Here is a 144,179-nt window from a genome sequence, read left to right on the forward strand (position 1 = left end):
GGAGTTGGCAAAAATATTGTTTTATGTTTTCAAAGATAAGGTTACAATGTTGCAAAAACACGTATAATTATTTGCTAGAGTAGCGGACACTTTGGTAGTCTACGTATAATTTAATTCACCTGGGAATGATTGGCTAACATTAGTCACGTTGCCTGTAGGGCTCGTGTCAACTCCTTTCTCTCCACCATTGTCAGCGCGCGCAGCCGAAGAATCCTCCACGCGTCCGTCGTGCTGCAAAACCTACTAATTCATTTACGACATAAATCAATTACAGCACCATGTCACTCTGTTATGCGTTTGTGTGAATGGTGCGCAAATATCGTTTCAGCTGCATTGATAATTAGCCTTTCATTTAACATTTGTCATTTAGCCTACTCATTCGTTTATTTTAGCCAATACGGGACGTCATCTTATACAGTTGCCCGTTTTTCGTGATGGTTTGACAACATGATTGGTAAGTCACTGTTTTTGATACCTCTGTATTGGTCTTTCCCGCTAGCCTTTTCAAATCCTATATTGCACTGTATACCGCGATACCCTGCGCGCATTATACTGTGCTTTTTCACTGTCTGAACCTTAATTAAACAAGCTGAGTGAGTGCATGATTTGAGAGATGTTACACTAACAATGCACATATTATGCAAATATAAAGTGTTATGGAATAGAATTGTACATTTTGTTGTAGGATACGTGGTTTGTGATAGAGGCCTCATAGCCTTCAGGTTTTCTTGCTTTGTCACAGGCATAACTACATTACGTTTTCACTCAATAGGTTTCACCACTGTGTTTTATTATTAGAACGATTTGACATTGGTTTTATATAAGCTGTAGTTTATATGCTAGTACCCCCAAAAAATGTATAATGAATGGCATCATAGTTTAACCTTTTCTGTTGAACTTATTCTCGTTGTAACAGATTGATTAAACTGTATTTGCATGTCTTGTCATAAAACAATCTATGCTTTTGCAAACACACACACACACACACACACACACACACACACACACACACACACACACACACACACACACACACACACACACACACACACACACACACACACACACACACTTACACTTCAGTGCTGCAGAGAGGAGGCTACAGCCCCAGTCAGTCTGTTGAGAAAGGGCATCTGTGTGTGTAGTGCCCCACTCCTGAGTCCCCTGGGAACCAATTATTCATCACCAGAAGAGAAGGGGGAGAAAGAGCGGGAGGAGGGGGTGGTGGAGGGGGTGGGGGGCAGCAACACCTGCTTTCCACTTCCCCGAGCCAAACTCTCACTATAAGCTTTGTCTCACTGCCTGAGTAGTTTCTATGAGAACCCAATCCACGCTATCAGTGAATTGCTTCTCGCTATATTTCGGCCAATGTCAAATAAGAATACATGAGCTCATCAGTCCTCACCTGTGCGCATTTCCTTACAGGCCAGCAACTTCTCATGCCAACAACCTAACTTGATCTCTCAGCATCTAAGGTAGGTTGGCTTTAACTTGTCCAAGCATTGTTATTTCAGTTTGTATAGACTGATTTTAAACATAAATTCCGTATAAGGTCTGTCCAACTAGCAGCCCTGTTAGATGACTGTGGCGTTTCCTAAAAGGTTCCTGATGGGAGAAGCCATCATGTAGTGAGTGGGGCAGCTAAGTGCCCGTGCAGGCTGAATGATACTTGATATATCTGGGTAGAGCCTCTCTTTGTCCACCACCCCATGGTTATTATCTCTGCAGGAGATAGCAGGGGAGAGAAAATAGAGCTGGAGAAGTATGGGGTGTTATTACACAATACAATGCCAAGACAGACACATACACACAAAGACAAAAACAGGCATTTGTTTATGCATCTCCAGACTGCATGTGTTGGCCAGCTTTGAGGGAGTGCTTGTCCGGTACACACACACAAAGACACACACACACACACACACACTCTGTAAAGGTCACCCTGATTCTCTGGCTGTCAACATCTGTCTATCAAATCCATCATCAAGCAATTCCCAATGCGTAAACTATATTACTAGAGGTCATGCCATGTTTTCATCAGGCTTTGACTGTATATTATTAAGGTGAAGGATAAATTGTTACAATTTCATAGCGAGGGGGAGAGACAGAGAGCGAGAGAGAGAGAGGTTGCATCATTGTCTGTTAAAAATAGTATCCTAGTTACACTTCCAATGAATGCTTCATAATGCATAGTAATAATATGATAGTCTATACTGTAGTTTACATGTAGAATTGTATTACTATTCTATATTTTAATGCATCATTCTGTATTGTCATTGATACAGCTCCATAACTATTGTGTGTAGGAGGGATGCACGATATATCGGTGAGAATATCGCAATCGGACGATATTAGCCAAAAATGCCAACATCTGTAGTTTAACGGCAATGTCGAAAACCAATGTCAAAGCTGAAGTGCATACCTACATAACATAGGTAGGTGACGTAAGGACATCACGAACAACACAGCGCTGCATGTGCAACACAGCATTCCTAACCTGGCCCACAATGTCTGCTGTGTGGATCTATTTTCAAGTTTCAGAGGAAGATAACAGAAAGGCCATCTGCAACATTTGTGCCGCTGTTATTTCCAGAGGGGAGAAAGTGAAATCGTTCAATACCACAAACCTAATTACTCATTTGAAAGTGCATCACCCCCAGACGTTCAGCGACCACTACCTAGAAGGCCAGCATCCCGTAGTTGCCTCTTCACTGTTGACGTTGAGACGGGTGTTTTTCCGGGTACTATTTACTGAAGCTGCCAGTTGAGGACTTGTGAGGCGTCTGTTTCTCAAACAAGACACTCTAATGTACTCTTCCTCTTGAACATTTTTGTATTTCCTCAATTAAAGATGAGGTGATGTGTTGTAAATTTGCTCTCATTTTACTAGTCAAGTCAGTTCAGCACATTTGAAAAGTTTAAGTTGTGCCATTTATAGCAGTTTACGACCGCCTTGAGACAGTCATTTTTCCCAAGCAGTTAAACCTAAAATGATTAACTGCATTTTAATTTGAACCAATATTTCTTTCAAAGCATTTAAGTTTCTCCATACGGTCAAGATGGGATGGTAAGAAGAACCACCAGCAACTTAACCATCTTTGTAATGCGGGGCAGCTAAAATATTTGTGTCATGAATACCGGTTGTGTCGATAAAATGCATTCATGGATGTGTCATTTTTCTAATTTACACACACAAGTTATTAACAATCTGTTCCTAACTGAACAAATTAACATATGACACTTTGTTTCAACTATTTAACTACTAGAATGCTTAAAAGTCTGCTAAAATGTTAAATATCGGTTCTCGGTATCGGTATCTGTTTCTTTGGCAAGGAAAATATTGGATATCTGTATCGGACAAAAATGTCATATCGGTGCATCCCTAATTGTGTACAGCCACACTGTATACGGTATCTATAGTCCTCTCCTCTCCTGGCTAGCATACATAACAGTTCTTTGTGAGATGTGGTATACTTCCCTGTCCAACTCATGCTTCAGCATAGTGCTCTCCCCTCGCCTCCACCCCCCTCTCCTCACTCCCCCTCCTCTTCATGGTTGGTTACCATGGCAGCTGATTGGAATGTTCACTCAGTCTCCAGCAGCATATTGCTGTTCACCCCCTAGGAGAGGACAAGCCGCTTACAGAAGGTAACATCTAGGTATTAACCAGGGTGCTGAGGTCCGCTGAACGTGTGATTCATTCATTTCACATGTTCATTACTTGTAAGAGATGGTCATTATTTGGGATTATTTAGTATTATAGAAAATATATATATTATGACCTAGCAAACCATTGTAAATGTATTGTATTCTTTGTATTTGCCTGGGTTTTTAGTGGATTCATTTTCATCAGTATTTTATTTGCAGGTTTAGTAAACTTATTCTCCAATCATAGCCAACCATGCTCACACCTCTTTAAGGCTTCTGTCTGGGGACTTTCCATGAAATAAACTTGCAAACAGAATGCAGACAGGAGATACATAGCACCGCTCACCTTCCACTTTCATCTAGATAATTACTTTGCATCTCCTTGCTCCACGTTTGATTGGAGAGAGAGGATATGAGAGAGAGAAAGAGCAACGGAGAGAGCAAGAAATAGATATGGATAAAGAGGGAGCGAAAGAGAGAGAGAGAGATATAGAGGGGGATGTTGAGAGAGAGAAACAGACAGAGAGAAACACAGAAAGAGAGAGAGGAATGTTAGAGAACATATATATATATATAGAGAGAAACAGACAGAGATAGAAACAGACAGAGAGAACATATATATATATATATATATATATGTATATATATATATGAGAGAGAGAGAGAGAGAAACAGACAGAGAGAAACTGAGAGAGAGGTGGATGTTGATTGAGAGAGAAACAGAGAGAGAACATATATATAGAGAGAAACAGATATAGAGAGAGAAACAAATATAGAGAGAGAAACAGATATATAGAGAGAAACAGATATAGAGAGAGAAACAGATATATAGAGAGAAACAGATATATAGAGAGAAACAGATATAGAGAGAGAATCAGATAGAGGGAGAGAGAAACAGAGAGAGAGAGAAACAAATATATAGAGAGAAACAGATATATAGAGAGAAACAGATATATAGAGAGAAACAGATATAGAGAGAGAAACAGATATATAGAGAGAAACAGATATATAGAGAGAAACAGATATAGAGAGAGAATCAGATAGAGGGAGAGAGAAACAGAGAGAGAGAGAAACAAATATATAGAGAGAAACAGATATATAGAGAGAAACAGATATATAGAGAGAAACAGATATATAGAGAGAAACAGATATATAGAGAGAAACAGATATAAAGAGAGAAACAGATATAGAGAGAGAATCAGATAGAGGGAGAGAGAGACAGAGAAACAGAGAGAGAGAAACATATATATATATAGAGAGAGAGAGACAGAGAGAGAGAAACATATATATATATAGAGAGAAACAGAGAGAGAGAAACATATATATATATAGAGAGAGACAGAGAAACAGAGAGAGAAACATATATATGAGAGAGAGAAACAGAGAAAGAAACAGAAAGAGAGGGAAAGGGAGAGAGAAGTTGAAACGGGAAAGAGAGAGAGAAATAGACAGAAAGCGGGAGTGTGGGTGAGAAAGAGAGAGGAGAGAAAGAGAGAGCAGTGGCTGGGAGAGAAATCAGTGGCCGATTTTAAATGCAGCACAATTAGTTTCACCAGTCACTAGGAGAAGAGAGGGAGAGGAGAGCCACAAAAAAGGGCTCACTAACTCGCTCTAAGGACACATACAGTAGTAATTGGACGTCTCCACTATCTCCTCTTATCGTGCTTCCAACAGCTAGGCCATATTTTGTGCAGTGGTGAAGGCTACTGTTTATTCAGTCAGTGGGAAATAAATACATGTTATACCACTCATTAGAGTGCATTTGCTTAACATTTTATAGAGACTGAATTGATTTCCAGTGACGTGTTAGCTCATGAGACAAGTGTCCGTAGATCAACTTTGCAAATAGCTCATGAATGAAGTGTGAACGACCACATTGCGTAAGTGGACAGGTGGGGGCTCTCAGAGTGAATTGTGCACAAAAGAGAAAGGCAGCCATTGTTACTCCCGGTCCTAGTGAAAAGCCAACTGTCCCGGTTGATTATATTATCGAATAGATATTTAAAAAACACCCTGAGGATTGAGTATAAAAAACGTCTGACATGTTTCTGTGGACATAATTTGGAATTTTTGTCTGCGTTGTCGTGACCGCTCTTTCTGGTGGATTCCTGGGCATAACGCACCAAACTAACGGAGGTATTTGGATATAAAAAATATCTTTATGGAAAAAAAGGAACATTTGCTGTCTAACTGGGAGTCTCGTGAGTGAAAACATCCGAAGATCATCAAAGGTAAACGATTCATTTGATTGCTTTTTGATTTTCGTGACCAAGTTACCTGATGCTAAGTGTACTTATTGTTTTGTCGAGCGATCGATAAACTTACACAAACGCTTGTATTGCTTTCGCTGTAAAGCATAATTTCAAAATCTGAGACGACAGGTGGATTAACAAAAGGCTAAGCTCTGTTTTGCAATATTGCACTTGTGATTTCATGAATATGAATATTTTCTAGTAATATTATTTGACTGTGGCGCTATGCTACTCAGCGTTGCTGATGACAATTATCCCGGATCCGGTATGGGTGGTTCAGAGAGGTTAAAAAAAAAGTTTTTTTTAATACCTTTATTTAACTAGGCAAGTCAGTTAAGAACACATTCTTATTTTCAATGACGGCCTAGGAACGGTGGGTTAACTGCCTTGTTCAGGGGCAGAACGACAGATTTTCACCTTGTCAGCTCGGGGGATCCAATCTTGCAGCCTTACAGTTAACTAGTCCAACGCAATAACGACCTGCCTCTCTCTCGGTGCACTCCACAAGGAGACTGCCTGTTACGCGAATGTAGTAAGCCAAGGTAAGTTGCTAGCTAGCATTAAACTTATCTTATAAAAAACAATCCATTGTAATCACTAGTTAACTACACGTGGTTGACGATATTACTAGATATTATCTAGCGGGTCCTGCGTTGCATATAATCTGACTGAGCATACAAGCATACAAGTATCTAAGTATCTGACTGAGTGGTGGTAGGCAGAAGCAGGCACGTAAACATTAATTCAAACAGCACTTTCGTGGGTTTTGCCAGCAGCTCTTCGTTGTGCGTCAAGCATTGCGCTGTTTATGACTTCAAGCCTATCAACTCCCGAGATGAGGCTGGTGTAACCGAAGTGAAATGGCTAGCTAGTTAGCACACGCTAATAGCGTTTCAAACGTCACTCGCTCTGAGCCTTCTAGTAGTTGTTCCCCTTGCTCTGCATGGGTAACGCTGCTTCGATGGTGGCTGTTGTCGTTGAGTTGCTGGTTCGAGCCCAGGGAGGAGCGAGGAAAGGGACGGAAGCTATACTGTTACACTGTCAATACTAAAGTGCCTATAAGAACATCCAATAGTCAAAGGTTAATGAAATACAAATGGTATAGAGGGAAATAGTCCTATAACTACAACCTAAAACGTCTTACCTGGGAATATTGAAGACTCATGTTAAAAGGAACCACCAGGTTTCATATGTTCTCATGTTCTGAGCAAGGAACTGAAACGTTAGCTTTCTTACATGGCACATATTGCACTTTTACTTTCTTCTCCAACACTTTGTTTTTGCATTATTTAAACCAAATTGAACATGTTTCATTATTTACTTGAGGCTAAATTGATTTTATTGATGTATTATATTAAGTTAAAATAAGTGTTTATTCAGTATTGTTGTAATTGTCATTATTACAACTAAATAAATAAAAATTGTCCGATTAATCGGTATCGGCTTTCAAGGTCCCCCAATAATCGGTATCGGCGTTGAAAAATCATAATCGGTCGACCTCTAATACACACACACACACACACACACACAGAATAGTCCTAGAGGTACTGATGTTGTAACACCTTTCTGTCACCTTCCATCTTAAAGCAGATGTTTCTCTTGTTATTTTCACCCATGGCAACATTACAAGACCATAGTGACTCGGAAGAGCTCTCTGATTTAAGGGAGATACAGCTCTCTGAATAAGGGAGATACAGCTCTCTGAATAAGGGAGATACAGCTCTATGAATAAGGGAGATACAGCTCTATGAATAAGGGAGATACAGCTCTATGAATAAGGGAGATACAGCTCTATGAATAAGGGAGATACAGCTCTATGAATAAGGGAGATACAGCTCTATGAATAAGGGAGATACAGCTCTCTGAATAAAGGAGATACAGCTCTCTGAATAAGGGAGATACAGCTCTCTGAATAAAGGAGATACAGCTCTCTGATTAAGGGAGATACAGCTCTCTGAATAAGGGAGATACAGCTCTCTGAATAAAGGAGATACAGCTCTCTGAATAAAGGAGATACAGCTCTCTGAATAAAGGAGATACAGCTCTCTGAATAAAGGAGATACAGCTCTCTGAATAAAGGAGATACAGCTCTCTGATTAAGGGAGATACAGCTCTCTGATTAAGGGAGATACAGCTCTCTGAATAAGGGAGATACAGCTCTCTGAATAAAGGAGATACAGCTCTCTGAATAAAGGAGATACAGCTCTCTGATTAAGGGAGATACAGCTCTCTGAATAAAGGAGATACAGCTCTCTGATTAAGGGAGATACAGCTCTCTGAATAAGGGAGATACAGCTCTCTGAATAAGGGAGATACAGCTCTCTGATTAAGGGAGATACAGCTCTCTGATTAAGGGAGATACTGCTCTCTGAATAAGGGAGATACAGCTCTCTGATTAAGGGAGATACAGCTCTCTGATTAAGGTGTAACGGCGTTCGTCTGTTGAAGGAGAGTCGGACCAAAATGCAGCGTGGTGGTTACTCATGTCTTTTAATGAAGAATAGCGATACATGAAATAACTATATATAAACAAAACAACAAACGGAACGCGAAAACCTATTACAGCCTATCTGGTGAAACTACACAGAGACAGGAACAATCACCCACAAAATACACAGTGAAACCCCGGCTACCTAAATATGGTTCCCAATCAGAGACAACGAGAATCACCTGACTCTGATTGAGAACCGCCTCAGGCAGCCAAACCTATGCTTGACACACTCCTAATCAGCCACAATCCCAATGCCTACAAAAACCCCAATACGACAACACAATAAACCCATGTCACACCCTGGCCTGAACAAATAATTAAAGAAAACATAAAATACTAAGACCAAGGCGTGACAGAACCCCCCCCAAGGTGCGGACTCCCGGACGCACCTCAAAACCATAGGGAGGGTCCGGGTGGGCGTCTGTCCATGGTGGCGGCTCCGGCTCGGGACGTGGACCCCACTCCATAAATGTCATAGTTCCTCCCCTTCGCGTCCTGGGATAATCCACCCTCGCCGCCGACCATGGCCTAATAGTCCTCACCCAGAACCCCACTGGACTGAGGGGCAGCTCGTGACTGAGGGGCAGCTCGGGACTGAGGGGCAGCTCGGGACTGAGGGGAAGCTCGGGACTGAGGGGAAGCTCGGGACTGAGGGGAAGCTCGGGACTGAGGGGAAGCTCGGGACTGAGGGGAAGCCCGGGACTGAGGGGAAGCCCGGTACTGGGAGGAAGCCCAGTACTGAGATGAAGCTCAGGCAGGTAGTTGGCTCCGGCAGATCCTGGCTGGCTGGCGGATCTGGAAGAGTCTGGTCGACTGGCAGATCTGGAAGATCATGGCTGACTGGCAGATCTGGAAGAATCTGGTTGACTGGCAGATCTGGAAGAATCTGGTTGACTGGCAGATCTGGAAGATCATGGCTGACTGGCGGATCTAGCTGCTCTGGCTGCTCCATGCAGACTGGCAGCTCTGGCTGCTCCATGCAGACTGGCAGCTCTATGCAGACTGACATCTCTGGCTGCTCCATGCAAACTGGCAGCTCTGGCTGCTCCATGCAGACTGGCAGCTCTGGCTGCTCCATGCAGACTGGCAGCTCTATGCAGACTGACAGCTCTGGCTGCTCCATGCAAACTGGCAGCTCTGGCTGCTCCATGCAGACTGGCAGCTCTGGCTGCTCCATGCAGGCTGACAGCTCTGGCTGCTCCATGCAGGCTGACAGCTCTGGCTGCTCCATGCAGGCTGACAGCTCTGGCTGCGCTGAACAGGCAGGAGGCTCCGGCAGCGCAGGAGAGGAGACAGGCTCTGGCTGCGCTAAACAGGCGGGAGACTCCAACAGTGCAGGAGAGGAGGAAGGCTCTGGAAGCGCTGAACAGGCGGGAGGCTCCGGCAGCGCTGTAGAGGATGAAGGCTCTGGAAGCGCTGAACAGGCGGGAGACTCCGACAGCGCAGGAGAGGAGGAAAACGCTGGCTGCGCTGAACAGGCGGGAGGCTCCGACAGCGCTAGAGAGAAGGATGGCTCTGGCTGTGCTGAACAGGCGAGGCGCACTGAAGGCCTGATGCGTGGTGCTGGAACTGGTGGTACTGGATCGAGGACACGCACAGGAAGCCTGGTGCGGGGAACTGCCACCGTAGGACTGGTGTGTGGAGGTGGCTCTAGATAGACCGGACCGTGCAGGCGCACTGGAGCTCTTGAGCACCGAGCCTGCCCAACTTTACCTGGCTCGATGCCCACTCTAGCCTGGCCAATACGAAGAGCTGGTATGTACCGTACCGGGCTATGCACCCGCACTGGAGACACCGTGCGCTCACTAGCATAACACGGTGCCTGCCCGGTCTCTTTAGCCCCCCGGTAAGCACAGGGAGTTTGCGCAGGTCTCCTACCTGGCATCGCCATACTCCATGTAAGCCCCCCCCCAATAAATTTTTGGGGCCGACTCTCAGGCTTCCATCCGCGTCGCCGTGCTGCCTCTTCATACCAGTGCCTCTCCGCTTTAGCCGCCTCCAGTTCTTCTTTGGGGCGTCGATATTCACCAGGCTGTGCCCAGGGTCCTTTTCCGTCCAATATCTCCTCCCAAGTCCAGAAGTCCTTTGATCGCTGCTCCTCACGATTAACAGGGAGAGTTGGCTCAGGTCTGACTCCTGACTCTGCCACTCTCTCCCTGAGCCCCCCCCCCAATAAATATCTGGGGCTGCTTTTCGGGCTTCCTTGCCAACCGTGTTCCCTCGTATCGTCGGCTCTTATCTCCGGCTGCTTCTGCTCTCCTAAGTGCCTCCACCTGTTCCCATGGGAGGCGATCTCTTCCGGCCAGTATCTCCTCCCAAGTGTAACAACCTTTGCCATCCAACACGTCTTCCCATGTCCATTCCTCCTTTCGCTTTTCCTGCTGTCGCTGCCTGTTACCACGCCGCTCGGTCCGTGTGTGGTGGGTGATTCTGTAACGGCGTTCGTCTGTTGAAGGAGAGTCGGACCAAAATGCAGCGTGGTGGTTACTCATGTCTTTTAATGAAGAATAGCGATACATGAAATAACTATATATAAACAAAACAACAAACGGAACGCGAAAACCTATTACAGCCTATCTGGTGAAACTACACAGAGACAGGAACAATCACCCACAAAATACACAGTGAAACCCCGGCTACCTAAATATGGTTCCCAATCAAAGACAACGAGAATCACCTGACTCTGATTGAGAACCGCCTCAGGCAGCCAAACCTATGCTTGACACACTCCTAATCAGCCACAATCCCAATGCCTACAAAAACCCCAATACGACAACACAATAAACCCATGTCACACCCTGGCCTGAACAAATAATTAAAGAAAACACAAAATACTAAGACCAAGGCGTGACATAAGGGAGATACAGCTCTCTGATTAAGGGAGATACAGCTCTCTGATTAAGGGAGATACAGCTCTCTGAATAAGGGAGATACAGCTCTCTGATTAAGGGAGATACAGCTCTCTGATTAAGGGAGATACAGCTCTCTGAATAAGGGAGATACAGCTCTCTGAATAAGGGAGATACAGCTCTCTGAATAAGGGAGATACTGCTCTCTGATTAAGGGAGATACAGCTCTCTGATTAAGGGAGATACAGCTCTCTGATTAAGGGAGATACAGCTCTCTGTCTGGTATTGCTCATGACTCATGTCTATTTGGAATATAATGGCAGAACATATGAATGGCATGGAGTCATCGTTTCGTGATTTGTTCGATGGCGCCTAGTCTAATTTGAGATTTTTCTCTTAGTCTTTGTCTGTCCACTTCTTTCTCACTCTCTCTACAAATTCTGTCAATCCAGCATCATTTTAAACTCAAACTGAAAGAAAGAGCACATTTCTGTGGGTGGATGGATAGGAAGAGGAGACATTGTTGATTGCTTGCTTCTGTGCGTGTGTGTGTGTGTGCGTGCGTGTGCGTGTGTGTGCGTGTGCGTGTGTGTGTGTGTGCGTGCGTGTGCGTGTCTGTGGCAATAGGCTTCTTCAGCGCCAGATGACATTAGGGTCCGTACTTTTAGAAATCCCATTTAACTGACTCTCTCTGTGACGTCATTCTTGAATCTAGAGAGGGCTTCCTTTCTCAACCTCCCTGCCTGGAGGCTGAATGGAGGCTAGCTAGCTAGCCTAGCGCTAATTCAACCAGTCTCACTGCAGTGAGTGAGTCAGGGCTCCTCTCTGCTGTGTGACACACACACCATCAACCCAATGAATCCAAGCATGAATGGAGGAGGAGGAGTAGAGAGGAAAGGGGAAGTAGAGAGAGAGGAAGAGGGGAGATGCAGGAGGGTATTTTAGGACAGTGAGTTAAATTGAGTTGACAGTTGGCCCGTATTCATAATCGAGACTGAGTGTCTGTGGACAGGGTCAGGACTGGCATCGGTGCTTCCCACTAAGCTTTGTCACTCATCTCCATGCTATTTGTGGCAACCTGAGCCTGTAAAGTGACACAGTGTTGTTGTGTCTGTCTGTTATACAGGGGGCAGTGCAGGGTTTGGGATTATAAAAGGGAGATTTAGTATTGCAGATCTGTCTCCTTGCCCTTTTTGCTATTTTGTCAATTGTCTGAGTACACCCCCCCCTCTCTCTCCCATCTCTCTCTCTCTCCTCTTCTTCTTTCATTCTATCCTCTCTCTTTCCCTTCTCTCTCCCATCTCTCTCTCTCTCTCCCATCTCTCTCTCTCCCATCTCTCTCTCTCTTCTTCTTTCATTCTTCTTCTTTCATTCTATCCTCTCTCTCCCATCTCTCTCTCTCTCTCCCATCTCTCTCTCATCTCTCTCTCTCCCATCTCTCTCTCTCCTCTTCTTCTTTCATTCTATCCTCTCTCATCTCCCATCTCTCTCCCATCTCTCTTCCCATCTCTCTCTCCCATCTCTCTCTCATCTCTCTCTCCTCACATCTCTCTCTCCCATCTCTCTCTCTCCCTCTCTCACATCTCTCTCTCCCATCTCTCTCTCCCATCTCTCTCTCTCTCTCCCATCTCTCTCTCACATCTCTCTCTCCCATCTCTCTCTCCTCTTCTTCTTTCATTCTATCCTCTCTCCCATCTCTCTCTCTTCCCATCTCTCTCTCTCTCTCCCATCTCTCTCTCACATCTCTCTCTCCCCTTCTTCTTTCATTCTATCCTCTCCCATCCCATCTCTTCCCATCTCTTCCCATCTCTCTCCCATCTCTCTCTCCCATCTCTCTCTCCCATCTCTCTCACATCTCTCTCTCCCATCTCTCTCTCTCCTCTTCTTCTTTCATTCTATCCTCTCTCCCATCTCTCTCTCTTCCCATCTCTCTCTCTCTCCCATCTCTCTCTCTCATCTCTCTCTCCCATCTTCTTTCATTCTCCCATCTCTCCCATCTCTCTCCCATCTCTCTCTCTCCCATACATCTCTCTCTCTCTCTCTCCCATCTCTCATCTCTCTCCTCTCTCTCTCTCTCTCCCATCTCTCTCTCTCTCCTCCTCTTCCCATCTCTTTCATTCTATCCTCTCTCTTTCCCTTCTCTCTCTCCCATCTCTCTCTCTCTCCCATCTCTCTCTCTCCCTCTCTCTCTCTCTCTCTCTCTCTCTCTCTCTCTCTCTATCTCTCCTCTCCCTCTCTCTCTCTCTCTTCTTCCCATCCTCTCTCTTTCTCTCTCTCCCATCCCATCTCTCTCTCCCATCTCTCTCTCTCCCATCTCTCCTCTCTCCTCTTCTTCTTTCATTCTATCCCCTCTCTCTCTCTCTCTCCTCTTCTTCTTTCATTCCTCTCTCTTTACGTGATCTCCAGCCAGCACAAGCTAACGAGTCTTTGTGTGGAAAGGGAGAGAGTGCGAGCGAGAGCAAGAGGAACAGAGTGTGAGCGAAAGAGATATACAAATAGAAAGAGAGAGAGAGAAAAAGAGAGAGAGAGAAAAAGAGAGAGAGAGAAAAAGAGAGAGAGAGAAAAAGAGAGAGAGAGCTAGAGAGGAGAGAGAAGCTGGCTGAGAAAGCTGACAGCAAGCAACACCAGAGGGAGAGGGAGAGGTTTGCAAGGCGATACGACACAGGTCAGACAGTGGTAATATACATTATTGAAGTGTGGTGGTAGTAGTTCTAGGCCTTTGGTACTTTTACATTTTTGGGGGGGAAACTCACGAATGGGATCCAGCACAAGGACACTATCTGTAGCATCTGGTGTGGAGGGGGCTTATGCAGCGTTGTGTTCCCAGTGTATATCCTGCTGCAGGGCTTACTGTTCTTCTTGGAGAGAGAGAGAGAGAGAGAGAGAGAGAGAGAATGAGTGGTGGTTAGCGAGAGAGAGAGAGAGAGAGAGAATGAGTGGTGGTTAGGGAGAGAGAGAGAGAGAGAGAGAGAATGAGTGGTGGTTAGCGAGAGAGAGAGAGAGAGAGAGAATGAGTGGTGGTTAGGAGAGAGAGAGAGAGAGAGAGAGAGGTGGTTAGCGAGAGAGAGAGAGAGAGAGAGAGAGGTGGTTAGCGAGAGAGAGAGAGAGAGAGAGAGAGGTGGTTAGCGAGAGAGAGAGAGAATGAGTGGTGGTTAGCGAGAGAGAGAGAGAGAGAGAGAGGTGGTTAGCGAGAGAGAGAGAGAGAATGAGTGGTGGTTAGAGAGAGAGAGAGAGAGGTGGTTAGCGAGAGAGAGAGAGAGAGAATGAGTGGTGGTTAGCGAGAGAGAGAGAGAGAGAGAGAGAGAGAGAGAGGTGGTTAGCGAGAGAGAGAGAGAGAGAGAATGAGTGGTGGTTAGAGAGAGAGAGAGAGGTGGTTAGCGAGAGAGAGAGAGAGAGAATGAGTGGTGGTTAGCGAGAGAGAGAGAGAGAGAGAGAGAGGTGGTTAGCGAGAGAGAGAGAGAGAGAGAGAGAGGTGGTTAGCGAGAGAGGGAGAGAGAGAGAGAGAGAGGTGGTTAGCGAGAGAGAGAGAGAGAGAGAGAGAGAGGTGGTTAGAGAGAGAGAGAGAGAGAGAATGAGTGGTGGTTAGCGAGAGAGAGAGAGAGAGAGGTGGTTAGCGAGAGAGAGAGAGAATGAGTGGTGGTTAGCGAGAGAGAGAGAGAGAGAGAGAGGTGGTTAGCGAGAGAGAGAGAGAGAGAGAGAGAGAGAGAGAGAGGTGGTTAGAGAGAGAGAGAGAGAGAATGAGTGGTGGTTAGCGAGAGAGAGAGAGAGAGAATGAGTGGTGGTTAGCGAGAGAGAGAGAGAGAGAGAGAGGTGGTTAGCGAGAGAGAGAGAGAGAGAGAGAGAGAGAGGTGGTTAGCGAGAGAGAGAGAGAGAGAGAGGTGGTTAGCGAGAGAGAGAGAGAGAGAGAGAGAGAGAGAGAGAGAGAGAGAGGTGGTTAGCGAGAGAGAGAGAGAGAGAGAGAGGTGGTTAGAGAGAGAGAGAGAGAGAGAGAGAGAGAGAGAGGTGGTTAGCGAGAGAGAGAGAGAGAGAGAGGTGGTTAGCGAGAGAGAGAGAATGAGAGAGAGAGAGAGAGAGAGAGAGAGGTGGTTAGCGAGAGAGAGAGAGAGAGAGAGAGAGAGAGAGAGAGAGAGAGGTGGTTAGAGAGAGAGAGAGAGAGAGAGGTGGTTAGCGAGAGAGAGAGAGAGAGAGAGAGAGAGAGGTGGTTAGCGAGAGAGAGAGAGAGAGAGAGGTGGTTAGCGAGAGAGAGAGAGAGAGAGAGAGAGGTGGTTAGAGAGAGAGAGAGAGAGAGAGAGAGGTGGTTAGCGAGAGAGAGAGAGAGAGAGAGAGAGGTGGTTAGCGAGAGAGAGAAGAGAGGTGGTTAGCGAGAGAGAGAGAGAGAGAGTGGTGAGAGAGAGAGAGAGAGAGGTGGTTAGCGAGAGAGAGAGAGAGAGAGAGAGAGGTGGTTAGAGAGAGAGAGAGAGAGAGAGAGAGAGAGGTGGTTAGCGAGAGAGAGAGAGAGAGAGAGGTGGTTAGAGAGAGAGAGAGAGGTGGAGAGAGAGAGAGAGGTGGTTAGTGGTTAGCGAGAGAGAGAGAGAGAGAGAGAGAGAGAGAGAGAGAGGTGGTTGAGAGAGAGAGAGAGAGAGAGAGGTGGTTAGCGAGAGAGAGAGAGAATGAGTGGTGGTTAGCGAGAGAGAGAGAGAGAGAGAGAGAGGTGGTTAGCGAGAGAGAGAGAGAGAATGAGTGGTGGTTAGCGAGAGAGAGAGAGAGAGGTGGTTAGCGAGAGAGAGAGAGAGAGAGAGAGAGAGAGAGGTGGTTAGCGAGAGAGAGAGAGAGAGAGAGGTGGTTAGCGAGAGAGAGAGAGAGAGAGAGAGGTGGTTAGCGAGAGAGAGAGAGAGAGAGAGAGAGAGGTGGTTAGCGAGAGAGAGAGAGAGAGAGAGAGAGAGGTGGTTAGCGAGAGAGAGAGAGAGAGAGAGAGAGAGAGAGAGAGGTGGTTAGCGAGAGAGAGAGAGAGAGAGAGAGAGGTGGTTAGAGAGAGAGAGAGAGGTGGTTAGCGAGAGAGAGAGAGAGAGAGAGAGAGAGAGAGAGAGAGGTGGTTAGCGAGAGAGAGAGAGAGAGAGAGGTGGTTAGCGAGAGAGAGAGAGAGAGAGAGAGAGAGAGAGAGAATGAGTGGTGGTTAGCGAGAGAGAGAGAGAGAGAGAGGTGGTTAGCGAGAGAGAGAGAGAGAGAGAGAGAGAGAGAGGTGGTTAGCGAGAGAGAGAGAGAGAGAGAGAGAGAGGTGGTTAGAGAGAGAGAGAGAGAGAGAGAGAGAGAGGTGGTTAGCGAGAGAGAGAGAGAGAGAGAGAGAGAGAGAGAGAGGTGGTTAGCGAGAGAGAGAGAGAGAGAGAGAGAGAGAGGTGGTTAGCGAGAGAGAGAGAGAGAGAGAGGTGGTTAGCGAGAGAGAGAGAGAGAGAGAGGTGGGTGAGTGAGCGAGAGAGAGAGAGGTGGAGAGAGAGAGAATGAGTGGTGGTTAGCGAGAGAGAGAGAGAGAGAGAGGTGGTTAGCGAGAGAGAGAGAGAGAGAGAGAGGTGGTTAGCGAGAGAGAGAGAGAGAGAGAGGTGGTTAGCGAGAGAGAGAGAGAGAGAGAGAGGTGGTTAGAGAGAGAGAGAGAGAGAGAGGTGGTTAGCGAGAGAGAGAGAGAGAGAGAGGTGGTAGCGAGAGAGAGAGAGAGAGAGAGAGAGAGAGAGAGAGAGGTGGTTAGCGAGAGAGAGAGAGAGAGAGAGGTGGTTAGCGAGAGAGAGAGAGAGAGAGAGAGAGGTGGTTAGCGAGAGAGAGAGAGAGAGAGAGAGAGAGAGAGAGGTGGTTAGCGAGAGAGAGAGAGAGAGAGAGAGAGAGAGAGAGGTGGTTAGCGAGAGAGAGAGAGAGAGAGAGAGAGAGAGAGGTGGTTAGAGAGAGAGAGAGAGAGAGAGAGGTGGTTAGAGAGAGAGAGAGAGAGAGAGAGAGAGAGAGTTGGATAGCGAGAGAGAGAGAGAGAGCGAGAGAGAGGTGGTTAGCGAGAGAGAGAGAGAGAGAGAGAGAGAGAGAGGTGGTTAGAGAGAGAGAGAGAGAGAGAGCGAGAGAGAGAGAGAGAGAGAGAGAGAGGTGGTTAGCGAGAGAGAGAGAGAGAGAGAGAGGTGGTTGAGAGAGAGAGAGAGAGAGAGAGAGAGAGAGAGAGAGAGAGAGAGAGAGAGGTGGTTAGAGAGAGAGAGAGAGAGAGAGAGAGAGGTGGTTAGCGAGAGAGAGAGAGTGGTTAGAGAGAGAGAGAGAGAGAGGTGGTTAGCGAGAGAGAGAGAGAGAGAGAGGTGGTTAGCGAGAGAGAGAGAGAGAGAGAGCGAGAGAGAGAGAGAGAGAGAGAGAGAGGTGGTTAGCGAGAGAGAGAGAGAGAGAGAGAGAGAGAGGTGGTTAGCGAGAGGGAGGGAGGGGCTCCCTACACCTATTCTCTCACTGCCATTGCAGGGTAGTCTGCTCCTGTGTTCTGTTCTGGTGCATGATGTCATCCGGTACCAGTTAACAGAGGGAGAAGCTCCCAGCCTCAGGTCCTGTTTTGTGGCCGTCAGTAAGGAGGCATTTATAATGAGATTGTGATTTGTGTGGACAGTAATCCACAGTTTTAAGTGTTATTGTTTTGCACATAGTATCCACAATGTCTATATATCAGGCGACGACTGTCTGAATTAAACATTTCTCTTAATTAGATACATGTATACGATGACACTGTTGTCATGGCAACCACCATGTGCACGCAGAGTGCAGGGGATTACATGTGTGTGCACGCAGAGTGTAGGGGATTACATGTGTGTGCACGCAGAGTGTAGGGGATTACATGTGTGTGCACGCAGAGTGCAGGGTGTACGGATTCTGAGGATGGGAATGAGAATACATGACTGAAATGAAGTGTAGGAAGTTGGTACATGATGCTTGGATATAGCCACGGAGACCCTTACCCAGTTCCCACCACCACCATCTCCCCATACTGCCACTGTGGGGAGTTGTGTTTGAATTTTAGCTGAGTTTATTCATTCAACATTTTTTACAAAACAAGCACACATGAAACTTGAGAAGCCATACATGCACATGAGTAAAATCATGGAGGATAACACACAATAACATCTGGGACTTATTTCCATAGTGGTCCTCTTGAAACAAGAAGCAGAGTGCAGGTGATTACACGTGTGTGCACGCAGAGTGTAGGGGATTACATGTGTGTGCACGCAGAGTGCAGGTGATTACATGTGTGTGCACGCAGAGTGCAGGGGATTACATGTGTGTGCACGCAGAGTGCAGGTGATTACATGTGTGTGCACGCAGAGTGTAGGGGATTACATGTGTGTGCACGCAGAGTGCAGGTGATTACATGTGTGTGCACGCAGAGTGCAGGGGATTACATGTGTGTGCACGCAGAGTGTAGGATTACATGATTACATGTGTGTGCACGCAGAGTGTAGGGGATTACATGTGTGTGCACGCAGAGTGTAGGGGATTACATGTGTGTGCACGCAGAGTGTAGGGGATTACATGTGTGTGCACGCAGAGTGTAGGGGATTACATGTGTGTGCACGCAGAGTGCAGGGGATTACATGTGTGTGCACGCAGAGTGCAGGGATTACATGTGTGTGCACGCAGAGTGTAGGGGATTACATGTGTGTGCACGCAGAGTGTAGGGGATTACATGTGTGTGCACGCAGAGTGCAGGGGATTACATGTGTGTGCACGCAGAGTGTAGGGGATTACATGTGTGTGCACGCAGAGTGTAGGGGATTACATGTGTGTGCACGCAGAGTGTAGGGGATTACATGTGTGTGCACGCAGAGTGCAGGGGATTACATGTGTGTGCACGCAGAGTGTAGGGGATTACATGTGTGTGCACGCAGAGTGTAGTGGGGATTACATGTGTGTGCACGCAGAGTGTAGGGGATTACATGTGTGTGCACGCAGAGTGTAGGGGATTACATGTGTGTGCACGCAGAGTGTAGGGGATTACATGTGTGTGCACGCAGAGTGCAGGGGATTACATGTGTGTGCACGCAGAGTGTAGGGGATTACATGTGTGTGCACGCAGAGTGCAGGGATTACATGTGTGTGCACGCAGAGTGCAGGGGATTACATGTGTGTGCACGCAGAGTGCAGGGATTACATGTGTGTGCACGCAGAGTGCAGGGGATTACATGTGTGTGCACGCAGAGTGTAGGGGATTACATGTGTGTGCACGCAGAGTGCAGGGGATTACATGTGTGTGCACGCAGAGTGTAGGGGATTACATGTGTGTGCACGCAGAGTGCAGGGGATTACATGTGTGTGCACGCAGAGTGCAGGGATTACATGTGTGTGCACGCAGAGTGCAGGGATTACATGTGTGTGCACGCAGAGTGCAGGGATTACATGTGTGTGCACGCAGAGTGCAGGGATTACATGTGTGTGCACGCAGAGTGCAGGTGATTACATGTGTGTGCACGCAGAGTGCAGGTGATTACATGTGTGTGCACGCAGAGTGCAGGGGATTACATGTGTGTGCACGCAGAGTGCAGGGGATTACATGTGTGTGCACGCAGAGTGCAGGTGATTACATGTGTGTGCACGCAGAGTGCAGGGGATTACATGTGTGTGCACGCAGAGTGCAGGGGATTACATGTGTGTGCACGCAGAGTGCAGGGGATTACATGTGTGTGCACGCAGAGTGCAGGTGATTACATGTGTGTGCACGCAGAGTGCAGGTGATTACATGTGTGTGCACGCAGAGTGCAGGTGATTACATGTGTGTGCACGCAGAGTGCAGGTGATTACATGTGTGTGCACGCAGAGTGCAGGGATTACATGTGTGTGCACGCAGAGTGCAGGGGATGCACGCAGAGTGCAGGGATTACATGTGTGTGCACGCAGAGTGCAGGGGATTACATGTGTGTGCACGCAGAGTGCAGGGATTACATGTGTGTGCACGCAGAGTGCAGGGGATTACATGTGTGTGCACGCAGAGTGCAGGTGATTACATGTGTGTGCACGCAGAGTGCAGGGATTACATGTGTGTGCACGCAGAGTGCAGGGGATTACATGTGTGTGCACGCAGAGTGCAGGGGATTACATGTGTGTGCACGCAGAGTGCAGGTGATTACATGTGTGTGCACGCAGAGTGCAGGTGATTACATGTGTGTGCACGCAGAGTGCAGGTGATTACATGTGTGTGCACGCAGAGTGCAGGTGATTACATGTGTGTGCACGCAGAGTGCAGGTGATTACATGTGTGTGCACGCAGAGTGCAGGTGATTACATGTGTGTGCACGCAGAGTGCAGGGGATTACATGTGTGTGCACGCAGAGTGCAGGTGATTACATGTGTGTGCACGCAGAGTGCAGGGGATTACATGTGTGTGCACGCAGAGTGCAGGTGATTACATGTGTGTGCACGCAGAGTGCAGGTGATTACATGTGTGTGCACGCAGAGTGCAGGTGATTACATGTGTGTGCACGCAGAGTGCAGGGGATTACATGTGTGTGCACGCAGAGTGCAGGTGATTACATGTGTGTGCACGCAGAGTGCAGGGATTACATGTGTGTGCACGCAGAGTGCAGGTGATTACATGTGTGTGCACGCAGAGTGCAGGTGATTACATGTGTGTGCACGCAGAGTGCAGGTGATTACATGTGTGTGCACGCAGAGTGCAGGGGATTACATGTGTGTGCACGCAGAGTGCAGGTGATTACATGTGTGTGCACGCAGAGTGCAGGTGATTACATGTGTGTGTATTCCTTGATGCGTGTTTCCTTTCAGTCAGTCAACTTGGGTACAACACACTGTGGGGAGTCGCACCCTGGCGACAACACAATTGGAACACGAGACTGTCTTACGTTGTGCCATCTCAACTGTTCCGTAGTGGTAGAGAGTGCTCACCCCCTGGATGTTATGTGCTGAAGTTTACATGGTTCTCATACGTTTCCTTAATCACAATCAATTAGTTATTCTTCGAATTGCTTGGCCTGGCTATAGCAATAAGTAAGCTGGCTTACGCGACCGAAACGACGAAGGCTAGGCTTGGATTTGCTACCATGCCACAATTAATTAAAATATACTCATGTTAGTTGTCTTGTATGTCACGGCTCGGTGCGTGCTCAGGCTGCCCTCACTTGAATCTGTTCGTGTACGAGACTAGGGGATGGCTGACACTGTTCCCCTACTAATCCGTGGCACAGGTTCTCTCGACAATCGTGTAGCATTCTTCAGGGGGCTTGGTGTTTCCGATAGTGACTTCCTCTCCCGGGTGCCTGTACGTCGGCTGATGGTTTGGGTCGTTGGTCGGGTAGAATGTCTCCCGGCTCCTGTGCGCACTGTCGCCGGTTACGGGAGGCTACTCGGAAGAGAGAGGGTGACCAGGTTCTGTGGGTATCCCGCCGCCTGTGTGTGCCAGGGTTAAGCACTGCTTGCCTCTCTTCCCAGAAGGGTCCGGTTCCCACCTCAGTGATCCGGTCCGACGTACACTTTCGAGACCAGGTTAGCGAACAAGCGCTGCATAGCGTGCTAGCCAGATTAGCTAACTTGCCGAGGCAAGCTAGCTACTACTAGCTATTCCTGCCTCCCCACGGTGGAGTTGCTGGGGTAGCTCTCTTGTTTAGTATACATAGTGCTAAGTCGCTTGGTTATTGTAAACAAAGCATGCCACGGTCAAAGAGGCTAGCTAGTCGAGTTTAGGCTAAAAGAGCCTCCTGGCTAATGTCAGCTAGCATGCATAACTTCCGGTGAATGAAGCTTACTAGTGTTCCCCAAAGCGCTATGGCAACCCTACTCTTATTTTAAATTCCTGGAGTTGGCGGGAGTAGAGAGCGGGTCTTGCATGCTCCTCCAATGGGGAGCGGTGCAGCCCCCGAGCAGCTGCACCTCTCCACTAAAAACATTTCTGTGACGACAGTGCCCCACATTTTGATACAGCAAACGGGGTACTACAGGGTACTACATCAGCCATTGCCGGAGCCCTCTGTGCCCATAAGACATTCGCATTGCCAGCTCTTTGGGGATTCTGTATATGCACTGCTGATGTAAAAAGGGCTTTATAAATACATTTGATTTGATTTGATTTCAAGGCCGTTTAGTTTATTATGATCAATAGTGATCCATTCTGACTGCTACATTTGTCGTCACACAGGGGTCACGTGCTGACACAGACCAATCACGGTCAGGCAGGATACGTGGAAGCTCCCAGTTGACTATCTCAGGCAGGATGAAAACGACTACATCAACCTTGATCTTTTGCTAGTTACGGCCACTTTCACCATGATCCTTAGCAATTTCTTTGTGCCATTCAGACCCATTTAGCAATATGGCATGCTTCAAATTCAAATACTTCCGGCTTCATGCGCCATTTGGTAGTTTTCATAGTAATGCATGCATGACGTCAGCACTATCACTATCTACTGGTTTTCATGGTTATGTGTCACGTCTACTCCCGCTCCTCCCCTTCGGCATTTGACGTCACCGGTATACTAACCACCGGTCCTGGGATCCATCACTACGCACACCTGGCATCACTCATTGCCTGCACGTCATCATGTCATCATCATCATGAGGCACACCTGGACTCCATTACCTCACTTATTAACTCCCCTATATCTGGCACTCCCTTAGGTTCTTTCCCCAGATGGTATTATTCCTGTGTTTATGCATAGACGCTGCTGTTATGTTGTCTCGGTTCATGTTTGTTGTTTTATTAAACGTTTCAGCTGCTTTTCGACTCTCAGTGTCTCCGTTACAGAATACTGACTCCAACAATGGAAGCAGCAGGAAAACAGAATATCTCCCATACGGTCGACGAGCAGGAATAACTTCTACGTCAAAACCATGACCAGCTGGCACAACTGGAGACAGCTATGGAAGAGGTTCTTCACAGTGTGTAACGTCTCGAACATACCTGGAGGCGTTGTCGTCAACTAGCGGAGGATACTTTACAACCAGTTGACCCAGCGAGCCAGCACAACAGCCCATTCAGCAACTCGCTCAGGTCAGCGATGCCTGTTTATCGTTACTGGATAAATATGACGGCACCCCATCTAAATGCTGTGGCTTCCTACTTCAGTGCTCCCTCTACTTTACGCACCAGATGGGAGCCCCCACCACCGAGAGGTCCAAGGTTACCATGGTTATTTCTCTGCTGACTGAGCGGGCATTGGAATGGGCCACAGCCATCTGGGAGATAGGAGAGGAGGAGCTAGATTCATATGAGGGGTTCATGGCTCTGTTCAAATGCATCTTCGATCATCATCCTCCGTAGCGCAGAGAGGGAGAATGCCGTGTATGCGCTCACCTTTCGGACAGTGGTTCATTGACACTTGTTCAATGAACCATAAACAATTAATGAACATGCACATGTGGAAGGGTCATTAAGACAATAACCGCTTACAGATGGGAGGCAATTAAGGTCACAGTTATGAAAATGTAGGACACTAAAGAGACCTTTCTACTGACTCTGAAAAACTCCAAAAGAAAGATGCCCAGGGTCCCTGCTCATCTGCGTGAACATGCCTTAGGCATGAGGACTGCAGATGTGGCCATGGCAATAAATTGCTATGTCCGTACTGTGAGACGCCTAAGACAGCGCTACAGGGAGACAGGACGTCCTCACAGTGGCAGACCACATGTAACAACACCTGCACAGGATTGGTACAGCCGAACATCACACATGCGGGACATGTACAAGATGGCAACAACAACTGCCCGAGTTACACCAGGAATGCACAATCCCTTCATCAGTGCTCAGACTGTCCGCAATAGGCTGAGAGAGGCTGGACTGAGGGCTTGTAGGCCTGTTGTAAGGCAGGTCCTCACCAGACATCACCGGCAACAACGTCGCCTATGGGCACAAACCCACCGTCGCTGGACCAGACAGGACTGGCAAAAAGTGCTCTTCAGTGACGAGTTGCGTTTTTGTCTCACCAGGGGTGATGGTCGGATTCGCATTTATCGTCGAAGGAATGAGCGTTACGCCGAGGCCTGTACTCTGGAGCGGGATCGATTTGGAAGTGGAGGGTCCGTCATGGTCTGGGGCGGTGTGCCACAGCATCATCGGACTGAGCTTGTTGTCATTGCAGGCAATCTCAACGCTGTGCGTTACAGGGAAGACTTCCTTCTCCCTCGTGTTACCCTTCCTGCAGGCTCATCCTGACATGACCCTCCAGCATGACAATGCCACCAGCCATACTGCTCGTTCTGTGCGTGGTTTCCTGCAAGACAGGAATGTCAGTGTTCTGCCATGGCCAGCGAAGAGTCCAGATCTCAATCCCATTGAGCATGTCTGGGATCTGTTGGATTGGAGGGTGAGGGCTAGGGCCATTCCCCCCAGAATTGTCTGGGAACTTGCAGGTGCCTTGGTGGAAGAGTGGGGTAACATCTCACAGCAAGAACTGGCAAATCTGGTGCAGTCCATGAGGAGGAGATGCACTGCAGTACTTAATGCAGCTGGTGGCCACACCAGATGCTGACAGTTACTTTTGATTTTTGACACATCCCCCTTTGTTCAGGGACACATTATTCTATTTCTGTTAGTCACATGTCTGTGGGACTTGTTCAGTTTATGTCTCAGTTGTTGAATCTTGTTATGTTCATACAAATATTTACACATGTTAAATTTGCTGAAAATAAACACAGTTGACATTGAGAGGACGTTTCTTTTTTTGCAAAGTTTATTTGACTGTCCCTCATGTACTGTGTCTACAGCATTAGTCGATTCCGGTGCCACAGGGAACTTTATTGACCAGACCCTTGCCTCCTCTCTTATTAACATCTCATTCCCGCTCTCCTCTCATTTCCTGGTTCAATCCCTTGATAGGCGGCCACTAGGATCCGGAACCATTACACACATCACCCAACCACTCACCCTCACCGTAGAGTCCATTCATCAGGAGAACATCCCCTTCTTCATCACCAGTTCACAAGATCTTTCTCGGCCTCCCTTGGCTTCAGCGCCATAATCCCACCATCTCATGGTTGAGGATTAGAATCACAAACTGGTCACCCAAATGCCGGAGGACCTCTTTCCCCATCCCCTGTGGTACTACGTCGGTTGAGAGTCCTGTGGTTGCCCTTTAGCCCAACAACCCGGAGATATACAAGGACCTGCGGGAGGTATTCTCCAAGACCCGCACCAGCTGACCCAGGCCATGGAGGATTACATCCAAGAGGCGCTCCAACAAGTTTTCATCTGCACGTCCTCTTCTCCTGTGTCAGCTGGTTTCATCTCCGTGGCCAAGACTGATGGAGGGTTACGTCCATGTATCGATTACAAAGGACTCAATGAAATCACCACAAAGTACCGTTACCCTCTCCTGTTGTTGCCGGCAGTCATCGAACACCTTCTGGTTAACCACCAGTTTGTCAAGGCTGAGAAGTGCCAATGTCTTCAGAAGGCTGTCTCCTTCTTAGGCTACCAATTCAGCCCGCAGGGAGTGAGGATGGACGACAAGAAGGTCATGGTCAGTCCCAACCACCATTATGGGGTTATAACGGTTTTTGGGATTTTCCAACTTCTACTGCCATTTAATCAGGAACTTCAGCTCTGTCGCAGTCCCTCTCACCTCTCTCTTCGAGGGTGGTCCCTGTAGGTTGGTGTGGAGCCCAGCAGCCGACAAGGCCTTCCGTCTATTCAAGGGACGTTTCACCTCTGTCCCATTGCTCAGATATCCTTTGTGGGGGAGGTGGATGCTTCAGAGGTGGGCGTGGGGGCCAGTTCTGTCTCAATGACAGGGTAATCCACAGAAATTGTACCCGTGTACATGTTAATCTAAACTGTCCCCTGCAGAGAAGATTTACGACGTTGGTGATCGAGAGCTCCTGGCGGCAAAGTTGGCATTAACCTCTCTGGGATATGTGGGATGGTAGCGTCCCAGCTGGCCAAAAGCCAGTGAAAATGCAAAGCGCCAAATTCAAATAAATTACTATCAAAATCAAACCTTCATGAAATCACACAAATAAGATACCAGATTAAAGCTACACGTGTTGTGAATCCAGGCAACATGTCAGATTTCAAAAAGGCTTTTTGGCGAAAGCAAACGATGCCATTATCTGAGGGTAGCACAAAGAGAGAAAACATATTTCAACCCTGCAGGCGCGACACAAAATGTAGAAATAAAAATATAAATCATGCCTTACCTTTGACGACCTTCTTTTGTTGGTACTCCAATATGTCCCATAAACATCACAAATGGTCCTTTTTGTTCGATTAATTCCATCGATATATATCCAAAATGTCCATTTATTTGGCACGTTTGATCCAGAAAAACACCGGTTCCAACTTGCGCAACATGACTACAAAATATCTCAAAAGTTACCTCTAGACTTTGCCAAAACATTTTAAACTAATTTTGTAACACAACTTTATGTATTTTTTAAAGTAAATAATCGATCAAATTGAAGACGGGATGATCTGTGTTCAATACAGGAAGAAAACAAACTGACGCTGCCTTTCTGGTCACGCGCCTCTATCTAACAGTACACTTGAAGTGACCATCGTTTTGAACAGGGCTACTTCTTCATTACACAAAGGAAAAACCTCAACCATTTTCTAAAGACTGGTGACATCCAGTGGAAGCAGTATGGAACTGCAAGAAGGTCCCTTAGAAATCTGGATTCCCAATGAAAGCCCATTGACAAGAGTGACCTCAAAAAAAAATCTGAATGGTTTGTCCTCGGGGTTTCGCCTGCTACATAAGTTCTGTTATACTCACAGACATGATTCAAACAGTTTTAGAAACTTCAGAGTGTGTTCCATCCAAATCTAATAATAATATGCATATCTTACCTTCTGAGGATGAGTAGCAGGCAGTTGAATTTGGGCATGCATTTCATCCGGATGTGAAAATACTGCCCCCTGTCACCAAGAAGTTAAGGGAGTGGAGGCGCTGGCTGGAGGGCACCAAGGAATCATTCATCATCTGCACCGACCATCAGAACCTGGAGAACCTGTGGACAGCAAGTAGACTGAATCTGCACCAAGCAAGGTGGGCCTTTTCTTCACAATGTATGACTTCACGCTGACCTATTGCCCAGGTAAAAACAAAAACACCAAGGACGATGCCCTGTCCCATCTCTACGATTCTGGAGAGGGTCCTGTCCAGAATGCACCTATAATCCCACCCTTCCGTAGCGTCTGGACCTAGGCGTGGACATTCACCAGGCTCTGGAGAGGGAGCCCGCACCCACTAACTGTCCTCCCGAGTGCATCTACGTTCCCACGGGGATAAGGGATCGGCTGCTGACCTGCGCACACACAGCTGTCGTTGCTGGACATTGGGCAGTGTGAGGTATTTCTCGCACTACCCAATCCATCTCTGAGAAGTACTGGTGGCCCACCTTGGCACAGGATGTCACTTGTTGCGTCAACTCCTGTTTCATATGTGCCCAAACCAAATCCCCCCCAGAACGCTCCTTCAGGTAAACTCCTGCCTCAGCGTCCCTGGTATCTATCCATTGACTTTGTTACTGATCTCCCCTCTGACGGTTTCACCACCATTTTGGTGGTTGTGTTTAGATTTTCAAAATACTGTCATTTAATCCTGCTTTCTGGTCTCCCTACTGTTCTCCAGGTTGCTGAGGCACTATTCCAGCAGGTCTTCCAGCATTATGGCCTTCCGGAGGACATCGTCTCCGACCGTGGCCCCCAATTCACATCACGGTATGGAGAGCCTTTATGGAGAAGCTCGGGGTCGCGGTCAGCCTCACTTCCGGGTATAGGCCTCAGCCCAACAGGCAGGTGGAGAGGATCAACCAGGAGCTGGGGAGGTTCCTGAGGAGTCACTGTCAGGACCGGCAGGGAGAGTGGGCTCGATTCCTTCCGTTGGCGGAGTACACCCAGAACTCGCTACTCCTCCACTGGGTTGACACCCTTCCAGTGTGTTCTGGGTTTTCAGCCGGCCCTGGCTCCGTGGCCCCCTGGGCCAAACCGAAGCTCCTGCGGTTGATGAGTAGTACAGACACGCAGAAGCGTGGAGCAATGCTCACGTGAGACTCCAGCGCGCCGTCCACTGTCAAACCCCAGTGTACCACTCTAGGGATCATGTCTGGCTCTCTACCAGGAACCTCACACTCCACCGGCTCTGTAAGAATCTGAGCCCCCAGTTTGTGTGTCACGGGGGGGGGTACTGTCACGTCCACTCCCACTCTTCCCCTCTGGTGTTCGACATCGCCAGTATACTAACCACCGGTCCTAGGATCCATCATTAAGTACACCTGCACGTCATGAGGCCCACCTGGACTCCATTACCTCCCCTATATCTGGCACTCCCTTAGGTTCTTTCCCCAGTCAGTATTGTTTCTGTGTTTATGCGTAGACGCTATTCCTATGTTATCTCATTCCATGTTGTTTTATTAAACGTTTCACCTGCACCTGCTTCTCGACTCTCAGTGCCTCCGTTACACTATGGGTATATCAGTCTCCCGAGTAATAAGTTGGCCAATTCTCTGTCTGTCCACAAGGGGGCACCCGTCCTCCTCACCCGCTTCCTGTCTCCAGCTCAGAGCTTTTCATTCCTGGGAATTAGATTTGATTAGAAATCGCCCCTGTCGGTTACCCCAGAAGGGTTCCGTTTCTCAGAGCTATCTGTCCCATTCCCAGCTAGGCTACAAGGCACTTTGTCGCCAGTACCTATGGCTGGTCGGTAGGGTAACCTCCATGGTAACTTCCAGTGTTCACGGGTGTCAAAAGTGTTGTCTCCCCCATGTGAGTTCAATGACAAGTGTCCCTCCTCCACATTCATACACACAGTTGTCAAGAGTGGTTCTTCCATTTCCACCAATCTCTCCCAGTCCCAGTCCCCCACTTCACGAGAGGCTCACTGTCTGCTCCGACCAGTGGCGCAGTGTTGCCCTAGATCATGCGAACAGTGACATCAGGGTACAAGCGACAATTTGTTGTGCGTCTCCCATGCTTCTGCAGCATTACCACACCGACTGTTCCCAAGGCCCCAGCGCCCATTTTGAGGGAGGGAATATCCTCCCGTCGCTAGAAGCAGGCAATCCGAGGGGTTTCTATGTTGAAAATCCTGAATGGCTGGTACAGACAGTATTTCCTGGTTTCCGAAAAGGGACATGCCCTCAGCTAGCACCTCAGACTACAAACTCAGAATGCTCACGAGCCGCAGGCTATTACAGCCTATTGGCTGGTGGCGGAAGAGTCGAGGGGCACGCAGTGTTACACACATCCATACTACTTTCCCATATTCAGTTTCTAGACTTCCTAAGAAACCATAAAAAGAGCTGTCTGACTCCATCTCAGCGCATACCGTTTCTGGGTCTGGAGCTAGACTCACTCGCATATCGCTCTTTTCTATCCCTGCGGAGGGTGTTCAGGTTCCGGCTCTGCTCAGCCAAATTTTGGAGATTTTCCAGAGTGCTAGCCACTCACCTGGACGCATCTCGCAGCCTTACCCGGTCGCTTTGGGTGTCCCCAGTCAGGCCTTCAGGCCCTGGCCCAGTGGTGGGACCCTCTGCTATTGTTAGGGGGCTCCCATGGACTGAGTTATATCTGGCAGACGCATCCCCCCCAAGGGGTGTACGATGGTAACTCGATTCGGGAGGGATGGATACTGATGCGGAGTGCACCATATCAATTACCCAGAGCTCCTAACGGTATATCGGCGCTCAGGCACTTCCCCTTGCTTTTGTTGGGCTGGCTTGTGTTGGTCAGAACCAACAATATGTCAGTGGTGGTGTGAATCAACAGATGGAGAGAGACTCTCTCTTCCTCCTAACCTTGGCTCAGTCCCTATTTCTGGGGAGCAGTGTGCACATGCTCTCGCTTTGGGCCACTGTTTCCTGAAGGAGGGAAATGAGGTACAACACCTGTTTGGCCCCACGCCGCACGTTCCTGGGCTCGGTGAAGAGCGGTATTAAATTGAAGAAATAAATCCAAGCCTCACGCTTATCACCTGTAGAAGGCGGGGCTTCCAGCGAGGCGTGGCGTGGCCTTATCATGCATGATTGTAGACCCTTCAGTCGGAAGAGTGCGACTCCCCATAGTATGTTGTACCTCGTTTCCCTCCAGAGAACAGTAGTTATAGTCATAATGTTAAGTTTACTTTTATGCACTCGATGCACTCATCACATATACCTATTGAGAAAGATCAATGCCCACTATGCCATGAACTGAGCAACCATGTGCAGTAGCATAGGTTTGCTCATCGACCATGTACACACTTGTGCAATAACGATAATACCATTTCTTGCAACATTCTTTCTTTCTCTCAGGGGCAGACGTTGGGTGGTAGACCTACGGCAGGATGAGTGGGATCCTGAAGAGGAAGTTTGAGGAGGTGGAGGTGCACAGCCCCTCCCCCTGCCTCTCTCTCCGGGGGTCCGATGACGAGGTCTCTGCCGGCAGTGACAGCGGGAACAGCAGCGACAGCGTCAACCCCGGCCCCTCCACCCCCGTCGCCCGTGAGTTGCTTACCCAGCATGCATGTACTTGATTGCTTAACTAACACAGCCAGCTTTGCCAACTTCGGACAACACTGTCAACTATTTGACACAAAGTGAATGAAATAGCGGCTTACATTGTGCTGGTGAGTAGCCATCCATCTTTTCAGTGGAATAAAACTCCCAGTTAATAGAACCACTTCCTCACCTACTGCTTTTCAGCTCAGATGGGATTCCCTCAAGCACCACCAGCATAGAGAGCCTCAGTGGGATTAGAATAATAGGGAGAAACAGGAAGTAACTCTTGGGAGTAGTGTGATTTCATCTCTCTCTAGGAGTCATAGCTGGTGATCTCCCCTAGCTCCTGCTCCCTGTGGGTTTTTAGATGACAGGGAGGATGTGAGGGATGCTAAAACTCAAGGGGTCCATAGGGATATCAATAGCAGCAATACTCACTTAAGGGCTGTGGCACAGCGGTCTAAGGCACTGCATCTCAGTGCAAGAGGAGTCACTACAGTCCCTGGTTCGAACCCAGGTTGTATGACATCTGGCCATGATTGGGAGTCCCATAAGGCGGCGCATAATTGGCCCAGCGTCGTCCAGGTTTGGCCGGGGGTAGGCCATCATTGTTAATAAAAATGTGTTCTTAACTGACTTGTCTAATTAAATAAAGGTACAATAAAAAAAATGATATAGTGATACTTTGTCTCTAAATACCCCCTTTCTCTCCATCCCTCCTTCTCTCCCTATCCCTCCCTCTAACAGCCTCCTCTATCTTGAGGTGTGAGAAGCGCCTGCTGGTGCGCAATGTGCACTTTGAGAGCGTGACGGTGTACTACTTCAGCCGGCGCCAGGGCTTCACCAGCGTGCCCACGCAGGGTGGCAGCACCCTGGGCATGTCCACACGCCACAGCTGGGTGCAGCGCTACACCCTGGGGGAGTTCGCTGTGGAGCAGGAGAGAAGCCACCGAGACATGCTGCGAGACCACCTCAAAGAGGAGAAACTCAACTCCATCAAACTCAAGGTAGTGTCATAACTCTCCTGTGACGATCTGAAGGATCAGGTTACAGGGGGGTCCACTCTACAGTGTGCGCTCTCTCTCTCGTAGAGGGGGAGAGCGGGAAGACTGTTTTATGGTCGGTCATAACATACGCTGCCCTTATGCTCTGTAGTGTTCGAGATTGGAATGTAAACTGTGGAACACAGAGAGACCCTCGAACATCAAAGGTTTGAATAATTAAACAATGTTTCTATTTTTGAGAATGTGGGAGTGGTCTGTGGACACTTAAGGGACAGTCATGTCGAGTGGTTCATTTGGTGATCTAATGAAGGACAGGAAACACACATAACTGTATATCTTACAGTGTACATTTCCCAGCTGTCAGGTTTACATCGAAATATTGTGAAACATATGTGATTAAACGTTAAATTATTTGTGAAAAGATGTAATGTTCTAAATGAGAAAATATGGGTTTTCATATAAAGTTAACCAAATCAGTGGTCACGCCCACATGAGCGTAGACATTATGTCAGCGTCATGGACTCGCGCCTTTTTCCACAGAGTATAAAGCCCACTTCCTACAAAATTTACATCAAGTCAGAGAACGCTGGGAGTCCCCATGTTGGAATGGCTAGAATTCTATAGATCATTAGACCATACAGCTGTAGTTTTGGCTACAAGGCTGGAAATGGTTCATCTCCGAGACTATCAATCACTACAGAATAAGAGAAAATCTTAGACATTTAATTACTAGTCTAGTACGAGAATACCGACAATCGCAGAAACATCTATTCTAAGAGCATGGTACGCCTGACTTATCGATTACAACAGACACTATCCAGAGCCGCGGAGAAAGCTACAACCACGAAGGACATTGTGACTTCTGGGGAAGTTTACCAGAAACTCTCTGATGAACTGACTCTCCAGCAGACAGACAGGCGATTCCAACAGAAGACAACAACGACATACGGGCGTAAATCTAGACATTGCTATTATTTTCAAATGAGCGGCCGTTCATGTGCAAAGGATTAGCATTTCAATGAATAGAATTATCAACTGTGTCTAGTGAATCCGTTTCGTCTTTCCTGCTTTTTCTCCGTCCAGACCCCTTTCATTTGTCTACCAAGCTGTCATATCGGCTTCGTCCGCTAAGGACTTTTTCTTTGTATCAGGTAGTAACCCACATATCTACAGTTTGTTTTATGTCATTCGGTGTGGTTAGTTAGTAAATAAATAAGCCCGTTTTTATATCGACACTCTCAAATTGACACTCTATAAACAACATTTTTCATGGCGCCCCGACTTCCTAGTTTAAAGTTTCGTGATTAGTTTAATTGCGTAATTAAATTACACATAGAGAATTGCTTTAATAAAATACAGTCTTCACATTTAATGATAGTCGACACACGACAGTAGCCAACTCCAATGAAATGGCAATAAAATGCTAATTAAAATTAAAATTAATTACTTAAAAATCATACAATGTGATTTTCTGGATTTTTGTTTTAGATTCCGTCTCTCACAGTTGAAGTGTATCTATGATAAAAAATTACAGACCTCTACATGCTTTGTAAGTAGGAAAACCTGCAAAATCGGCAGTGTATCAAATACTTGTTCTCCCCACTGTATTGATATATATATATATATATTATTTTTCTTCAGGATTTTGGAAATTCTCCCATGACCCCCATTTTCATATCAGGCGACCCGTCCCCCCACCCCTATGCGGTCGCAACCCCTAGTTTGGGAACCACTAGTCTAACGGAAGGCAGCCGAGTCTGTCTAACGGAAGGCAGCCGAGTCTGTCTAACTGAAGGCAGCCGAGTCTGTCTAACGGAAGGCAGCCGAGTCTGTCTAACTGAAGGCAGCCGAGTCTGTCTAACTGAAGGCAGCCGAGTCTGTCTAACTGAAGGCAGCCGAGTCTGTCTAACTGAAGGCAGCCGAGTCTGTCTAACTGAAGGCAGCCGAGTCTGTCTAACTGAAGGCAGCCGAGTCTGTCTAACTGAAGGCAGCCGAGTCTGTCTAACTGAAGGCAGCCGAGTCTGTCTAACTGAAGGCAGCCGAGTCTGTCTAACTGAAGGCAAGGTCTAACTGAAGGCAGCCGAGTCTGTCTAACTGAAGGCAGCCGAGTCTGTCTAACTGAAGGCAGCCGAGTCTGTCTAACTGAAGGCAGCCGAGTCTGTCTAACTGAAGGCAGCCGAGTCTGTCTAACTGAAGGCAGCCGAGTCTGTCTAACTGAAGGCAGCCGAGTCTGTCTAACTGAAGGCAGCCGAGTCTGTCTAACGGAAGGCAGCCGAGTCTGTCTAACTGAAGGCAGCCGAGTCTGTCTAACTGAAGGCAAGTCTGTCTAACTGAAGGCAGCCGAGTCTGTCTAACGGAAGGCAGCCGAGTCTGTCTAACGGAAGGCAGCCGAGTCTGTCTAACTGAAGGCAGCCGAGTCTGTCTAACTGAAGGCAGCCGAGTCTGTCTAACTGAAGGCAGCAGTCTAACTGAAGGCAGCCGAGTCTGTCTAACTGAAGGCAGCCGAGTCTGTCTAACTGAAGGCAGCCGAGTCTGTCTAACTGAAGGCAGCCGAGTCTGTCTAACTGAAGGCAGCCGAGTCTGTCTAACTGAAGGCAGCCGAGTCTGTCTAACTGAAGGCAGCCGAGTCTGTCTAACTGAAGGCAGCCGAGTCTGTCTAACAGAAGGCAGCCGAGTCTGTCTAACTGAAGGCAGCCGAGTCTGTCTAACTGTCTGTCTAACTGAAGGCAGCCGAGTCTGTCTAACGGAAGGCAGCCGAGTCTGTCTAACTGAAGGCAGCCGAGTCTGTCTAACTGAAGGCAGCCGAGTCTGTCTAACTGAAGGCAGCCGAGTCTGTCTAACGGAAGGCAGCCGAGTCTGTCTAACGGAAGGCAGCCGAGTCTGTCTAACTGAAGGCAGCCGAGTCTGTCTAACTGAAGGCAGCCGAGTCTGTCTAACTGAAGGCAGCCGAGTCTGTCTAACTGAAGGTTTGGACTATGCCTTTGTGTTAAAGTATCCAGCAGTGCAGTGGCAAATTCAGTGTATTAATAATAGATTGCATAAGGCACACACAGTGGCACTTTTCCATGTGCCTAAAGTGCAGTACATTGTACACCAATGTGTAGCATGGCAACTATTTTTTGTGCTAGAAATCAGCTAACATAGCAGAGAGATGAGGAAGGAATGTTTGCCCATTTGTAAGCCGGGGATAACCAGGAAAGCAGGATAGCATTAGGACTAAGTTATGAGTTCAAGGCTAATGACAAATTACATTAAAAGCCTGAGTGGCACAGTCCTTTCTAGTCAAAATTACCTTTACATTCCTTATAATGTATTTATTCAGTGTATTCACTTGCACTTTCAGCTGCTTTATCGCAGAGATTCTAATCCAACACAAGGGGATGCGCTAACACAAGCAGTCAGCCATGTAATTGTTATCAATAATAATCCCCCTCATTGGTTTATGCTGATTCCTCACACCTCGCTGTGACCTCGGACAGAGTGTTGGAGTATCAACTTTCTTTGAACAACCTGTGTAAACCATTTGTGTTGAATTGATTTACATCACCACCTAAGGTATTATAATCAGGAGATGAGCATTTATTTCATAGATACAAGGATACACATATAAGCACCTACAGCAGTCTATATGGCATGACTTTACAAGAGCCCAGATACATTATACACTGAGTATACAAAACGGTAAGAACACCTGCTCTTTCCATGACACAGACTGACCGTGTCAATCCAGGTGAAAGCTGTGATCCCTCATTGATGTCACTTGTTATATCCACTTCAATCAGTGTAGATGAAGGGGAGGAAAAAGGTTAAACAAATGTTTTTAAGCTTTGAGAATTTAGACATGGATTGTGTGTGTGTGTGTGTGTGTGTGCCATTCAGAGCTTGAATGGGCAAGACAACAGATTTAAGTGCCTTTGAACAGGGTATTGTAGTAGGCGCCAGGCGGTTTGTGTCAAGAACTGCAACGCTGCTGGGTTTTCTATATTCAACAGGTTCCTGTGTGTATCAACAATGGTCCACCACCTAAAGGACATGCAGCCAACTTGACAAAACTGTGGGAAGCATTGGAGTCATCATGGGCCAGCATCCCTGTGGAACGCTTTTGACACCTTGTAGAGTCCATGCCCTGACGAACTGAGGCTGGTCGAAGGGCAAAAGGGGGTGCAAACTCAATATTGGGAAGGTGTTCGGTTTACTCCGTGTGCATCACGAGAGAGCATCACCATCTACTCGTGTTTTTTTCTTCCAGCTGACCAATAATGGCACTGTGGAGTCGGACGAGGCCGAGTCACTGACCTTGGACGACATCTCAGAGGACGACATCGACCTGGACAACACGGAGGTGGACGAGTACTTCTTCCTGCAGCCGATGACCACCAGGCGGCGCCGCGCTCTCCTCCGGGCATCTGGGGTGCGACGCATTGACGTGGAGGAGAAGCACGAGCTGCGGGCCATCCGGGTGTCCCGGGAGGAGTGCGGCTGTGACTGCAGGGGGCTGTGCAACCCCGCGACCTGCGCTTGCAGCCTGGCCGGCATCAAGTGCCAGGTAAATGGAGCTGTGGTGAGGGTCTCCTGAATTACCTCTGTCAGTATGTTTGCCTGTTAAATGATGGCTGGCTGACTGGCCCGCTACTGGATAGCTGGCTGTTTGCCTGGCTGTTTGACCGTCTGCTATGCTTATGCATCTGTCTATGTGTTCGTTATTAATTGGAAACGCAACCGTCCAGTATTGGAGGCTAACTGAGGCGTTGGTTGTCTGTCTGTACAGGTAGATCGCATGTCATTCCCGTGCGGCTGCAGCAAGGAGGGCTGCAGTAACAGCACAGGTCGTGTCGAGTTCAACCCCATCCGTGTTCGCACCCACTTCCTGCACACCATCATGAAGCTGGAGCTGGAAAAGAGCCACGAGCAACAACAACCACAGGTCACCATTGGTTACCACGGAGAACTACCAGTCAACGTCCCTGTCCAGCGTGCTCTGCAGTACCCCCTGATGTCTGACAACATCCCAGTCCCGCAGGCTCCCATCATGCACCTGCCGAGTGCCAGCGACGTGGAGCAGCATCTAGAAGAGGAAGTGGACGAAGATGAGGAAGATGAGGAGGAGGAGGATGATGACGATGGTAGTAGTTTATGTAGTGGCCTCTCGGACTGCAGCACCGACAGCCTGCACACTAGTGACTCTGAGGAGGAGGAGGAGGAAGATGACTGTGAGTCTATGGAGGAGGGGGTGAGTGGACCCCCAGTCTCTCACACAGAGGTGGTCCCTCTCTCCTCTGTGTTGGGTTACAGTGATGGCACACAGACCAACACCAACCACGCTAACCCCAACTCATACTACCACAACCCTTCATCGGGGTACTACCAGATGGACAACTCAGCCAAGCTGAACCCCACACCAAAATCCCCTTGTGAAGCTCCCTCACTCTGCCTCTCACTCCCCAACAGGGAGGGGGCCACCGATGGCCCCACGGTCGTGTCACAGGAGCAGCCTAAAACCACCTCCGAGCCGCACACAGACCACCTCAGCCAGATAGAGGGACTGTATATGCATTTTCCCCACACTGACAAAGCACCAGCAGCCAACGCCTGTTCCTCAGCCCCGCAGCAGAGCAACACTCCCCACAGTGGGGAGACTAGTACACTACACCATGAGCAGCCCTATCAGACACAGGTTAGCGTTTTTCATCATGAATCTTGTTCTAGAGGCAACTCTGCGGAGTGGTCACTAGCTGGCACAGCCACAAAGTCATAAAATCAGATTTTAAACCTAACCTTAACCCTAAACGTAACCACACTGCTAACCCTAATGCCTAACTCTAACCTTAAGACCAAAAGCACATTTTGTAATTTTTACAATATAGCCAATTTTGACTCAGTAGCTAGCCTATCTAAGGGGAAATCGCTCAGTTCTGCCTCCAGGACAATGACAATAATTGTCAATCAGCCTTTCAGACAGACATGAACGGTAATGATATTACACTGTCACTGAAGAAGAGCACACAGTCTGAGGTATCTGTGGGGACTAAGGAGCAGCAAAGCCAAGGGTCTTTCAACGGGCTGGCTGAGGCGTCCTCTCTCCTGCCTGAGAATTAAAGGGATCCACCCATTCTAGAGACTAACACTAGTCACTAGCAGTGTCAGGTAGACTTGTGGCGAGTTCAATGAAACTGGTTAGTGTGATAAGTCAAATAAGCATTCCTTTGCAGCAAGTATGCACATTTGGATTAATGTGTTGACCAAGTTAATTAAAGGGATACTTCAGGATGTTGGCAATGATCGCCTTCTCCAGATCCAGATGAACTTGTGGATACCATTTTTATGTCTCTGTGTGTAGTTTGAAAGAAGTTGCTAACTAGCGTTAGCGCAATTGCTAACTAGAGTTAGCACAATGACTGGAAGTCTATGGAAACCAGATGTTAGCTGTGACCATAGACTACCAGTCATTGCACTAACACTAGTGAGCATTGGCTTGCAAAACTACCTCTAACTTCCTTCGTACTGGGATGAAGGATGCAGGGAAATAAAAATGGTATCCTTGAGTTCATCGGACTGGGACTGGGGAAGTAGATAATGGGCTTCATTGCCAAAATCCTGAAGTATCCCTTTACTAGTGAAACTACATGATGCCAGTATCAATTCATTTTCTGCACAGGAATAATGCTGTTGTTGACCTATCCTAGAAACCGGGTCGCCCGTTTGATTGAATAGAACCTGAAGGACGGTGTTTGTTGTTTTTAACTCCTGATGAATGTACCTTTTTAAAGTGAACAATTAGGTTTCAAAGGCAAGTTGTGGGGTTTTGCCTCAGAAGGATCTTTGCACATTATTGCGCACACAGTTTCCATGTCCTGGTTCTGAATGTCTAACCGCTATTGGACAATGACTGTGAAATAGTTAGAATTTAAACAAAATGATTCCTTGTCGAATGGGAAAATGAAAAGATAATCACATTTTAGTTAAACGAATGAACAAAGATAGACGGTAGGGCTCGGACGATATCAGCAACGCGATACTTGTTAGTCGCGTGGCAATGAAACAAAACATGATGGCGGATTTACCTTCTTTAGGAAAACAGCCCTAATGTTGGAAATAAACATTGATCACAGTATTTATACATAGCAGGTTTTTAAAAGACCGAAGAGTTTTTTTCTGGTTCATGTTTAAATTTTTGCCATATGGAAAAAAGTATTGCAGTACTGGTATAGTCACAGCCTTGGTAGATTGAGCTTTTATATGGAGTGAACTGGAAAATGTATATAGCTGCAGTTTATTTATGACTACGTTTATGTAATATAATGTGCGTTTTGATAATGAGAGCATGCTGTTGTTAGTACTGATGACAAATCAACACGATTTTGAGGTACTACTATTATGAAGCGTTGGTCTCGTGTTTATTTGTGTCGTCTCATAGATGTTGAATACTTTGCATGTATTTTGTTGAAAGGAAAAACCTCCCTGTTTTAAAAATGAACTTTTTAAAAAATATATATCCAGTGAGAATGTCAAAAGGAAACAAATGAAAGGACACATTGTACTTTACATTAGATGGACAATCCTCCAAGATACATACTGTAGTTAGAGCCACAGACTTATAATCATCTCTAGTCTTACCACTGCATTTAGGTCCATTTTCAATTGGACCATGAAACTTGGAAAATGTGCGTTGTTTGAAATCGTTTTATACATCTTGCTTAATTTCACGAGACAAGCTATATTTTCAGTGCTGCTATTATGATTTGTTATCAAGCTTTATTGTCACATGCACAGGACACAGCAGGTGTAAAACAGTGCAGGGAGAACCTTGACTTGCGAGCTCTTTCCCAAAAATGTGTAATAACGGTTGTAATACAGATAAATAAAAACAGGTGAAATGTGACAGAAGAATAGAGTTATATAACGTTCTTATATACAGGTCAGTACAGTACCAGTACTGTTATTACAGTGTGCAGGGGGTACTGGACGGATTGAGGAAGGAATGGACCTACTCCATCACGACATGTTCTTTTTCTCCACTCGCTTTTCTCTATGTATCCAGTCTCTTCATCTAGCCCCTTTATGGTTCTCCTCGCTCTCTCTCTCACTCTCTCACGCTCTCTTGCCCTCATGACCTCTCTCTCCTCTCGCCCATCCTGTGACATCATATCACGTCAGCCAATGAGGTGGTGTGTAGCGTAAGGGTGCCAAAGCATTCATGTTCAGGTGATCTATAGTGAAGTAAGCTACCAGTCTGTACCAGTCTCTGCTATTCTGCTGTAGATATGATTTGGTAGTCTATATTGTGGTCAGTGTGAAAATGGGTATTTTATTGTGGTTTATTCCCGCAGCAGTCTGTTGTATCATGAAGGCCTTGAAGTGCACAGAGCTCATGTTGTTTTTGGCTTTGTCCCAAATGGCACCTTATTCCCTTTATAGTGCACTTCTTTTGAACAAGGAAGTAGTACCCTTATAGAGTATTTGGGACACAGACTTCCTGTTCGGTTTAGTTTTGTTCCAGAATGTCTCTTTGTTTATCAAGACTGCCTAGAACTGGGGGCCAAAAATAGATTTTCTCTGTTTGTCTCTTCTTTTTTACACCAACATTTGTTCCTTTTTCCACAAACATCAGACTTTGAGAATAAATAACCAATGGAATAATTGTGTCCCTTGTCAATCATTTTGGTTACGAATTATTATGACCTTGACATTTTGTCAAGATGACTCATACATATCAGTAATGTATTGTTGTAATTATTAAAGGAAGACAAAATCCTAGACTTAAATATGGCTGTTTCAGATTATAGTTTATTTGTAAAAAAAAAAGTCTTTGTCAACACCCATTTTCCAGTTCCAAATGTAGCCTCTGAAATCCCCAGAGAAAACCAGTGCCATGTCGACTGTCTCGCCCAACAGAGTCAGAGTGAGATGGATTCTCCGGAATGTGTCTGTTTCCCAGGGTAACACATAGCTAAGAATGCTGTCTTGCGCTCAAGACCTCTACATTATGTAATGAATGTGAGGAGTTCTTTCAGTAATGTCTAAGCAACTGATTTTTCCAGGATATACAGTGCCTTCGGAAGGTATTCAGACGCCTAGTCTCCCAGTCCCTGCCGCTGAAAAACACCCCCACAGCTTGATGCTGCCACCACCATACTTTTACTCTGACGTGCACTTTCAACTGTGGGACCTTATATAGACAAGTGTGTACCTTTCCAAATCAAGTCCAGTCAATTGAATTTACCACAGGTGGACTCCAATCAAGTGTAGAAACATCTCAAGGATGATCAATGGAAACAGGTGTCTCATAGCAAAGGGTCTGAATACTTATGTAAATAAGGTATTTCAGTTTGCTTAATATTTTTTCAAAAATGTCTATGAACCTGTTTTTGCTTTGTCATTATGGGGTATTGTGTGTAGATAGCTGAGGATTTTTTTGTTTGATTAATACATTTTAGAATAAGGCTGTATGTGGAAAAATTCAGGGGTCTGAATACTTTCTGAAGGCACTTTATGGATTGTTATTTAGTATAAAGTCAGTTATAGCTGATACGATTCTGTTCTTGTTGATACCTTTGAAAGTAGTGATTGTAATGAATTGAGACATTTCCGAAACGGCATTAGGAACAAGGTCTTAGTTTTAAACTGACTATCAAATCAGTCAGTCTACTCTGGTGTTCTTTCTCTATACCTGGATAGTTGACAACAGATTTAATCATGTCTAAATTATGGCTTAATGAGGAGTTCAGTAACAACATTGAAATAATCATTATTGCATTATTCAAATTACATAATACAAATACAATAAATTATAACAGGTTATATGTTTTGACTCAATGGAAGTTGATGACAAAACCAAAATTCCCTTGCTAAGGGGGGTTGTTTATTGCTCATTTGTGCTGTTGCTGAGCAACTATTTCTAGGTAATCATGGAAATTATTCTCAAGAGTTCAACAGACATAATAACCTGCTATAATGACATAATTTGATTACTTAATTGAGCACATCAATTCAGCCTACTGCATGATTTGAGCCAGTCAACAAGCACTCATAGAACATGTTTATTGAAAATCTCCTTGAAATCAGCCAGAAGTGCTACCCAGACTGGTCATGTGTCTCCCCACCTCTAGGTGGAGCCACTGACCTTATTTTGCATGGAGTCCTCTCTTTGGTGGCAGGCAGGTTAGGGTGTAAGGTGGTCCTGTCTTCCCACCTCACACAGGCTAATCTGTTCCTGAATGGGGACCTTGTCATGGCTCACTACTCATGGGTGTGTATTAAACCAACATTTACTCAAACAGACCCCCACTACAGCAGGTGCTGAGCACACAAAGGACTTGTATGGATTAAAGCGCAGGGATATGAAGGCAGTTCATCGATACTATGCATATACTGTAGTACTGTACAGTATAATAAGTGTATTACATGGCTTCTGATCATGGTGGTTTTTTTCTGATGCAGGGAAGGAGGGAAGGACAGGGGTCGGGAAGGGTATGCCAGCTCGCAGCAAGGTATTGTGGGTAGGCAGTTGGGAGACACTACTGATCAATCAAAAGCGGGGGAGCTGTGATGTAAGGTTGCCAAGCAACAGCAGGGGAGAATCTGGCGGCAGAATCAGCAAAGTGTTTTGAGGGGGTAAGGGTGGGGGTAATCTCAATCTCTCTCTCTCTGTATACAGCTGACATATGTCTCCCTGCTGCCTATTGACCATTCAACATGCTAACAATAGATTGCATAGCGCAACAGTTTCATCTGATTGAAAATATTCTGTGTACAAAGTATGCTTTCCAAAATCGGTTTTATTTTGGAAATCTTGATTTTGTGTTTTGTGTGTCACATCTTTGGTCCTAACAAAAATGTCCCTCGTCACACATTTACATTTCAGTGTAGCATGAAATTCAACCACATGGATGATCCCGTCAACCAGACATCCAGCCATCGTCATACTTTCTGATAGAGCACAGCCTAAAAGAGAAAGGTAACAGGTGTGTCCTTTATTCCTTTGAATGTTTTCATTCACGTTAGCAGATGAACTGATACCAGTCCTGACCTGCATGCCCTTCACTAACACACTAGCTGAAGGGAAAATGGCCGCCGATTGCTTTATGTTTCATATCTACAGAAATGTGGACCATACAAGTGTTTCATGTGTCAATGTGTGCAGAATGTAAAACAAATTGTAGAAAAATGGCAACCTAAAAGTTCATTTGAAAAGCAACAGTATCTACAGCAGAAGTGCTATTTATAATACGTGGAATACAAGTAAAATATAGACCCCCAGTCACACACACACGCGTGCCCGCACGGACGCACACACACACACACACAGATGTCTGCACGCAAACACAGGCGCACACACGCGCGCACGCTCACATAACACCCTTTGGGGCGTGGCCATGAAAAGATTTAAAAAAGTGCTCTTACATCAAATGGACAAATGGAAGTGTGATGCATACTGTGGGTCCATATAGGCAACCGTACTATTTATAAATCGAACCAAATCACTATGCTTGAAAGAATCAGGCTTTGAATTAAAATCCTTCATGAACTATGAGTACAGTGTACAGTACAGACGAGTGCTAAACTCAACGCCAGGTGTCATATGAACGTATTATAATGGAGTTGGACATCTTTTGAAAAAGACCACCAATGTGTTCCCTTTATTATATTTTCTGTTAGTCATCTTTCTTTACACGAGTGTTTCGACAGAAACAAGGAGTGGAGAGAGAGAGAGATATTGAAATACATCTGTCGGACACATTGCTTTGTGACTATGAATGTTCTACGAAATGAAGAAGATCTCATTGAATCCCTCTCAATGAATCTGTTGACATACATTCAGGATCTCTGTGTCCGTGGGCGTGTTCATAGAAACAGCGAGGGGAGAAGAACAGCCATTCATATAGATGTACGAGATATTATCTTTACCAAGTGTCACCGATGATTGGTTGTGGAATTAAGCGTGTGCATAATGTAATGTTCACGTGGTGAGTAACCTGAAGACCTGGGTTAGCTCCCCCGAGCTAAGTCTCAGACCGTACCTCAGCGGGCTAGCACAGTCTTGTGGTGTGCAGGAGACCCGGTTAGTTACATATACAGTACCTACGCTTATTCCCAGAGGGATACACGAAAACTGCGGCCTGAGAACAAATAGTTCTGGGAGTAACAAAACACATGTGGCGTTAGTATTGGGAACATGGATTTGTTTAGTCGCTGAGTTTTGCTGTACATGGTGTTTTTACAACCGTGAAAAGCAGTGGACACATTCTCACAATTACACAATAACACATTCCTTACCATTAAAAAAAAAAATGAAATTATACAAAAATGCAAGAACCTTAAGTAACACGGCGACCGTTATTCAAGACACTGGATGTATGATGGTAGCAGCAGCACTCGCTACAGAAAACTTCACAGTATACACAGGTGTGTCAGATAGTAACACTCAACAGAAAATCACAAGCGGTTACGCACGGCTTTTTGAGTCGCCGTCTTTCACTTACTCCTGGCAGTGATACATAACAATAATCTTCCCCTGCCTTGTTACTATGTAACCCCCTGGAACAGTCCCCTTAAATGGCTCCAAACCTGCTCTCAGGCCTCAGCCTTAGCTAGCTACACATCAGTTTGGCCTAGCACCCAACACCTCCACACCCCCTCCACCAACACATTAGCATACATCGGTCCTCCAAATCTGTAAATCTGTTTTTCTTCAAAGCAAACGTCTTCGTACTCATCATTTGTCCTTTTGTTCGCTTATTTATTTTGCTCTCTCAGATCTATGTCTCTCATTTCTTTCTCCCTCTTTTCTTTCTCATATTGGTCCTTTTCCAAGTTTGTGGCACTGTTGTACGAAGGCAGCGAGGCGGTGGTGGGCGTAATGTCCGTTTTCTCTGTGGAGGTGGAGTTGTCCGCAAACTGTCCTATCACCAGCACCTCCTTGTCCTCCAGCTCATACATCACGCTGCCTTTAGGCTGCTCCTTGTAGAGCTCTGCTGCTTTCTTCAGGGCGAGCCGGGCCAGGTAGCGCCTGAATGACCTCTGGATCACCAAGGCAGACATGTCTTCCTGCTTGCGCCGCAGGGTACTGGTGATGGGTTCGTAGGAGACTTTGGAGGGGTTGGAGGCCATGAAGCGCTCCTCCATCTGGCCCCGGAGGAGGTCCAAGCCTTCACCCTCTCCCAGGACACGCTTGGTGAAGGCAAACAGGATGTCAAGGCAGTGGATGCGCTCCCCGCTGACCATGGGCAGATCCATTTTGATCAGCTGGATGTGGTTGGGCTTGGCCATTCGCAGCGGTGGGTCCAAAGCGTCTGCAAAGTCCGACAGCTTGTCGTACTCCACGAATTGCGTGGCGTCCGGGTCGAAGCGCTCCCACACCTCGTAGAACATCTCAAAGTCGTCCTCGCTCAGCGGCTCGGCCGACTCTTCGGTGGCCACGCTGAAGTTCTCCAGGATGACGGCGATGTACATGTTGACCACGATGAGGAAACAGATGATGATGTAGCTGACGAAGAAGAACATGGCCACTGGTGGGTTGCCGCAGTTTCCCCGGTACAAGGTGCCTGGGTGCTCCATCTGGCTGTCGCAGTCGGGCTCCTTCTTGTTGAGGATGGGCGCCAGGAGGCCGTCCCAGCCCGCCGACGTGGTGATCTGGAACAGGCAGAGCATGCTGTTGCCGAACGTCTCGAAGTTGAACATGTCGTCGATTCCCGCCTCGTGCTTGACGTAGGCGAAGTTGGACATGCCGAAGATGGCGTAGATGAACATGACCAGGAAAAGCAGGAGGCCAATGTTAAACAGGGCAGGAAGTGACATCATCAAGGCGAACAAAAGCGTCCGGATGCCCTTGGCGCCCTTGATGAGACGAAGGATGCGGCCGATTCTGGCAAGTCGGATGACTCGGAATAACGTTGGGGAAACAAAGTACTTCTCAATCAATTCTGATAAAAACATACCTGTAAGGACAGAAACAAAAACCACACCAATTTAACACAAACAATTTCTCGGTTACAACTCCAAACATTTATTCTGAATGCTACATTTTGATTCAAAAGACTATGAAGAGTCAGGGTTCTTACCCACGATTGAAAGGATGACAACGACAAAGTCAAACACGTTCCAGCCAATGGTGAAGTAGTAATGACGGAGGGATATCATTTTGAGCGTACACTCCCCAGTGAAGAGCACTATAAAGACAAAGTTTATCCAGTGGAGGATTTTTTCCCTCTCTGGTGTCTGGTCATCCTCTTCCACCATCATAGTGACCATGTTGAGGCAGATGAGGATCATGATGACAATGTCAAAAGCCTGCTTCGTTACGAAGTCAAACACACAGCCTTGGAATGCATTCTAGAACGGAAAGGCAGATGAAGGGAGAGAGAGAAACAGAGAGAGGTAGAGAGCGATAGAAATATATTTAATCAGCATTACTGTGAGAATTCAAAATAAATGTTGATTTTTAAATTTTTTGTTATTTTGAGAAATCCGTCTTAAATATGAATTCTTAATCCGTCTCAAATATGTGAGCTACTGCTTGGTTGAATGGTTATTGTAATATCAATAGGTGTCAATATCAGTGTCAAACCGTTGGCCTGGGAATAGGCTTCTGGGGCTTCTTGGAGCCGAGCTTCTTCATGGCATTGTAGTACTTCTTCTGTTCCTCTGTCATGAAGATGTCCTGACCTCCAAAGTAAAGGGAACAACACAGAACCTGGTGAAAACCTAACACACGTACACCCAAAGCGTCTCTCTCTCTCTCTCTCTCTCCCTCAAGTTTCTTTCAGTCATTGTTAGCTCAGGGCTAGGCACGCTTTTCAGATCTCTCCCTCCCTCATCCCTCTCCTCTCTATCTCTCTCAGGCTATTTTACGCTCTCTCCTCTTCCTCCTTGAACTTTCTTTCTTTTCCCTCTTGTCTCCGTATCACGGAGACTGCATTCACAGTGTCGGCTCTCTCAGCGACTGGAAGGTGTGTGTGTAACTCATATGCCTGCCATATTTAGAATAATCTCTCAGCCAGCAGCGGGTTTGACAAAACACTGTCCACGAACACCTGTTCACTACAGAATACGTATCTTTTTCTTCTGTTGGTTGAAGTTGTCAATGATGACACCAATGAAGAGGTTGAGAGTGAAGAAGGAGCCAAAGATGATGAAGATGACGAAGTACAGATACATGTAGAGGTTCTGTTCATATTGGGGCTGAAGCTCCACCTGAAACACAAACAAGAAAGATATACAGTAAAACGTGTAATCATTGCACATATTCAAGTCAAACCCTTATTTACAGGACATTCCTAAGGGAGGAAACTTTTTTTTTTTTTTTTGAAACACCAACATTCCAATTAAAAAAATGTCAACGCAAAACCTTAAATGCAAGAGTCAACCTGACTTTAAACTGTCCGCCATTCACCATGACCAGAGCCCCAAGGAAACACTTACATTACGAGAGTCCACAGCTGCGTACATGATGTCCATCCAACCTTTGAACGTTGCCTAGGAGCAGAGAACAGAGAACAGAATGAGTTACTCTCTGAGGGGTCACTCTCGAGTGGTTACTTACATCTGACTTCCCTGTTCCCTAGCTGCAGCCTTGCAGTCAGGCGCCGCTCCACTACTTTTGGTTTAGGAGAGCTATTTTGGTAGCAGGTAGAAAATATTAAATGAATAGTCACAATACTCTGTGAAAGGTGATAAGCTATGTCTCGAACAAAAAAAAATACTCCACACTGATTTAAAAGTGCAAAAGCAGCATAGAAAGTAAAAAACAAGACAGTCATACAGGCATACGGTATATACACTGAGTGTACAAAACATTAGGAACACCTTCCTAATATTGTTGCTTCCCCTTTTGCCCCTAAAACAGCCTCAATTGGTCGGGGCATGGACTCTAGAAGGTGTTGAAATCATTCCACAGGGATGCTGGCCCATTTTGACTCCAATGCTTCCCACAGTTGTGTCAAAATTGCCTGGATGTCCTTTGGATGGTGGACTATTCTTGATTCACACGAGAAACTGTTGAGGGTGAAAAATCCAGCAGCGTTGCAGTTCTTGACACACTAAAATTCATCTGATCAGTCTGTGTCATGGAAAGTGCAGGCTTTCCTAATGCTTTGTTCACTCAGTGTAAATGAACATTATATGCACGTTTCATAAGAACTACACTTTTAAACCAGATTTAAAGCATAATCTTCCCGAACGCCAACAGACAACTGTCCCACTCACCACTTGCAACAAGGCCAAGTACCCGGCCCCGACATTATCAAAGTTGATCTTGACATTCTTCCATCGGGCGCTGTCATTGGCCAGGGCCAGACAGTCGCTCTTATTGTTGACCACCTCGATGGGAAAGGTCTCGTCGTTGGTGGTGTTGACGCAGTGATAGTACTTCCCTGCGAACAGATTGACGCCCATGATGCTGAAGATGAGCCAGAAGATGAGGCACACCAGCAGCACGTTCATGATGGACGGAATGGCACCCAGGAGGGCGTTCACCACCACCTGTCAAATCACAGATGACACGGTTAGAGGGCTCGGTCAAACCGGTTCGCTGAGGTTTCTCTGGATAGGACTAGAAAGTAATGTGACAATGTGTTGAGTGAGATAAAGTTGAAGCTGAAATGCACACTCTTGTTACTCAAGAAAACATGCATTTCTAGGCTTATCCAAGAATTCTGGTTACCATAGATGATAACATATGTAATAATAATATAATCATGTATAGGGAGGGTGAATAGCGGTGGTAATATTGAAATATTGTGTTAGGTTTAGGAACACATGAGAATATGTGTACAGTATTTTCACTGTGTTATTTTCAGTACAAAGCATGTTACAAGCACTACCACAAGAGTTTGACAGTTAACTATTTAAGGAAAGGAAAAGGAAGGAAACGCTCTTTCAAAGGAGTGGCGACGGAGCACATTTAACCACTCAAAAGTTAAAAAGCAAAACAGAAAAAACCTTAGAAGAGTCAGGATGAAGTCACAACAAGTGTTTTACTGTAAATGAAAAGACACACAAAGAAAAATAAGTACACATCAAAAGGCCCCACACAAACAACATCGAGGCAGAGCAGTGTTAGAATCTATCGACACAATGTGGAGAAAGTCACGCAGATACACACGAGAGACATATCTCGAAATCCAGCTCTATACACAGGCATGCGTCCATTTAAAATACATCGCTGGTTCCTATTTTCCTCCTTCTAGAAGCCTCAGCCATTTTCAAAGGGCTGTGGCTAAGAATGCTACAAGATGTCAAATGTAACAAGGCATTCGTCTCCTAAAATAAGTTACATTTAGTTATGACATTTAGTTATTTTCAAAAGACTCAATTGCAGTGGACTTTATCATAACAAATATCCTAAAAGCTGCTCGAGAGGCTCTTTCTGATTGCAGTTCAGCAAGAAACATGTTCTCCAGTAAACCTTACCCTCATGCCCTCGAACCGTGACAAGGCCCTCAGGGGTCTTAAGGCCCGCAGGGTTCGTAGAGATTTAATGGCACTAAGCTCAGAGTAGCCTAACGCATTGGCTACCAAGCTCACCAGAGACACCTGAGAGAGAGAGAGAGAGAGAGAGAGAGAGAGAGAGAGAGAGAAAGAAAAACAGAGAGACAGAAACAGAGACAGAGAGAGAGAGAGAGAAAAACAGAGAGCAAGAGAGAGAGAAAAATAAGCAATGTCAGGAGAGGCATTTGCAGAAGGAGAACTAGAAGGAGAAATTTATGGAATTTCTATTCATTCCAACTGGTAAATGAATAATCACAAAATGAATCAAATCACTCTAAATTGCTATCCAAAGCTTAGATTTGAATTCATCTGCTGACAAAGCGTGTTCGAGGTCATCGTGTGTGTACGGAGTTCGCATACAACTCCAGCAAATACATACATCAACAATGAGGAAGTCCAGCCAACACCAGGCGTTGGTGAAGTACTTCTTGAATCCGTAGGCCACCCACTTCAGCAGCATCTCCAGGATGAAGATATAAGTGAAGACTTTGTCTGCGTACTCCAGCACTACCTTAATGGTCTTCCTCTGCTCTATGTAAATGTCTTCAAACGCCTACACGGAGACACAAACAAGGAATCAAGCATCAGATAGTTGATAGTGCCTGAGGTCTGGGCTAAGGTCATGTTTGTCAAGTGTGTTGAGTCACATAGGTTGGCGTTTTTTTGGTAAATTGTAGGGCTTTGAGTTTTTTCTGAACACAAGCCATGACCAGGAAATACTCTGGGCCCTAGTTATGCATATGGATCAGAGTTTTCCCTGTCCGGACTCAACCCTACTGATGACTACACTCTGATCAATCAACGTTTCAGTTTTCACTTCAAAACAGAAGTGTCAGGCTAACCAAGAAGCCATAAAGCTCATATTCACTCTACATCAAAGTAAGCAGACTGTAATTATTTGACACTCACATTGTTATGTAAAGACAAGTCGAGCCCACGTTTACTTGACTTTCCTTAAAGGAGCGGTACAACATTACACAGGCCAGGTGAGCAGCAGCCACTCACCAGAGCGCCACTGCTGAGCAGGATCATGAAAATGATTAAGGTCTCGAACCAGTTGTGTTCCACGATGAGGAAGCACGTCTTCCTCAAAGTCCACCACATCTTCCACTTGCCCTCCTCAACGTTCACCTGGCAACACTGGAACCTGAGCACACAGCCTGGGAGAGACAGAGAGAGGGAGAGACAAAGGGACAGAGAAAGAGAGAGAAGATAAAATAATGCATTGTCCTTGCCTGAAAGAAACTCCTCCCATTTTTCAAACAGTCCCTCCTCTCTATCAGAGCTCGGAATTCCCTCTAGACTACTTCTGATGTGTGAAAGGAAAAGTCTCTCTCAAACCTTCCTCTCACTAGTCCCTCCCCCCCCCCTTCCCTCCTTCTTCCCCCACTCTTCCTCGTCCTCTCCCCCAGCCCCTCCCTCCCTCACCATCAGTGAAGCAGTTCTCTGGGTTCTCTGACTCCTCGTCCTCCAGCTCCACTGACTCAGCTCCATCCCCCGGGGACCGATATCCACCGAGCTGCCCTCCGACGAGATAAGGTGCTGGGGCTCTATAGGTAGCTTCTGCAGGGGGGGGGGGAGACAACCTTCTGAGCTACTAGTAGTTCTTGAGATTCTTGTAATGGTACATTCTCCATTGTCATGGACTGTAACAGTACAGTAGTCTCACCAGATACTTTGGCCTGGATGGGAGACATGACTTTGGCTTAAATATAAACTCAGAGTTATACTCATTTCATCATTCTAATCATCATTACATGCAGGGTCGATCAAAAGTACCTACAGGCTTGAGATCAGTTTGATCAGGTGAGATCCAATCATACTGTAGTATACAGCACCCGGTAGCAACGATACATGCTACAGGGAGAGGTTGGTGTTGCAATGCACTGTGGGTATGTTTGAAATCGGCTCAGACAGTCGAAGGGGGCATGCAGTATTCCAGTGCATTTCCAATCCTGAAATGGGAAAACAAGCAGGAGAACGTGGGCTGACGGATTTTCATGTCCACTGAAAAATGACCCAGGATTTAGCATTTGAGTGGCGGATAGCCCCATCGATCAAATCAATTCCCCCTTCTTCCCTCCCTCCCCCGAAACACTGAACATTTTCCTCATTGACATGAAAACACATTTTTTCCCCCATCCTTAAGAAAAGCACAAGCTTCAGTCTCTGTTTCGGTAAATAAATGGGTATTACCACATTAGCTAACCAGCAAAACCCAGTACTGTGCACTGTTTACAAGACAGCATGCGGTCTGGAGCTATCAGATAATAATAATAATAGAATGAATACTAATATAACATTAGACGCAGTGTGACCATGCTAACATACAGGGGAGACACAGCTAAATGGGGTACTCTAACAGGATTACCCACTGGAGACTAAGAGGAAATGTCCCTCCAAGAGGAAATAATGTTGGAGGGATCTCTGGGGATGACTAGTACTACTGTCCTTATTCTTTGCTATTGGCAGGATAATCATTGGATTATAATGCACACTTTGACATTAGAGCCCTGCATTCCATGCAAGTTATCCATAGTACAGTACTAGAGATATTTTTATATATAAATATATAATCTACATGCTGATTGGGCACCCGAGTGGCGCAGTGGTCCAAGGCACTGCATCTTAGTGCTACAGACCCTGGTTCGATTCCAGGCTGTATCACAACTGGCTGTGTTTGGGAGTTCCAAAGGGCGGTGCACAATTGGCCCAGCGTCGTTAGGGTTTGCCTGGGGTAGGCCGTCAGTGTAAATAAGAATTTGTTCTTAACTGACTTGCCTAGTTAAATAAAAAGATGCAATACAGTGTTCTGTGTACTGTATGGTGAGAAGGCCTCACTTAGCTCTGTAGGTGGAATGCCTGTCCTGTTTTCATTGATAAAACATGGTGCAATGTCTAGGGAGTTTGGGGCGTCTGGCTCCACTGTACTCGACATTGCAGCAGGTCTGATTGCCGTTGGGAATGATGGAAGCATGCTGCCCTGCCCGCTCCACGCCCCTCCCGTCCCGAGATACACAATGTTCCAGAAGGATCGGTGGTGCTCTCTCTCTATACCTCCCTCGCTCTCACACATTATATTCCCCTTTCTCACATGTTTTCTAATTCTTCCTTCTTCTCTCTCTCTATATATACATACCTCTCTCACACATGCTCTCTCTCTCTCTCTCTCTCTTTGTTCCTTTATCTCTCCCTCTGTCTCACACATTTTCTCATCCTGCTTGTTCCGTCCTTTCCATCTCCCTCCCTCTCTCTATTCTTTCACACATCTTCTCCTTCTCTCTTTTCCAGTCTCTCTCCCTGCCATCTCTCTCTCTCTCTCTCTGTTCAGGGCAAAGGCTATATATAAATGGAGGGTGCCCTCCTGCCATGCTTTTGGAAGGCAATATGTAATTTGCGTCTTGATTTCACTTGGGTGTTTGCTATAATTGCTGCATCAGTTCAGTATGGTATGGCTGACTGTGCAACCGCTAGTCTACCAGGGGTTCACAGAGACTAATATTCAGACTCCAAAATATTCACTAGATCTATACAGGGAGAACATGTAACCCTCGTGAATTTAACCTAAAGTACTTTGGGCAAAATTCATTTATTTCATCTTTGTCTGTTCCTCTCCTCCTTTTCTCTCTTCATTCATTCTCTGTTATTTTTTTTCTCAATCTTGGGGGTGGTCAATGCCAAGCACCTCCAAAAGCAATCAATACAAACCAAGCAAGGAAATCAGAAGCAAAAACAAGTCACATGACTTCACCTATCAATTTGAAAAGTGGATGCAGCTCATTCATAATGCTGTTGAAACTACAAAAAAAGCCTGATGATCAAATTAGAAATAAAGAAATGAGATGAAGGAGGGATAGAAGAAAAGAAAGGCCAGGGACAACAGAGGAAAGCAGTTGGGGAGGGCAGTCAGGCAGAGAACAAAACAATTGGCAATCCATTGAAACAAATGCAAGATAAGTATTGGTTGGTTCTGTTAAATGGCATAGGCAGTCCTCATGGTTAGTGCTATGTAGAATAAAATGGTCTTACAAGTCTCCTCTCTCTCACTGACAACCTTGTGAGCGTCTGTAACACAGCTGCAATAACAAACGGTAGGTTAAGCAAGGTAGAGTGATACAACCGTGAGCCAGCTCATAATGTACAGTACAACCTCGGTGTCTGTTTTCATCAATCAGCTGCAAGGCACATAAGGAAACAGGTTATCCACAGAGAAACACTTTAGAAGACAAGGCTCCGGGATGATATAGAATAGGATTAAATAGTTTGTGAGGACGACAATTGACCTTGTACTGTTCGTAGCACAAAGTCTCACACACACACACACACACACACACGGTTTATGATCCCGTTCCCAAATAAATAGACTAATTTGAAGCTATTATTTATAAGGGGGAAGGGGGATCAGCAGCTGGCATCTAATCCATATTTGTTGCATGGAGAGTCATGGCCAGAAACAGACCAGGCTAGCTTTCTCTAATAACTGAAGAAGTTGGCTGGGGGCAGGTTGGCGACACTCCCTGTCCTTGGCTCTGGTCTGGAGATGTGGGGGTGGGGCTACAGAGCCCAGAAGGCTTACCCTCCTAGCCTAACGTGACATTGTGTCTTCGAAGCAGACACACATCTTATTTACAACATCTGTTCCAGAATGTCGTGTGTGTGTGTGTGTGTGTGTGTGTGTGTGTGTGTGTGTGTGTGTGTGTGTGTGTGTGTGTGTGTGTGTGTGTGTGTGTGTGTGTGTGGGTGTGTGTGTGTGGTGTGTGTGTGTGTATGTGTGTGTGTGTATGTGTGTGTGTGTGTGGGTGTGTATGTGTAGGCCAGTGAGTGGGATATTTTAAGTCCTTTATCAGTCTTCCGGCCTTAATTTACAGTCTATTATAAAAATGTGGTTTATTTTTAAATCTCACTGGTGTGATTTCTAATGAAAGGGATTAAATGTGTGAGAAATGAGCCGCCACACACATCCGTATGCCTCCACAAACATCCGTGAGCCTCCAAACACATCCGTGAACACCCACACAAATCCGTGAACACCCACAAACATCCGTGAACACCCACACACACACACTTCACTTCACCCTTTGCAAGGACGCTGCTCTAAACAACTTCTTTCAACAAGTGCATATAATAGTGAAGACCCATTTGCCCGCCTGTATACTCAGTCAACCAGATAACACACACATCAGCCCATTATAGATATCTAATGAGAACATCCAGAAACGACCTGCTACTTGGGCCATAGGCCATTCTGACTCATCATCAGTGGTCAATCATCATCAAATTTCAAATGTATTTATAAAGCCCTTCTTACATCAGGTGATGTCACTAAGTGCTGTACAGAAACCCAGCCTAAATCCCAGAACAGCAAGCAATGCAGGTGTAGAAGCACCTGCAGTGACTGTACTGTCCTCTCATGCTACGTCATTGTTTTGACGCCTAGGGCTTTATAACAGTATACTACAACTCCCTGGATAATGGACTAGACTAAAAAGACTTGGTGCAATGACTCAATGAGTCAGCAAAACAACTAGCTGGTAACTGCCTCTGGAAAGTCTGGACTTCTCAGATTCTATCCATTGATGTGTAGTGGTAAAAAAGAATCGGTGAACAAAGTAACACTGCCTATATTTTTCCACTTTAGGTGGGTAAACGCCTGGCAAGATGAAAAGGTGTGTGAACGCCGATTATGTGCGTTTCCCTTCCACTTCACCACTGATTCTGTTTACAGATCTACGTCAAACACAGAGTACGATAAATACGATAGAGTTGCGCTGTATTTAGCTTGCCTGACAAAATGGAACCAATGGCACAGTCCCAAAAGTGTAAACCAATGGAATAGTCCAAAAGGTGTAAACAAATAAGCCTTGTTCAACCCTCCTGATCTCCTGAGCTCACATTCTGTTTCACTACACATGACATGAAACGGGAGCACACACGGTTAGTTCTGGTTCACAAGGCTAGTAAACCAATGGAACAATCCCAATAGTGTTAACTAAAGGAATCGTCCCAAAAGTGTAAACCCATGGAATTGTCCCAAAAGTGCAAACCAATGGAATAGTTCCAAAAGCGCTCACTCTGCTTAAGCTCAAGCTAAATCATGGCACCTCAAGTAACACAGACACCACTCAGAACTAACACCGGCACCACTCAGAACTAACACCGACACCACTCAAAACTAACACAGACACCACTCAAAACTAACACAGACACCACTCAGAACTAACACCGACACCACTCAAAACTAACACAGACACCACTCAAAACTAACACAGACACCACTCAAAACTAACACAGACACCACTCAAAGATACCGCAATTAAAAGATGTGATGTGACTGTGCTCGTTTCTACTGAACAGAGCAGCACAGGGTCTCTGGTCAAACCTCTTACCTCTTTGCTGCCCATCGACATTTCCTCGGAGGCCGAGTCGCTGCTGAAGTCCTCTGTGATAGCGGTCTCAAAGTCTGACTCGCACACCGCGATGGGCACGCTCACCGTCAGGCTGGGGTTGTGGATGAACGACATGTAGTTGCACTCCTCCTTCGGGTAATTCTCCGTACTGTCTCCTAACCCCACCCCACCTCCGGGCCGCCCGTTCCCCTCCTTCAGATAGACCCCACTCGGATCTTTAGTGATCTCGACCAACGAGTGTTTTGAGATGCAGTTGCCCCCCTTGCCGTTGATGGAGCTGTGGAGCTCGTCCAGGGTCTTACCCCCCTCCAGTGACTCCCCCTTGACCCGTTTGGTGGCTCCGCCCCCGAGGAACAGGCTCTGGATAACCTGGCGGATGGCCACCTTGACCCAGGCCACGCCCCTCTGGATGCGGCCCACAGCGATCTGCAGGTTGTTCATCTCGCTGTCGTCGTCCGTGGCCGCCAGGTTGTCGGCGCTGAAGGAGCTGAGCAGCAGGGCCAGGAACAGATTCAGAACCTGTAGAGACAGAGGGAGGAAAGGAGTCCATTCTGATCTGGGTTCAGTTGTTAATATGGAGATTCAGTTCAAATTGAAAATTGCATATCACTTAAATATGTCAATGCTTAAAACATATTTGCTGCACCAGTGTCAAACACAAATTGACCAAGAAAGATTTATCACAAGTAGAGTGATATCATCCATAGTTATTGGGTATTTTGGGATATACAATGACTAACAGCAAAAACACCTACCACCAGGTTCCCTATAACCATGACCATCATAAAAACGATGAGGCACATGCTCTGGCCAGCCACCTCCATACAGTCCCACATGGTCTCGATCCACTCCCCACACAGCACCCGGAACACGATGAGGAACGAGTGGAAGAAGTCGTGCATATGCCAGCGGGGCAGCTGGCAGTTGTCTGCGATCTTACACACACACTCCTTGTAGCTCTTGCCGAACAGCTGCATGCCCACCACGGCGAAGATGAACACGATGATGGCTAGGACCAGTGTCAAATTACCCAGAGCTCCCACTGAGTTACCGATGATCTTGATCAGCATGTTCAGGGTGGGCCAAGACTTGGCCAGTTTGAACACCCTCAACTGTTGACAAGAAGAATCACATCAGGAGTTTTGTTGTTCCTGGTTGTGACTACGGTATTAATATCTAGCACTGTATATTAGCACTGTATCAAGGAGTACGTAAAAGAAAGGGCATCTGTCATTCAGCTAAGGCGGGGGGTAGTATGGTTATGTTTCCTGTAGAAATGTGGCAACTAGAAGGTACACAATCTGCTCTGACAGGGTCAACTCGGGAGAAACTGGTGTCAGAAGTGGGATCTCACCAATCGGAAAGACCGGAGAACAGACAGGCCCTCTACATTGGCCAGGCCGAGCTCCATCAGACTCAGACTGACGATGATGCCGTCAAATATGTTCCATCCCTGTTGAAAGTAGTAGTAGGGGTCCAGAGCGATTAGCTTGAAACACATCTCAGCCGTGAAGATGCCTGTAAACACCTACACAGAGACAGAGACAGTAGTTAGATTTGAGCACGGTTGGAAATACTTCCATAGACTGAGTGTTAGTGGTTGTGTGGGTAGTGTGTGGGTTAAGCTTGGCTAGCCACACATATTTGGACCTATGGATAGTGGATAGATGTACATCTTTGTATACAGTTTCAATAGTATGTGGCCACCTTGATGGCTGAATCTTCTTAAAATAGACTTAGACAATGAAACCGTGAAAAATAACAGATTGATGATTTGGAAAATGCCATGTGTGACTTTGAGGAGAAGCTATATCAGGCGCAAGAGATTTTCCGTACAAATTCCTTAGAAATGAAAAAAGCAGCAGCGGACATTTCTGAACTCTTATCCACCAGACCTGTACATCCATGAATGGATCTCTATCATTTGTAAGAAAAAAATATACAATTAGAAATGGCTGTTAGGGGAGAAAACCATCCCAGTGACAGTCTCTCTTTAACAGCTTGATATTTCGAAAAAGCCTTGCAAGTTTACGTCAATAATATCGAACACTTACCAAGTTCCCGACAGAGAGGACGTGATTGAACTCCGTGGTCATGGGATAATGTTCCATGGCCATGAACAGGGTGTTGAGGACGATGCAGACGGTGATGGCCAGGTCCACGAAGGGGTCCATCACCACCGTGTTGACGATCCCCTTGAAACTCAACCACATAGGACAGCAGTCCCAGATCAAATAGGTGTTGGCAAACTTATACCAGCATGGTGGACACTTCTGCCTGGACTCTTCAAGCTCTGGAAAGGGTTAAAACAGACACATTTTGGAGTCATTCCCCCCCCTTTAAAAAAAACAACGATTTAGTCATTTAGCAGACGCTCTTCTCCAGAGGGACTTACAGGAGCAATTAGGTTTAATGACTTGCTCAGGGGCTCAGACAGATTTCTCACCCAGTCGACTCAGGGATTTGAACAAACAACCTTTTGGTTAGTGGTTAAAGGCTAGGCTACCTGCCGCCTGTTGGCATGTATACATGTCCACATTTTGGCTATAAGGCATTATGACTTGTTATAAGCACGTATAAGAAGTATCAAATATCATATAGTTAACTTTCAGGAAAGTGCTATCATGTTTTTATCATGCTAAGGAGGACACTTCATTGATGGCACACACATTATAATTGTTGTTGTAGGCTATGAGTCTTCAAGATGTTTGGTTCATCGGTCTGGTATAATAACATATTATTGAATAACTTGGTGTGACACCAACCCTCCATGGTGTTGGTGAGAATACTGGCCACACTCATAGCTCTGGCTCTGGCTCTGTCTGGTTCATCTAGGTAGGCCATGGAAGCCTGGCAAGACCTCCTCTTCTTCAGCCTCATCTCAGAGTCAGTGGTCGTCCCCTGGAGACAAAGAAACATCTGGAAGAGTTATTCAGTGTATGGACTAGGTGGCCTGTAAGGGACTCCTGACCCTAACCATGACTAAACCAACAATGTTGGGTTCACTTCAAATTGTATTTATTTTCTGTCAAATACTTTAGCTGGGCAATGGAACCAACGGAATAATCCCAAAAGTGCAAACCCGGTCATCTGGCTCAATCAAAAGAAAATGAATAATATTTGGAGCCTGGACTGATAAAAACTATAGCTCACCTCAGGCAGGAGCAGTCCTACAGGCGAGGTGGGCACCGAGGTCCCTCCCACTAGCGAGACGACGCCGTTACAGTCCACGGTGCAGTGCATCTTGCCGTTGGCGGGCAGCAGGACGCGCTGAGGGGCCAGGCTAGTCTGACTGACCGTGCTGGAGCGGCACTCGACACGGCAAGGCACGAACAAGGAGCCACGGCGGCTGTCGGTGTCCTCAAACGTGCTTTGCTCGTCGTCGGCGAAGTCGTTATCGGAGACAACATCGCGGGCGCGGCCTCGGAAGCTAAACAGGCTAGCTTGGCTGTTCCTCCTCTGGGAGAAGAGGGAGCCGCGGATACTGAGGAGAGACTGGTGGAAGAGGAGAGGGAGAGGGAGGAAAAAAAGAAAGGGGAGAGGAGAGAAAGGTATCAGTACTGAAAAAGAGGAGGTTGGAGGTTATGGAGGTTATGAAACGGAAGCAGGGAGATCAACATGATTGGAGTGACTCAGTGGACACTCCGCCCGGTGGAGTGATGAGGAAGATGATGGTAATGAGGACAATGGTGACTAAGACAATGACCCTTTCCCCTCACTGTGTACTCGCCTGGTTGGGTGAGGAGCATCTCTTCTCGTAGGACAGCCGGTTGGCATCTATCGAAAACCGGAAGCTTAGCCTCTTGATACTGTCCTCCGACTCGGACTTGTGGAACTTCTCGTGCTCACCCCTTTCTTTTCTCTTCTTCTGACGGTTCATTCTCTCCTTGGCGCTTTTGGAGCTGAGTTTGGAGGTCCCTGAGGAGGCTTCTGAGGAGGGCCCCCCTCTCCCGCTGTACTCTCCGTGGCTCTCTGTGGCTGCTGCCGCGGCAACCTGACAGCCAATCACACACAAGCACAGTTGTCACGGAAACCGCCACCCGTCTTTGGTGGACAGAGCACAGAGCAGAGCAGCAGGCAACACAAAAATACCCAAATCATCTTCAAAGAACTTCTAAAAATGGAGGTCTGTGTTTTGTCCCACAAACTGACTGTTTTCCTAACGAAACTGTCAAAGATTAAAAGGTTATCTGTTCCGGAAGCAAGTGAACAACCCAATTGCTCTTTAAGTACAAGCCCTGCAAAACCTGAATAACTGTGGACTAATTTACAACAACAAAAAGAATGGGAGACAAAGTAATTCATTTTTCAAAAGCAACCATGCTTATACTCAGTATATAACAACTTTGTGATATCCATGTTTTTGTTATTATTGTATTGCTGGACATTGCTGGTCAAGCTGTTATTGTAAATAATAAATTATGTGTAGCAGATGGAACCTCCCTCCCTCCACGGAAGCTAATACTGTACTACCAATACTGCACAGAGTAATTATTCCTTCTTTATCTACCTCTTGTTTCCATAGTAATGGAGCACCCTTGTCTGTAGAAGCTTGACACCAAGCAAGCACCAAGACATACTTATGTAAGAGAGGATTATGGACTTGAGAGAGGAAGGGCAATAGAGGGCAGGGTAGGGAAAGACAGAGAAAGACAGGGAGGACTATATGCACCCACTACTGTGTCATTGCTCTGGATAAGATGGTCTGCGTAATGACTCAAATGCAAATGATTTTTAAAAAGTCAAACTCTCTAATGCAAATGCACAAGCAGAAAATCAGCCAATACCAATGCTTCCTCCTGCTGTCTCTTGAGCTGCTCCAGCATGGCCTGGAACTCCTCCTCCTTCTGGGCTGCCTCCTCTATGGTGGCCTGGTTCTGCTCGTCGTAGGCCATGGCCACCACAGCCAGGATCAGGTTGACCAGGTAGAAGGAACCCAGGAAGATCACCAACACAAAGAAGATCATGTAGGGCTTCCCCGCCGCTCGCAGGGTCTAAGAGGGAGGGAGAGAGAGAGGGACGGCGGGGGGAGAGAGAGGGGGAGGAAGAGAGAAGGAGGCAGAGAGAGAGTGGGATGGTGGAGGGAGAGAGGGGGAGGAAGAGAGGAGGAGACAGAGAGAGAGTGGGATGGTGGAGGAAGAGAGAAGGAGACAGAGAGAGAGTGGGATGGTGGAGGGAGGGAGGGAGGGAGGGAGGGAGGGAGGGAGGGAGGGAGGGAGGGAGGGAGGGAGGGAGGGAGGGAGGGAGGGAGGGAGGGAGGGAGGGAGGGAGGGAGGGAGGGAGGGAGGGAGGGAGGGAGGGAGGGAGGGAGGGAGGGAGGGATAGGGAGGTAGTTAGTTTGGGAGGGGAAAGAGGGAGAGATAGAGGGAGGGGGAAGAGGGATAGTGGGAGGGGAGGGAGAGAGGGATAGAGGAAGGGAGATCGATAATTGTTTTCATTATATGCATTTTCTTTTCTTTACCAGTATTCCTGAGTTGTTTCACTGTTATTTTCAATGAAAAAGCACTAAAAGGGGTCAAGCATATCAGATCAGCAAACAGTGAGCGGCCATTTTGTTTCTAACCAATAGCTTTGGCCCACCTGTTGGTAGAGGTTTTCCCAGAAGTCCTGGGTCATGAGTCTGAACAGGGACAGGAAGGCCCAGCCAAACGAGTCGAAGCTTGTGTAGTCGTAGTCTGGGTTCCTGCCCGCCTTAATGCACGTGAATCCCTCTGGGCAGAGCCTGTGGTGAAGATCCCCATACACAACACACAAGTCAGCAACCATGTGGTGGTCACTAAACCACTGCCACAAGCCACTTGTACAGTACAGAGCGGTACAGTGGATATTTGCAGCGTCCACTGAGCAGCATTGGTTTTCATTCGATCGACTTAACTGTACGTACACTGAATATGATTTGATTCACTAAGATCAGCCTGACTACATTAACACTATCCACTGTAAGTGGCACTCGTTTTTATTAGACCGACTTGACTGCATCAAATTAGTCAATTCTGCTGTAATAGTATAGTCCTCTTCACTCTCTTGTATTAGCACCAAGTGCTCTATTCTAGTTAGCATGTCGTCAATGCCTAAGTGTTAAGGAAACAAGTGAGTATGCTTACATGCACACTAATAACTCGATATTAAACTGATTATGGCAGAAGGCCGAGTATGGCATTAGTCATGTAAACACCTTAATCTGATTATCTTAATCGGCGTAAGGTCAAAGTTGATTAAAACACCTGGTTTTCTGAGCAATCTTTCTAATTATTAAGACATGTAAACAGCTTTATCCGCCTTTCCAGCTGTGTATTTGATCTGTGCATGTGCCAGGACCGGAAGCATAAGCCTCCCTCTTATGAGTGAGGGAAGTGAGTTCGGAAAAACTGAAAGGATGCATCTTTGAAATATTTTTCACAAACAAACTTCATTAGTCCAAACTCAATCAAATAGCCTTTGCAAAAAATAACATGTTCAGTGTTGTAAAAACGTTTATCTTGTCTGCTGATTTTCAGATGTGTCCATTTAAACATGATTATTAGGTAAACTGTTCTTCTTGCAAAGCACGTAAAGGTTTTAATCAAAGTATTGCATTCATCTGACAGTGCACAATAATCATATTTATTGTGCGCATGTAATCGTGCTCAGTAATTCCGTATGCGTGTTGAGGCTGGGTTGGTGAATGTAATTGGCTATGTAAATAAAGGATGTTGTCAAGTCTCACCCGGCTCCACTGCCATTCCCACAGAGGAGGGCGTCCCTGCGGTTGAGGAGGTAATAGTAATTACCTAGAAGGAGGAACAGAGAGAGGAACAATCAGTCAATATGTTGAGGAGCGCTCGAGGAAAGGAGGGAGGCAGGCAGGGAGGAAAGAGAGGAGGGAGGCAGGCAGGGAGGAAAGAGAGGAGGGAGGCGGGCAGGGAGAAAAGAGAGGAGGGAGGCAGGCAGGCAGGGAGGAAAGAGAGGAGGGAGGCAGGCAGGGAGGAAAGAGAGGAGGGAGGCGGGCAGGGAGAAAAGAGAGGAGGGAGGCAGGCAGGCAGGGAGGAAAGAGAGGAGGGAGGCAGGCAGGGAGGAAAGAGAGGAGGGAGGCGGGCAGGGAGGGAGGAAAGAGAGGAGGGAGGCGGGCATGGAGGAAAGAGAGGAGGGAGGAAAGAGAGGAGGGAGGCTGGCAGGGGGAGGAAAGAGAGGAGGGAGGCAGGCAGGGAGGAAAGAGAGGAGGGAGGCGGGCAGGGAGAAAAGAGAGGAGGGAGGCAGGCAGGCAGGGAGGAAAGAGAGGAGGGAGGCAGGCAGGGAGGAAAGAGAGGAGGGAGGCGGGCAGGGAGGAAAGAGAGGAGGGAGAAAAAGAGAGGAGGGAGGCAGGCAGGCAGGGAGGAAAGAGAGGAGGGAGGCAGGCAGGGAGGAAAGAGAGGAGGGAGGCGGGCAGGGAGGAAAGAGAGGAGGGAGAAAAGAGGAGGAGGGAGGCGGGCAGGAGGAAAGAGGAGGAGGGAGAAAAGAGAGGAGGGAGGCGGGCAGGCAGGGAGGAAAGAGAGGAGGGAGGCAGGCAGGGGAGGAAAGAGAGGAGGGAGGCAGGCAGGGAGGAAAGAGAGGAGGGAGGCGGGCAGGCAGGGAGGAAAGAGAGGAGGGAGGTGGGCAGGCAGGCAGGCAGGGAGGAAAGAGAGGAGGGAGGCAGGCAGGGAGGAAAAAGAGAGGAGGGAGGCAGGCAGGGAGGAAAGAGAAAGAGGAGGGAGGGTGGGCAGGCAGGGAGGAAAGAGAGGAGGGAGGTGGGCAGGGAGGAAAGAGAGGAGGGAGGAAAGAGAGGAGGGAGGCTGTCAGGGAGGAAAGAGAGGAGGGAGGCAGGCAGGCAGGGAGGAAAGAGAGGAGGGAGGAGGGGCAGGGAGGGAAAAGAGAGGAGGGAGGCAGGCAGGCAGGGAGGAAAGAGAGGAGGGAGGCAGGCAGGGAGGAAAGAGAGGAGGGAGAAAGAGAGGAGGGAGGCGGGCAGGCAGGGAGGAAAGAGAGGAGGGAGGCGGGCAGGCAGGGAGGAAAGAGAGGAGGGAGGCAGGCAGGGAGGAAAGAGAGGGAGAGGAGGCAGGCAGGGAGAAAAGAGAGGAGGGAGGCAGGCAGGGAGAAAAGAGAGGAGGGAGGCAGGCAGGCAGGGAGGAAAGAGAGGAGGGAGGCAGGCAGGGAGGAAAGAGAGGAGGGAGGCGGGCAGGCAGGGAGGAAAGAGAGGAGGGAGGTGGGCAGGGAGGAAAGAGAGGAGGGAGGAAAGAGAGGAGGGAGGCTGTCAGGGAGGAAAGAGAGGAGGGAGGCAGGCAGGCAGGGGAGGAAAGAGAGGAGGGAGGCAGGGAGGGCAGGGAGAAAAGAGAGGAGGAAGGCAGGCAGGCAGGGAGGAAAGAGAGGAGGGAGGCAGGCAGGGAGGAAAGAGAGGAGGGAGGCAGGCAGGGAGGAAAGAGAGGAGGGAGAAAAGAGAGGAGGGAGGCGGGCAGGAGGAAAGAGAGGAGGGAGAAAAGAGAGGAGGGAGGCGGTCAGGCAGGGAGGAAAGAGAGGAGGGAGGCAGGCAGGGAGGAAAGAGAGGAGGGAGGCAGGCAGGGAGAAAAGAGAGGAGGGAAGCAGGAAGGGAGGAAGGAGAGGAGGGAGGCAGGCAGGGAGGAAATAGAGGAGGGAGAAAAGAGAGGAGGGAGGCAGGCAGGGAGGAAAGAGAGGAGGGAGGTGGGCAGGGAGGAAAGAGAGGAGGAGGCGGGCAGGCAGGGAAGAAAGAGAGGAGGGAGGCAGGCAGGGAGGAAAGAGGGGAGGGAGGCGGGCAGGGAGAAAAGAGAGGAGGGAGGCAGACAGGGAGAAAAGAGAGGAGGGAGGCAGGCAGGGAGAAAAGAGAGGAGGGAGGCAGGCAGGCAGGGAGGAAAGAGAGGAGGGAGGCGGGCAGGGAGGAAAGAGAGGAGGGAGGAAAGAGAGGAGGGAGGCAGGCAGGGAGAAAAGAGAGGAGGGAAGCAGGCAGGGAGGAAAGAGAGGAGGGAGGCAGGCAGGGAGGAAAGAGAGGAGGGAGGCAGGCAGGGAGGAAAGGGAGGAGAAAAGAGAGGAGGGAGGCAGGCAGGGAGGAAAGAGAGGAGGGAGGTGGGCAGGGAGGAAAGAGAGGAGGGAGGCGGGCAGGCAGGGAGGAAAGAGAGGAGGGAGGCGGGCAGGGAGGAAAGAGAGGAGGGAGGAAAGAGAGGAGGGAGGCAGGCAGGGAGGAAAGAGAGGAGGGAGGTTTGAAACTGGATTAAAAGATTAGAAATTTAGCAAATAATCTTAATGGGTTTTCAAACTTGTACAAAATTCAGATTTATGAATTAAGCAAAACAATACGCTGTGGCCCAGTGGTTGAGTGCTTTAAGTGAAATAAACAAAAGCACTTCATTAAAATAATTGTTATTGTCATTATATACTGTATATATATATATCGTATAAAGGGGGGTGCAACTCAATATTAGGAAGGTGTCCTTAATATACTGTGTTCTGAACCAAAATATAGACGACTGACTTGACTGCATCAAATTACCCAACTAAATTCTGCTGAAATAGTATAGTCCTCTCCACTCTCTTGTATTAGCGCCAAGTGCTCTATTCTAGTTAGCATGTGTAACTCAGTTGTGTAACTCAGAAAAATCATTGGAATTGTCACATGTTTCGTTTATATTTTTGTTCAGTATATACAGTATATGTAAATATATATATACACAATTGAAGTCGGAAGTTTACATACATTTAGGTTGGAGTCATTAAAACTCGTTTTTCAACCACTACACACATTTCTTGTTAACAAACTATAGTTCTGGCATGTCGGTTAGGACATCTACTTTGTGTATGACACAATCATTTTTTACAATTGTTTACAGATTATTTAATTTATAATTCACTGTATCACAATAACAGTGGGTCAGAAGTTTACATACACTAAGTTGACTGTGCCTTCAAATAGCTTGGAAAATTCCAGAAAATGCTGTCAATGCTTTAGAAGATTCTGATAAACGAATTGACATAATTTGAGTCAATTGGATGTGTACCTGTAGATCTATTTCAAGGCCTACCTTCAAACTCAGAACACCTACTCATTCAAGGGGTTTTCTTTATTTTTACTATTTTCTATATTGTAGAATAATAGTGAGACGTCAAAACTGTGAATTATGTATATGTGTGTGTGTGTGTGTATATATATATATATATATATACAGTATATATATAGTGCAGAGGTAATAACTCTAACAATATCTCATCATGACCATACCTGGAACACTATGGACCAAGGAGGACCACAATAAACACCATAGCCACTACTGTGGGTGAATGATAGATTGTTGTCAATAAATAAATAATTAACAAAAACAAAGGATGCAAGGAGTAAACATTGCATTATACAAGGATATAAACCAATGCATCCCCTGAGACTGAAGGTCAAGGAGACATATACTGTCTGTTTGACAGTGTACAACAGCTCAGGGGAAGAGGACAGAGTCGTCCAAAAGAGAGTTTGACCCCGTGACCTACTGGCCTTGAATACTAAAAGCTGCAGGCTGCAGAGAGATGGAGAGGCTTACTGGACCTCTCACCCAGCTAACTGCTACACCTCCCTCCCAGACCTCTGTGACTCACATCCTCCATTACTCTCTCCATCTTTCACTCAAATGGATTTATTTGCATGATATTGCATCAGTTCCATCGTCAACACTGACTGTCATTTTCCCCTGTTTTCTCTATCTTCTCTCTCCCGCTCTCACTCTCTCTATCTTTGTAAATCCATTTCCTCTTTATCCTTAGATTAGATCCATTTTCACTCTACCCTTTCTCTCTTCTTCATTTATCTCCTCCTCCCTTTCCACATTGTCCCCTCTCTCCCCATGACATCAGTGTCATATGTTTGCTGGTCTGGTCTGTGTGTCCACCTGCCTGCCTGCCTGCCGTGCCCCACCGGCGGCCAGTGAGGAGCCCTCTCGCTCTCTCTCTCTCTCTCTCTCTCTCTCTCTCTCTCTCTCTCTCTCTCTCTGTGCCTGTTTTCTCACACACAGACAGGGTGTAGGGGGATGGGGAGAAGGGGGTTATTGTGGGGGCGATTATCCGCCACGTTTGCCACAATTTCCCACCGGGCACTACTTGCACTTGCCCCGGCCTTCCGGCCAATCGCTGTCACTCTTTATCACGCTGCTTCACAGAAATTGGGCAGGGCATGGGCTGTCTGGTTTTATTACACAGAATATGAAGACTGTCTGAGTAGTGTGACTCAGATACTGTCTGAGGTATAGAACACGACCCTCATTACCCCGGCACCCCTGCAGACAAACAAGCACTTAACTTACTCTCATTGTTGATGTACTCAGTCCAGTTTACGGAGCTAGTGATGTTGAAATCGGTTCCGTTGAAATCGGTTCCATTTAAGTCTGGAGTTCCCAGAGTTCTGTTCAGGCGGTCGTCGGGGGTCGTGTCATTGGCGAGGTTGCGGATACACTTCTGCCTCAGGTTGCCCATAAAGAGCTGCAGGCCAATCAAGGCGAAGACGCTGAGACAGAAAACGGTGAGGATCATGACGTCGGAGAGCTTCTTGACCGACTGGATCAGAGCGCCCACGATGGTCTTTAGTCCTGTAAGGGAGGGACGACGCACAGTCCTGGTTACCAGCTCCAACTGATTAATAGAACAGATACATAATATGGTATAGAAATGTAGTATAGAAATGCTAAGGTATGTAGAAATGCTTCAGCCCACAATGATAGCTAGCAAGCAGCATAGGAGATCCATATGTCAAGTTTCTGTATGACATTCATACAGGAGCTGGTGGAGGATCGTGGATCTCTCCAGAGATGGTGTTGTTGGTGTTAAGATCACCCAGTTCTTAACACACTTAGATAAACCCCTGGCAAACTGTCCACACAGAAAGTCTAATTTTGGTTGATAATCAAATTCTCTTTTTGAATAGACTCAGATCACTACAGATATCGTATCATATCATTACGTAGTGATCTGTACAGCAATGTAATAATGACATAATAGACAAATTGCGATCATTCAGTTTGATAGGGACTAAGTGTGCTGGGGTTTTAGTGATGCTAAGCAGATGCTACAGTGCCTTGCGAAAGTATTCGGCCCCCTTGAACTTTGCGACCTTTTGCCACATTTCAGGCTTCAAACATAAAGTGTATTTTTTTGTGAAGAATCAACAACAAGTGGGACACAATCATGAAGTGGAATGACATTTATTGGATATTTCAAACTTTTTTAACAAATCAAAAACTGAAAAATTGGGCGTGCAAAATTATTCAGCCCCTTTACTTTCAGTGCAGCAAACTCTCTCCAGAAGTTCAGTGAGGATCTCTGAATGATCCAATGTTGACCTAAATGACTAATGATGATAAATACAATCCACCTGTGTGTAATCAAGTCTCCGTATAAATGCACCTGCACTGTGATAGTCTCAGAGGTCTGTTAAAAGCGCAGAGAGCATCATGAAGAACAAGGAACACACCAGGCAGGTCCAAAATACTGTTGTGAAGAAGTTTAGAGCCGGATTTGGATACAAAAAGATTTCCCAAGCTTTAAACATCCCAAGGAGCACTGTGCAAGCGATAATATTGAAATGGAAGGAGTATCAGACCACTGCAAATCTACCAAGACCTGGCCGTCCCTCTAAACTTTCAGCTCATACAAGGAGAAGACTGATCAGAGATGCAGCCAAGAGGCCCATGATCACTCTGGATGAACTGCAGAGATCTACAGCTGAGGTGGGAGACTCTGTCCATAGGACAACAATCAGTCGTATATTGCACAAATCTGGCCTTTATGGAAGAGTGGCAAGAAGAAAGCCATTTCTTAAAGATATCCATAAAAAGTGTCGTTTAAAGTTTGCCACAAGCCACCTGGGAGACACACCAAACATGTGGAAGAAGGTGCTCTGGTCAGATGAAACCAAAATTGAACTTTTTGGCAACAATGCAAAACGTTATGTTTGGCGTAAAAGCAACACAGCACATCACCCTGAACACACCATCCCCACTGTCAAACATGGTGGTGGCAGCATCATGGTTTGGGCCTGCTTTTCTTCAGCAGGGACAGGGAAGATGGTTAAAATTGATGGGAAGATGGATGGAGCCAAATACGGGACCATTCTGGAAGAAAACCTGATGGAGTCTGCAAAAGACCTGAGACTGGGACGGAGATTTGTCTTCCAACAAGACAATGATCCAAAACATAAAGCAAAATCTACAATGGAATGGTTAAAAAATAAACATATCCAGGTGTTAGAATGGCCAAGTCAAAGTCCAGACCTAAATCCAATCGAGAATCTGTGGAAAGAACTGAAAACTGCTGTTCACAAATGCTCTCCATCCAACCTCACTGAGCTCGAGCTGTTTTGCAAGGAGGAATGGGAAAAAATTTCAGTCTCTCGATGTGAAAAACTGATAGAGACATACCCCAAGCGACTTACAGCTGTAATTGCAGCAAAATGTGGCGCTACAAAGTATTAACTTAAGGGGGCTGAATAATTTTGCACGCCCAATTTTTCAGTTTTTGATTTGTTAAAAAAGTTTGAAATATCCAATAAATGTCGTTCCATTTCATGATTGTGTCCCACTTGTTGTTGATTCTTCACAAAAAAATACAGTTTTATATCTTTATGTTTGAAGCCTGAAATGTGGCAAAAGGTCGCAAAGTTCAAGGGGGCCGAATACTTTCGCAAGGCACTGTAAACTACAGATTTTCTACAGACTGTTTTGCTAGCACAGACCGGAATATGTTCCAGGATTTTCCCGATGGCATTGAGGAGTAAACCACATCAGTCATTGGCTTCATCAATAAGTGCATTGATGATGTCGTCCCCATAATGACTGTACGTACATACCCCAACCAGAAGCCATGGATTACAGGTAACATCCGCACTGAGCTAAAGGGTAGAGCTGCTGCTTTCAAGAAGCGGGACTCTATCCTGGAAGCTTAAAAGAAATCCAGCTATGCCCTCTGACGAACCATCAAACAGGCAAAGCGTCAATATAGGACTAAGATCGAATCGTACTACACTGGCTCCGATGCACGTCAGATGTGTCAGGGCTTGCAAACTATTACAGACTACAAAGGGAAGTACAGCCGAGAGCTGCCCAGTGACACAAGCCTACCAGATGAGCTAAATTACTTCTATACTCACTTGAGGAAAGTAACACTGAAACATTCATGAGAGCATCAGCTATTCCGGACGACTCTGTGATCATGCTCTCCGCAGCCGATGTGAGTAAGACCTTTAAACAGGTCAACATTCACAAGGCCGTAGGGCCAGACGGATTACCAGGACATGTACTCTGAGCATGCGCTGACCAACTGGCAAGTGTCTTCACTGACATTTTCAACCTCTCCCTGTCCGAGTCTGTAATACCAACATGTTTCAAGCAGACCACCATAGTCACTGTGCCCAAGAACACTAAGGTAACCTGAAAAAATGACTACCCACCCATAGCACTCCCGTTTGTAGCCATGAAGTGCTTTGAAAGGTTGGTCATGGCTCACATTAACGCCATTATCCCAGAAACCCTAGACCCACTCCAATTTACATACCACCCCAACAGATCCACAGATGATGCAGTCTCTATTGAACTCCACACTGCCCTTTCCCACCTGGACAAAAGGAACACCTATGTGAGAATGCTATTCATTGACTACCGCTTAGCGTTCAACACCATAGTGCCCTCACAGCTCATCACTAAGCTACGGACCCTGGTAATAAACACCTCCCTCTGCAACTGGATCCTGGACTTCCTGACAGCCGCCCCCAGGTGGTAAGGGTAGGTAACAACACATCCGCCACGCTGATCCTCAACACGGGGGCCCCTCAGGGGTGCGTTCTCAGTCCCCTCCTGTACTACCTGTTCACTCATGACTGCACGGCCAGGCACGACTACAATACCATCATTAAGTTTGCAGATGACACAACAGTGGTAAGCCTGATCACCGACAATGACTATAGGGTCTCTGACCTCTATAGGGAGGAGGTCAGAGACCTGGCTGTGTGGTGCCAGTACAACAACCTCTCCCTCAACGTGAGCAAGACAACGGAGATGATTGTGGACTACAGGAAAAGGCGGCCCAAGCACGTCCCCATTCTCATCGATGGGCTGTATTGGAGCAGGTTGAAAGATTCAAGTTCCTTGGTGTCCACATCACCAACAAACTAACATGGTCCAAGCACACCAAGACAGTCATGAAGAAGACACAACAAAACCTATTCCCACCTATTCCCACTGAAAAGAATTGGCATGGGTCCTCAGATCCTCAAAATGTTCTACAGCTGCACCATCGAGAGCATCCTGATGGGTTGCATCACTGCATGGTATGGAAACTGCTCGGCCTCCGACAGCAAGGCACTACAGAGGGTAGTGCGTACGGCCCAGTACATCACTGGGGCTAAGCTTCCTGCCATCCAGGACCTCTATGCCAGGCGGTGTCAGAGGAAGGCCCCAAAAATTGTCAAAGACTCCAGCCATCCTAGTCATAGACTGTTCTCTTTGCTACCACACTGCAAGCGGTACCAGAGTGCCAAGTCTAGGTCCAAGAGGCTTCTAAACAGCTTCTACCCCCAAGCCATAAGACTGCTGAACATCTAATCAAATGGCTACCCGGACTATTTGCATTGTTCCCCCCCCCCCTTTTATGCTGCTGCTACTCTCTGTTATTATTATCTCCGTTATTATCACTTTAATAACTCTACCGACATGTCCATATTACCTCCATTACCTCGACTAACCGCTGCCCCTGCACATTGACTCTGTACCGGTACCCCCTGTGTATAGACTCGCTATTGTTATTTTACTGCTGCTTATAATTATTTCTTACTTTTACTTCTTATTTTATTTGTATTTTTCTTTAAACTGCATTGTTGGTTAAGGGCTTGTAAGTAAGCATTTCACTGTAAGGTCTACATGTGTTGTATTCGGCGCATGTGACAAATACATTTTGATTTGAAAGCGGGCTGATGTAGGTTGAGGTTAGAGACCCCCACTAATCATGGGTCCAATGATGTGATTGGTTCATCCATGAAACAGAGAGATGACAACTTTGTGAGAGTGTGTGTCATGGCATTGCCTAGCATCACTCTAGTACATCCCTATTCAACAACCACCATACACAGTGAACAAGACATACATGCAACATAGAACAAGGACAGAGGGGGAACCCTAGACACAAATGCTCACCACACAAATTGGCTTTTGCAATGTCTCATGCATAAAAAGACAAACAAATCATAAATATTCTACCTAATTTCCCCAAAGGGCAAGATAACAAAGCAAGAGAATTACAGGAAGAAAGTGAAAGTAACATCATGTGTCTAAAAGTGTGGAATCTTTTCCATCTCGATGGAGTGGGCCCGGATTCCTGCTTTTACTGGCCTGTGGAAAGGCAGCGTGACAGAGGCAACAACGCTAGGCTAAGCTAAACGTGAGATGAGCAGTTACTGTGTCTCAGATGGAGTGAATTAGCCATTAGCTGTTAGCTTATAGCCTTGTTGCTAGCATTTAAGTGTTTAACCTTTAACCTCTGACCTGGGCTCTCTCACCTGGGATGACTGATATAGTTTTGAGGGCTCGGAGAACCCTGAAGGTTCTAAGGGCCGAGACATTACCCAGGTCCACAAACTCTGTCACATATCTGTAAGGGAAGGCAGCAGGGGGAGGTTTCGGGGAGGGAGGAGGAGCGAGGGAAGGAAGGGGGAAGTCACACACACAGGACACACACCATGACAACACAAGGGGGTTGGGGGTTGGGGGTTGGGGGGTCGACAAATGTCACAAACAAAAGACATCTTGGCTGACGGGTGTGAGAGCAGGCATAGGTTCTTACCTGGGATTACCGAGATAGTTTTCAAAGCTCGCAAAACTCTGAAAGTGCGCAGAGCTGAAACATTGCCTAGGTTTACAAACTCTGTTACATACCTGCAGGATTAAATGCACAGTTAAAAATCAGCGTTGTACACTGACATACTTGCAAATGCACACACACACACACACATACAGACGCAGGTACACACATACGCGCATATGAATACACGTCAAGAACACACTTTCACAGTGGAATTAATTAGATCAAATGCACTACACCATAAACAGGAGTACGTTAGATATCATACATACAGTATATACGTTTTTGAGAAAGATTACTTGAAAAATACAATTTTATTTAGTAAATGTAGTTAATGGTTTCTTTTCATTTTGAAGAGAGATTCAAATGAAATTAATTGATGGCTAGTTGTTAATGTAAAAATAGAATAGAAAAATAGAATTATGGCTGCATCATTAGATTTGGGGTGGGGTCGCGAGAACAAAATGAACGGGGTCCCCAGAAATTCTGGCAAAAAAAAATGTGGTCTCCACTGAAAAAGTTTGAATATCACTGGTCTAGAGTGTTGAGTGTAGAGCACTGCTCTGACCTCATAACTCTAACCTCTGTGGCCTGACAGACCTCCGTGTCCTGACAGACCTCTGTGGCCTGACAGACCTCTGTGGCCTGACAGACCTCTGTGGTCTGACAGACCTCCGTGTCCACACTTTTCAAACCAGTCCTTCCAGTTACATGGCAGAATCAGAATATCCACAGAGTGTAGAAACATTAAGGACACCTGCACTTTCCATGACATAGACTGAACAGGTGAATCCAGGTGAAAGCTATGATCCCTTACTGATGTCACTTTTTAAATCCACTCCAATCAGTGTAGATGAAGGGGAGGAGACAGGTTAATGAAAGATGTTTAAGCCTCGAGACAATTGAGGCATGAATTGTGTATTTGTGCCATTCAGGAGGTGAATGGGCAAGACAAAAGATTTTGAATGGGGTGTGGTAGTAGGGACCAGGCACACCGGTTTGTGTCAAGAACTGCAATGCTGCTGGGTTTTTCACACTAGTCATGGGCCAGCATTTTGAGCGTGGGGTGGGGGTGGGGGGGAGCATCTGAAGGTATTCCTAATGTTTGGTATAGTCAGTGTATATTGATATTTGGATTAGTGACATGAGTAGTAGTTTTGTAGTGGCGTGTTATATTAATTATACTTAAAAAAGGAGGAATACATACATCATCCTATACTCAAACATGCTTGTTGTTGATATAGTCAGCAATGCTAGATAATATCCTACTCTATTGACCCTAGCTGGAAATATGTCATCCATACAGTTGAAGTCGTAAGTTTACATGCACCTTAGCCAAATACATTTAAACTCAGTTTTTCACAATTCCTGACATTTAATCCTTGTAAACATTCCCTGTCTTAGGTCAGATAGGATGACCACTTATTTTAAGAATTTGAAATGTCAGAATAATAGTAGAGAGAATTATTTATTTCAGCTTTTATTACTTTCATCACATTCCCAGAGGGTCAAACGTTTACATACACTCAATTATTATTTGGTAGCATTGCCTTTAAATTGTTTAACTTGGGTCAAACGTTTCGGGTAGCCTTCCACAAGCTTCCCACAGTTGGGTGAATTCATGCCCATTCCTCCTGACAGAGCTGGTGTAACTGAGTCAGGTTTGTAGGCCTCCTTGCTTGCACACACTTTTTCAGTTCGGCCCACAAATTTTCTATAGGACTGAGGTCATGACTTTGTGATGGCCACTCCAATACCTTGATTTTATTGTCCTGATGCCATTTTGCCACAACTTTGGAAGTATGCTTGGGGTCATTATCCATTTGGATGACCCATTTGCAACCAAGCTTTAACTTCCTGACTGATGTCTTGAGATGTTGCTTTAATATATGCACATCATTTTCCTCCCTCATGATGCCATCTATTTTGTGAAGCACACCAGTCCCTCCTGCAGAAAAGCACCCACACAACATGATGCTGCCACCCCCGTGCTTCATGGTTGGGATGGTGTTCTTCGGTTTGCAAGCCTCCCCTTTTTCCTCCAAACATAACAATGGTCATTCTGGCCAAACAGTTCTATTTTTGTTTCATCAGACCAGAGGACATTTCTCCAAAAAGTATGATCTTTGTCCCCATGTGCAGTTGCAAACCATAGTCTGGATTTTTTTATGGTGGTTTTGGAGCAGTGGCTTCTTCCTTGCTGAGGGGCCTTTCAGGTTATGTCGATATAGGACTCGTTTTACTGTGGATATAAATACTTTTGTACTTGTTTCCTCCAGCATCTTCACACGGTCCTTTGCTGTTGTTCTGGGGTTGATTTGCACTTTTTGCACCAAAGTACGTTCATCTCTGGGAGACAGAACGCGTCTCCTTCCTGAGTGGTATGACGGCTGTGTGGTCCCATGGTGTTTATACTTGCGTAATACTGTTTGTACAGATGAACATGGTACCTTCAGGCGTTTGGAAATTGCTCCCAAGGATGAATGAGACTTGTGGAGGTCTACAATTGTTTTTCTGAGGTCTTGGCTAATTTCTTTTGATTTTCCCATGATGTCAAGCAAAGAGGCACTGAGCTGGAAGGTAGGCCTTGAAATACATCCAATTGACTGAAATGATGTCAATTAGCCTATCAGAAGCTTCTAAACTCATGACAGCATTTTCTGGAATTTCCCAAGCTGTTTAAAGGCACAGTCAACTTAGTGTATGTAAACTTCTGACCCACTGGAATTGTGATACAGTGAATTATAAGTGAAATAATCTGTATAATCTTGTTGGAAAAATGACTTGTGTCATGCACAAAGTAGATGTCCTAACCGACTTGCCAAAACTATAGTTTGTTAACAAGATATTTGTGGAGTGGTTGAAAAACAAGTTTTAATAACTCCAACCTAAGTGTTTGTAAACTTCCAACTTCAACTGTACATCTGTGGTAATACTTACGCCATGGAGATTACCATGAAGTCCAACCAGTTCCATGGATCCCTGAGGAAGGTGAACTTCCCCACACAGAACCCCCTCGCCAAGATTTTAATGAGAGACTCGAATGTGTAAATTCCTGTGAATGTGTACCTGATCAAACCAAGACAGAAAGGCATTATGATGGTTGCTATGGAAGTCAACAACAACAGCCATATTCAATCAAAATCTTATAACTGTTTTCCGGCTAGACCAAAACAACACTATTTCTCCTTTGCCAGTGTGGGCTCTGTTCCAATTTTGATGGCAAGAAAACAATTGTAAGTCTTATGCTAGTGTGGATATCAGTGGAGGCTGCTGAGGGGAGGACGGCTCATAATAATGGCTGGAACGGTGCGAATGGAATTGCATCAAACCTTGTGTTTGATGTATTTGATACAATTCCACTTATTCCTCTCCATTTCTCCCCAATTAAGGTGCCACCAACCTCCTGTGGTGGATACTAGAGCGTAGCCAATGTTTGAATTGTCATGCTAATTCATTTCTTATGGTTTCTCACAGTAAAAATGTCTGAGAAACGCAATTACGCATTCTCACACTGGAAACAGAATTGTATCTTGTGTCTTACAAAGGAAGCTATAAAAACTGGTGTCAATTGAATAGTGTAACAGCCAATAATAAGTAACCTATAGGAATTAAATCTAGAATATACATAAGTTACTTACTCAACATTCTTGGCCCAGTCCGGGGGGTTGCTCAGAGTCATAAAAGCACAGTTGGTCAGAATGGTGAACATGATCAACATGCTGAACATCGTACAGAGACACAAGTCAAGGAAAGAACCCAACACGTTCAGAGACACATGTAAAGCAATGTCACATCAAGGCTAACTAATAATGAGGACTAGGCCCTGAGTGTTCCGTGACCATAGGCCATAGGCTATCCGTTTTGTCACCAAAACCCAATATACTATCCACCACTGCAACCTGTATGCTCTCGTTGGCTGGCCCTCGCTTCATATTCGTCGCCAAACCCACAGGCTCCAGGTCATCTATAAGTATTTTCTAGGTAAAGCCCCGCCTTATCTCAGCTCACTGGTCACCATAGCAGCACCCACCCATAGAGCGTGCTACAGCAGGTATATTTCACTGGTCACCCCAAAGCCAATTACTCCTTCGGCCACCTTTCTTTCCAGTTCTCTGTTGCCATTTCATTGGGGAGGAATGGAGAGGACTGGAACGAACTGCAAAAATCACAGAAGCTGGAGACTCACATCTCCCTCACTAGCTTTAAGCACCAGCTGTGAGAGCAGCTCACATATCACTGCACCTGTACATAGCCCATCTGTAAATATACCATACAACTACCTCATCCCCATACTGTTATTTTGTATTTTTATTTTGCTCCTTTGCACCCCAGTATCTCTACTTGCACACTCATCTTCTGCACATGTATCACTCCAGTGTTTAATTGCTATATTGTAATTATTTAGCCACTCACTATGGCCTATTCATTGCCTTACCTGCCTTATCCTACCTCATTTGCACACACTGTATATAGACTTTTTCTATTGTATTATTGACTGTATGTTTATTATTCCATGTGTAACTCTGTGTTGTTGTTTGTGTCGCACTGCTTTGCTTTATCTTGGCCAGGTCGCAGTTGTAAATGAGAACTTGTTCTCAACTAGCCTACCTGGTTAAGTAAAGGTGAAATATATATTTTTTATAAAAAATTACCCGGAAAAACTCCATGCCCTATACAGCCTAGAAATATCGACCCAAAGTTTTTCTTGGTCAGGTCACAGGGTCACAAACCACTCAGGGACCCCCCTACCATAACATATTTTCAAAGTCAACATACAATTTAGTCACATTACTCTCACGTATTTGCTCTATATGACACCAAACTATATCAAACCAAACCTTGATATAGATGTGAAAGGATATGAGTGTACTAAAACTGCAATTGCTATTCTCCGTAGAGGATTGAAGGGGCTTAGGATGTAACAGGCAGGAGTGGCATTGAAACGGAATATTGCCTTGCCGCGATTTAATACTATAAATGTCTGAAAGAGACCGAGAGACAGAGAGAGAGAGAGAGAGTGAGGAAGAGTTGAGTTCCCCGAATGACATGCAGTAATATGTAGTACACCTTCAACTGACTATGGAACTAAGACTACAAGAAGTGACTGTGGCTGTGAAACACATCCCAGCTGTACACACCACCACAGCACCAAGGCAAGGCCAAGACATTGTCCTCCAGTGTTGATGGTGTGCTGAGGCTGTCCTGTGGTCCTGTTACTATTGGTGTTGATCCTTCTGTCTGGCACACTCAAACCCCAGAGGACAGGGGAGCAGCCAGGCAGTCCCTCTCTCTCTCTCAGATGGACTCATGATATGTGTGTGTGTGTGTGTGTGTGTGTGTGTGTGTGTGTGTGTGTGTGTGTGTGTGTGTGTGTGTGTGTGTGTGTGTGTGTGTGTGTGTGTGTGTGTGTGTGTGTGTGTGTGTGTGTGTGTGTGTGTGTTTCCATCTATGTGGGTGTGTATGTGTGTGTCTGATCATGGCAGTGTGAAAGTGTTAGGTAGGCTCTGTAAACAGCCGTCCTACAGAAGGGGCTTCTACAGTACATTGTGTCTTGATGATTACATGAAAGACTCAGCTGGGGCCACAGTTTTGCCCAGTTCCTGTCACTTGTGCATTGGCTGCTAGTTAGGCTTGGCACCATCTGAGGAGGACCCTAGAGTGTTGGCTGCTAGTTAGCCTTGGCACCATGTATAGAGGACCCTAGAGTGTGGCTGCTAGTTAGCCTTGGCACCATGTATAGAGGACCCTAGAGTGTGGCTGCTAGTTAGCCTTGGCACCATGTATAGAGGACCCTAGAGTGTTGGCTGCTAGTTACCCTTGGCACCATGTATGGAGGACCCTAGAGTGTGGCTGCTAGTTAGCCTTGGCACCATGTATAGAGGACCCTAGAGTGTGGCTGCTAGTTACCCTTGGCACCATGTATGGAGGACCCTAGAGTGTTGGCTGCTAGTTACCCTTGGCACCATGTATGGAGGACCCTAGAGTGTGGCTGCTAGTTAGCCTTGGCACCATGTATAGAGGACCCTAGAGTGTGGCTGCTAGTTAGCCTTGGCACCATCTGAGGAGGACACAACATGGCACATGAATGCAGCATAAGGACATGGCACCATGTTTCCACTTTGGAGCACAGTATGCTAGCTTTGTTTAAAATTCAGAACATTCTGTGAACTCCTATGTGTCATTATTGGCCAGCAGGGGCTAATGTGATTGCCATTGAGTCTTGCAATGTCTTGTGAATGTATCATAATGCTTTTGAATAGAAAAATAGACCAAACCTTAAAGGTTGTGGGTGGGGTTTAGCCTGAGTCCCATATGACATGAAATAGGAGTTGGCAAGACAGCACAAACAGATCTGGAATTTAGGCTAGGTGTGGGTGTGACCAGTACCTTCTGGTTGGAGTAGAAGGGGTCCAGGTCCTCCAGAGGGGTAGAGACAAAGCCTTGGGGGATGTCCCCGTAGATGAAGGGGAGAGACTTCCCTGCCTCCATGTCGCTGTTGGGCTTAGGCTCGTTGTCGTCATTGCTGTCGCTACAGCGGTCAACGCGGGGTTTCCGGGCCTCCTCCTCTGCAATGCGCCTTTCGATGGCGGCAAGCGAGTCGGGACAGAAGCGGCAGAAGCTGTCAGGTCCGGGCGGTACAAGCAGCTGTGCCATCTTGTCATGGTGCTCCTTCACAGGGAAGCTTGGGGCTCCGCCAGGGCAGTGGGCTGGGGAGAGAGGGAGGGAGGGAGATCAGGAAGGCCCAGCTACAACATTTAGCCTACAGCACATGTTGTGCATGACAAGTTGCCTGGGATACAGCCAGTACTCTACTGTATGTTTAGACAAATACTCCCCCCTCCCCCTAAAATGAACGTCAAATATGTACAACTGAAACATGAATGGCAATATAATCTTAATTTCCCATGACTTCTGCTGTAAGTTACTGTACTGTAGCACCATGTTCAGATATACCATTACGTCATCATACACAGGGACCTGGTTTATTTATCTCTCTGATGGACGATCAAAGAGACTTAGTGTAGCATCCTTAATCCTAGTATATTTCCTCTTAAAGACATCAACGTGGTAAGAGCATTACAGGGTAATGTGCACGCAGCTCATGCATGTAGATATATCTACTGTTGAGAGTGAAACCCTGGATGACTGTCAACCAGACACACACACACACACACACACACACACACACACACACAGTGAAAAGGAAGGGAGACATTAGAGAGGGTTCGCACAGTTCCTCTGCCCGCATTGAACTCTGGGTAGTCTTTCTTTCGAGATGCCCAGGGGGTCATAGGCGGGGACAAGGGCAAGGCGAGAGGGCTGAGGCTGGTGACAGCCGAAGAGGGACCTGAACTGATGCAGAGGGACACAGACAGCCTTGGCCGAGGCCAACCAAACTGGACATCAGAGGCCTGTATCAGCCGAATAAAAAATTATATTTGTATGAGAAGGGAAGAGGTCACCAAGTTAAATGAGATGTAGCTGACCACAGAGATGTTTTAAGCTTATTAAAATGTAATTCTATGTAGGTGACTTTCAATATGTCCCCAGGGTTGTCACTGCCACTGTGGTTGATTTAAAAACAGCCAACAGCTGTGGATAGATCACACTCATTGTGGATACATCTGTGATGGAAATAAACACTCATTTTCTCTCTCACCATGGCCTGATTCTCCATCAACATCAATCAACGCCCACACACACCTTCCTCTCCGCCATTTATCTTTTTTTTATCTCTCTCCAAAGGCCTACCCTGTTTCCTCCAGAGGCCCAGGGAGAAATACAAACAAGAACTCCCCTAAAGCGCAAGTGGGCCCTTAGAACAAAGCCTGTACCTTTAAGACAACACATATTCAGAGGCCAGTGAGGGCAGTGGGGGCCTCCCTGTCTGGGAGCAGGGGCCAGGGAATAGGACTGTGTTCCCCCACCGGCTCCTCTCTCATCACATCTTTAGCACTGTGATCCTCGTTACAGAATGGTACTACTGACATAGCCTTCATTGTCAGTCTTTACCATGTAATATTTCTGAAACAATGGAGGAGCTGCAGTTGTGTCACCTAGCAACCCTATACTGTCTGACTTATGAGGCTACTACTGACACATGGCACATCCAAAACAGTGGCACAGCACCCAGCATACACTTCCATGGGGCTCCTAGGCCAGCCGAGGAGGGATCACATTTGCATTCATCAGGTTAACACCATTTGGTTTCTGATTGCCATTTGAGCAACTGACATCAAAGTAGTAGGTGTTTTCAGAGTTGATTGGTGTTTCTACAGACTGTAAATAACCATTCAATTAACTATCTACTAACCCTAACCCTTATCCTAACCCTAAACTTAACCGTTACCCTTATCCTAGCACTAGCCCTTACCCTATAACCCTTATTCTGAACCTAACCGTAACCGTAACCTTAGCAAACAGTTGTTTATCAACAGAGAGTTTGTTGATAGTATGACCATCCTTTCAGCATCTACAGATGGATTGTCAGGACTATCTAAATAAAGTGTGACTCGAAATCACCTTTGTTCTAATTCATGGCATGGAATAGGCGCATAAATGAGGAATTACAGTGACCTCATATATCCTATGGTTCTTTGTACTGTAGACAATATCTGTGTCACTGTGTGCTAGCTAGCTTTTCCCATAGGGAGCTTCATAAACACATCTGCTTGTGTTCTAAAGACAGCCTGGGGATCCACTGCTCCGATGTGTGAGTTAGTTGACAGCACGTCACCTAAGAGCCCTATGAGAGGTTTACTAGACCCTATGCTGGTACACACTCCCCCAACTGAACCAGTCTCTGAAGGCTTGTTTTGCCTGGAGTCTAACAACACCGCAGACACTGATTATTTCTATACACTAAAGATGAATTAAATGTTATCTCATGTTCTAGCATGCATCGGTAGCTATACTGTCTGGTATATTAGGGGTTTGGAATGGACATTACATTTCCGAATACATTTCAAATCAAAAGGTAGTCCTGGGTGGATGACATTTATTCAAAGAATGTTTAAAATGTCGACCTCCACATTTAAAAAGGTTGTTTGAATATGATGATGTCTGTCTGTGATAGGGATAAAGAAGCTTCGGGAATATCATACTCGGCCTGTGATCAATATCACAGCTGGAATTTGTCAGATCTGTTCAAAGTTACACGAATCCCTCGAGACTTTATGTAGGCTGTTATCAACACATAAGTATGTACTCAAGACATACATTAAAGCAATACATACGGTTGTTAAATCAATACATTAAATGTGACATATGAGTAGTAGTAACTGTTCATATTAGTACGTATTGCTGCGTAGCCAAATTTTCTCTGAACACGTCTGCTGTCCATGGTGCTGAAACGCGAATCAACACAGAAAACACCAATTTGGGGCTCATACACCAAACGGCAGACAGAAACAAATTGGTAAGCTACCAACAGAGACACAGGTATGTTGTCATCATGAAACGCATAGCCAAACACATGAAGGTGTGAAACAAGTTAGGAATCGATTGATGGCTAATAAATCCGTCTCGACAAGTGCAGTGGTTTCCTTTTAAATACGTTGCGTAGCCTTATCACGAACAATAAGCACAGGCTACAGGTATAATCTGAAAGAGAAGGTGAGGCTAGTAGCCATACCTTAATTGTCGTGGATTCAAAACGAGCAGGGGAGGCGGCAGCTGTCGCCATATTGACGTATCCGTGTATCTCCTCGAATTTACCGCTTCTCATGTGTAACATCTCCGCCCTGCCACCACCATCTGACACGCACATAAGTCTCCAAAAACCGAGGCACTCAGATCATAGTTGGAAAGGGCGAGGAACATTAAGTAACAAGAGTGGCTATCTCTCTCAATCACCACAATCCCTGTAAACACAGCGACGTGAGTGAGTGACAAAGGTTCCCAAGCGCGCGTCAGCCACCCAACTGAATGGGTGTGAATGGATCTCTCACAGTGCCTGGGCGTGCCCTTACCCTTACGGGTTGCTTATTCCTTGTAATGGATCCAGTATGGATGCTGTTAGCTGAAATATGGATAAACATTTGCATTTTGCCACTACATTCTCTAAGTAGCAGTGTTTCATTTATGACCATGAGAATATCTTATGTCCATGACACTAGAGTCATCTAAGAAGCAGTGGTGACATTTATTTTTCCATTGTCGAGACATGACCGCAAATGACTCAAGCTACTTGAACAATATCGATTGGAAATATTATCGTGATCAACGTTTGCTCAATGCGTTCGTGTGTTTGAGTAACACACATTTAGAGACCACAAAATCCCTGCCAATTTTGATAAATGCATTGCAAGAAATGTATATGTCAATTGAAGGCAAATCTGTTAAACAATAGGGTTCTTGTCATTGATATGTATTACAACAAATTAAATGATCTAATTGCGACACCCATGTATAAAAAAGTAAAGCCATAATTTGGAGATTATAAGAAAGAAGCATGGGAAGGTAGCTTAAATAATAATGTATTGTCATTAATTGTCTATGTCAGGGGTTCCCAAACATTTTCACTCGGGCCCCCAATGGGAACACCCCGCACTCCCCCTGTGCGCACACGCCAAGTCTATTTCTATGGGCACCATCACTGTTCATAACCAATCAACATCTTGAACCCCATTGAAAGACTGTGGATTGAGTTGAAGAGGTCAGTCCATAAGAGCAGAGGAATGATATCAAGTATCTGGAAATATTATGTATGGAGGAATGGTCTAAGATCCCTCCCAATGTGTTCTCCAATAATGTGTTCTCTCATAAAACATTTTACAAAATGGCTCAGTGTCATTATCCTCCAAGGAGAGGGTGCTAGAATATTGAAAACAGGGATGTTAGTATTTTTTGCTAATCTTTATCAAGGGTGCCAATAATTATGGATCTGGCTAATTGCCAATGATATCTCTAGATGTCTGATAGGGGGCGCTGTTTTAAAGCCACCAATCAGCCATTTTGGTACTCCCCTCCGTTGTAAAAAAAAAAGATTTTGAAATGCATTTATTAATGTCTACATTCGTTTTTGACAAGTATGTTCTATAAGAGACACCTTAATGCATACATTTAAATTATATTAAGGGAACTTAACATTATTTTATATATATAAAACATATTCCTTAAAAAACACATTTGAGAGTGCTAACGATACTTTGCCCACTACAAAAAAAGAAATATTTAAATACATGCAATTTTGTCCCTTTATTGACATGATGTTGAATTCCTTTCATTCCTATGGAGGACTGCTCCTTCTGGGGAGTGCCAATATGGCGACCGGTGGCTTCAAAGCCTCTTATTGGCCATTACATAGCATCAACCATCCAGGTTATCATTGGTTATCGTCTTGTATTGTTTGTGCGAATGTTTTCTGAAATCCAATAATACAAATTTGTAAAATACATTTTTTGGAAGTCTGACATAGACTGTATTAAATAGAATGGATTGGCGGTCCGGATTTTCTCTCTTGATGTTGCAAAAAAATACGGAGATGCCTAGATGCAAGTTCCACTAGCCTACCTCTCAGCAGCTGCTCAGTCACTCCATAACTCTGCTTCCGCTTGTTCATGAGACGGTTCGAAGAAACGTAGATCTGTTGTAACAATAAGCTATTGCAAAAATAAGCAGAACACAAACAGGTTGTTTAGCAATTCCGTATTTTATTCAGGAGGGGAGTTACATGCCGATAGGCAAGTTATATGTAGACTACACAGCATATCGTACAAGTAAGTCACAGACAGGCAGTCAATAGCGACGTAATGTTTAAACCATTGTTTAGCATATTGGCAAACATTGGCTAAACTTGAGGCAGACTGCTAACTATATGGCAGCAAACTACAAATATTACATCACACAAAACGCGAATTGTTTTTGCCCCAATGCAATGTGTAGACTACGTCTTGTTGTGCTACGGCAATATCCGTTACAACAGATAAACGGTTGTATAATTAGACTTCTTATACAGTGAGCTGCAAGAGTATTGGGACAGTGACGCTTTTTGTTGTTGTTTTGGCTCTGTACTCCAGCACTTTGGATTTAAAACGATAACAATGACTGAGGTTTAAGTGGAGAGAATCAGCTTTAATTTGAGGGTATTTTCATCTATATCAGGTGAACGGTTAGAAATTACAGCACTTTTTGTACATAGTCCTTCCATTTTAGGCGACCTAAAGTATTGGGACTAATTCACTTCTATGTGTATTAAAGTAGTCAAGTGTAGTAGTATTTGGTCCCATATTCCTAGCATGCAATGATTACATCGAGCTTGTGACTCTACAAACTGGTTGGATGCATTTGCTGTTTGTCTTGGATGTGTTTCAGATTATTTTGTGCCAAACAGAAATAAATAATGTATTGTGCCATTTTGGAGTCACTTTATTGTAAATACAAATGGAATATGTTTCTAAACACATCTACATTAATTTGAATGTTACCATGATTGAGGATAGTCCTGAATAAATGGTGAATAATGATGATTGAGAAAGTTACAGATGCACCAATATATCCCGCCCAAAAACCTTCAATTATTGTAATAGGTTTTGCATGTCTTTAAAATATGATATTTGCGTGTAACTTTTTCACTCATTCAATGCATCCAACAGGTTTGTAGAGTCACAAGCTTGATGTAATCATTGTGTGCTAGGAATATGGGACCAAATACTACACTTTTTGACTACTTTAATACACATAAGTGAATTTGGCCCAATACTTTTGCTCCTCTAAAATAGGGGGACTATGTACATCAATGCTGTAATTTCTAAACGGTTCACCTGATATGGATGAAAACACCCTCAAATTAAAGCTATCCGTCTGCCCTCATTGTATTATTTACAAATACAAAACTACTAAAAAATGTGTCACTGTCCCAATACTTTTGGAGCTCACTGTATATTTTTGGAACGTATGTTCAGAAATATGAGGAAGTGACATAGGCTACATCATCAAATCAATCTTAATTGGTTGACGCTTCAGAAGAGGGTGAATAAAGAGAGAAACATGAATGTGTGTGAATAACACATGCACAGTATGGGATTTGGATTCTTAGATTTGGGAAAGAAGTTTCCAGAAGGGGAGGGACGGGAGCGAAAACTCTGTATTCGTAGCCTCGGCCTGAAAAGAAACTCCAGCTCACTGGTGATCTTGATCCTCCACAACTGCACCAATCTGAAAACACCAAATATAATGGAAGAAATCCTATTAGATGATTTTTCTTCCACCTATCCAGCCGTTTCATTCAGATCAATGCAGAAGACGAAGGATAGGACACAAGGTCAGGGTGCCACTGTAGACTATTGAGAAGCAGGCTCTGTCAGATGGGCTGTAGTGTGGGTGAAAAAGGCTACCCGTCTGTCTTCTAAGCACAAGCCATACTTGAGCATTCTAAAGAACATGTGTTCTCTCTGAAGTGGCACTCAGGGAGAACCGGCAAGCAGTGGGTGTGTGTGCCTCCTGAAGGAGAGCCACTCTGTGATTCTTGCAGGTCCCTGCCCTCTGCTGGTGAAAGTGCATTTTTACAACAAGTCAAGAAAGCAGTGTGCCACCAACCTCCTAATTATCCATCTCCTTCAAATACACATCTAACCCCTCAAAATATACCTGAATTTAACACAGAACATGACATTTTCGTTTTTTTTCAATGCTGTCATAGTGAATAAAAAAGCTGTAGTGCTGGTTAACCTTGGCGCCCATGTGGAGTGTCTGACTGTTTGACATTCACCTGGCTCCTCATCAAGGGAAGTTCCCGAAGCTGCCTGTCATCATGGTTACACTGTTCTCTTCTCATTACCGTCTCAGTGATGAAAGTAATACGTGTGAGTTTCTGTCACATACACGCCGCGCACACAGACACAGAAACACACACAGGCATACAGTGCATTCGGAAAGTATTCAGAAACTTTGACTTTTTCCACGTTTGATTATGTTACAGCCTTACTCTAAAATGGATTAAATCAAATGTTTACCTCATGAGTCTACACACAATACCCCATAATGACAAAAGTTTTTTGAAATGTTAGCAAATGTATTTAAAATCAAAAACAGAAATACCTTATTTACATAAGGGAAAGGGGGATACCTAGTCAGTTACAGTACAACTGAATGCATTCAACTGAAATGTGTCTTCCGCATTTAACCCAACCCCTCTGAATCAGAGAGGTGTGGAGGGGTGTCTTAATCGGCATCCAGAAGTTTGGAACCACTCTTCATAGAGCTGGTCGCCCGGCCAAACTGAGCAATTGAGGAAGAAGGGCCTTGGTCAGGGAGGTGACCATGAAACCTATGGTTACTCTGACAGCACCAGAGTTCCTCTGTGGAGTTGGAAGAACCTTCCAGAAGGACAACCATCTCTGCAGCACTCCACCAATAAGGCCTTTATGGTAGAGTGGCCAGACGGAAGCCACTCCTCAGTAAAAGGCACATGACAGCCCACTTGGAGTTTGCCAAAAGGTACCTAAAGACTCTCAGACCATGAGAAACAAGATTCTCTGGTCTGATGAAACCAAGATTGAACTCTTTGGCCTGAATGACAAGCGTCACGTCTGGGGGAAACCTGGCACCATCCCTATGGTGAAGCATGGTGGTGGCAGCATCATGCTGTGGGGATGTTTTTCAGCGGCAGGGACTTGGAGACTAGTCAGGATCGAGGGAAAGATGAACCCAGCAAAGTACAGAGAGATCCTTGCAAATCCTTGCTGAAAACTTGCTCCAGAGCACTCAGGGCCTCAGACTGGGTCAATGGTTCACCTTCCAACAGGACAACAACCCTAAGCCCACAGCCAAGTACATGCAGGAGTGGCTTCGGGACAAGTCTCTGAAAGTCCTTGAGTGGCCCAGCCAGAGGCCGGACTTGAACCCGATCGAACATCTCTAGAGAGACCTGAAAATAGCTGTGCTCCCCATCCAACCTGACAGAGCTTGAGAGGGTCTGCAGAGAAGAATGGGAGAAACTCCCCAAATACAGGTGTGCCAAGCTTGTAGCATCATACCCAAGAAGACTCGAGGTTGTAATCGCTGCCAAAGGTGCTTATTTATGTAAATGTTATACTTCCGTTTTTTTAAATGTTTAACATATTTGCAAACATTTCTAAAAACCTTATTTTGCTTTGTCATTATTGGGTATTGTGTGTAGATTGATGAGGGGAAAAAAACATTTAATCCATTTTAGAATAAGGCTGTAATGTAACAAAATGTGGAAAAGTAAAGTGGTCTGAATACTTACCGAATGCACTGTACACTCGCATCACGCAAACACACATACACACACACACACACACACACACACACACTCATACATAATCTCCCAAACAACGATCACTCCATCGACAGACACACCCAAGACTTCAGCTTAGCATGACTTTTCAAGAAGAACAAACTCGGGTTTCTCCAAACACCCTCTTCATAAGCCTTCAGGCATCTAATCAAACTATTGATCAAGCGCTGATCCAAACCTCGACCTGACATTCAAAGTGACCACAGGCATATGCAAAAAATATATTTTAAAAAATTGTCACAATGTGACATTCCAGACACATTACATTCTCCTCGAGTAGAAGGAGACAATTGAAGGTGGCTGGGATGTCATATTGTGACAAAATCTTTAGTTGTTTATCAGGCTGGCAGAGCATGTGACTGACCTCACTGTGCTCCTGAAACAATGTCAGCTATGTGACTGAGGTGGAGCTCATGGCTCCTGTCCCCTCTTGACATTTGGCTGTGACTCTGCTAACGGTTTCATTAGAGGGCTAGTGGTGAATGTGAGTGCCTTGCAACAGCTTGACCCTTACAGCTCTGTGGTATTTAGGGTTATATCATGCCATAGTACTCAGTGGGTGTTGGGAGTTAGTTAGCCACTCAATACACTGTATATCTACTGCACTTCCTGATTATTCCAAGACTGAAAAAATAGTAAAAACTGGATAGGGAAAATTCAGAATAAATGGCCTCTATACACTTTAAAGGAATTGTACTTGCTTCGGTCAAATGTTGATTTATTTAAAACTGTTCATTTAGTCAGATGTTATTGTTTTCTTACTAACCTCCATCTTACTGGTGGACATGTAATTGTGCAGGACAGGAAACCTGTAGGAGTCTAGGGGGAACACACACAAGCCAGAGTCAAAACTTCCCGAGTAACCTCTGACCTATTCAATAAACTGGCTCGAGTAAATAGTGCATTGAGATAACAAAGGAAAACAGAGGAGGAAAATGAGTTCATATTAAGGGCTTTATAATTACGGACTCTATTTCCTCACCTATAGATACAACTATTCACTATGGGGTCAGGGTGCAACGCTTTTCAGAAATGTTAATCAACATGGCCGCCACTGTTTAAAGATGGATAAGTTTAGATCTGTGTGCGTAGGCTGTAATAGTAGGGGGATTTTATTTAACCTTTCTTTAAATAGGCAAGTCAGTTAAGAACAAAGTATTATTTACAATGACGGCCTATCAAAAGGCAAAAGACCTCCTGCAGGGAACGAGGGCTGAGATTAAAGAAACGAAATATAAATATAGAAGAAAACACACATCACTACAAGAGAGAAAACACAACACTACATAAGGAGAGACCTAAAACAACAACATAGCAAGGCAGCAACACATGACAACACAGCATGGTAGGAAATGTTAATTATTCTAAGACAGCCATTTAAAAATGATAGTGTGTGTCCATCTCACAGATTTCAGTACATAAACGTTAGTGCACACCAGATAAGTGACACGTGATTTGTAGCAATGAAATGTGGCCAATGCAACACATTTATATAAGTATATTTTTACTAACTAACTGGTGCAGGGAATCTCCACTGTTTAACCACCAAATAAGATTACACGATTACAGTCAATGTGGACATGTGTTCCTGGGCTTAATTTGATTAAACTCCTACTTGGTAAGTGACTGCTACTGTGTAAATTAAACTTTAGTATAGGGACAATGTCCATCGCCTGCTATAGTCCAGTCTGACCTTGTGTGATAGTGTTGAACCAAGCAGAGCCTCCAAACAGTAGATTTCTACTCCCTCAATGGTGCTACTTTGTTTCAAATAAATCACAGGCAAGGGTGTGTGTATTCATTAGTTGCAATCCGTTGCAAAACCTTTTGTCTGTTGCATAATGCTTTGCAAAATAAACTGTTTACTGTTTGCTTTAGGTGTGATGGTGTGGGGGTGCTTTGCTGGTGACACTGTCTGTGATTTGTTTAGATATCTTCTCCAGCATGGCTACCACAGCATTCGGCAGCGATACACCATCCCATCTGGTTTGAGGCTTAGTGGGACTATCAGTTGTTTTTCAACAGGACAATGACCCAACACACCTCCTGGCTGTGTAAGGGCTATTTGACCAAGAAGGAGAGTGATGGAGTGCTGCATCAGAGGAACTTCCCTCCAGAATCACCCGATCTCAATCCAATTAGTTGGACCGCAGAGTGAAAGAAAAGCAGCCAACAAGTGCTCAGCATATGTGGGAACTTCTTCAAGAGTGTTGGAAAAGCATTCCAGGTGAAGCTGGTTGAGGGAATGTTAAGAGTGTACAAAGCTGTCATCAAGGCAAAGGGCAAATATACAATATATTTAGATTTGTTTAACACTTTTTTGGTTACTACATGATTCCATATGTGTTATTTCATAGTTTTGATGTCTTCACTACTATTCTACTATGTAGAACATAGTAAAAATAAAGAAAAATCCTTGAATGAGTAGGTGTTCAAACTTTTGACTGGTACTGTACATGAATTTGTACAATACAAACTCTTGTTTTCATTTGGAGGAAAGGGTTTTTGTTGCAACAGACAAAACGTTTTGCAATGGAATCTGACTAATGAATACACCCCAGATCAATCCTCCCCATTTATGTGAATGCATTGTAGACACAGAAATCAGAATGGGTTTCCTTCAGTATAGTATCACCACACAGTACAACATGACTGACGATGCAAAGATGGCAGCACACAAACCTATAAGCCATACTGTATAGTCTCTAGTCCAAGCAGGATGAAAAGGGTACAGTAACTAAGACTAAAAATGTGTTTACAAGTTAAAGGGACTACAGAGGGTTCACCCAGTTGAAATAATGCCATAGGAGCCCTAGGGTTCACTAGGCTGTGTAGTACAGTAGGGTCTATGTGTAGACAGGGCAGAGTCTGTGATGTCAGAGGGCTGGGCAGGGCCAGAAGGTGCAGTAGGCTGTCTGCTAAACAAGGATTACAGAGCAAGGGATCTCTCCCTCTCTCTAATTCTCTCCCTCTGATGGTGGTGAAATGACAGTCATGTTGATGGAAGGTATCTCATTTCTGGACAGAGAGAGGTAAGGACATTGTCTTGTTGAAACTGATTTGTGGATTCGATTGTTGTGTAACTGCTGGACAATATGTTGGGACAGGGCTTGGGGAGCACTAATCCGTCTTGCTCTTGGAGGAGTAAAGCCTATTCTGGTTTGCATTAGCCAGTTGACCAACATGGCCCAGGCAGGGCTGCATTTAATTATGTGTTTGGTCTATTCTGAGTATATTTGCTCTATTCTAAAGAGAGAAAAAAATGTGTGAATTTAAGTGTTTAACATATTCAATTACATTCCCTGATTACCACTATCATTCAGTTGTGAATTGGTTTAAGAGTACAGGACAGAACGGCTATATAGTAAAACGTGTTTTAGTTATGTAATTTAGATGTTCACAGGAGGCCCCAGCATATTCTTACACATTGAGTGGAGGGCAGGCATATCCAAAGTGTTGGGAGTCCTAGAACTATAAAGCCTCCTAGCAACGCATTCCGGGGAGCAGCACTCACGTATTACAGTATAGGAACGTGGTGACGAACATTTACTCACAGCTGCAGAGGAAGGCATGCATTGTTGAACTCGCTTCTGACATAAACTAGGGGTTTGACACTTTGCACGCTGGTGCTCAGTTTTGTCAACTACGCGTGCCCCAAAACGCTGAACAATACGTTTGTGTGCGTGAATATTGGGTCTTTCTTATTTGACGACCGTGTCCAGAAAAGCCGTTCCGATGTTGTCTCGTAAGTAGACTTCTGTTGTTGTAGTTTGTATCACGTTTAAACGACAAGTAGTAGTAGTATAAAAGCACTTGGAAGTGACATTAAAACATTTAATTTCGAACTAGTGTGCCAAATACGCACAAAGTCAAAATCCAGTAATTGTCAGGTGGTAAAGTCTGGTGACAATTTAAAATGAAAACTATTTAAATGTATTTACTCTTGCTGAGTAAATCTTGTAGGATATGTCCATGTTTTTGTCTGCGAAAAGCAGGACGACTGTGGTTTTAGATTTCACATCTACATAAACATTGTATAATTCACCGTACCTCCTGTACATAAGTATTTCATGTCAAGCACTTGGATGTGTGAGTAGCCCCAGCTTTACAAGTGGATGAATGTTTATTTTTTTCAGAGACCATGAAGGGATGGGATGGGAAGGGTTTATCGGTTAGGCCCAGAGGGGCTCCTCTCTCAGGCATTTAAATGCCATCTCCAAAATATTTTTAGAGCAGGAACAAGACATTTCACACAGGTCCTCAGAGGTCGGGGCCAGGCAAGACTTAGTCTGTGATAAACTATATATGCATAAGTATGTGGACACCCCTTCAAATTAGTGGATTTGGCTTTTTCAGGCACACCTGTCTTTGACAGGAGTATAACATTGAGTGTGCAGCCATGTAATCTCCATAGATAAACATTGGCAGTAGAATGGCCTTACTGAAGAGCTCAGTGACTTTCAATGTGGCACCTTCAAGGGATGCCACCTTGGCAACAAGTCAGTTTGTCAAATTTCTGCCCTTCTAGAGCTGCCCTGGTCAACATTTAAGTGCTGTTATTGTGAAGTGGAAATGTCTAGGAGCAATAGCGGCTCGGCCGCAAAGTAGTAGGCCACACAAGCTTACAGAACAGGATTGCTAAGTGCTGAAGCACATAGCGTGTAAAGATCGGCTGTCCTCGGTTGCAACCCAAGGAATCTGGGTTTGGCGGATGCCAGGAGGAGGCTACCTTCCCCAATGCATAGTTACAACTGTAATGTTTGGTGGAGGATAAATAATGGTCTGGGGATGTTTTTCATGGGCTAGGCCCCTTCATCGTACCCCTTAGTTCCAATGAAGGGAAATCTTAACGCTACAGCATACAATGACATTCTAGAAGATGATGTGCTTCCAACTTTGTGGCAACAGTCTGAGGAAGGCCCTTTCCTGTTTCAGCATGACCATGCCCCCATGCACAAAACAAGGTCCATACAGAAATGGTTTGTTGAGATCGGTGTGGAAGAACTTGACTGGCCTGCACAGAGCCCTGGCCTCAACTCCATCGAACACCTTTGGGATGAATTGAAACACCGACTGCGAGCCAGGCCTAATCGCCCAACGTCAGTGCCCGACCTCACTAATGTTTTTGTGGCTGACTAGAAACCAGTCCTCGCAGCAATGTTCCAACATGTAGTGGAACGCCTTCACAGAAGAGTGGAGGCTGTTATAGCAGCAAATGGGGGACCAACTCTATATTATTGCCCTTGATTTTGGAATGAGATGTTGGACGAGCAGGTGTCCACATACTTTTGGTCATGCAGTGTAAGTCCTGTACCACTGTAACACTTTTAGTTGACTGTGACATCAGCTTCTCACAGGATGTCAACTTCTCCTTATGTTGACATTGTCCCTCTCTGTTAGGAGATTCACCTGAGATTCAGTCAAGTCTCAGACTTTGGTCGCGTCTAGACCCCTGGGGAAGATCCATGGAGGAGGAGGAGAACCCTTTGGAGAGGGAGCATACTCTAGCAGTGGTTCTACCAGGAGGCCTGGAGAAAATGGCCACGGTACATGGGAGGTAAGAGGCATACAGACAGAATGTTTCATTGGAGCCATACGAAGTCATGCTGTGTATTTGGAATGGATTGACTGAGTATGAAAATGGATGCACTCACTAATGTAAGTCTCTCTGGATAAGAGCGTCTTCTAAATGACCAAAATGTAAATTGATTCCTCTTTTTATTTTAACATCATTAAAATACATTTTAACCATGAATATAGCTCTATACTGTGGACACATGTAGTACACATGCACTGTGTTTGTATCTCTACAGTAAACCTGTGATGGACTTACTGGTCACACTCTGTGCCCAGTACCACCTGAATCCATCTGACTTCACCATGGAAATCCAGTCGGCCAATAGAAACGACATCTCCTTCAAACCCAGCACTCTGATTGGAGCCATGGAGCCTCACAGGATCCTACTGAAACCTAAAGGGGGAGAGGAGAAGATAAAGAGGCCGTACGTGCCAGAGGTAAATACTGACAAAATGCATCTGTACACACTAGCCCATCTCCAACCTAGGTCAGTTCATGAACTGAAGGGATACTGTTTCCTGAAAGGTCACCGTACGTCTGCTGATCAACTACAAGAAGAACCATAAGGCCGTTGTGAGGGTCAACCCTAGAGTCCCTCTGGAGCAGCTCCTGCCTGCGGTGTGTGAGAAGTGTGAGTTTGACCTGGAGTCCACCATTTTGCTGAGCGCCAACGACTCTGAAGGACCTTTAAACCTCAGCAGGTCCCTCGATGACTATGGACTAAGGGAACTATACGCCAAGGACATGGCAGGTGAGAGATGATTTTATGTTACTCCTCTTTTTGAGTTTTGGTGCCACTGGTAGTGATGACGTACTTGTTTCATACCCAAACTGTGGTTTGGAGACTGTCTACAGAATGCTATTTACCCACTGAGTGCATAGTGTCTATATACTGTAAATATGAAAATGCTGACATGGATGTCTTTTTCTAATCTTGAACAGCTGTCAGTCCTGAAGTGGTTATCACACTACCTCGCCCCGAGGGTACAAAACCTAACGAAAATCTCTGAAAATGCCCCAAGATTTCGGCAATGAACACATTTCATTAGAATACCAGTTCTCAACCATCTGTCGTTGCTATTCCTTTCTCCTAGAAGCACCTGTAGAAACACCCCCCCCACCAAGTAAAGAGCAGAAACAGAAGGAGAAAGAGAACAGGGGATTGTTCGGCTTATTCAGGAGAATTAAGAAGAAACCAGAAAAGGTCCTTTTATTTTAACTCTTCCACAGCTTAGCTTTACCATCGTACATAAGCGTTGTGTAAGAAGTCGATTTTAGACTTTGACTAGATCTGTGAATGCAGTAGTTTTTTTTCCTCGGCCGTACTAGATTTGAGTGCGTGGTAGGATTTCAGTGTACACCGATAAAGCTTTGTGATATGTGTTTGTTGCTGTGGTCGTCTTCTAAAGGGTCTCTCAGTGAGTGCCCCGGTCTCGCGTGGTCTGAAAAACCAGCGGGTGGCCAGCATCTGCATGAACTCCCTGGGTATCCACTCCTCCAACACCCTGCCCATGGACAACACCATGGTCAAGAAAAGACGGGCACCCATGCCCCCCATGGCAGGCTCCCAAAGTGTCCCTGCTAACCTCAACGTCCAGCCGGTGAGTGACAGTGGTTAGGGAGTCGGATTTAGGGGTGTCTCTCGATACTCTTTCATGGTTTCCTTTGCTTGTTTGCTTTGTTAAGCCTGCATGAAACACAGCCCTTATTTTAAGTGTTTCAAAAATCCCCTATTGGAAGAACAATTGGAACCATTTCTTTAGTTTTTTCGGTAGTTTTTTTTTAATGGGTATTATTACACCACTGTGGGGCTCTATATGTGAAAAGACAGGAGAGGCTTCCACCATATTGACTTCACCTGATCTGATTGCCTGATTATGCCTTGCGAGTTTAGTGGTTATAGAGAAAAGGACACAAGAAAAGGAAGCATGTCAATACTATTGAGACTCAGCCGTAGACTTTAACTAGTGGTTCCAAGTCATTGTTCCCTGACCACAGTGAGAATGTATGGTAGATTTAGAGGATCCTGTGTTAAACCGCTATTTGTTTCTGGTGTTTTCTAGTTGACCTCTAGGAAGAAGAGGAGAGCCCCCCCGCCACCCCCCTGTGCCCCCCACCACCATCCTCCTGTGTTAACACCCACAAAGGAGCACCCCAGGACACTGAAATCAAAGGTCAGTCATATTGAATCACTAGTTGACTTGTAATCTGAATGGACTCTCAGTGTTGTAATATTGAGTTAAGATCAGGGATTGGCAACCCCCCTGCGAGCGAAACATTTTAGCGGCCCGACTCATGACCGCAAAGTTCAACAATTTACGTTTTGAGGTTCATTTCCTGTAAATCTATGATTTTTTTTCCATGGGACGGAGAGAAAAATGTAGTTCTACCACACATTTCCTGAAATTCTACACAGTTTGCCATAGGGTGGTGGCAATTGTTGTTTTTTTTATATGATAACTGCTGATCAGTGGTACCCACCCCAGTCAGTAATTCCACCATGCTTACTACAAGTTTATATGCCTAGCTGCTAGACTAATTTACCAATTAAAAAATGAAATGCTGACGTGTGCTAATTGAGTGACTGCTGATGCACAAACGCACCTTGTATATTCTAACTCTCAACAGTAAGTTGAGACCCCGACTGAGTTCCTTTTTATAAATAGCTCCGCGGCCCTACAAAAGGGGGGAGGCTCATGGGCTGCCAGTTGCCCATCCCTGAGTTAGAGGGGAGGCTCATGGGCTGCCAGTTGCCCATCCCTGAGTTAGAGGGGAGGCTCATGGGCTGCCAGTTGCCCATCCCTGAGTTAGAGGGGAGGCTCATGGGCTGCCAGTTGCCCATCCCTGAGTTAGAGGGGAGGCTCATGGGCTGCCAGTTGCCCATCCCTGAGTTAGAGGGGAGGCTCATGGGCTGCCAGTTGCCCATCCCTGAGTTAGAGGGGAGGCTCATGGGCTGCCAGTTGCCCATCCCTGAGTTAGAGGGGAGGCTCATGTAGAATCATGTGCTGCATATGGTGTCTCACCTGTCCTCTAGTGGTCAATATTTTAGTGGGCTCTTTCTGTTGACTCATTCCCCTGTCTGACTTGATTGTCCTGCTTGGCTGTTGGTTCTCCTTGGCAGTGGTGTTCGTCTTTTAGGCTGTTAATCACCGATTAGGGCTCCCGGTAGGCGGTACTTCTCAATCCTGGCACCTGAGCGGGATTGTAGACCGCTGTTCTAAGCAGTGTCCTCTTCTTTCTCCCCTGCAGACGGCGAGTGAGAGCTGTGTCCTCCTTTCCTCTTCCTCTGTGCTGCTCCTCCTGCTCCTCCTGCTCCACTCTCCCCTTGTCCCCGTGGTGAACGATTCTTCCTCTCCACCATGTAGTTTTTTTTAATGATCTGTCATGCTTGTCACTCGGTAGTCTTATAAGCTCTTATTTTATTTCTGTTTTATTTGTTGATTTTGTGTTAGTGTGTTGTGCTTTTACCGCCTTGTAACCTTTTAGTTTCTCTGCGTTTTAGATGGTAGGTTCCTCAGCACAGTAACACAGCTTTGTTTCTTCCTGACACATCATAACTGTGCCTTCTAAAGAGACACTACATACAATACACACCTCTGTGTAAATGACGTACATTACTTCACTAGTTCACTTTTGAATGAAACCATGAAGGGGATTAGGTTTTATTGTCTCCAATGTGTCTTTTCTGTCTTTGTTGTTTTTCTGTTCCTCAATTGACATGTTTTCTACCATTCACCTCTTTCTTTTCAATCAGTTTATAGTTTAAACTACATCTGTTGAGGAGATCATGTTTTCTAAGTCAGACATAGGTTGCTATTCCTTGTGCAAATGTATTCATTTTGATTTTAATAAATTGCTTTGATTAACTTGTTTTGTCAGGGCTGTCTGTATTGTCTGAAATGAGTTACAACCACCTTAGTACTCATTTCAATCACAATCAAATCTACGATCATCTTTGCACCCTTATTTCCTATATTGCAATACTCAGTTACTCAAACAACCAGCCATTTTCTATTCTAGATTAACCGAACATTCTAACAGTTTCTCTGTCTTTACAGGGAAGGGAGTATCACTTTACACACTGGAGGAGATGGGAGAGTGTGAGGAGGACCTGGACTCCACATCCTCATCCCCAAACATCTCCAGCCCTTTGAGTCAGCCCCAAGTGCCCCCCACTCCCCCTTCTACCCTATCCACTACCTCTCGTCCCTCTAGCACCTTTCCACCTTCCGATCCCTACCATCCCTCTCCTCTCTGCCCTCCCTCCCCTCCCACCATAGGGGAGACACTAACCCCTTTCCTGCTTTGTCAAACCAGGGCCAACCTCAAGCATCCTTCGTTCCCAACCTTAAGACCTGTCAACTCCACCAATGGAGGCTCCCCTGTGTCCTTGACACAGTCGGGTGGAAGTAAGGGATTCAGTCCCCTCTCTTTACTCCAACTCAAGACCAAGGCCCCTGGTGAGGCTTGGAGGAGTCCCGGTCTGAGGGAGGGGTTGACCACCTTCACCGTGGTGCCCCGAGGGCAGTCACTGATAGGGCAGAGGAGCTTGGAGGCGGACCTGACCCTGGCGAAGACCCAGGCCTTAGACTCAGCACAAACCATTGATGAACCCTCTAATGGTGTTGCTGAGCCTGGGTTGGAGCACCACCGGAAGACACCTGTATTGCTGGAGAGGTCAGTGGTTGAGGCATCCACCCCAGAGCCTGATATGGATTCTAAACTTTCTCCTCCAGGGTTTCCAGAAGGTTCTACTGACTGGGTCATCAGTCCTCCAACCGTGTCTAGTCCTTGCGAGCTTTACCAGACCGCACCAAATTCACCAGTGGTAGTCAAGCAGGAGAGTTCAGAGGTCGAGGCCCAGGAGGAGTCCGAATCACCCACAGACAGTCTAGATTCAGAACTACAGAAAAGTCTAGAGATAGAAGTCCCAGAGGAGTCCGATTCACTCTCAGAGATACCCAACCCATACGCAGCTGACCTGTTGGCCCACACCAATGGAATACCTGGAGATGAGGTGACCTCAACTCCTGAACTACTAGAGAGCAGAGGATCGTTCCGGAAGCTCAGTCTGGTGATGGAGGCCGAAGAGGACCGTTTCTGTTTCCCTCCACCCCCTCCCCCTGTGTGCTATGATAAGGAGGTGGAGGAGACGGAGCCAACCCAGTTACGATTGAGGCCTCCTGGGGGAAGAAATCACCGCCCTCCCTCTTATCCTCCCTCTTCTCTTCCTACGCTGAGTCGTTCCTTCTGTGAACCAGCAGAGGGAGACAATCAGACTAACGCCCCTTCACCCAAACCATACGTGCCTGCAGCCAAAGCCCTGGCCAGGAAAAGCGGCATCCCCTCCTGCTTTGCCCAGGCTGTGGCTCTAGCTGTCCGTAAGTCTCAGTCCTCCCGAAGGCCAGCACCAGACTTGCTTCCCCCCTGTTCCTCCCATTCCGGTTCCTCACCCTCCTCTGCCTTACCGCTAACCAATGTGGTGAGTGATGATTTTGACCTGCGTTGACACGGTTGATGACATGCAGGCAAAATTTGCCATTGTAGCAACTGGATTGGACCAACAACTAAACCATTGGTTACCCCTATCATACTACGGTGTGGTTGCTTCTATACATAAAGTTGCCATTCTTAACTTTCATGATCTCTCTCTGTGAACCTCACATGTTCCACAGGTGAACTCTTTACACCAGTAAAGGCTGGTGGGAGTGGAATGGAATGGGGTCAAACATGGTTTCCATGTGTTTGATTCCAATCCTCCTCCTATAGGTCATCCCACCAGCCTCCACTGCTTTACACAGGAAAGAAGGGAAGGGCATATCTTTGTGTGTGTACATTTTACAGTGGGGATTTTTTTTCTCGCTGGAAAGACGTCATTTGTTACATTAAATGGCGACCTACGCCTTTCTAAACAGTCCTGCCAGGCTGGTATTCTTCTGAGACACCTTGGTGTTTGTCTGTTATCTTTATGTGGTATATGGCCCTGTGGAATACCTCTGTGGACACGCTCACACTCTGTGTGACCTGGTGGAGGAAGGACTTCATCTAAACTGGTGATATTTGTGTCTCTTGTCCCACAGGGGCCATAATGGCTTCTTAGTAAATCTGTGAATGGAAGTTCCTGTTTAGAGTGAGGCGACTGCAGTGAAGTAGAGCCGGCCACCACATAGTCACATGACCTCCAAGTGGAACCCGCTTAGAGGAGCCCAGGCCCCTTGTTTTGCACGGGGAGTCAGCACGTTATAGAAACAATGTTTATCCAAGACTTCATCCAAGAGTTTGGTTAGTGTACAGGTAATTTTATGTTCACTGAATGTTTTTTTTGTATCATGCTACCTGTATTAACTGGAGGCAGTGCTGCCTTATGTTATTAAGATGTTTGACTTACGTGACGATGCATTTCTTATTTGACCTTGGTAGTACAGTATTTATGGGATCTACATTTTTGTACATGGAGTTTCCTGTTGGCTCATTTGTGTTGAAATGTGCCAAAACCGAGATTAAATCATATGTAATTTATTTATTTTTCTGTCAAGGACAGAGCTCTGAAATAAGACGACTTAAAATGTTAATTTCCTTCTACGTATCACACCTTTCTGAGTGAATCGTTTTTTTTTAAATCAATTTTTTCCCCAGACATATCATTACTATATAATATATAAAAATGATCAACCACAATCAACTAAAGTGTGTTGCTTTTTTTTGCCACTGGAGAGCAGGAGCACACTTCACAAATAAGTAATGTACAGAAACTCTGAGTGAGCTGTTTTGTGATCCACACTTGATAAATTAATAACATTGACATATCCAGATATTTAAGAAGAGCATCAATTATACATTTTCTTTGTCTTTACTGGTTATACTTTTTATTTTTTTTAAATGCATTAGTGTGTTTCAGTTCAAGCCTTGTTTTATTGTCCATTATTGAGTTATGGTTGGTATTTGACAAGAATATTCTACAGGGAGCTATGTGTAGAACATTGATGGAAGATGATATGAAAATAATGTCCTTGTTATGCATTCTATGTTCAGAGTGCAACACTACAGAATAAACTGAGAATATACAGTGTCAAATCTTGTACTGTTGACATATTGTACCTCTGCTGCACTGTGTAACAGTATGCATGGGTGCTGTGTGCATCCACAGTATATTGATTCAGCTCTGGCCTTAGAGACAGCCGGCAAGCAGCAGTTGCTACATACAGTCAGACCTAGCCAGAGCAGATGCAGCCTGTGGTTAAAGCCTCTTACTACCATACCAGGGCAGAGGGCTGGGATACAGTCCTCGCCTCTCGCTTCATCCTTTTCACCACCTGAGAAGGGAGGGAGGGAGGGGTGACCTCTGACCCTATCGTGTTTCCACGGTGATCCCCCGGAGGATGTGTCCTGGCCCTCAAGGGCAGCGGCGATGTCATGCGGCCGTTGTCATGGAGAATGCCATTATCGCCCCTAAGGGAGAGTCACGTCTCAAAGGTAGAGAGACACACACACACATACTGAAGCTACCTAAAGATATCCAGTACAAGTGACAACTCTGGCATTCTCCTTCTTGTGATGAAAGGTTGCATTTCAACCTGGGCTATGATGTTATACACTACATGACCAAAGTATGTGGACACCTCTCATTCTAAACTCATGGGCATTAATATGGAGTTTGCCTCTCCCTTTGCTGCTATAACAGCCTCCACTCTTCAGGGAAGGCTTTCCACTAGATGTTGGAACATTGCTGCGGGGACTTGCTTCAATTCAGCCATGAGCATTAGTGGGATCGGGCACTGATGTTGGTCGATTAGGCCTGGCTCGCAGTCGGTGTTCCAATTCATCCCAAAGGTGTTTGATGGGGTTGAGGTCAGGGCTCTGTGCAGGCCAGTCAAGTTCTTCCACACCGATCTCGACAAAACATTTCTGTATAGAACTCGCTTTGCGCACGAGGGAATTGTCATGCTGAAACAGGGCCTTCCCCAAACTGTTGCCTGGAAGTTGGAAGCACAGAATTGTTTAGAATGCCATTGTATGCTGTAGCGTTAAGATTTCCCTTCACTGGAACTAAGGGGCCTAACCCGAACATTGCAAAACAGCCCCAGACCATTATTTCTCCTTCACCAAATTTTACAGTTAGCTCTATACATTTGGGCAGGTAGCGTTCTCCTGGCATCCGCCAAACCCAGATTTGTCTGTCGGACTGCCAGATGGTGAAGTGTGATTCATCACTCCAGAGAACGTGTTTCTACTGCTCCAGAGTCCAATGGCGAGTAGCTTTACACCACTCCAGCCGACGCTTGGCATTGCACATGGGCTTGTGTGCGGCTGCTCGGCCATGGAAATCCATTTCATGAAGCTACCGACGAACAGTTCTTGTGCTAACGTTGCTTCCAGAGGCAGTTTGGAACTAGGTAGTGAGTATTGCAACCAAGGACAGACAATTTTTACGCGCTTGCGCTTCAGCACTCTGTGGCCCTGTTCTGTAAGCTTGTGTGGCCCACCACTTAGCAGCAGAGCCGTTGTTACTCCTAGACGTTGCCACTTCCCAATAACAGCACTTATAGTTTACCAGGGCAGAAATGTGACAAACTGACTTGTTGGAATGGTGGCATGCTATGACGGTGCCACGTTGAAAGTCACTGAGCTCTTCAGTAAGGCCATTCTGCTGGCAATGTTTGTCTATGGAGATTGCATGACGGTGTGCAGGATTTTATACACCTGTCAGCAACAGGTGTGGCTGAACTAGATGAATCCACTAATTTGAAGGGGTGTCCACATACGTTTGTATTTATAGTGTATCGTGTCAGATGCCTTGAACATCTGCATAATCATGAGGGAAACCTTCGAGATTACAACATACTGTTAATGTAGGATCATATAGTGTCAGTCACATTAGAGATTTAATTAATAAGACCTTTGATTAAGCAGGGCCTTTTAGATCAAATTAAATCAAGCTTTATTTATACATCACATTTCAGACATGAACGCAACACAATGCACTTCACAGGAAAAAAACATTCATTCAAAACTGAAATAGGAGGATAAAATAAAGAACAACAAAGACTGAACAACTAAAAAGCACCCTTAGGTAAAGCAAAACGAAAAAGATCTCTTTTAAATTATGTCTATAGTTTCAGCCCCCCTCAGGTTCTCTGGCAGGCTATTCCAGAGACTGGGGGCATAATAACTAAAGGCTGCCTCTCCATACTTCTTGGTCCTAGGCTTTGGGGACAGAAGACCCGAGGGACCAACTGGGTACATAACTTAAAAGCATGTCTGACATGTATTGGGGTGCACAATTGTGGATTGATTTAAAAACCCTCAGGCAGCCAGTGCAGAGACTTTAAAACTGATGTGATGTGTGCTCTACGTCTGGTCTTGGTCAGTACCCGGTCTGCAGAGTTCTGTATGTTTTGCAGTTGACCAATGGCTTTCTTGGGCTACCAGACAGGAGAGCATTGCTGTAGTCTGCTTGTAATAAAAGCATGGAAAGAGTTTCTCTGTATCAGCCTGAGAGAGAAACAGCCGCACCTTGGAAAGATTCCTCAGGTGGTCAAAAGCTATTTTGGTCACATTCCTAATGTGTGATTTGAAATTGAGTTCAGAATCTAAAATGACACCTAGGTTTTTTACCTGGTGTTTCACCTTCATTGCCTGTAAATTAAAATGTGAGCCAAATTCTCTGTAATAATTGGCTCCAATAATAAGTACCTCAGTCTTGTCTTGATTTAGCCGGGTGCCATCCAGGTATTTAAATCACTAATACAGTCTAATACTTTATCTGTGGAGCTAAAATACTCTGGTGACACAAATGTAAAGCTGTGTATCGTCTGCGTAGCAGTGAAAATCAATTCGGTGCTTTCTGATAATGCTGCCAAGGTGTAACATATCCTGTATAAACTGAACCGTACCAGACCCAAAACAAAACCTTTTGGAATGACACGTGATATCTATTTTCTCTGAGTTATGTTCACCAAGAGCGACAAAGACAAAGGCCTTACTTTGGGGAGGTAGGGGGAGAGCCACACGCAGCCTGTTTATGTCAACCGGAGAGTGCCTTGAACACCTCTACTAAGTCAAGCATCATTGTTGTGTTACTAGTTCACACTTTGATTTGGTTACTGGTCAAAGAGGGGTCTGGACTTCTTATGTCCATCAACATATGAATGTAACAACCTTTTACATTTTCAAATCAAATAAATCATTCATTTTTTTGATTGTACATTATCTCATTTTCTTTTTCCTCTGCGTTTCTCATTGTCAAAAATACAAGCAAAAGCCTGGATGGAGTGAAGGAGTCGCTTTACATCAATGGTGCAAATGATCTGGATAATTGATTGATCTCAAACTCACACCAGAGTGCTCCCTTCACATAGGGAAGAGCAGGAAGCCACTGAAGGTGCTGTAGTTACTCGACTTTTCATCATAGAGCTCCTGATTTACTGGGAGACGCATGTAGACCACATCCCCGGCCTCCAGCTCTAGAGTCAACGCATTAGACAAGAACCTATTACGCCCATTGTCATTGTTCTGGTGATTGAACATGACACTCTTGTCGTTGTGGTAAATATGGGCATCTATGGACTGTGGACCCTTGAGACCCATGGCAGTGAATCTGATGTAGTAGAGTCCTCTCACTGGTGCTGTGAAGACACCTGCATCAGAGGAGAGTAAAATAAGTTAACAGACTGTCACAGACACTGTTAGCAACGCTGGAATAGCTGGTTGTCTACATGTTTCTATATGGGATAAAGATGACACAATCACAATGCATGTGTACACCTGTCTGATAGCAGATGTCTAATGTGAACATGATCTGATCCCAGGTCACATTTGAATACAACGTGAAAAGGGGGTCTTAGAATGTTCAAAAACCTGTATTTGGGTTGTAGGCCTTGCCGATGTTGGTGATGACCCTTCTGTATACCAGTATGGTGATACTATTAAAGGGTCCTACATGTCCATCGTTAGTCAAACCAGCAGAGAAGGCCACCTTTGGTCTGTCTATGAACACAGAGGAGGGAATTCAAATCACTGATTAAAGACAAAAACAAACATGGTAAAATGCATTATATGGTTCTGATGAAGACGAAAATCACCTAAAAAAAAATAGAAATGAAATCCTGACGAAAGGTTTAAGTGAAAAACAAAGATGCAATCTGTGACATTTATCATATTACGAACGCATTCGGCCATGGAGCAAAGTATAAAAACCGCTTTGATTCGCCAACAGCCCAACAGCCATTCCATTAGATTACAAGCATGTGCAATCGTAGGCCTACAGTACATGCACCATGGAGTTTACCTGCATTCTCTCTCCTCAGCTTCTCCACCATCCCCTCGCTGGCATTCAGTCTGGCCTCTAAAGCTACCATTACAAAAAGACAGATTAGTCAAATGATGCTTAAACTCTCTGTTTTAAGCAGAATGATTTCATATATCCAGGCTGCATCACATCCGTGCGTGATTGGGAGTCCCATAGGGTGGCGCACAATTGGCTCAGCGTTGGCCGAGTTTGGCCGGGGTAATTGTTAATAAGAATTTGTTCTTAACTGGCTTACCTAGTTAAATTAAAAAATGTAAAAATAATATATGTGACTGAACTCAGGAAGGTGAGCTTATGTCCAATTTTCAAGATTGTCTTTCTTTTACATTTTATAAAAGTACAGACTTAGCTTCAAAGCGGCATATAATATGATATAATTAAGTTATGCTTCTTTGAAATTTGATAAACCTGTTATTACATTTTGGAGACAAGTAGGAGGCAAAAGTGCCCTTGAATGATTTTCACACTTTCTAGAGGGCTCTTTTTTTTGGTTTACGCCCATTCAGCATTGTTCACACCTTCTTAAGCCTTCGCCCCACCCATCTTTTTAAGAATTCACATGGAAACGAACGAGTCAGCGTGGCGTCGTCCTCCAGGAAGTAGCCTATTATCCCCCTCCTCTATCTCAAACACGGGATCCTGCCTTTCTCCCTACATAGCTCCGTGCTTTCTCCTTGACGAAACCAGGGTCATCATTTAACAGATCCCAGACACGTTTGTAATTAAGGCATATGAAAGGTCAGGGAAGTTAGGAAAAGGCAACAAACGCCAACGATCCAGAATCCAGTCACATTGATTTACCTGTGTTCCCATTCTCACTGTCTGTCACTCTGGCCTCCAGGGCTAAAATATGAAGTGAGTTCATATGAGAAATAAGCATAAATAAACGGTCTATAAACAGTTTTCATAGACAATTTTACAAATACAGTTTTATTCATGACCCTTTCTTTCTAATGATAAACAACTGATGTTGGTGGACAAATTACATTACCTGCATTCATTCTCTGCAGCTCCTCCACCTCCCTTTCACTGGCACTCAGTCTGGCGCCCATGGCTAGAATTACGAGAAAATGTAAGATCATGATCCTCCTCTAATCTGACCTCATTATAACAAATTCATTTGTGTTACAAAACAAAACCCTGGTTCTGTTCTTTCAAGTCCTCCACCTCTCTCTCAATTAATTTGTAATTTATTTATTTTTACTTCAGTTTATTTTAGTAAATACTTTCTTAACAATTTTCTTAAAACTACATTGTTGGTTAAGGGCTTGTAAATACGCATTTCACTGTAAGGTCTGTTGTATTCGGCGAATGTGACAAATACAATTTGATTTGATTTTTGATTTGACTCAGTCTGGTCCCCATAGCTGGATTTATGGAAACAAAACAATTCTCACAAACATGTTCATCCTCCACTGAAACGAGGTCATAATGAACCAAAAACCATAAATACCTGCATTCTCACTCTCCAGTCTGGCCTCAGCTCCTCTGCTCCTTTTTTCTCTCCACCTTCTTTTCACTCGTTTCTCCATGTTCCTCAGCTTCTGTCTCTGCTCCAAAACCACAGTTCCCAAGTTATCCACCATGTCTCTAAGCTCCTCTACCTCACCCCAGATATCAGGGGTTGTGGTGGTCTGGCCGGTCGTCTGTTTACTAGTCTTCTCTGTATCTTCAGTCCCGTGGCTCTCTACCAAACTCTCTCTGTCCCCACCACTTTCTCCCTGAGTCCATGTCCCAGACGGACAGAGCAGCAACACCAGCAGAGCTACAGCACCCCTCATTCTGAAACGAAACCTCTTCGGAAATAACGCAGCCTGTGAGGCTCACTCCAGGCAAAAAGAGTAGTGAAGCCTGAGAAGTGTTTCACATGTTTCTGACGTAATGTGTACAAAATAATGTCAAGGATCCTGCTGAAGAATTCAAGGTGAGCTGGCTGCCTTTTTAATCTGAGACACTGCAAGGTTGTGGGAGAACAGAACTTGTTATTTGGTTGAAGGTCTTTCTTTATCTCCATAAGGTACGGTGTGTCAATGTTTATGTTTATAGTACTAATACTGTGACAGATCACACACAATGCATGAATGCACACTGTAGACGCACAGATGAACTGATTACACATTCAGAAGTAACACAATCACATAGTATTGACATTTTCTTTTACAGATATGCACTCACACACAAACGAACGCACGCACACACACACACACACACACACACGCACGCACGCACGCACACACGCACACACACACACACACACACACACACACACACACACACACACACACACACACACACACACAAAACGGTTGCATCCTGTCAAATCAATTGAGCAGCTCACACAACAACCGGTAATCAGTACTTCCCATTAATTTATTCAGTCATCTGTTAATTCGTTTTCATCTATATATTCTACCATTAAATATATATATATTTAGTTTAGTTTTACAAGGAGCCTCACGGCTGGTTTTCATACTGTAGCAGTAGGATGATATGCTCATCATAAATAAGCCTATAGGGGTGCTTGCGGTTGGCGTGTGTGTTCATGGAGTAGCTTTTGCTAGGATTGAAATAGGCAATCGATTAATAACCCAAAGCGTTGTTCTCCTGGACACACTGACTGACTAGCTGGTGGAGGAGAGGAGCTGAACAGTACTCAACAGCTCCACCTGGGGACTGACAGCCCCCCCCCAGTATGATGGAGATGCAGGAAAGAGAACGTTAGCAGCGCCTGAGGGGATGTTGTGTTGGGAAACAAAATGCGGGGGAGATGATATTTGACCTTTGACCTGGAACATGTATTCAGCTGATCTTTTCTACTTTGCAAGAATGGGAAATCAGTGGGTTCCATGTAATTGACATTGTCAGATTCTTGTAGTGGTGCTTTTTGTATGAGGATATGTGGTAACCTGGTTAAATGTTAGGGATATGATACTGGTGATTGTTTTTCATGATGTGGCAAATAGCCAGGGAAAACAAAGACAGAGCAAGAGGGATGTGCTTGTATTCAAGATTACCATTTATTTGAGTTGTGTCAGATTGATGCCAGCTATATAACTGAGAGAGAGAGAGAGAGAGAGAGAGAGAGAGAGAGAGAGAGAGAGAGAGAGAGAGAGAGAGAGAGAGAGAGAGAGAGAGATATGTGTGTGTGTATGTATTTTGTAAGCAAAACTTTACAGCTATACACGGTAGCATTTTTTCGGTAATAGCGTCAGTATTATTATTCAAGGTCATTCAATTAGATATTTTAAACAGGAGAATACTAATAGCATGATTTTTTAAGTATGTTATTTATATACCAGTTGGCTAAAGTGTGTGTAATAATACAGTAGTGAATAGGAGATGAACAAGGTTACTGAACAAGGCTACTGAACAAGTCTACTGAACAAGGCTGCTGAACAAGGCTACTGAACAAGGTTACTGAACAAGGCTACTGAACAAGGTTACTGAAAAAGGATACTGAACAAGGCTACCATTTGTATAAACACTTTTCCGATTCATTTTGATTCAACATAAATAGTATAATCTTATTTAGATGGGTCTGAGGTTCTGCACAAATCAATGACTGCATCATAAGTTTCACAAATTATATATTATTTTATACATATCAAATATGTGGATGTTTGGTATTAATTTTCCATGTATATTTTCTTTGGTTGATCTGAACGTAGTGTACAAGTGGTCTGGTAAAAGAGAAAGTATGTTTCTAAATCCAATTCACCTGTTTCGTGTGTATAGATGACATAACAAACCAGAACTGACAGTAACCACCAACCCAAGTACAGCCTTGATATATAGAACAATGGTTATCTGCTTATTGCCACTACAACCAATGATCATTATTTAACAACCATACAATACGGTTTGATAGATCGCGACAAGCCGTTTCACCCTGTCATTTTCTTCATTTTGCAAGTCTCCGAGACTCTCTGAGGGGAATTTGTTTTTGTGTGACGAATGCTTTGTGTCAAATTCTCCAAATTCAATCCGCTGACAAATTTACACAATTTCCCATATGCATTTTTCATAAGCCTTTTCTTTGATTTAATACTGGCCTCTAAAATAGTCAGATTATGTAGATGATCAGATGAGGAAATGATTCAATCCATCCTGGTTTCACAGAGAAAGTCATTTGATTTGTCACTAACTGTATACTTGGAGTCATTATAGTGGAAATATTCATAAACATATTGTCTGTGTTATTTATTCTGGTCTAAACTGTATTGTTAGACTTTGAGACTGACAGTAGTCCTAAACGATAGTGCAGTATTATTATATAACCACTAGGGGGCAGAGTAATCACTATTTAAGACTCAGGGTTGTGTAACAAAACTCAAGAGATTGTTGACTGGGATATAAAGGAAGAACATAATCATGACAGCACAGTTGGACATCTTCATCACTGTTTAGTGTCATATTGATGATGGCCAGTATCTGTGTCCTCAACACTCACCGCTAAGAAGATGTTGGTGAAAACGGTTTTATTATTGCTGGAGTAGACTAAATGAATATGTTTATGGGGATGTGATGGAATGATATTTACTTTATTTATGATATTACATTAGATGTGTCGTTTTTTTTTTTCTTTCAACATTTTGTTACTATAAATTTGATTCATCTGATATAAATAAAAGCCTAATTGAAGAGGAGCTGCAAACACAACATGTGCTATGTCAATGTGCAAATGACAAATCCTACAGTGCGTGGACACCTCTAATGGCGGAATTTAAGACGGCTAAAGTTCATATTTCTATGACTTTTACGTACGACTGCTCTCCTTTTAGTTCACCTGGAAGTTCCTATTACAGTATCACATCAATGTTTTGGAAGCAACACAATTACACTCACCAGAGAAAACACACCAAGAATGTATTTTACATTTGACAACTGAATGAAAAACTTCATCATTCCACTTCATCCCATTGACAGAAATGATGGACGACAGGTAAAATATCCCAAATACAAAACATCCCATAAATATCCGACCGTCACCATTAATAATTCATTTCCTTTTCTTTGACACTAAAAAAACTGAACAACAAGCGTAACAACAACAGGGATAATATATGCAGTAAAAAGCTCATTGTCTGACGGAGGAGTGGAGAGACCAGTGAAATGTGCACTGGAGTGAAACACGAGAGAGCCCCCGAAAGGGTGAGGCTCAATGTCACTCTGCTCGGAGCACAGGCAGCGCAGGCAGCACAGACAGGCAGACAGGTGGGCAGGAAGCATAACAAACCTCCCCCAGATGAGCCTAGCTGCTCAATTAGAACTATTATGACTCTGTTATGAGATAATGAAGAAAAAAGTTGAAGATTTGCTCCATAGAAAGACATGTTATAAGCCTTGTAAAAAGAAAATCATAAAGCATGCTTATAACAAGATATAAAGCATTATAACTGCCTGTTACACGGTTAAAAAGCAATAATCCAATGTATTTCCTTGATGTGTGTTTGAGAGCATATTGGAGTGAAAATGTACAAGGTTACTTTATGTTTCTTTGCATTGTACGCACAGATGTGTGTATTCTGTATGCTGCATTTGTCCTTTGTATACCTGGGCTGTCGGTTGCTAAACATCCTTCAACCCTAAACAAGTCGAGGAACAATACCTCCTTGCTTTAAGGGGTCTCTCTTTGGCCAGACCTTGTGATGCTTACCAAACGGGTGTCCTTCGTCTGAAAGACTTATAGAAGAATGCATGCCAACTTATTCTGTTCGTGAAAGAAGAAGCACATTACTGGCTTAGACCCTTTAGACGAATCTACTCGCTCATTCCATCTGAAGATAAACCATTAACCAACCGAAACACATTGGTTTCTGGGAAATAAAGAGGGAACACATGGAGCTGCCATGAAAACCCTTTCACCCTTTCACTTCCTTCTTTAACACAATATGGTTGAAGCAGAGCATTCACCTCTGTTTTCCCGACAGCAAACATCTTAGTTGTTTACCTTGCTTCACTGCAAGGCTTTCTCTCTCCCAAGACTAAAAGCGAAGCATACCTCAAGACCATGTCTTGGTTTCAGGCTGTTGTGTGGCCAGAATTCCTCACCTTGGCCCTTGTTCATTGCATCAGGGCTCTCTCCGTCTAGATGTGCTCTGGGATGGAGTCTCACAAGAGACAGGGCAGGTGTGACAGAACAACATTATAGTCCTATTGATGATCAGAATGCACTGGCCCGAGGGTGTGAGAAGCAGGCAGCCACCTCGCTTTGAACTTGGCATTGAACGGTGGCAGTCCGTGTTCCCTTTGTGCATGCATTTCATTGTGCAGATGGGCACTAGTCGTATCTTTCATCTCGACGCCGTGCTCTTTTTTAGGGAGTAGTTAGTGGCGGAGGATGCGTGTGTGAGTGTGAGGAGACCCGTCTTTTTTCCATTAGCAGGTGTAGTCTGTTGGCCTGCCCTGCCCAGACTCTTTGTAAGAGCATCACCGCTAGTTTAACCCTACCAATCGGAGTAAAGCAACTCGGGTATTTGACTCGCCCTGCTATATCTGACTCCGTTTTGACGGCACCAATCTCTGGAGGATGTTGTGTTTGTGGATTGGGCCTTACGTCTTTCACCCTAGTTTGGTTGTCCACCGTTCTTATCGAAGCACACAACATGCTCGTAGCTGCAACAGTAGGAACTAAAGGGGCGTTAACACTGCTGCTGTTGTGATGACTCCAGGTTGAAGTTTGTTTGGAGGAAAGGAAGTGGAGCCCTTTGCTTCCTCTACTTGTTGATGTGAGAGGAAAATAACGTACGAATAGGATTGTTTCAGAGCTTCAGCTCGCCACCGCTGTGATTACCGTAGCACCGTTTCAGACAGCGTTTCAGTTACTGACCCGAAAGAAAGCCTTTCGTAATCAAGACCACGTCATTTGTAAATGTCGCTCTTCGTACGAGGGCAGAGATTGACTTATGGCACTTGAGTGATTTGTTTTACTTGTTGATTTGTGTGGTTATATTTATACAGCCTCTTGCTATTCAGTGAGTAGGGTTGGACTTGTGTTTTCTCCCTGAGTTAAAACATAGGCTCAGAGGGCCAACGCCGTCTTAAGAGCACACACATCCTGAGTTTAATAGTGTGTCAGTCACACTAAAGGGAACGTGACCCTCACTGTCCCGTTCTCACGTTATTGCTATTTAATATATACCTTCTTGTGGCTGTTGTTCTAGGTTGTTTCTGAGGGATTCCTTATACTCTGTCACGATTCAGGTCAGTGCTTGCATACCACATTGTCAATTATTCTCCCTTATATTCCGTCTTTTATTGTGCGTCCAATAAACTTCCACAATCCACGTTCAAGGCAACGCCTAAAGCTCCTTTTTCGACAGAACTGGTTCCAGGTTCCAAGGCTAGGTGACACCCAAGGTGTATTAGGTATTGTAGGTCAAGGTACAGTATGTGCTGTATGGACTATATATGGAATTGTTGATGTGTTTGCGAGAAACATTCATTGATTGAGTCATGCAACGTGGGAATGTATTATGTTATATACAGTATGTTTGGAAACACTACTATTCAACCTGGTTCTGTCACGGATTTCCTCCTCTTCATCTGAAGAGGAGAGGCGAAACGGATCAGAGGACCAATATGCGGCGTGGTAAGTGTCCATGGTAACTCTTTAATAAAGAAAGTACTGACACTGCATACAAAACAATAAACAAATGACGACCGTGAAGCTATAACATAGACAATCACCCCCAAACAAACAGTGCAACCCCGGCTACCTAAGTATGATTCTCAATCAGAGACAACTAATGACACCTGCCTCTGATTGAGAACCATACTAGGCCGAAACATAGAAATGCCCCAAAACATAGAAAAACAAACATAGACTGCCCACCCAACTCACGCCCTGACCATACTAAATAAATACAAAACAAAGGAAATAAAGGTCAGAACGTGACAGTACCCCCCCCAAAGGTGCGGACTCCGGCCGCAAAACCTTGACCTATAGGGGAGGGTCTGGGTGGGCGTCTGTCTGCGGTGGCGGCTCTGGCGCAGGACGCGGACCCCACTTCACCATTGTCTTAGTCCGCCTTATTGTCCGCCTCCGTGGCTTTCTCACCATGGCCACCCCTCTCAATGACCCCACTGGACAGAGGGGCAGAAGCTCTGGACAGAGGGGCAGAAGCTCTGGACAGAGGGGCAGAAGCTCTGGACAGAGGGGCAGAAGCTCTGGACAGAGGGGCTGACGGGCTCTGGCGCCTCTGGGCTGACGGGCTCTGGCGCCTCTGGGCTGACGGGCTCTGGCGCCTCTGGGCTGACGGGCTCTGGCGCCTCTGAGCTGACGGGCTCTGGCGCCTCTGGGCTGACGGGCTCTGGCGCCTCTGGGCTGACGGGCTCTGGCGCCTCTGGGCTGACGGGCTCTGGCGCCTCAGACTCCGGCAGCGGCGCCGGACAGGCGGGAGGCTCCGGCAGCAGCGCCGGACAGGCGGGAGGCTCCGGACAGGCGGGAGACTCCGGCAGCAGCGCCGGACAGGCGGGAGACTCCGGCAGCAGCGCCGGACAGGCGGGAGGCTCCGGACAGGCGGGAGGCTCCGGCAGCGGCGCCGGACAGGCGGGAGGCTCCGGCAGCGGCGCCGGACAGGCGGGAGGCTCCGGCAGCGGCGCCGGACAGGCGGGAGGCTCCGGACAGGCGGGAGGCTCCGGCAGCGTCGCCGGACAGGCGGGAGGCTCCGGCAGCGGCGCCGGACAGGCGGGAGACTCCGGCAGCAGCGCCGGACAGGCGGGAGACTCCGGCAGCAGCGCCGGACAGGCGGGAGACTCCGGCAGCAGCGCCGGACAGGCGGGAGACTCCGGCAGCAGCGCCGGACAGGCGGGAGACTCCGGCAGCAGCGCCGGACAGGCGGGAGACTCCGGCAGCAGCGCCGGACAGGCGGGAGACTCCGGCAGCAGCGCCGGACAGGCGGGAGACTCCGGCAGCGGCGCCGGACAGACAGGACCACCTGCAGGGAGGAGACAGAGAGACAGCCTGGTGCGTGGGGCTGCCACAGGAACCACCAGGCTGGGGAGACCCTCAGGAGGCTTGGTGTTAAAAGGAGGCAACTGAAGGACCGGGCTGTGGGGGAGCACTGGAGCTCTGGTGCGCAACCTTGGCACCACTTCCCCAGGCTGGACAACTACTCTATCCCGGACCCTCCAGAGTGCAGGCACAGGTTGAACCGGGCTGTGGGTAAGCACGGGAGATCTAGTGCTTACTACACGCACCTCTCCCTTAGGCTCCACTCCCACATTCGCCCGGCACGAGCGGAGCGCAGGCAGAGGACGCACTGCACCCTCCCAGCGCCCCGGAGACACAGCACGCAGAGCCGGCGCAGGATAACCTGGACCCAACCTGCGTACCGGCGACCAGACCCGCTGAGCAGGCACCATACGCCCTGGCTCGATGCCCACACTCTCACGGCACTTTCGGGGGGCTGCCCTATAGCGCACCGGGCTATGGGCGCGCACTGGCGACACCGTGCGCTTAACCGCATAACACGGTGCCTGACCAGTAATGCGCTGCTTATAATAAGCACGAGGAGTGAGCTCAGGTCTGCTACCTGGCTCACTACCACACCTCGTCTGCCCCCCCCAAAAAAATTTTTGGGGCTGCCTCTCGTACCTGTCGCACTGCCGTGCTGCCTCCTCATATCGCCGGCGCCTCTCTCCGGCTGCCTCTGTTCTCCTAGCTGCCTCCACCTGTTCCCATGGAAGGTGATCCTTTCCCGCCAGGATCTCCTCCCAGGTGTAGCAACCCTTGCCGTCCAATACATCCTCCCATGTCCAGGAGTCCTGTGATGCTGGCCGCTGTTGTTGCTGCTGCTGCTGCTGTCGTCGCTGCTGTTTACCACGCCGCTTGGTCCGAGTTGGGTGGGTGATTCTGTCACGGATTTCCTCCTCTTCATCTGAAGAGGAGAGGCGAAACGGATCAGAGGACCAATATGCGGCGTGGTAAGTGTCCATGGTAACTCTTTAATAAAGAAAGTACTGACACTGCATACAAAACAATAAACAAATGACGACCGTGAAGCTATAACATAGACAATCACCCCCAAACAAACAGTGCAACCCCGGCTACCTAAGTATGATTCTCAATCAGAGACAACTAATGACACCTGCCTCTGATTGAGAACCATACTAGGCCGAAACATAGAAATGCCCCAAAACATAGAAAAACAAACATAGACTGCCCACCCAAGTCACGCCCTGACCATACTAAATAAATACAAAACAAAGGAAATAAAGGTCAGAACGTGACAGGTTCTTTGGTGGCTCTGGAAAAAATATGAAAAATATGAATTCAAGGCATGATGCCTGGGTGTTATTAATTCAGAGCCACAGTGACAACTGAATAATAACATTTAATGAAATTTTTACATGGACTAAAAGTCAAGAGTTCTTCCCTCATTAATGTTTAAGTCACACTCAGGACTCAGGCTTTCCACAGTAATGACACCGGGCACCTTTCCACAGGGCTGCATGGGAACATAGCACCCCCTCTCATGTTCACATCATACGGTCATAGACTCGAGAAAGCATCTCTTTCTTTCTCTAATTTTCAATATGGTTCAATTCTGAAATGCATTTTTTTCCCCTCTCTCAACGAAACAGGCCTCCAATGGCTAAAGTAATGTTCAGTTTTAAAAAGGATTGGAGGGACGGCCTGAGTATACGAAACATTAACAACACCTGCTCTCTCCATGACATAGACTGACCAGGTGAATCCAGGTGAAAGCTATGATCCCTCATTGATGTCACTTGTTAAATCCAATTCAATCAGGGGAGATGAAGGGGATGAGACTGGTTAAAGAAACTCTTTTAAGCTTGCCACTCAGAGGGTGGAACGCTTTCGACACCTTGTAGGGGGGAGGGTGCGACTCAATAGTAGGAAGGTGTTCTTAATGTTTTGTGCGCTCTGTGTATATGACAGACTTCACGTGATCCCTCATTTACAGTATGTTGTAATCTCAAAGGAGGTTCCCCTCATGTGTGCCTGATGTTCGGGATACTCACTGTATTTCCATTCGGTTGATCTATTTGTAACATTAGAATGCAATTGTGCGAGCACTGATAATGGAATTACCAAGAGAAAGACATGTATGTTCATTGTTGAAAGACTGGCTGAATCTCTGACACGTCTGGCCTAAAAATGGTGGTGTCATGGCTTACCTCCCCCACTGGCTTTGGTCTAGGAGTTTAACAAAGAGTTTCCCTCTGCCCAGATGGCTCATAGCAACACGCAGAGAGAGAAAAAGGACAAAGTGATCACTTTTCACCAAAGCTCAGAGGATTATCAGGACACATTTTCTCTTTCTCTCTCTCACTCTCTCTGTCTCTCACCACCCCCCCCACCACTATTTATTTTTCTCTTTTTCACTCTCCCTTTCTCTCTCACTCGCTCGGCGTTCGCTAGTCAATAAAACACTAACTAGAAAAGAGGCCACTGATGGGAGGATCAATCCGCCGAGCCTCCCTGTGGCTTCCCCATCTCTCCTTGGTATTCTGCGTTGTCTCCATTGTGGCCCAGGCCCAGTAAGTAGCCTAGTCTAAGCTGAGTGAAAGAAGCCCCAATGTGCTGTGACCCCGGTGGAGAATGGATCAGCGGAGGTAGAGGTGCAGTAACCGAGGTAGTGCATGGACAGCATCCTCTGTGGTATTGTGTGTCCTATATGTGCTTTTCAAACACCGTCATCAAGAAGTCCAGACTCGGGGATTGATGGAAGATACACGTTGAATTCACGTCTTTAGAACATTTGATGATTGTCGCATCATGTAAAAGGCGTTGAAGGCTTTTGCTGGACAACAATGACAAGGAAAAGACATTTCGACAAATGAAATGCGACAAAGGGGACAGTTTTAATGTATCATATTATTAGGAAGCAAAGGGACGACATGCTTACTGGTAAATGCTTTTGTGTCACTCAGTTCCTGTCGTGAGATAATATGCACCAGGTGAGATATTATGCACCAGGTGAGATAATATGCACCGGGTGAGATAATATGCACCGGGTGAGATAATATGCACCGGGTGAGATAATATGCACCGGGTGAGATAATATGCACCGGGTGAATAACGTGTTTGTTCTTTGGCAGCATCCTCGCACCTCCTAAGATTCAGTGTACTGAAGATGTACGCGTCACCTGACATGTTTCGAGCTAAATGCATCCCAACACTTTACAAATACATCCAGTTTTGCGGCAGGACATTTTTGTTTTCCGTTCAGTGTCACAACCGTCAAGTGAAGTTGCCATATAAATGTGTCATAAAAAAAGATCAAAGATTTAGCACCTGTCCGTTTGTGTAAGAGGAAATATTGTTTTCCTGCACATTTTGACACATATCAAAAACAAAGAAACAAACAAAAAAGGATGTCTGTGAAAAGCATTTGAATTCTTAAGAATACAAATTTTGCCCTTTGTCACCAAAATAGAGATGTTTGCTCAAATAAAGGAAATGTCTCCAGCTGCTCCTCATATCATGTAAGAACCTGCCATTCTTTTACACAGAATGAACTTTTTCTAAGTATCCATACTACTGTACATTTAATTGCATTTGAATACTTGAGAACTTGGAGACAGCAGAGTCCTGCCGTCCTCCCTTGGTTTGTAAATGTATGAGAATTTCATATCAGTGGAGATCTCCCTGTCTGCTGGGGTGATTGACATAAGCCCATATTAGGAGGTGGTTTTGGAAATAAGTCCATGGAGACGAGGTGGATTCAGGCTGCAGAAGGAGGAGAGCGAGCGCTTAGTCTCCTGGAGGAGCCATGCCTTCTTAACCCCGCTCATTGGTATGCTGATGTTGAGGCACACTCTAAATGGCTGAGCCTTCCAGACTCTTTTACCCCCCCGACACAGCGCGGGGCAGACATGATCCCGCTGAGGCCCGGCGACGATATGCAGCGCGGAATACAGAATCAGAGGACGAACCCAATTAATAATCACGTAGTTAGTTCATATTTTAGACACTGTCTGTGCAGTGTGCAGCCGCAGCGTCACTCGTCTTGTCAAAGTTTTCAATTGGAAAAGTTGAGATATAGGGTTCAAAGTGTTTTTTTATTTCTTGATATAGGCCTCACTGACAGGCCTATGTTTCTGGTCATGTGACAGATGCATGGGGTTTTAACGGAAGACATATGATCTTCTGTCATCATTCCCATAAGTGAAAAAACACACACAGAATCATGTTACATTTCTTTTGTTTCAGATCACACCCCCAGTCCCAGAATTAGAAGAACAACACGTCTGCCAGAGACATATCTCCTGTCAAGTGAGAAGATAGAATATCACCTTACCCTATTGTGACTTTCAACTGTAAGACAGTTATAGACAGATTGTTTTTGTCATATAACGAAGCGACCCTGAACCATACCACTCTCTTTTCAAACTATTCCGCAAAACTTCTGAAAAAAAATCCCTTCAGAAAAAGACGGTAGACCTTAATGTCATTGTTAAGGAATATTACCAAAAACATACATATTTTTTTTATCTTTATCATTCTGAGGGACTTATCATTGAGCAGGCTTCGAGTTGCGAGGTTAGGTTTGACTCTTTGAACGTGCTTAATGAAAGGCAATATGAAAGGTGCATCATCTGTTGTTTTATACCATTTTGTTTTGTTTCTCGCTATACTACACATGCTGCCACTAATTATACAAGCTAGGTAGTCCTCATACAGTCAGAAATGAAAACTCGACCGTTACTGACATATTCATTTTAAGTTTCTAATCAGATTTAAATATGCAAAGCAGGTCCCGATGGGTTTTCTTTGATATGCAAATAGAGAGTGCAAACAAAGGTGGAGGCGATGTAGATTTTTCAATATAAGAAAATCTCAAAGGTGGGCTCGGCGTCACATCTTGTTAGAAAAGGGAGGAGAAAATGTCCTATTTCCATACTGTAGCATTTAAGAGAAAAGTCTTATATTTTCCGTGCAGAACAAAATACTTAAACAGAAATAAGACATGATGTGATGTGATATGATATGATAGGATAATTAGTTAGACAGTGTGCTTCAGAGTACTCATAATGGCTGTAATCCCATGAGTAGGATACTGCATGCTCTACAGTCATACACACAGTATTTGCGACTCCTATTCATATATCAAAGCCATATCTGATATGGATCTACTGTTTGCCGTCCAGCTGTATCATTGCATGTAAACAAGCCTGACATGGTGCTTTTCTGTCCCAACTGCAGCTCACTGGCCAGTAATCAGTTTGATGGAATGTAAAAGGAAGGTCAGTGTTTCCATATTTTGTTAAGGCATTTTGACCCTCAGATTGTGGAGGTCACTATGGGTAAAAAAAAAAAGAAGAAGCTCATTTAAGTACAGACAAAAACAATGTGATCTTTAAAATAGAAGACACAAACCGTTTTGTTGCAGAATACACTGCAAGCTGTCCTAATATGGAGACCGTAACAGATGGTTTTATTGACATGAAGTACTTTGTCGTATATTGTGTAGGTAAAGACACAAAAGCAGTTCTGTGCGTTAACACAGGCAGGCTTTCTTAATATGGACACTAACATTTCATGGACATACAGCACTTTGTAGGCTACAGTTTATTCTGAATAGTGTTCAAAACACTATCACCTCTACATACATTCATGTTCTTTGCAAAGCATACAGTCAAATTCTGTTGCATGGTGTCTACAGCTACTGTATCAGGTAGCACCAACGTGAACAGAACAGACAGGAAGTAATACATGGTCAGCGAAGTGGAGCAAAGGGAGGAGAGCTGACTTTTATTGACATCAGATTGGGGACTGTCTGACCTTCATTTTCAATTTCAGCCTACAGATTGGAAAGCCCTGACTGCTCTCTCCAGTGTCCCATGCGCCACTTTCTGACTCCATGGTGTGGAGAACATGATTTCCCTTACTGAAAAAAAACAGGCTTCTGGCAAACAGTTGTGGCAAACCTTTGGCCAATTTGCCACAAAAAAATATTTTCACATGCAAATTAGTTTTGTGGCAAAATGTTGTGGCAAATTTGCAGTGACTTGTGAACTTATGGCAAACAATCCCTGGAAAAATGTGGCGAACATTCTACTGTTCGCAACAAATTTGCTGCAAACTCCGTATGACTACACTAATTAGATCAGGTTTTGGGTTACTGGGTGTTAACAACATTGAAATGTTGTATCTACATAAATCAAATGACATATAACTTTAAATGAACTTGCTTCTCACAGAGAACATTTAACTGAACCTACTAAATTGATAAAATATACTAAACAACATGTATTCAATAACAGATATAAATACAATGCATTCTGAAATTATTCAGACCCTTTGACCTTTTCCACATTTTGTTATGTTACAGCCTTATTCGAAAATTGATTAAAAACAAAAATTGCTCATCAATCAAGCTGCAATGATGACAAGGCAAAAACAGTTTTTCTAAATTTTAGCAAATTCAGAATTTTTGAAAACAGAAGTACCTTATTTACATTGGTATTCAGACCCTTTGTTATGAGACTCGAAATTGAGCTCAGGTGCATCCTCTTACATTGATCATCCTTGAGATGTTTCTACAACTAGAATGGAGTCCATCTGTGGTAAATGAAATTGATTGGACATGATTTGGAAAGGCACACACCTGACATTGCCTGTCAGAGCAAAAACAAAGCCATGAGGTCGAAGGTATTGCCGTAGAGCTCCATGACAGAATTGTGTCGAGGCACAGATCTGAGGAAGGGTACCAAAACATTTATGTAGGATTGAAGGTTCCCAAGAACACCATGGCCTCTATAATTCTTAAATGGAAGAAGTTTGGAACCACCAAGAATCTTCCTAGAGCTGGCCGCCCGGCCAAACTGAGCAGTCGGGAGAGAAGGGCCTTGGTCAGGGACGTGACCAAGAACCCGATAGTCACTGTGAGAGAGCTCCAGAGTTCCTTTATGGAGATGGGAGAACCTTCCAGAAGGACAACCATCTCTGCAGCTCTCCACCAATCAGGCCTTTATGGACGGAAGCCACTCCTCAGTAAAATGCATATGACAGCCTGCTTGAAGTTTGCCAAAAGGCATCTAAAGGCACCATCCCTACGGTGAAGGATGGTGGTGGCAGCATCATGCTGTGGGGATGTTGTTCAGTGGCAGGGACTGGGAGACTAGTCAGGATCGAGGGAAAGATGAACGGAGCAAAGTACAGAGAGATCCTTGATGAAAACCTGCTCAAGAGCGCTCTGGACATTATAAGGTTTACCTTTCAACAGGACAACGACCTTAAGCACATAGCCAAGACAACCCAGGAGTGGCTTTGGGACAAGTTTCTGAATGTCCTTGAGTGGCCCAGCCAGAGCCCAGAATTGAACCGGATCGAACATCTCCGGAGAGACATGAAAATAGCTGTGCAGTAACACTCCCCATCCAACCCGACAGAGCTTGTGAGAATCATCAGAAAATAATGGGAAAAAAGAAGACTCAAGGCTGTAATCATTGCCAAAGGTGCTTCAACAAAGTACAGAGTAAAGGGTTTTAATACATATGTAAATGTGATATTTCAGTTACATTTTTTTACACATTTGCAAACATTTCTAAAAACCTGTTTTGTTCTGTCATTATGGGATATTGTGTGTAGATTGATGAGGGAAAAACGATTTAATCCATTTTAGAATAAGGCTGTAATGTAACAAAATGTGTAAAACGTCAAGGGATCTGAATACTTTCCAAATGCACTCTATGCATTGCTTGTGCTGAGATAATATGCTATGCAGGCCTACTGTCAGTATTTGTCATCATATAGAGAAAATAAGATGTCCACATAGGCCTATCTCAGGATATCTAATGACTCAATATCCGGCCATATCATGTATGATATCCAGAGGGAATCCCAAAATGATTTGTGCATGAAAGAAAAATATGGATTTGTGAAATTATTGACCATGTGCTGAAAACTCAGAAATGCATCAGAAATCCCATTTTCAGCACATCAAAAAGCATTTCAAGATCCAGATATGGACCTCAGCCAAGAAAAGCATATCTGGAATCAATACATTCATCTCGAATGTGCTGAGAAAACACAGACATGCGATTTATACAGTCCGTATTTGTCAACATGATGAGAGCAAATAGGATGTCACATAGAGAAGATAGTGAATTGGTCCATATCCGGCCATAGGAAATGTCCATGTGTGATATTCGGAATAATCCCAATATCATATATGTCTAAAAGATACATCTGGATTCAGAATTTGTCCGGATATGGTGCAAATCCACAAATGGTCTGTATTCTCTAGAATATCAAGAAAGTGTCATGCAAAAAACATCTCCTGATATGGACCTTTAATGTCCAGTACTTGCAACGTCTACATCAAAATTAGAATCATTGCACATTGAGTAAGGCTGTGTTCTGTTTTCGCACTAAGTTACAATATTCATTTCAAACTGTCAGATGCTGTTGCTGTCTGCATCACACCGTAATCCCTTTTGTCCGTGTGTGTGTGTGTGTGTGTGTGTGTGTGTGTGAAGGACATTAGTCCTTCTAAGTACTATCAAGGCATGCATTTCTCTGTCCCCGTCTCCGCAGGAGGTCTTTTGCCTTTCGGTAGGCCGTCATTGTAAATAAGAATTTGTTCTTAACTGACTTGCCGAGTTAAATAAAGGCTCAATAAAAATTTAAAATTAAAAATAAATGCAGCATCCTGCCTCTTCTCATTTGAATATGCAAAACTGAATACTCAAAAGCTGCAAAATGCAAAGCTTTCTTTTTTTTTTTAAACTAAAAGTGTCAAACAGTGCATGGTCACGGCAATGAGAGCCTTTTTGTCTCATCAAGAGTAAACCAATTGAAAATGATTTTCAATAGGCCTTGTGTAGGGCTCTATGTAGCACTGTGAAACATTCTTACCTCAGTATAGAGGTATTGTGTCAGTGGTTATACAGCAGGTGTATTGAGGATGTGTCTTGTCCATGACTTAGCTTAGAGAGATTGATAGCATTTATCCCTGAGGGTATTTACTTATTCGTTATTATTTAGGTATTTACACCGTTCAATTGTAACTTTTCATTCCATTTTCTTGAGCCTGAAAATACACGTCGAAATTGTGTACGGATGAAGTACAAAACAACTACTGTAAATTAAAGTTGTGCTTTCTGACATTTGGTTATTTTTCACACATAGCAACACATAGCCTATGCTGTGGATAAAGAGCATTGTGACATACCAGGAAACTGACAACACAAAAAATTGGAGTGAAATGTATTAACCCATAGTAAAGTTCATCCCAATAGGAGCTAGCATTACACAGGCGCTATACCTGACCTTTCTGACAGCCAAAAATGTCATTTAAGGTTTAAGGCAAAGAAATACAGTCATATTTAACCAAGCCTTCAGAATCTTTGACATTTTCTCTGATGTTGCCACTGGATGGCACCCTGAACACTCTGGCTGCATCCCAAATGGCACCCTGTTCCCTGTATAGTGCACTACTTCTGATCAGGGCCCATAGGGTTCTGGTCAAAAGTAGTGCGTTATACAAGGAATAGATTTGGGACGTACACTCTGCAGTGTTGGCCTTCCCTCGCAGCCTTTAAAGACGTACAATCATCACAGGTGTTGGCAGAGCTCTCAGTACACTCAGAAACACCTCTGAAAGGAGGGGATAGTGACAGCTCAGATAAATCCTGGGTCCCGTCTTGTATTGCAGTCAACACAACAAAGATGGATACAGTTGAAATCAGGGAGAAAATGTTTCACTGCAATACACATAATGATATCAAGATAAATGATTATTTAGCTGCAAAAACCACCTCTGGTTATCTATGTTTTTATTTTAAAACTTAAGAAAACATTTTCTCCATTACCATGGTATGCATGCAAGCACACTCGCACACACATAGCACACCCACATGCACGCACCTACACACACACTCACAAACACATGTACACACACACACACACACACACACACACACGCACGCAAGCACACAAACACACACACACACACCATCTTCACTGCCATTCACTAAACTGCAGGTACAGCTCATCTCTGCTGAGCCAGAACTCAAACCAGAAAGTTATAAGCCAGTAGGAGAATCAGGGGGATGATGGGAGGAGTGGGTCTGAAAACACTCCAACACCACTGGAGACCGCCATTCCACCAGTTAGGCCCACTCACATTCCCTAATTCCAGTTGGAAACCCCTAACACACACAACACACACACACACACACACACCACCCCCACAATTCCTTTCTGTCAGACTGAAGATCATAGGTGCCCCTAGGGACTTAACATTGGTGGTGATTGGGAGGAGAGGAAGGCTTGACACAAAGACAGACTAGATTCCTTTACACCTGCTGAGTGCTCTAAATAAACTGTACCAGGAAGAAACATCCACTGTCTCATTGTTGGTCCATGTCGCTTGTTGATTCATGTGTGTGTTGTCTATGACTCTCTTTTGTTCCCTGCTCTCTCTCTCTCTCTCTGTCTCTCTCTGTGCGTCTCTCTCTCTCTGTCTCTCTGTCTCTGTCTCTCTCCTGGGTGCCATTCTCTGCTACATGTGGTGTTGTGGTGACGTGACACCTCCATGCCTCACCAGGAGAGCTCATGAGACATGGACCATGGACCATGCATGCACACACCACACACCTGCCCTCTGGAGTGTTCCTGAGAGGATCCCTGCTGGGAGAGATGACAGGGAAACAGGGGTCTAGAGACCAGTGTCCGTCTGGTCCTGTAGCCAGTCATTTCACATTCACAACCTTTCAGGACATTCTAATACTTGGGAACTCGTATTTCCATCCGCATACTACACAACAGCCTGAATGTTACAGTAGTAGAAGATACACACCTGTGTTGTGTTAACCTTCAACCATTAAACCACTGGCATGCAACAAATTGCATCTCACTATTGTGTGTGTAGTATATGTGTGTAAGTGTGTGTGGGTATGTGTGTGTGGGTATGTGTGTGTGTGTGTGTGTGTCCTTTTCCTGAAAACAATCAATGTTACCTTTCCGCTCATGGCCATTTAGAGAGAGAAAGACTTTGTAAATGAATTAATTACAAATGATTCTAAATGTCAAGTATAGATAAACCTTAATACCCTGGCTCCTCCTCGCTGCAGCAAAGAAGCTTTTAAATGGCTCGCTGCCAGTCTCTATCTGCCAAACGACACCAAGGTTACCGGCAAAAGCGGAAATATTCATAATATATGCAAAACCGTCCGGCGCTACCCATGGACAGTGTTCATTTGAATTCAAGAGCTGATCTCAAACCTTTGACAACTGCTTAAGTAATTAGTTGGACGAAATGTTATGCTGGAGACCAAAAAAAACAGACTAGAGAATATTTTTCACGTTTTATCTTTGGCTTTTGATTCTAATTTAATGTGTTTAGGAACTTTCAGGTTTGATCTGGGTTTGATCTTATGGGCTGTACACATAGAGAGAGGATATGGTATCATTTGTTTTTACTTTTGGCAGATAAATTGTGTATGGAGAAAGAGGGAAAAAAGGTCCGGCTGCCTTCTGAGAATTTGCAGGCGATGGAATAAACCCCCACTTCCCTCCATTCTGCTTGCAAACGTGCAATCTTTGTACATTAAAATCGCCGAGTTACGCAGAAGATTAAACTACCAATGGGACATAAAAAACTGTAACATCTTTTGCTTCACGGAATCGTGGCTGAACGACGACAACATCAACATACAGCTGGCTGGTTATACGATGTACCGGCAGGATAGAACAACGGCATCTGGTAAGACAAGGGGCGGTGGACTATGTATTTTGTAAACAACAGCTGGTGCACAATATCTAAGGACGTCTCGAGCTATTGCTCGCCTGAGGTAGAGTTTCTCATTGATACGCTGTAGACCACACTACCTACCCAGAGAGTTTTAATCTGTATTCTTGTAGCTGTTTACATACCACCAAAGTCAGAAGCTGGCACTAAGACAGCATTGAATGAGCTGTACTCCACCATAAGCAAACAAGAAAACACTCACCCAGAGGCGGTGCTCCTAGTAGCCGGGGACTTTAATGCAGGGAAACTTAAATAAGTTTTACCACATTTCTATCAGCATGTTAAATGTGCAACCAGAGGTAAACAAATTCTGGACCACCTCTACTCCACACACAGAGACCCGTACAAAACTCTCCCTTGCCCTCCATTTCGCAAATCTGACCATAACTCTATCCTCCTGATTCCTGCTTACAACCAACAATTAAAGAAGGAAGCACCAGTGACTAGATCAATAAAAAAGTAGTCAGATGAAGCAGATGCTAAGCTACAGGACTGTTTTGCTAGCACAGACTAGAATATGTTCAGGGATTCCTCCGATGGCATTGAGGAGTACACCACTTCAGTCATTGGCTTCATCAATAAATGCATTGATGACTTTGTCCCCATAGTGACTGTACGTACATACCCCATGCCAGAAGCCACGGATAACAGGCAGCATCCGCACTGAACTAAAGGCTAGAGCTGCTGCTTTCAAGGAGCGGGACTCTAACCCGGAAGATTATAAGAAATCCCGCTATGCCCTCTGACAAACCATCAAACAGGCAAAGCGTCAATACAGGACTAAGATCGAATCGTACTACACCGGCTCTGACACTCGTTGGATGTGGCATGGCTTGCAAACTATTACAGACTACAAGTGGAAGCACAGCCGAGAGCTGCCCGGTGACACGAGCGTGCCAGACAAGCTAAATAACTTCTATGCTCGCTTCAAGGCAAGTAACACTGAAACATGCATAAGAGCATCACCTGTTTTGGAAATATGTGTGATCACGCTCTCCGGAGCCGATGTGAGTAAGACCTTTAAACAGGTCAACATTCACAAGGCCGCAGGGCAAGACAGTTTACCAGGATGTGTGCTGCGAGCATGCCCTGACAAACTGGCAAGTGTCTTCACTGACATTTTCAACCTCTCCCTGTCCGAGTCTGTAATACCAACATGTTTCAAGCAGACCACCATAGTCCCTTCGTCTATGAACACTAAGGTAACCTGCCTAAACGACTACTGACCCGTAGCCATGAAGTGCTGTAGCCATGAAGTGTCTTGAAAGGCTGGTCATGGCTCACATCAACACCATCATCATCAAACCCTAGACCCACTCCAATTTGCATACTGCCCCAACAGATTCACAGATGATGCAATCTCCATTGCACTCCACACTGCCCTTTTCCACCTGGACAAAAGGAACACCTACGTAAGAATGCTATTCATTGACTACAGCTCAGCGTTCAACACCATAGTGCCCTCAAAGCTCACCAATACTGGGACTAAACACCTCCCTCTGCAACTGGATCCTTGACTTCCTGACGGGCCGCACCCAGGTGGTAAGGGTAGGTAACAACACATCCGCCACGCTGATCCTCAACACAGGGGCCCCTCAGGGGTGTGTGCTCAGTCCCCTCCTGTACTCCCTGTTCACTCATGACTGCACTGCCAGACACGACTCCAACACAACAGTGGTAGGCCTGATCACCAACAACAACAAGACTGTAACGCTTGTCGTCTGGGGAAGGAGAGGAGGACCAAGGTGCAGCGTGGTAAGTGTTCATATTTTAAATATTTTAATGAACACTGAAAACCAAAAACAACCAACGAACAGTCCTGTAAGGTACAACACTAAACAGAAAATAACCACCCACAAAACACAATGGAAAACAGGCTACCTAAATATGGTTCTCAATCAGGGACAACGATTGACAGCTGCCTCTGATTGAGAACCATACCAGGTCAAACACAGAAATAGAACATCATAGACAAACAAACATAGACAACCCACCCAACTCACGCCCTGACCATACTAAAACAAAAGACCAAACAAAGGAACTAAGGTCAGAACGTGACAAAGACAGCCTATAGGGAGGAGGTCAGAGACCTGGCCATGTGTTGCCAGGACAACAACCTCTGCCTCAACGTGATCAAGACAAAGGAGATGATTGTGGACAACAGGAAAAAGAGGACAGAGCATGCCCCCAGTCTCAACGACAGGGTTGCAGTGGAGCAGGTTGAGAGTTCCTTGGTGCCCACATCACCAACAAACTAACATGGTCCAAGCACACCAAGACAGTCGTGAAGAGGGCACGACAAAACATTTTCCCCCTCAGGAGACTGAAAGGATTTGGCATGGGTCCTCAGATCCTCCAAAGGTTCTACAGCTGCAACATTGAGAGCATCACTGGTTGCATCACTGCCTGGTATGGCAACTGCCTGGCCTTCGACCGCAAGGCACTACAGAGACTAGTGCGAACGGCCCAGTACATCACTGGGGCCAAGCTTTCTGCCATCCAGAACCTCTATACCAGGCGGTGTAAGAGGAAGGCTGTAAAAATTGTCAAAGCCAGTCTAGTCATAGACTGTTCTCTCTGCTACCGCACGGCAAGCGGTACCGGAGCACCAAGTCTAGGTCCAAGAGGCTTCTAAACAGCTTCTACCCCCAAGCCATAAGACTCCTGAACATCTTGTCCTCCCCCCCACCCCTCTTTACAGCACTGCTACTCTCTGTTGTCATCTATGCATAGTCACTTTAATAACTCTACCTACATGTACATACTACCTCAAATAACCAATGCCCCTGCACATTGACTGTATCGGTACCCCCCTGTTTATAGTTTCGCTTTTGTTATTTCACTGCTGCTCTTTAATTACTTGTTACTTTTATCTCTTATTCTTGTCTGGATTTTTTGAAACTGCATTGTTGGTTAGGGGCTCGTTGGTAAGCATTTCACTGTTGTATTCGGCCCAGGTGATTATTAAATTGGATTTGATTTGATTTGGTTGTGTGAGAAGATGGTTTCTTTATGCCTTTAACCCAGATAATTCAGCAAGTATTGCATCCCTCATTTTTACATGTCTATTCTAATTCAGTAACGATCGATATTTGATAATCAACCACAGGAGGTTGGTGGCACCTTAATTGTGGAGGACGGACTTGTGGTAATGACTGGAACGGAATAGGTGGAACGGTATCAAATACATGGTTTCCATGTGTTTGATGCCATTCCATTTGTGCCGTTACAATTGTTATTATGAGCCGTCCTCCCCTCAGCAGCCTCCACTGTAATCAACATAGAGTATGCAACAAATCAACATTGCTCTATTTTTCTCCATTTTCCTAGCAGGAGAAAAGCAGCTTTGAGTACAGTAGCATTGACTTGCAGATTTTGGCCAATGCATAATTAATATATGACAACACAACATCCTGTTTTGTTGTTAACTAAAGCCAAGCTCAGTGTCGGACACAGGATAGTGCTGTTATTCTATTGTTCTTTACTGTGCAGGCCTGTTCACAATGGTATTATTAGCGTCTGCCCATATCTCCCAGGTTGGGTGTCATAGTCCTATAATGAGAATCATACTCCAACTCCTTGGAACTAGGCCAGAACCCATTGAAAGCCACCCTCCCTGCCTAACACATTACCACAGTGTATTAATCTAAAGAGACTCCGTGTTTGTGTTTACCGAGCTTGATTCACTTCCAATTAGAGGGAAATAATTACACTCCACGGGACAAGGGATGCAGCCGTGTGACAAAATGGGGAAGGGACGAGAGGTTGCTTGTGTCACAATGAGAGAGAAAAAACAGGAAGCAGGACTTTAACCATTCGATTTAAAGGGGAGCGTTTTAACATAAGAAAGAGACACGCGTTCTGGGAGTACGTCTTTCTTTGACACTTACACTTTCATTGATTACAAAAACATTTGATTATTTATTATTAGTTTGGAGATATCCAGGGGAATTGGTGGTTAGTTGTCCTTTTATGTATTCAATATATTTATATATAAATATAATTCACATTTGAGTCATTTAGTAGATGCAATTTACAGAAGTGAGTGGATACATTTTGATATTGGTCCCCCATGGGAATTGAACCCACAACACTGGCGTTGCAAGTGCCATGTGCTACCAACTGAGCTACACGGGACATCTTCATTCTTGTTCATAAGAAACACACTTAAATAAACAAATATCAGCAGTTTTTATCGACACTGTGATACCAGCATTGCATTACATTTGAATGCCCTTGGGAATACTCAGTTTAGAAAAGCACCATGGCTAACACATAACATAACCCCACAGGGACCCCAGCCACGGGCTGTTCACTCCCTTACCATCGGGCAGACGCTATCGGAGCATGAGGTCTGATACCAACAGGCTCAGAGACAGTTTCTATCTACAAGCCGTCAGACTGCTGAACACTTGAACTGGACTGACCACCTGCTCTGATTCTCCACATCTTAGCACACACACACACACACACACACACACACACACACACACACAGATATATATATATATATATACACTAATGCTAAACACACATCACAACTACTGCTACCAGAGTCTAGTTTATAATAATGCACAATTTGAACACGTGCCCCCCAATCCCCTCTGCCACAAAACACGTGTAAATATTGGACTATAAATTGTGCCTTCCTGTACTACACTTATGCTAAAATGTTTATTCTATTCTACTGAGTCATTTACTTTAAGTTTTTATTCTTATCTTTTATTATTTATTGTAGTTGCATTGTCCAGAAGGAACCTGCAAGTAAGCATTTCTTTGGAAGGTGTATACAATGTGTATCCTGTACATACGACTATTAAAACTTTAACGTTTTTATTTTCAGACTGAATACATGCCGGCTGCAACAGATAACTCTCTAAGGAGAGAACATACACCGACTCAAAGGTATATGGAACGTGCCTTGTTAACATTGCAAAGACATGACAAAAATGCATAGAACAGATAACTCACCAACCCAAAAATATACAGTAGCTAAAAGTATGATAATGTGCTTGACTAACATGGTTCCAACAGGCACTATTTGTAAATATGTGTGTGATTGAACCAACCCTTGTAAGAGCTTGTGTGTCCTTGTCTTTGGGACACCTAGGGCATTGTGTACTCCCTCCCCGGCTACACTAGCTCATCCAGGATGGCCATTCATTCCTACGTCCTTCTATAATAACATCTCCATCACATTCAACCGAGCTGGGTTGGAAAGACCTCCACATTGCTGCCTCTGCTTTCTAAACAGGACGTGTGTTTTATTTATTTACTTTGACCTTTATTTAACTAGGCAAGTCAGTTAAGAACAAATTCTTATTTTCAATGGCGGCCTAGGAACAGTGCCTTGTTCAGAGGCAGAATGACAGATTCAAACATGCAAACCTTTCGGTTACTAGCCCGACGCTCTAACCACAAGCGCTATATAAAAAGCCTCGTACAAGTCAGGGCAGAGAGTGGGAGAAACCAGATGTGTACGGATGCCAGTGGGAAAAAAGCACACTGGATTTTCAAACTGCGACAGCTCAAGGGAAGTGGAGCGCTTAACGTATTCTGAATGGTCAGTACCAAGGCCAGTACTAAGGCCAGTACTCCGATCCATCTCTGGATCCACCCAGTGGAGGCTGACAAGGTTGGCTTCTATTTGATTCGACGACGGCAGCACGAAGATGAGGAGGCGACATACTGTAACATTCATCTGGACTCACTTTTCCTCAAGGAAACAAGCTCTGGAAACCAGACAGATGTAGAGATAGATGGATCAACATTTTGAAATAGAGAGCTATGGAGAAAAAAAGATACAGACGGTCAGACAGACACACATACATCTATATTGGGATACTACACACACATACACATTCGCAAGCACACACACACACACACGACGCTGATTGCCCTGTGTTGTGATAGCAGCTTTCTCTCTCCTTACACACACCTGGGGCTCCTACGAGGTTGCTACGGGGTTGCTACGGCGTAGCTGTCACGGCCAGTCGCTATGGCGAGGGATTGATGACACCCATTGGCTGCTGAAGGTGTATACATCATGTCTGTCCAGGGCTGCAGTAACCAGATGGACCCTGACCATCCATTCTCTGTCAGGGACACAGCTGCCCTGCTCCGCCCAAACCCCCTCGCTCTTGGGGATCTAACAAGTCTTCATTGCTCCATAGGAAGGTGGCAGGGATATATAGTGTGGGATATAAGGGTGGAGGGGGATGAGGGGGCGAAAGCATGCAAACTCAATCACAAGGTTTTCTGGGGAAGATGAGGCAATGTGTATTGGAGTGGAGATTCTTTAGTACCTAGATTTTTGAAGTACAGCCTTTATTTGTGTTTTTTCTTTTTCAAACAGCAAATGTGGATGAACAGTACCAATTGTGTTATGTACTTTCCAAGGTTTATGTCTTTTTGAGTGAATACTCAGAACAGAGAAAGTATCTGATGATTAATTTTATACTATTTTGTCAGCTTCATCTTCCTCCAATAGCAGTTTTAAGAGAAAGACCTTTGCCTTGGTTTGACAATGACAAACTGTAGTGTTCAGAGAAGGAACGCTTGCAGAAATATTCTCCAACATCCAATATCACAGTTTTTGTGTTATTTATATTTTGAATTAAAATGACACATTTTGTGATATACCCAATGTTTTTGATGTATCATGATAAGTGCAAACAGAGCATAATGTGGATGAATGAGTGTGTGTACATGTGTGTTGTTTTGTGTGTGTGTGTGTATATGGGTCTATGCAACTGTGTGTTTGTGTTTACGTCTGCCCCCCTGAGTATATGCATGTGTACATATGTGAGTGTGTGTGTTTGTGGGTTCATGTCTTGCAGGTGAGGGTAAGCGCATCTCCCGCCCGAGTTCATTGGTGCCCCCTGTGAGGAGCGGAACGAGATCTCTAGATCTCTAACACAGAGGACCGTGTGGAGTTCTTCACTGTCTACCCACTCCATTATAATAGTCTGGCTCAGCGTGACTGACAGAGCCTCTCTGTGCTGTGATTGAGTGTATCGATCTCCACCGCCGGCCGCACTACTCCGGACGCCGGGGAGGAGGAGACCAACAATCAGATCCTTCACGCGCAGAAAAAGCCTTCCTCATCTGCCTTAATCATTCCATCAATGATTAGCGGCAGGCTACTGAGGGCGCTGACAAAGACATCTCCCACTGAAAGGGTTTCTTTTATTTTTTCTTCTATTCCTCGACTATGCCGCCTGCCCCTTTTTTTCATTGGCCTTTTTTTCTGTTTGGATGGCGTGTGTGTGAGTGTGTGTGTGTGAGTGTGTGTGTGTGTGTGTGTGTGTGTGTGTGTGTGTGTGTGTGTGTGTGTGTGTGTGTGTGTGTGTGTGTGTGTGTGTGTGTGTGTGTGTGTGTGTGTGTGTGTGTGTGTGTGTGTGTGTGTGTGTGTGTGTGTGTGTGTGTGAGTGTGAGTGTGTGTGTGTGTGTGTGTGTGTGTGTGTGAGTGTGTGTGTGTGTGTGTGTGTGTGTGTGTGTGTGTGTGTGTGTGTGTGTGTGTGTGTGTGTGTGTGTGTGTGTGTGTGTGTGTGTGCGTGCGTGCGTGGGAAGGGAGGTTTACAGATGGGTTTAGGGGCTCCTCCTCCTCACTGAACAACCCCACCTAGTTGTCTGCCAATTGACAATCCCACACTGCCCCTTCCTTCCGCCACACCCCATTGTGCGACACTCAATGAGCTGGCAGCGGTCCAAGTCCATTCCCTCCACAGTGCCCAGTCAAAGCTGTTAATCAGACGACGATCCTCCCGTTTTATCTGTAGTATTAGAGCTTATGTTTGTGTGAAGCAAGATATTGTGACTGATTAAGAGATGTGGACGGAGTGGGATTTCGCTGATATTGTTATAGGATTATTACAGATCTTGTGGGATCTTGTCTGGTGAATAAACAGGGCATACAGACATGGACATGCAGTCAACCCTACAGCCAACTGCATGAATCCCATTGGAAATCTATCTCTTGCTCTCAGTCCTTCGCAAGGCCTGCGTTTACACTCCTTATTCGACAAGATAAAAATAGCATCACTTTCTCCTTCTGTTTACCAAGTGTATTGACCATATGAATGTCTCTCACTGACCTTTTTGGTGACCTTTCATTTTACTCAGAAATATGGTTCTACATTTTGTACCAGTATAATCATACCTTGATTTTTCTTATTTTATTTAAATGTCCACAAATATTTTTGGGGACATACTTTCCTTCAAGCTTATATGTTGCGGTGCGGACATACCATTGTACCACTGTTATGAAAAGCAGCAGAGAGGACTCCTACTGTGTGTCAACGCAACCACTTTCTCCTGAGTATCTCTCCCACCACGACAATAGGCTCTTCTCTCTCCACATCAGCCCGGCCATTCCTCCACTTATTCACTTATTTTATTCACTGTTCGCTGATAGAATTGGACATTTGTCTCACTTTGGGTGGAAACTCAAGGTTGCAGCTCATCTTGCATACCTAACTCAGATCCGGTGAATACCGTTTATCGCCCCACACTCTAACCACGCGGCTGTCTGAAGGCTGCGGAGGGGAGCAGATAAAAAAAGAAAGCAGAAAGGTTTTTAGCTATAGCTGCTACAAGCACTCGTGAGATCTCGCTGCATCTTAATTCCTCTCTTCCCCCGAGTCTGTTGAATAGGGAGGTTCAGAGGCAGCGACTATAGAGGGAAGCGGAGACAGAGGAAGAGCACTGGTCGAGTTAATTAACTGATTGGTTAAGTCGGTGGCTCAGTGACTGGAGTACGTCGCACTACTCACTGTTCAATCCTTTATTATTCTCAGTTTATGGGCTGTAAAGGTCCAACGTGTTTCCTGGTGAGGCCCATTTATAATGACACCAACAGCTGTGTGAGGCCATGGCCGATTTAACCATTTGGATGACTACATGGTGATGATTAGTAGTCTAACACAAACACTCTATTGGAGACACAACGAAATAGGAAATGCTTTTGGATAATTCTTATTATCGAAGTCATATTCAAGAATAGTCTTTGTTTTGCCTTTTTTCTTTCCATATGCAATTTTCCAGATGGGTGTGATATTATTATTTTCCCATTTGCATTTAGATCTAGACGTGGAATAAGAGCATTTATTTGATCGACTGAGAAGCGTTCTCTGGTTCGTCACGATAGGAAGTCTAGCACATGATTACACCATGGCCCTTCATCCAGGAGGAGAACACTAGTCGACAGCCCAAATGTGCCCATTTTCAATTACCTCCTATTAGGAATTTCAATATCCACCCGCACTACAAAAGGCTTCTCAAACCCACCTTCTAACCTACACACACACTCAATACAGACCCCAAATGGGCCACTACGAGCCACTAGGAGCCCGCAAAAACATGGCGGTCATTAGAGCGATGCAGTTATGTAATTTTGGAGACAGGTAATTGAGTGGTACTCTTCTCAGAGGAGGACCCGCCTTCGTTCCCTCGCGAGGAGTAGTGGGAGAAGATACAGGAAGGTAATCACTGCTTTTACAAGCTCCACTTCTTATGGATGGAGGCTGGTCCTTGTCTTTGGTGAAAGCATCTCTTCAACTTCCTCCTTCAGAAACAATGTATTACTAGCAAAGCCACAGGTATGTAGTCATGTTAGAGTCATCTTCCGTAGTTTCTACTTCGCGTCAACGGTGTGACCCCATAAGTTGGTTTGGTTTGGTTTTGGAGGGCTGAGGTGCAAGTGCATAATCAAACAAGAGGAAGGAACATATGTACAGTAATTGTTTTACTTTTTTACCCCTTTTTCTCCCCAATTTCATGGTATCCAATTGTTTAGTAGCTACTATCTTGTCTCATCGCTACAACTCCCGTACGGGCTCGGGAAATACGAAGGTTGAAAATCATGCGTCCTCCGATACACAACCCAACCAAGCTGCACTGCTTCTTAACACAGCGCCATCCAACCCGGAAGCCAGCCGCACCAATGTGTCGGAGGAAACACTGTGCACCTGTGCCCGGCCCGCCACAGGAGTTGCTGGTGCGCGATGAGACAAGGATGAGACAAGGATTTCCCTACCGGCCAAACCCTCCCTAACCCAGACGATGCTAGGCCAATTGTGCGTCACCCCACGGACCTCCCGGTCACGGCCGGTTACGACAGAGCCTGGGTGCAAACCCAGAGTCTCTGGTGGCACAGCTGGCGCTGCAGTACAGCGCCCTTAACCACTGCGCCACCCGGGAGGCCAGTATATGTATTTTTAAGGCCTATATTTGCATGCATAATTTTGAGTAGATGAGTACAGTACTGTCAAGTATACTTTTTGTTTTGGACAAGTTACCATGATGAGCAAAAAATACTGCAAAATTACAAAATGGTTGTAGTACTAGGCTAACGTTATTAGTGGGTTTTCCCTGGACATATTGAAAACACGTTGGACTAACAAACCAACCAGTAACCAGACTGTGTGAGTGAGTAAACTGTGTAAGTAGTGGCATCAGTCTTCACTAATGTCCTGCCGCCAGTCGTTTCAGAGTGACACCAGACAATGGCACCTTTCTCTGGGAAACCAGGTGCATCACAAGTATCACCCTAATCCCTATACAGTGAGGGAAAAAAGTATTTGATCCCCTGCTGATTTTGTACGTTTGCCCACTGACAAAGAAATGATCAGTCTATAATTTTAATAGTAGGTTTATTTGAACAGTGAGAGACAGAATAACAACAACAAAAATCCAGAAAAACGCATGTCAAAAATGTTATAAATTGATTTGCATTTTAATGAGGGAAATAAGTATTTGACCCCCTCTCAATCAAAAGATGTCTGGCTCCCAAGTGTCTTTTATAAAGGTAATGAGCTGTGATTAAGAGCACACTCTTAAAGGGAGTGCTCCTAATCTCAGTTTGTTACCTGTATAAAAGACACCTGACCACAGAAGCAATCAATCAATCAGATTCCAAACTCTCCACCTTGGCCAAGACCAAAGAGCTCTCCAAGGATTGTAGACCTACACAAGGCTGGAATGGGCTACAAGACCATTCCCAAACAGCTTAGTGAGACGGTGACAACAGTTGGTGCGATTAATCGCAAATGGAAGAAACACAAAATAACTGTCAATCACCCTCGGCATGGGGCTCAATGCAAGATCTCACCTCGTGGAGTTGCAATGATCATGAGAACGGTGAGGAATCAGCCCAGAACTACACGGGAGGATCTTGTCAATGATCTCAAGGCAGCTGGGACCATAGTCACCAAAAAAACTATTGGTAACACACTACGCCGTGAAGGACTGAAATCCTGCAGCGCCCGCGAGGTCCTCCTGCTCAAGAAAGCACATATACATGCCCATCTGAAGTTTGCCAATGAACATCTGAATGATTCAGAGGAAAACTGGGTGAAAGTGTTGTGGTCAGATGAGACCAAAATGGAGCTCTTTGGCATCAACTCAACTCGCTGTGTTTGGATGAGGAGGAATGCTGCCTATGACCCCAAGAACACCATCCCCACCATCAAACATGGAGGTGGAAACATTATGCTTTGGTGGTGTTTTTCTGCTAAGGGGACAGGACAACTTCACCGCATCAAAGGGACGATGGATGGGGCCATGTACCATCAAATCTTGGGTGAGAACCTCCTTCCCTCAGCCAGGGCATTGAAAATGGGTCGTGGATGGGTATTCCAGCATGACAATGACCCAAAACACACGGCCAAGGTAACAAAGGAGTGGCTCAAGAAGAAGCACATTAAGGTCCTGGAGTGGCCTAGCCAGTCTTCAGACCTAAATCCCATAGAAAATCTGTGGAGGGAGCTGAAGGTTCGAGTTGCCAAGCGTCAGCCTCGGAACCTTAATGACTTGGAGAAGATCTGCAAAGAGGAGTGGGACAAAATCCCTCCTGAGATGTGTGCAAACCTGGTGGCCAACTACAAGAAACGTCTGACCTCTGTGATTGCCAACAACGGTTTTGCCACCAAGTACTAAGTCATGTTTTGCAGAGGGGTCAAATACTCATTTCCCTCATTAAAATGTAAATCAATTTATAACATTTTTGACATGAGTTTTTCTGGATTTTTGTTGTTGTTATTCTGTCTCTCACTGTTCAAATAAACCTACTATTAAAATTATAGACTGATCATTTCTTTGTCAGTGGGCAAACGTACACAATCAGCAGGGGATCAAACACTTTTTTTCCCTCACTGTATAGTGCACTACTTTTGACTAGGGACAATGGGGCTCTGGTCAAAAGTAATGCACTATATAGGGAATAGGGTGCCATTTGGGACTCGTGCCAGGTTCTTCAGGAAGAAGAGTGGTCAAAGAGATGCTGATTGTATTTCTGTCTATCTTTCCTTATGACAAACAAGAGGCAAGGGATCCAATTAAATTCACATTTTGAAGATTCTCTCCTCAACCCTGGAGACCGTAGCTTTTCCTCTAGGATGACTTGTGTTCAACTACGTTGCCTCTGTTTGTTTGTCAGAGGATTAATTAATGAACGGTTGTTGCAGTGGGTTGTCACTAGGGAGGGGTTTGTGGGAAGAATATTATTGATTAATTAATTCATTTATTGTATGTACTGTATATATGTGCATTGTGTGTGTGTGCGTGCGTGCGTGCGCGCGCGCGTGCGTGCGTGCGTGTGTGCGCGTGTGTGTGTGTGTGCGTGCGTGTGTGTGTGTGTATTCTTTTGAGAAGTGTAACTTGGCAACAAAAGAAACGGTTGGATTTGACCTCTTTTTAACATTCTGTCATAAAGAGCACATGTTCAACCTAATAAAAAACATGTTTTCCCATCTCAAGCAGTTAAATAAAAGAATTACTGTAGTAGGTGCCTATTATGTGCCAAATAAAGTAACAGTGTTGACTGTAACAGGGTTGACTGTAACAGGGTTGACTATTTCATCTGAAATCAGCCCTAAATCCCCATGTGACAAGGGGAATGGAAACGTGTTGTATACAACAGGGAGGGGCAAATGAATGCGAGCTTCACAAAAAAATTGAATTGTTAAAACATTTCTCGTCTGTCTATCTGTGGGTAACAGGGCTGACGTTTTATGCTTGACCTGCTCTGTTCCCCACCACCAAACACAAGAAAATTACCAAAAAAGAGTAGAACCAGCTCACCTGCGTTTACACTGTGCTTGACGATTAGATGTGAATGTTTCCTTTGAAAATAATATTTAGAAATAAATCATTTCCCCACATTAAAACGACAGTGCAGTTCCTGTAACAGGGTTGACCTTAAAGTGACCCCTAATCATAAGAAATAAATCATGATGATCAGAAAAGACTTTGTCAAGGCAACGAAAACAACGAGGACATTCTGATGTTGGTGAAAACTTTGAGACATTTTTGAGCAGAGTGGGTTAAGATCTTCCTAAAAGTCACAGAGGGTGCAAGGAGGGGCGTGTCAGAATGCTGAATTCTGGTACTTTAGCAAGCCTTTATTCATATAAAAACATCTGAATTATTGAATTCTCCATGCGGTCTATATTAATGGGCACTTAATTTATTGTAACAGGCTTTTACAATTCGATATTTGTGCAAAACTTCTACTTAAACTATCACAGGTCACAAAAGGCACTCATTTCATGGAACGACACAGATATTTCTATCCTGCATGTATACATTTACAGCATGAAATACCAGGTCTGGTAATAGCTGTTGACTCAGGTCCTGAGCAGTTCATTTTTCATAAGAATATAACATGTTGGCAACGTATGACTTGTTGGCAACATTGTTTAAATGGTACATCACATATGGTAGAGGAGCTAGGAGCTGTGAGACCCACTGTTGAATGTGATGGGTAGTGAAAAGGCCTTTAGGCTAGCATCACTTTTCAGGCAGTGTCTCTACTTATCCATGACTCATCTCCCATCTCTCTCTCTCCTATCTCTCTCTCTCTCTCTCTCTCTCTCTCTCTTTCTCTCGCTGTCTCATAACGATCTCTCTCTCTCTCTCTCTCTCTTTCTCTCGCTCTCTCTCATACCTATCTCTCTCTCTCTCTCGCTCTCTCTTTGCCTATCCCTCCTTCTCCTTCTCTCTCTCTCTCTCTCTCTCTCTCCGTCTCTCTCTCTCTCTCCTTATATTAATGCAACAACTACATTGGTGGGGAATGAGATGTGATATAACAGGTAAAATATAGCTTACAACGTTCAGATGCATTACAATATACTCTAACTCGCTCTCTGATATTTCCATACAACCTGTGGATTAGCTGTGCATCGGCCCTGAAGACTGGAACATGTACAGAATGAATATGGCCTGTTGGGAATGTATTTGGTCTCACTGTGTTCCAGAATACCTGAGAAGGAGGCAGGTGTCATGTTCCTGTCACGCAGGATTCCTACAGGACGTGGTCACGCCCACTCAGATCCCCCCCCCCCACACTGATCACAGACCAGCACGCTGCTTCATATATTCTGCATGGGAATGGAAGGAAAAAGAGGAGGAGGAGGAGGGCGGAGAGAAGAGGTGGGGAGAAGGAAGTAGAGAGTGATGGAAGAAGGAGGAGGAGGGGAATGAGGTGGAGGATGAGGGGATGAAGAAAGTATGTAAGTGAAGAGGAGGATGAGGACGAGTGAATGGACAGCAGCAAGAGGAGGGAGAAGAGGAGGAATAGGAGGAGAGAGAGAAAGAGAGTGGGGTCTGGAGTTTTGATGGCGATGCCTTCAGGCTCCTCCAGGCGATAAGAATCACTGTCTTCTGAGAAGTCCCCAACGTCCTCGCTTAGCCCGGGCCCCTGGAGCGGAGAGGAAGAGAGGGGGCCCGCAGGCCGCTCTGTGATCATTAGGATTCACACTGGCTTTGGCAGCAAGTCTCCCTAGCCACAGACACCGCATATTTAGACCCAGGGATGGCTCCCTCTCCCTCTGCTTGTTGTGAGGGAGGACTGGGGAGACGGTAGCCATGCTTGGATTTCAAATACATTTACATCGACATTCACTACACTATACACTTATCTGTGTAAGAGATCTGCTTGGAATATGATGTTGTTATTGCGTCGGACATTTGTTCTGTTGTTACTGTATGATTCATGTTGTCTTCTCAGAAGATGACGTTGGTGATTCATTCTGTATGATTCAGCCCTATCCAGATGAGGCTGAAGGCCTTTTATTGCCGTTTTGAATAATAAATATGCAGTGAGCCGTAACTGATTATCATTGTGTGTTGAAACAAATGGCATAAATACAGGATGGGGTTCTTGTCTTCCACGTGATGTAAGTGGCTCAGGTGGTTAGAAAAGTACACCCCAAAACATCCCTCACCTTCCCCCCTCCACCTCCAGCTACACAGCTGTTGTGCTGGTATCGATTTCTCCGGCCCCACTCTTTCCCCAGCATCGTTATATAGGCCAGGGGAACGACCATCGGGCCCAGCCAACAGCCTAGCAGATGGACAAACCTTTACCCGGCTCCTTCAGAACAGCAGTAGATGGATGGAACACTCCTTCTAGGCCCGGAGAGAGAGAGACCAAGAGAGAGACTCAGAGAGACAGTGTAGTTGTTTTAATTGTTTGTGGTGTTAGTTGGCCTGGCGCTGTAGACTCCACGCTGCAGGCTGGCTCTCAGGGGACCGGCACCCGGATGCAGGTCGTGACCCCGGTGCTAGCGGTGGAGCCTGACACACGACAGGATCGAACCCCAGGTACATATCAATTAACTCCCCAATTAACAGACACAAACAGAGATGCTGGACCCAGATACTGAAGGGACAGGACAGGAAGCTAGGTAGCAGGAGAACAACACTGAGCTGTTTGTCTATATGGAACCAGTATGTTATTAAGGGCTGTTCAGCTCTAGCCGAGATGGCATTGATTGCGAATGGAGCATTGGTCTGGAGAGGGCAGGTACATGAAGGTTATGAGATAGACTCAATCTGGCCATTAGGAAATATATGCTACAGCTAGTGTTGCAGAAGCTTTTTTGTCAAAGAACGGCCAATAAAATTTTGCCGACATATTGATCAGAGCTTGTGGAGTACAGCCTATAAAGGACAATGTTACTATGCTAAAAGCTGAAACATCGTTAACTACGTGAAGATGCTCTTTAAAATGCAATCTATGCACTTTATAGTCACTCTATGTGACAGGAGGTTGAGTACTCAGTTAAGAAGCACTGCCATTTCTGTGGGACATTCAATGCCCACGTCTGTTGCTTGGAAAGGCCTGTCTGTCAAGGAAGCACATCTCCTGGTACAGAGGAGAGGGTCATGTGGCTGACAGTGCTCAACTAGTAGTTATGGCAGCCCTGCCACGGCTCACTGACTCCACACAGTCACAAGGAAGGAGATGAGAATCATCAACTGTGTCCTCTTCTGCTCCACACACACACACGGGCACGGGCGTGAGTGGCACACACACACACACACACACACACACACACACACACACACACACACACACACACACACACACACACACACACAGAGACAGACATGCATGGACGGATGCACGTCCCACCCAAACACACACATACTAACAGACAAGCACACACATATGCACACAAGAAACCCACAGGCAAAACTCGTACGCAAACACCTTTACTTTGTCTATCAAAATACAAATAAAAATGGCTTGAAATACCTCATCAATATGCCGTAATGAATCAGAAGTATTTAACTTTTACTTTTGCCATTTTCACAGTAAATCACTATGCTTTTAAGGCCTTTATATTAATTTAATTGTTTAAGAAAGGCTGTGGTGTAGTCGGCAGACTGCTATCAGACTGAAAATATGTCTCACCCCATGAGTGAGTGCCCCAGTTATTAAGAAAAGCCAACAGTCCTTTAATCTCCTTTACAACTTAATGCTCCCAACTAAACGCTACAGTGAGGAAGGCAGCAAAGCCTTCAAGTATGAAACATGAATATCTGCACTCAGGGGTTGGCCAATAAACTCTATTATAATGCATCTGGATCTATCTGGGGACCACTTTGTTCTAAATGTATCATATCATCGCTGTTCGAGACATGACTTCACAATCTTGTGATGTAAGTATTACTACAATTCATGAAATTCAAATACTTATGTTGGGCCGTTAATTTCAACTGTAAGCCGCAGGGAGAGAGATTTACAACTGGATGCTGTGTGGAGTTGAGGGTCGTTTTCATTTCCTTCCATTAAAGGAGTCAGTAGAAAGAGGGAGAGAAAACAGCAGAGGACGGAGCCGGTGCGAGGTGAGACTGGCTGTCTTACTCTGAACTTTCCCAACCATGTCACTGAGGAATTTATTTACATCTGTTTGAATTGCAAAGGTCAAGTTCCTACACATTTACATGTAGTTGTGATCATGCAGCTATCCTAGTTAAGGCAGGCTTCTCCTGGCCTCCTGGTGTAGCTTGCTCTGTAGCAAAGCACTGCATTTTTCATGAGCATATAGCCCCTGGAATTCCACAGCATTGTTTACTGATACTTCCTGAAGGCATTGCGCTACACACTCTCATGCCTGATAAGATGTTCTCCTCGTAAGACGGGAGAACAGGAACACACAGTGTGCTGGGGGTCAGGACAAACAGACAAAGTTCTCTGTTTCAATCTGCCATCAGCCACTAGATTAAAGAACCCGACCGTGGAAAAGCTCATGGATGTCGCGGCCTTTTACAAAACCACGTCTCCTCAAATCAGCCAAATCACAGATGATTTCACCCTTGTTTTGTGGTACAAATGATTGCTTGACGGTTTTAGCCGCTGTTGCTGTTGTATTCACAAAGTGCATCGTCGCCTTTCAAGTGAATTTGTGCTGCAGACGTTTTTACGGTGTCTTCTCACAGATCTGCACTCTTTTTGCACGGTGAAAAACATCACCCTCTGTGATTGCTCCGCAGACAAATCAGCTCATTCTATATCTGCACTACACCTCCACTCAAAGCCGTGCTCATCCTCCAAAACATTGTCTGGACGGGGATTTCCCGACGGCCTCACCTTAACCCACAATAATCTCCCATAAGTGGCCTGTGGTCTCGTATTAGCAGTCATTTGTCAGACGGCGCGGCGGGCCAATGTTACGGGTTCAAACTGAAATTGGAAATGCCTCAGTGCGCCCCAACAGCCCAGCTTTGCTTCTCTCTTTACACTCTGTAACCCAGGCCAAGATACCATTATCTTCAAGGTATTCTGGAAGAAATGGCTTCTGAATCTTTTGGTCATTTCAACTGTTTTGGTGAGCTCTTTATCTCTCCGAGGTTCTTTTATTAATGGTCAGGCTCTGAGAGGAATGTTTTTAGCGAGCACAGATGCAATTCACAAGTCATTTTGCAGCGAGCTTGGAGAATTAAATCCAGTGTGGTTTTTTGAATGGAGTCTCTGGGTATCCAATAGCACCACGAAGTGAAAAGGTGTAGCATAGACTGCATACAGTATGGTCCTTTTCTACAGACAGCTTGATGGCAGCATGATAATCATTATGAGAATGTGAGTTATTTAAAAATCAGAAACAAATGAAAATAGAATCAACTGGAACACTCTCCACTCATACAAGGAGTAATGTAATATCACTGATTATCACTATAGCAACATACCTTTTCTTTATTTAATCACATTGTATCTACTCCTATTGTTGGAACACCATTGTTGTTGTTGTGTCTGTATACACATGGTACAGTGTGGACACAGTAGTAGGAAACTATCTGAAAACCAGGTACCTTCCCGCTGTGGACCTGCAGCACTGTTGAACACCAGCCTTCATTGGGCCTCAGCTCTCTGATTGAGTCCATCCAAGTGGAGCGCTATTGAATCAGGAGAGTAAACCTCAGGGACATGGTCTAGCACACCCAGCTACACGCACACACACGCTGAACATACAGTCTCCTGCTAATTGTGTGGACACATTGTTGACCATGAGATGTTGTGGAGTGCTGCTGCCTGTGCTGCACCGAGCAAAGTAAATATAATACTGTGCTCTCTGCGACCTGCAACCCCCTCGCTGTAACAGGAGGTACACATTCCAATACTGTATGAGTTAGACCTGCAGTGCACCTGTAATAACCCATCACTGA

At 45.3% G+C, this 144,179-nt stretch overlaps 4 protein-coding genes across 8 annotated transcripts; 2 read left to right on the forward strand and 2 right to left on the reverse strand.

Moving 5' to 3' along the window:
* Positions 1–203: 203 nt before the first annotated feature.
* LOC112267707 (cysteine/serine-rich nuclear protein 3-like) lies at positions 204–40,270 on the forward strand. 3 transcript variants are annotated; one of them, XM_042296964.1, is made up of 6 exons: positions 204–454; positions 1,426–1,475; positions 30,447–30,635; positions 31,380–31,639; positions 35,886–36,197; positions 36,405–40,270. In XM_042296964.1, the coding sequence occupies exons 3-6, from the start codon at positions 30,479–30,481 to the stop codon at positions 37,389–37,391; spliced, it is 1,716 nt and encodes a 571-aa protein (XP_042152898.1). In that variant the 5' UTR covers positions 204–454; positions 1,426–1,475; positions 30,447–30,478; the 3' UTR covers positions 37,392–40,270. The 3 variants fall into 3 exon arrangements, with proteins under 3 accessions (XP_042152898.1, XP_042152901.1, XP_042152899.1); XM_042296967.1 differs by having other exon boundaries at positions 35,886–36,182; XM_042296965.1 differs by lacking the exon at positions 1,426–1,475.
* Positions 40,271–43,798: 3,528 nt separating this feature from the next.
* On the reverse strand, positions 43,799–76,082 carry LOC112266450 (sodium channel protein type 2 subunit alpha). The gene is given in 25 exon segments (XM_042296968.1): positions 43,799–45,570; positions 45,694–45,964; positions 46,200–46,304; positions 46,688–46,825; positions 47,054–47,107; positions 47,837–48,112; positions 49,043–49,165; positions 49,500–49,673; positions 50,126–50,280; positions 50,549–50,623; positions 50,626–50,683; positions 55,507–56,046; positions 56,283–56,639; positions 56,882–57,055; positions 57,582–57,820; positions 58,293–58,428; positions 58,681–59,022; positions 59,258–59,521; positions 60,315–60,521; positions 61,108–61,249; positions 62,234–62,297; positions 66,810–67,091; positions 72,047–72,138; positions 75,289–75,417; positions 75,990–76,082. Coding segments are annotated over 25 exon segments (5,688 nt in total). The 5' UTR covers positions 76,079–76,082; the 3' UTR covers positions 43,799–44,368.
* Positions 76,083–90,533: 14,451 nt separating this feature from the next.
* Positions 90,534–97,057, forward strand: LOC112266452 (cordon-bleu protein-like 1). Of its 2 annotated transcripts, none has more exons than XM_024443925.2 (8): positions 90,534–90,645; positions 93,014–93,170; positions 93,427–93,628; positions 93,717–93,942; positions 94,286–94,395; positions 94,601–94,792; positions 95,255–95,365; positions 96,441–97,057. In XM_024443925.2, the coding sequence occupies exons 2-8, from the start codon at positions 93,079–93,081 to the stop codon at positions 96,564–96,566; spliced, it is 1,059 nt and encodes a 352-aa protein (XP_024299693.2). In that variant the 5' UTR covers positions 90,534–90,645; positions 93,014–93,078; the 3' UTR covers positions 96,567–97,057. The 2 variants fall into 2 exon arrangements, with proteins under 2 accessions (XP_024299693.2, XP_024299691.2); XM_024443923.2 differs by lacking the exon at positions 90,534–90,645 and adding an exon at positions 91,099–91,358.
* A 5,055-nt stretch (positions 97,058–102,112) lies between these two features.
* LOC112267529 (heavy metal-binding protein HIP) lies at positions 102,113–106,440 on the reverse strand. Of its 2 annotated transcripts, XM_024445757.2 has the most exons (6): positions 105,953–106,437; positions 105,491–105,553; positions 105,301–105,342; positions 104,479–104,541; positions 104,049–104,177; positions 102,113–103,828 (listed from the first exon to the last, which is right to left on the reverse strand). In XM_024445757.2, exons 1-6 carry the CDS (start codon positions 106,278–106,280, stop codon positions 103,542–103,544), a joined length of 912 nt encoding a protein of 303 aa, XP_024301525.1. In that variant the 5' UTR covers positions 106,281–106,437; the 3' UTR covers positions 102,113–103,541. The 2 variants fall into 2 exon arrangements, with proteins under 2 accessions (XP_024301525.1, XP_042152903.1); XM_042296969.1 differs by lacking the exon at positions 105,301–105,342 and having other exon boundaries at positions 105,953–106,440.
* Positions 106,441–144,179: the final 37,739 nt, after the last annotated feature.

The sequence above is a fragment of the Oncorhynchus tshawytscha genome, linkage group LG14 (assembly GCF_018296145.1).
Source record: "Oncorhynchus tshawytscha isolate Ot180627B linkage group LG14, Otsh_v2.0, whole genome shotgun sequence".
In the NCBI taxonomy this organism is placed as follows: Eukaryota; Metazoa; Chordata; class Actinopteri; order Salmoniformes; family Salmonidae; genus Oncorhynchus; species Oncorhynchus tshawytscha.

Bases quoted from the DNA above. Each gene is read 5' to 3' on its own strand.
- LOC112267529 (XM_024445757.2), bottom strand. From the start codon at position 106,280: ATGAGGGGTGCTGTAGCTCTGCTGGTGTTGCTGCTCTGTCCGTCTGGG. The intron at 105,343-105,490 runs GTAATGTAATTT...TTCATATTTTAG, and splicing joins GCTGCAGAGAATGAATGCAG to CCCTGGAGGCCAGAGTGACA. The intron at 104,542-105,300 runs GTAAATCAATGT...TTGTAATGGTAG, and splicing joins CAGTGAGAATGGGAACACAG to CTTTAGAGGCCAGACTGAAT.
- LOC112267707 (XM_042296964.1), top strand. From the start codon at position 30,479: ATGAGTGGGATCCTGAAGAGGAAGTTTGAGGAGGTGGAGGTGCACAGC. The intron at 31,640-35,885 runs GTAGTGTCATAA...TTTTTCTTCCAG, and splicing joins TCAACTCCATCAAACTCAAG to CTGACCAATAATGGCACTGT. The intron at 36,198-36,404 runs GTGAGGGTCTCC...CTGTCTGTACAG, and splicing joins GCCAGGTAAATGGAGCTGTG to GTAGATCGCATGTCATTCCC.
- LOC112266452 (XM_024443923.2), top strand. The intron at 94,793-95,254 runs GTGAGTGACAGT...GGTGTTTTCTAG, and splicing joins CTAACCTCAACGTCCAGCCG to TTGACCTCTAGGAAGAAGAG. The intron at 95,366-96,440 runs GTCAGTCATATT...TCTCCCCTGCAG, and splicing joins CCAGGACACTGAAATCAAAG to ACGGCGAGTGAGAGCTGTGT.